Here is a 141,528-nt window from a genome sequence, read left to right on the forward strand (position 1 = left end):
GACCCTGGGCAGGTCACTTAATTTTCTAGTGCCCACCGCTTTGAAATGCCAAAGTCCCCTTTCCCTCAAATTCTAGCTCATCATTTAACATTTAGTTTTAAATCATTAACTTTTTATTGGATTCTCATAATACAATATCATGATTTTCAGTGTTAAAACATCCTTAATATGTCTAATCTAACCCCTTGATGAAATCATTAGAAGATTTAAAAAAAAAAAAAAAAGTGTATGAGGGGTAAGTTAAAAGATTTCATACAATGAGTGGTTTAAACTTCAAAAAGGAAGTCTCTGATAAAGGGCAAAACAGTACCTGAGCCAGCAAGCCTGCAAATATTTTAAAGAATGCCATCACAAATGAAGCAGCTTTTTCATACAAAAGGCCCAGTGCTTCCCTGACTTAATGCAACACCTTAATGTAAACCTGCAGCCATACCAGTGCTACAAACAGCAAGGAAGTAGGGGATTAATATAAATACAACCAAAACCCCACTGTAAAAGCTGAATTACCACTCAGAATGAAAAAAAATGCCTCAGGATTGTGGTGAGCAAATTTATGCCCTACCAACCTCCAACTACATCATCGGCTGAAAAAAAACCCCCTTACATTCAGTGGTTTAGTCATACAAAAAATTTTTCACAAATCATGATAAATGAGATATTTTGACTTAATATATAAAGAATATTTAAAATCTCCATATTTATCATTAGTGTGCAGTGAAGAGTCAAATTGCACTGGTTTGGAAAAAAAAACTGTATGACTAAACCATTGAATGAAAGTTTTTTTTCTGCCGATGTGGTTGGAGGTTGGTAGGGCATAAATTTGCTCACCACACTCCCGAGGCTTTTTCTTTCATTCTGAGTGGTAATTCAATGGGGTGTTTTTGGTTTTTTGTAGCTATACCAGTGCTATGCATTGCTGACAGCATTTTCAAAAATCATAACCTCTATGGTAAAAAATAATAATAATTTCCTGTAGCCTTTACTCTCTGCTCACTTATGAATCCTCAACCTCATACACCCCAATGTCCCCCACACTCATTAGAAAATGCCATAGCAGCTCAGTCTCGGGGCACAAATCAAATCAATTAAGCTCTTCTTATGCATGTAACGCCTGCTCAATGAAAATATCATTTTCAGCAATACTGTGGTGAAGCAGACAGCTTCAACAAAAATAAAATTAGAAATTATAAGAATGAGAACACAAATTCAGATTTAAACACATCATGTCCAAAAGGGTTTTGAAACCTAAAAAAGGGAATATTTTTTAAACATCTTCCTGCTAAAGCTTCTTTATGTACAAAGAGGAGAAAAGGGGGAGGGGCAAGTATTGAAGCTCCTGGTAGCTGCTTTTCACAAATGTGCAGGGTCAGTTTCTCCTTGCAGCAGCTAATTCCTTGCAGCTCAGCAAAAATCAGTGGGCCAAGTCTCAGCTGATTGTGCATGATTAACAATGAAGGAACAGGATTATGGTATGACATTTCTGAATCCAGCTGGTACTTGTCCTTCATGATATAGAATAAGGGGCTCGTAATAAAAAAAACAAAAATGTCTAAAAAGTGGCCTAAATGGGTACTTGAACAATCAAAAAGCCTGATCGTCCAAGTACCCATAACCAAAGCTGGTTTTAGACGCATCTAAAACCAGCTTAGGCCTTTCCCCTGCCTCTAAACGCATAGAGCGAAAAGAGGCGTTTTTAGAGGAGGGGAAAGGGCGAGAGGTGGGCCGACCTAGACATAGGCGTACAGCAGGTATAACCAAAAGTTTAGGCAGGTTCCTAGTCGGCACTTACACATTTTGATTTAGACCAAGTCAAAACAGGTATAAGTGCCAAAAAGGGGGTCGGTGAGCTGATGGCGGCTGCTGCAATCAGCTCAGCAGTCCAGCAATAGTGCCAGCTACTTATATAGGGTAAGGTGAGGTTTTACCCATTCCTTAGTCCCAAACAATTGATTGAGGGTAAGAAAGAGTTAATCTAATGCTTCTGAATATTGCATAGATACCATGGATTCCAAGAATTCTTCACACCATCAGACCCGCAAAGCTATTCCCAATCCTTCTCACATTCCCACATTTCATGGTAGTAATTGGTAACTTCTCTTGAAACTTGTCTGTAAAAGGAGGCATCACTTCAGCTTTCACACTCAGAGTGGGATTAAGAGCATTTGTGGTCACTCAGGAGCTAAAAGCTTCTGCTACTGGGACTCTGGGCAGTCTGAAAGGAGCTCAGACAGGCACAGGATACGCTTTGTTTGAGAGGCTACACATAACAGTGATAATTCATGGCTCTTCATTCTGTAAAAAGGGAAAAAAATATAGATTATCTGAAGCGAAGAAGTAATTCTAATGGTGCTGTAAAGAAGAGAGAGTGAAGAAAGATTAATTCATCATCCACTGCTTGGGGATAGTGTGAAATAGTAAATGACAGCAGAACGGTCCATCCACTCTGCCTATTAGTTACATGACTTATATATTCATGATTTATCATTTTTCTTTTATATTTCTGGGCCATGGATCGCAAAGTTCACCAGGTACTTAGATTCCAGTGACTGACTGGAAAAAAAGGAGAAACCTCTAGCTTACATAATGGCTGAAAAGGAAAAAATTACTACTCTTATAACATTTCAGATTTAAAAGGATTTGGAGATAAGAACATAGAAGAATGAAGAATTTTTTAAAAAGGGGAAAGAAAATACAGAGATACAGAAAAAAAAATTGTGCCCAGCAGGACAGATGAGAAAGGGGAAAGAAAACAACAGACTGATGGGCACATTACCACAAATGATGATAGAATTCATTGATACTTTAGGATGTTCAAAATGTTTGATGAACAGTCTTTGAAAGGAAAACATAGAGCTTGCTAAGTTTACTTGCAATTATGAATATAAAGTAAAATAAACCACCTAAAAAAGTGGGAAATATGCATTAGATTTTTTTAAAAATAGCATGTATGATTTTTTTTAAGGGCAGGTTTGTCCAACCTTTGCTAGCAGGAGTCACATTTTATATTTTGTAACATCTGGAGGTCTGAAACACATGCCCACACTCATGCTCTCTGAAAATTACACTCAACTCACTCTCCAAGAATACCCAGTTTCTCTCTCATGCACCACAACCCCACTCCCCACCACCAGCCTCTCTCTTACCTGGCTGACTCTAGCTTTATGAAAACCACACAACGAAACATTTAAGGTACTGAAGGGAATAGACTTAGTAGATAAGGGCAGGTTGTTCACCCTCTTCAAGGTAGGGAGAATGAGGGCCCTCTCTAAAATTGAAAGGGGATAGATTCCGTACGAACGTAAGGAAGTTCTTCACTCAGAGAGTGGTAGAAAGCTGGAATGCTCTGCCGAAGTCTGTCACAGGGGAAAACACCCTCCAGGGATTCAAGACAAAAGTAGACAAGTTCCTGCTGAACCAGAACGTACGCAGGTAGGGCTAGTCTTAGTTAGGGCGCTGGTCTTTAACCAGAGGGCCGCCGCGTGTGCGGACCCCAGGTCTGACCCAGCAGCAGCAATTCTTATGTTCTTATGTTAACTCCGGCTTCCCCACTGTGAGCTTGAAATATGTGGTACAGGAAGTTTGGAGCAATACAGGAAGTTTAGATTAGTCATGTGGTTTCAAATAGTGAAACTTGAAACCGCAACAGCTCCCAAATGTTTCGCACTGTGTGGTTCAAGATTGTAAAGAGCTAGAGTTGCAGCAGGGAAAGGGAATAGGGGATGGAATTTGATCTACCGCTTTTCTGTGGTTACAATCAAAGTAGTTTACATATTATACACAAGCCACTCATTTTGTACCTGGGGCAAGTGAGTTGAGTGACTTGCCCAGAGTCAAAAGGAGCTGCAGTAGGAATTAAACCCAGTTGCCCTGGTTCTCAGCCACTGCACTAACCAATGGGCTACTCTTCCAGTGGAGTTGTGGGATTTTTGATGCAGCCAGGCACAGGCTGGATAGCGGCAGTTAACAGGCCGAGTTCTGGCCCATGGGCTGTAGGTTGGGCATAGAGAATGACACGGTGGCGGTTTACCCGCGGCCACCGCATTTTAGCCGCGGGTCACCCGCCGAAAACGGGGAAGAAAACTAGCAGTCGCTGCGGCGACGGGGACAAGGCCATTCACCGCCCGCGGGGCGGTGAATGGTCTTGTCCCCGCAGTGAGGCATGAAGGATTGCGCGGTCCCCGCAGCTCACACCCGCCTGCCCAATCGATTCTAGTGTTTAGCCAGCTCTCTCCCTTCTCCTCACCTTAGTTTGTAGATTTTCTTTTTCGGCGACCCGCACGCTATCAGAGAGCCGCGCACCCGCTGCTGCTCAGTTTCAATCTTCTGCTCTGACGCAACCGGAAACAGGAAGTTGCAGCAGAGCAGAAGATTGAACACTGAGCAGCCGCGCGTGCGCGGCTCTTTGGGAAAGCGTGCAGGTCGCCGAAAAAGAAAACCTATAAACTAAGGTGAGGAGAAGGGAGAGAGCTGGCTAAACACTAGGATCGATTGGGCAGGCAGGTAGTGGCTGCGGGGACCGTGCGATCGCTAGTGTTCCCGGCTCAAATTGGAAGGAGGGAGTGAAAGGGAAAAGGATTCTGGGCCAAGGGGATGAAGTCGGAAAGAAAAACCCACAGCAGGAAAGAAAGGGAAGGACTGGCAGGTGAGCCAGATGCTAGAAGCAGGGGGGGGGGGAGAAAGAGGGAAAAAAGCTAGATGGGGGTTGAAAAGAAGAGACACACTGGTATGGAAGAGGAAGATAGGGGAAATCTGGACACAGGAAGGTAACAGAAAGAGGGGAAATTATGTGCATGGGGCATAGGGACAGAGACATAAAGGGGACATGCCATGGGGATGGTATATGGACACAGGGGGGGGCAATGACAGATACATAGGGGAGATATTAGAAATGGAGAAAGTAGGAGCACAGATGGTTTGTGGGGATGGGACAGGGACCGAGCTTGCAGGCTCCAGTGGCTTGCACAAATTACATTGTAACGTGCCATGAAAATAAGAGGAAGGAAGGTAGATAGGCCACGCGAGAGGAGCTGAAGGGTAGTAGAAAGGAACAGATGGTAAAGGAGGGAGGGAAGGGTGGTGGTGGAAAGGAATAGAACAGACATTGAAGGAGGGTGGAGAGGAACAGACCCCCAAGGGAAATGTGGAAGACAGAGTGGGAAGAAGACAGATGCCAGACTATGCGGGAGCGGAGGGAAGAAGATGGGTGCTAGACCAATTGGGGGGGGGGGGTTAAGGGAGAGGCACAGTAACAGCAAATGGAAGACGCAGAGAGAAGACACACAGTGGATGGAAGGAATTCAATGAGAAGATGTGGAAAGCAGAAACCAGACAACAAAGGTAGAAAAAAAAATTATATTTATTTATTTATTTTTTGCTTTAGGATAAAATAGTATATTAATTGTGTTGATAAAAATTTATAAACAAAGCCCTGCCAGCTGAACATCTCTTTCTCTAGTTCAGCAGCAGGAACTTTGATTTATAAGAAAGGAATAAGCTAAATATTACAGTACTAAGGCTTATATGGATGCAACGGTGACGGGGCGGTGAATGGGATGGCAGAGGCGGTGACGGGGCGGTGAAAGGGATGGCGGTGACGGGGCGGTGAAGGGAACGGCGGTGACGGGGCGGTGCAGAGGATGGTGGGCCGGTGACGGGGACAGATTTTTTCCCCGTGTCATTCTCTAGTTGGGCAAACCCGTTTTAAGGGAAAGCATTTCATAAATGATGGGAAAGAGTCCTACAAAGTACATTTCTAAGCAAGTTTAAAGACTGATCCAACTAAAAGAAGCCCCTTAATCTCTACCCTACTGCCCCCTCCTTACCATTTAAGCATATCAAATGTCTCCTTATGCAACTACTGCTTACAAAATCAGCTGATACAGGCCTTTACTTTTTCATGTTAGTGCAGCTGATGTCATCACAATAATCACTGTTCTACTACGGGCCAACCAGACGCCCTTGGGCTCTTGACTGGTAATTACTCTCTTAACCATCTACAATAACTACCTTATGGGATATCTATTATAAAGTATGTTGTATATGGGGTGGGGTGGGATTAAACTTTTTTCTGTACATAAGAATTGTAGAAATTCAAGTGGAATTGTATATTATATGAATGATTTTCTGTACACTTCTTCTAAAATTTAAAATGAATAAAGATTTATAAAAAAAAAAATAATAATAATAATAATAATTTATTTTCTTGTATACCGCCTGCCAGTAGGTCTGGGTGGTTCACAGTAAGAGAAACTGAGACATTTCAGTGAAAAAATACAATGCAGAAACCATATTACTACTTTAAATACAACATCAGCAAAAAAAATTCAATTAAAATACAAATTCCTAGATAAAATAGACAGACTAGAGTTGGGGGGGGAGGGGAGAGAACTATTGATAAGTTCTGATTACTTATCCCAAAAGTCTCATTCAGCATTTTTTCTTTTCACAGTATGAGGAAATGATTTTAGCCAAAAAGCAAAGGTGCAATGTTTAATTGATTTGGTCTGCTCCATAGGTGCCATTGAAATGGCTGAAGCTGCCAAACACACACAATACAGATTACCCCCCTCTCTGGATACAGTGAAGGAACTTGCTCACTATTGCACTCACTGGCAGGCACAAAGCTATATCCAATGGTCTCCTCAACCCTCCACCCTGCCTTCTTGCAACAATATTGCATCAAGGCAGATGCTAACCCAGGCAGCCCTTGGGGAATGGGGGGTAGGGAGAGAGAAAAATAGGACATCCATTATCCTTCAACAGTACAAGAAATTGGTTTTAAACACTGGGAAAAAGCATACGCACAGCGACAGGACGCAAACTCAGCAAAAAAAAAAAAAAAAATCAAAGAAAACCAACTTCTTAAAAAAAAATTTATTGAAAGAATTTGATTTGGGAGGAAAGCAACAGAATGCATGAACAATAAAGATAAGCCAGGCAGGAATAAGCATTGAGCCTTTAATACATGATTTACATATACTTATTCCCAAATCAAGATGGGGGGAAAAAAAAAAGATACAACGTTTCTAGGGGCACAGAGAACCTGCTGTTAAAATGTAAACTCTACTGAAGGTTAACAAAACCCTATTTATCTCAGTGGACGGAGATACCCAAGGGATTTCAGATCTCTGCACCATTCATCATCCAGTAAATCTATCACTGAACATTATATGCAGTTATGGCAGGTGTGGGATGCCTCGGCAGCATTTTTCTGGCACGTGTTATCTGATAAAGCAGTGGTTCTCAACCCTGTCCTGGGGACCCCCCAGCTAGTTGGGTTTTCAAGATATCCCTAATGAATATGCATGAGAGAGATTTGCATATAATGGAAGTGACAGATATGCAAATCTTTCTCATGCATATTAATTAGGGATATCTTGAAAACCCAACCGGCTGGGGGGTCCCCAGGACATGGTTGAGAACCACTGTGCTAAAGAGAAGCTAGGAAGGATAAAATAACTTACAGTAGCACAAAAAATTAAGATTAAGACATGAGGAAAAAACCTACCCAATGAATGGTCATGGGTATGTATATGTGAGCAGACTTGAGCATGGATCTAGGAGGGAACAAAAATCCTGGAACGAGTTCAAGCCTTCTCTCCCACATCTGCTGATTTCCCCATTGCCTTGGTTGGCCTAGATCAGTGTTTCTCAAAAGTCCTGGAGTACCCCCTTACCAGTCAGGTTTTCAGGATATCCACAATGAATATGCATGAAAGAAATTTGTATATAATGGAGGCAGTGCATGCAAATGAAGTTAATGCATAAGAGAATGCAAAAGCGGTAACACGATTGTTATAGGAGACTTCAACTATCCCGGGATAGACTGGAGTCTTGGAATCTCACAATGTGCTAGGGAGACCAGATTCCTGGAGGCTATACAGGACTGCTTCATGGAGCAGATTGTCAGAGAACCGACGAGAGGGAAGGCCACTCTAGACCTAATCCTTAATAGGCTAAAAGGACCTGCAAAGGAAGTAGAAGTAGTGGGGCCGTTGGGAAACAGCGATCACAATAAGTTGAAGTAGGAATATCAAAGGGAAAGAGCACCAGAACGACAACTTTTAACTTCAAGAAAGGAAACTACGCAGCGATGAGAGTAATGGTAAGGAAGAAACTTAGGAACAACTCAAAGAAATCGTAGACTGTAGAGCAAGCCTGGTCTTTACTCAAGGACACGGTGAGCGAGGTGCAAAATCTGTATATCCCCAGATTTAGAAAAGGATGCAAAAAGAGTCGAACAAAAGACCCGGTGTGGATAACCAAAGAAAGCGATAGGAGATAAGAAAAATTCATTCCGGAAATGGAAAAAGGACAAAACCGAGGAGAACTGGAAAGGGAGCACAGGAAGCATCAAAAAGAATGTCACCTCGTGGTTAGAAGAGCAAAAAGAGAATATGAAGAGAGGCTAGCCAGGGAAGCACGAAATTTCAAACTGTTCTTCAGATATGTTAAAGGGAAGCAGCTGGCTAGGGAGGAGGTGGGACCGCTGGATGACGGAGACAGGAAAGGAGTGGTGAAGGATGAAACAGAAGTGGCGGATAGACTAAACATGCTCTTTTCGTCAGTATTTACAAAAGAGGACACATCCAACGTGCCGGAACCTGAAAAAAATCTTCAAAGGAGATCAAGCAGGAAAATTAACATCCATGGAGGTAAGCCTTGAAGACGTACACAAGCAGATAGAAATCTCCAGGCCCGGACGGAATCCACCCTAGGGTATTGAAAGAACTAAAGGAGGAAATAGCGGAACTACTACAGCAGGTTTGTAATCTATCTCTGAAAACAGGCGTGATCCCGGAGGATTGGAAGATAGCTAATTTTACGCTCATCTTTAAAAAAGGATTGAGAGGTGACCCGGGGAACTACAGACCGGTAAGCTCGACTTCGGTTCCGGGGAAGATGGCGGAAGCGCTGATAAAAGACAGCATCGATGAGCATCTAGAAAAGAATAAACTGATGAAAGCAAGCCAACATGGCTTCTGCAAGGGAAGATCGTGCCTAACAAACTTATTGCATTTCTTCAATGGAATAAACAAACAGATGGACAAAGGGGACCACATAGACATTGTATACTTAGATTTCCAAAAAGCCTTTGACAAGGTACCCCATGAACGCCTACTATGGAAACTGAAGAACCATGGGGTGGAAGGAGACGTACATAGATGGATCAAAAATTGGTTAGCGGGTAGGAAGCAAAGGGTAGGAGTGAAGGGCCACTACTCTGACTAGAGGAGGGTCACGAGTAGTGTGCCGCAGGGGTCGGTACTTGGACCTCTGCTGTTCAATTTATTTATAAATGATCTAGAAACAGAAATAAGTGTGAAGTAATAAAATTCACAGACAACACCAAACTATTTAGTGGAGTTAGGACCAAAGAGGACTGTGAAGATTTACAAAGGGACCTGGACAAACTAGGAGAGTGGGCGACGAGATGGCAGATGAAGTTTAATGTGGAGAAATGTAAAGTCTTGCATGTAGGAAACAGTAACCCGAAGTACAGCTATACGATGGGAGGGCTGGTAATGGGTGAAAATACCCTAGAAAAGGACTTGGTGGGAATAGTGGACAAGACAATGAAGCCGTCGGCACAGTGTGCAGCGGCCTCTAAGAAGGCGAACAGAATTCTAGATATTATCAAGAAAGGTATTACAGCCAGAATGAAAGAAGTTATCCTGCCGTTGTATTGGGCGATGGTGCGCCCACATCTGGAGTATTGCGTCCAGTATTGGTCGCCGTATCTTAAGAAGGATATGGCGATACTCGAGAGGGTTCAGAAAAGAGTGACATGATTGATTAAAGGTATGGAAAACCTATCATATGCTGAAAGATTAGAGAAACTGGGGCTCTTTTCCCTGGAAAAGTGGAGACAGAGGGGACATGATTGAGACTTACAAGATCATGAAAGGCATAGAGAAAATGGAGAGGGACAGATTCTTCGAACTTTCAAAAACTACAAGAACAAGAGGGCATTCGGAAAAATTAAGAGGGGACAGATTCAGAACCAATGCTAGGAAGTTCTTCTTCACCCAAAGGGTGGTGGACACCTGGAATGCGCTCCCAGAGGTTGTGATAGGACAGAGTACGGTATTGGGGTTCAAGAAGGGATTAGATAATTTCCTGAAGGAAAAGGGGATAGAATAATAATAATAATAACTTTATTCTTCTATACCGCCACAATCTTGCGACTTCTAGGCGGTTTACATTCAAGAGAGCTGGACATTCAGCGATTTACAATATGTAAAAGGAGTACAGAGAACAGGGACTTGAGAAATCGAAATTACAAAATATACTGTTTGCTAAGAATTTCGGAGCCGACCTGTAAGAAAAGTCGCAGCTTTCAGAAAAAAATGAGAATTACAATATACAGTTTGTTTAGAGATTAAAAAAAAAATAGCGAAAATTACAATATACAGTTTGTTTAGGGATTCAAAAAAAAAAAAAAAAACCAGCAAAAATTACAATATACAGTTTGTTTAGAGGTTCGAGGGGGACATATTAGAAGAAAGGTCCTGAAATTACAAATGCTGCTCGTTCAGGATTTCAGAGGGCATTTTGAAAAGAACCAGAGTGTTTGGAGAGGTTCTGTTTAGGTGATGTATCTGTCGAATAAGGTAGTTTTTATGAGTTTTCTAAAAGCACTGTAGGTCAGTTCAGCTTTATTAATGTAACTGTCTAGCCAATGTTGTTGTTTGTTTGCTTGGTGCATGAAAGTTCTGTCCAGGAAGGTTTTGTATTTACAATTGGTTATGCTTAGGTATGCAAAAAGATAGCTGTTTCTGGTTTGTCTTATTGGGTTGTAGAATACAAAGTTTGTTTGCAGGTACGTAAGAGCAAGTCCCCAAACTAGCTTGAAACATATGCAGGAGAATTTGAATATTATTCTTGCCTCGACTGTCAGCCAGTGCAGTAGTTTGTAGTAGAGGGTGACATGGTCATTCTTTTTTAATCCATATATCAAGCGAACCACTGAGTTCTGAATGATTCTAAGTATCCTCATTGTTTTTTTGGGTATACCCATATAAACGATATTACAATAGTCCAGAGTAGAAAGCACTAGTGATTGCACTAGTAATCTAAACGATAGTGGGTCAAAGTATTTTTTGATGGTCTTTAATCTCCATAACATCATGAAACATTTTTTTGCCACTATATTCGTGTGTTCAGTCATTGTGAGGTGTGTGTCCAATGTGACTCCCAATATTTTTATTGCGTTAGTAATTGGGTAATCCTGGTCTTTTATATGTAACGTTGAATTGGTAATTTTATCCGTTGGGCTTGCAAGGAAGATTTTTGTTTTTTCTGTGTTAAGTTTCAGTTTGAAGTTGCTTAACCAATGTTCTATTTCGGTCAGAATGTGAGTAATGTATTTTGAGGTTTCGTTTGTTATGCTGTTCACTGGGATTAAAATGGAGATGTCGTCTGCATATATGTAGTAGATTAGGTTTAGTTTTTGCAGTAGGTGCCCTAGAGATGATATATAAATGTTGAATAGAGTAGGTGAAAGTGGTGAACCCTGTGGTACTCCCGAGGGGTTTCTCCAGGAGTTTGAATATGTCCCATCACTACCCACTCGGTATGATCTCTTTGTTAGGAAGCCCAGTTCCTAGGTTTTCCCATGATTCCTATTGCATCTAGGCAATGTGTCATTATATCATGATCAACTAAATCGAATGCACTGCTAAAGTCCAGCTGTAGAATTAGGGCACTTGTTCCTTTGCTGAATAAGCCGTATAGGTGATTTAGGATCGAGGCTATGACTGTCTCAGTGCTAAAGCCTTTCCTGAATCCTGATTGGTGTTTGTTTAGTATGTCGAATTTGTCAAGGGTATACATAGAGGATTACTATACAGGTCCTGGACCTGATGGGCCGCCGCGTGAGCGGACTGCTGGGCATGATGGGCCTCTGGTCTGACCCGGCAGAGGCACTGCTTATGTTCATATTCATTGTGGATATCCTGAAAACCTGACTGGCAAGGGGGTACGCCAGGACCAAGTTGAGAAACACTGGTCTAGATTAAACAGTCAGTTAACCAATACTGTCCCTTCCATATGGTCAGATATGCATCACTGAGTCAACCACCCATACCCAAAGTGGCTGCACATACTGTGGCTTACAAAGAACATTTTCAGTAGTCAGAACAAAAGGAAATTTATCCAGCCTCAAAATCTAAAAGATAAAGCAAAATTTTTATTGATAGGACAGACCCATAATATTTGGAATAACAATATTTTAAAATTGAGCAATTCTGATTTTAAATGAGTCCAGTTTAAAAATGTATGCTTTACCCAGAGTTACAGTCTATCTTGAGTTTTGTGCTTTTAGGATGGTAGTATAGAATCTTTTGTTGTTTCAGCTGGATTGCTACAATATAAATGTATTTAAGATGTCCAAAATTTTTGTTAAAGAAATTGCAGACCATTGAAAATAGGCAGCTTATTTGATATTTTCTGCTTAAAAACTGATTGCCTTTACTTATTAAATTTCATTGGTTACTTATAGATGCTCAAATACAGTCTAAACTCTGTACTCTGATTTTCAACATGATTCATGTTAGAGCCCTTCCATATATGTTAACAAAAATAGTTTTTTTCATAAATAACTAAGTGGGACCTATTGTGTAATCCTTTTTATTACAATTTCCAGATCCAAAAAAGTCTTCAATTTAAGAAGATATTTCTTCAAGTTTTGCATATGTTCTTATCAGTCCAAATAAGAAATTCTCTATTGATTCAGATTAGAATTCTTAACAACTATACTATTTTAAAAGTTTTGAAATCCTTCTTTTTTCCACCTCCAGCCCTATCAATAAAAGAAGTCAATTCAAATTTAAATCACAAAAAAAGGAGAGAGGAAAAAGCACAGGGAGCAGGCAATGCTATGTAGCAACAGATGAAGAATGTCAGATGAGTTTGGTGTACAAAAAACATTCAAGTTTAGCAAAGCTGAATCTTCAAGGCAGGCATAGATCAGATACCAAAGAGGGCAGAAAAGCATTTCAGAGAGGCATCACGCAGACACAAACCATCTCGGAGGCAGCTTTGTGAATGGTCCCAAGAAAAGGCTCAGCACCCACAGACGACAACGACAATGTGGAAACTGTTCCAAGTTCGCTTTCTTGCATGGGGACGATGAAGAGAAAGAAGGTGGGGGAGAGAAGCAAAACAAATAGGTTGAAAAACCCTGATCTCTCATCTGGAAAACACTCACAACGTAACAATAGTGACCAAGATTTGTAAACCAATCAGCTGAAATAGTAAAAATATCTTTCTGATGGCTGATGTCACTTGGCCATCAAGGCTTTATTGTAGATATTGGAGAAAAAGCCAAGGAGGCCTCTATGACAAAGTCAATGAGCCAAGAAAGAAAGTTGTGAGGAAAAGATGTTAATCACTCAGCAGTGGACTGTCCAAAATTCACTTTATTAAATGGCAGCACCATATGAATCTGTAGATTTGACACTGGCAATGTTTTGGCAAATATGCCTTTGTCAAGAGTCTAACGAATAATAAAAACATACAAAAAAACCAATACATATAAATGAACAAGTTAAAATAAGTGGACATACGTATTAAAATAAACATTTTAAAACATGGATCTAAGGAATCATAAAAGTACACACAGGAAATCAGTATGTATAAATAACTTGGTGAGATAAACACATGCATTTTAACATGTTAATGTTTACTTTTATAAGTTTATCTCACCAAGTTTATTTTAATATGTCCACTTATTTTTAACTTGTTCATTTATGTGTACTGATTTATTGTAGGTAGCCATGCCAACGATTCAGATTACACCCAGCGAGCATAACTATTCCTCAGTGGCATATTTACATACATTTACCTGGTGGTGGCCGACTGAGCTCTCGCTGCACAGTTTGGTGTATCTCTGAGCCTGCCGCAGCACTTCCATCAGAACTGCTCTCGTCTGCAGCAATGTCTGCCTCCAGCTGGATGGAAGTTTTCTCTCTGGGTTCTGGGGAAGATCCTGTTGCCACTTCCTCCAGAACCTCTGACAGGTCCTGAACTGGGGTCGCTGAATTGTCACCAACAGTCACAGTTATAATTCCAGAACCTTAAAAGACATAAAGAATTGCAAAACAATTTGTTTGAGAACACTTCCTAAAAATTCCATGACTGTAAATAGTAAGCTAGTTTAAATCAGCTCTACCACAAACAGGAAGGGTGGGCAGTATGCTACCATGCCAGCCTGACATCACCTTATTTTCTCTTGGCGTGCCAGTGCGACAAGCTTCAGTAGTATGTGCACAGACACAAACTCTCCTTTGGCTCTTCAAATCTCAGAGCCTTTCTACTCCTATCAATCCATATCACAAGGGTGGATAGAAGACCATTCTGCTGGCTTGAATTGCCCAGACATTGCATTTATCCTGGGACAGTGTCCCAGTCCAGAACTAAAGAGAGATTATATGTTTTTTCATGAATTAATGTGCTCCCAGTCTCAATATACAAAATTCCCAATTTAAGAACCAGTATATGAGGATGAAGACCATTGATGTTGGGCAAGTTGAAGAACCATATTAAGTTATGAATAATTCAAAATACTGCAGTCTGGCTCATTTAAGGATTGAGAAAATATGATCATATTACATATTATTATTGTGAATTACATTGGTTGCCTGTTGAGGCACAAATCCTTTCTAAAATGGGATGTCTTTATTACAAGGTAGCAATGGGCCTGGTTCCTTCTTATTTGACAGATCTGTTTTGTTATTGCTTTGGGTCTCTTTCTTAATTCTGGGCTATATTCAAGGGCTTCATGGAAAAACATTCTGGTTTTAGATCTACCTATCCCAAAATGTTGGTTGCTACAGGGAATTAAATGGTTCTTGACATTATGTTTTCACTGTGTGCACATTGTTCAAGGTTTCCATCACATCACTAAAAGGGGCATTTGTTTGTTCATCACAGTCCCAACCCAAACCCAGGGGGGTTTGTAGAAGAGAAGATGAATGAAGTTATTAGATCTACTACACTGACTTAGCATGGGATATATTTTTTTAAATTTTTATTTATTTATAAGTTTTCAGTTATACAATCAAGATAAACTTGACAGAAAGAGGATTCATGACAAGAAAATTAACTATAACACCAATACTAAATAAACTTTAATACATTAACATAAATCTTCTCAAGTCCTCAAATTGGTCCAAGATTTAATACAAAAGCGAGTTAACTAAGAAAAATATTCTTTATGAAATCATAAGCTATCGGAGAATAAAGGCATTTATTCTATTAAGCACTCTCCTTCTCCAAGGAAAGTCGTCAGCTGAAGAGGTTCGAAGAAAACATACTTCTGAGTTTTATAGTGAATTACACATTTACAAGGATGTCTAAGAAAAAAGGTTGCCCCCAAAGCCAAAACACCAGGTTTCAACAAAATAAATTATTTTCTACGCCTTTAGGTCTCCCTTGCCAAATCTGGAAACATTTGTACCTTATAACCTAGAAATTATTTTTGCCTATATTTATAAAACATTCTCATGAGCCAACTCTTATCGGGGGTAAGTGCGAGTGTCAACAATAAAGTAGCTGGAACAGACATTTCCCTATCTGAGGATTCTAATACTGCTGAAATGTCTATTGGTTCTTGGTTTGCCACATGTTGAGTATCTCGAGTCTTAGTCGGAAGATAATAAACTTGTGCAAAAGGTGGTAATGAAGACTCGGGGATTTCCAATATTTCTTGAAGATATCGTTTCAGCATTTCTCTAGGTGTTATCGTAGGGACTTTTGGAAAGTTAATCAATCTCAAGGTTATTATTCCTAGAAAAATTCTCCAGTGATTCAATTTTCCTTCTTAAGATTGTATTATCTTTAATCAATGTCTCTTGGAGTTTCTTTGATAGTCCCATATCTTCTTGTAAATTATTTGTTAAAGATTTTGAAACTTCTAGTTCTTTTTTCAAATTCCCAATTTCATTATCATGATTTTTAATTTTCCCTTCTATTTGTTGGAACTGAGAATTAAAGGTTTTTCCCAAATTAGATATCAAGTCCCAAAGGGATTCTAGTGTGACTTCATGGGGTTTTTGTGGCAAGAAAGGTTGTAAAGTTAATTCAAACTGCTCACCAGCTGCTAATTCTTCCTGCCTCTGTATTGTCTGGGGTGATCTTGCTCCAGTTGATGGAGAAAATGAGAGCCTTAACTTCTGCTCTCCGGATCGATTTCTCTGGCCTCTGACATGGGATGTATTTAAGCCATTTTTTTTCCTGCCTCCCTTATCAAATGTATTAGTCGTTTATAATTCGTTTTTACTGTCCTGTTTGTTGGATTTTTTTATTTTAAATTAAATTTTAACTAATGTAAATCGCACTGGATTTGGATTTTGCGATTATATCAAATACTTTAAATAAACTTGAAAACTTGAAACTTGACAGGCAGAGAAAGGAGGAGTGATGGTATCGGATGGAACAGAACCAATTGCTTGCTTGGTGCAGGGATCCAGGGGTGTCAATGCTAATATCTGAACCACCAAAAATGGCATGGCATGGCATGGCTAGACCCCTTAATAAAATATACAACACACACAGATATGATGTTGATGCCCCTGTTCATTGGTGAAGCCTCACTGGGAGTACTATATCTAGTTTTGGAGGGTGTATCTCTACAAGGATATAAAAATAATGGAGGCAGTTCAGAGGAAGCCGACAAAAATGGTATAAGGTTTGTGCAATCAGATGTAGGAGAAGAACCTGAAGGATCTGAATATGTATACACTAGAAAAAAAGATGAGAGTGGTGATACAAGCATTTGAAAGGTATTAATATTCAAACAGACCTCTTCCAGAGACATAGGGACTCGTGAGAATTGACGGCAGCCATTCAGGGAGCAGCGCGGGGCCAGGCAGGAGCATGAAAAGCTCACGCCTGCCTTATGCGCCGCTCTGCTGCAAGAGATGAGGACTCGGAGGCAGCCATCCAGCGAGTGAGGGGCAGGAGTGCAGAAAGCTCCTGCCGATATAGCGCTGGACCACCGGAATTTTAAAAAAGTACTGGTGGGGGGGGGGGGGGCCCTGCCTGCCTGCCTGCCCTGTCCCAGCCTGCTACTAGACCTGCCGTGTGCCCTGTCCTACCACTAGACCACCAGAGGGGGGACAGGGTACACCATTTGGTATAGAATTTTTTTTTTCTTGGTTTTTCCTCCTCTACAGGTAGGTGCGTCTTATAGAGAGAAAAATATGGTATCTTGGGTGAGAGTAGTGATAACTAAGGCCAATACAGGACAGACTTCTAAGGTCTGTATCCCATGAACGATAAGAGAAAGGAAGTTTCGACAACTCCAAGATGTTAGCTCATTTCACTGAATGAAATGATTGAAAACCAAACGGTGTCCAAAACTACAAATGTCAAAATTAAAGTGGAACACCAATGGTGTATATAATGTGATTTAAATCAAGGGAGAAAAGACCTCAAAATACCCCAAGAATGCAATCAATAAGTCACAATCATATTGGGGTTGGGTATCATCATAGGTTCTCGTTTTGTCAAAAAACCTTTGTTAAGTGCTGATTGAGTAATCAGCACTTAACAAAGGTTTTTTGACAAAACGAGAACATAAATTTCTTAATGTGATTAACCCAACCGTTATTACCAAAAATTCATAAAAGCATTGAAAAACCGCCTGGCCGTCCAATAATTTCAGCGAAGGGATCATTATTAGAAGCATTGTCAGTATACGTTGATAAATTTTTGAGACAACACGTAGAAAATCATTTTTCATACATCAAAGATACCACTCATTTTTTGAACATTTTGACTAATTCATGAAATCACATGACAACACATGATTTATTTCTGATGGTTACATTAGATATCAGTTCTTTATATACATCCATACCCCAGTTAGAAGCAATTGAAGTAATTAAAAATCTTTTGGATTCTAGGCCCCGTCCTCATTTCGTACCTTCGGATTTCTTATTGCAACTAACAAGGATAGCTATGCAAGAAAATTATTTTCTTTTCTTAGATAAATTATACATCCAATTATCCGGAGTTGCAATGGGAGCGACATTCGTCCATTGCATGTATTTTCATGAATATTTCAATATTTATTATTTTAATATATTATTGGGTATCTATTGATCATAAACATTTATTTATTTATTTATTCATTTAGTTTTTTATATTTGGTATTTATTAATTTTTGTGATTTTTGTTTTGTTTGGATAAGTTGGAAATTTTATATAATATAATTATTATTTTTAAGATTTCATTTTACGGTAATTTTAAGTAATGATTTTAATTTAATTCATTATTTTAAGATTTTATTATAGTATGAATTGATAGTTTGCTGGTTGGGGATTTCTTTCGATTTTCTGGTCTTTATGTGTGCTGTCATTCACTTATATTTGTTATGGGGGATGGGTGTGGGAGGGTATATAGGGGTTTTAAGAGAGGGTAATTGGATGTGTAATTGGGATAATTTATATATAAGAATTAAAATCTTTTCAGGTCATTTTCTTTGGTTCCTTAAAATAAATATAAATATAAATGTATTTTAAAATGTATTCATTGAATGTTAATGGACTCAATCACCCTATAAAGAAAAAGAAAGCCTTATCTTTTCTTAAAAGACAGGGGGCAGATATTTATTTCCTCCAAGAAACTCATTTATCTGCATTAGAATCAAGTAAGCTGGAAGGGGGTTGGGTTAAACAGTGTTTTTTTGCCCCTGCTGTAGGCAAAAAAGCTGGTGTGGCTATCTTGATACATAAAAAATGTATGGCTACTTTCACTATGTTATCTATGGATCCTTTCGGAAGATGGGTCCAAGTAAAAATGAGCTCAGGGAAAGATACCTTGATACTGTTCAATTTCTATGCACCTAATTTGAATCAATCTGAGTTTTTTAAAAAACCTTCAACAAATAATTTTACCATCATCTTCCTCCAATTTAATTTTGGCAGGGGACTTTAATGCAGTAATGGACCCTATTTTAGATAAAAAGCCTAGTAAAATTTTAAAATCTTTAGGATTAGATAATTTGATAAATTCTTGTGGTTTAAAAGATATTTGGAGGATTTTTCATTTTAATGATCAGGAATTTTCATTTTATTCCCATGTTCACAAATCATTTTCTAGAATTGATTATTTTTTCATTTCAGATAATTTAGTACAGAAGGTTAAGAAGGCGAATATAGATTCAATTATACTTTCAGATCATGGGGGTATTTGGATTGATTTTGAGATAGATGAACAAGAAAATAATAGACCTGTTTGGAGGTTTAATAATACATTGCTAGCAGATTCCAATTTTATAGAAAAATTTAAGTTAAAAATAAGTGAATTTTTTCAGTTTAATGAATCAGAAGAAATGTCTCAGGAAATTTTATGGGATGCCTTTAAAGCTACCTTGAGAGGACACATAATTTCGTACTCAGCATATGTTAGAAAACAATTAAATAAAGATTTTTTAATTTTAGAACAAAATATTAGAGAATTGGAAATTAAATTAAAGGAAAAATGGGAACAAAGTATTTATCAGAATTTGCTAAAAGTAAAATTTAGATACAATGAGATATCTTCACAATTGGCTAGAAAGTTTGTGTCCTATAAGGCATTGTATTATGGAACCTCAAATAAGGCGGGAAGATTACTAGCTAACTATTTAAAAGCAAAAAAAAGGAAAGCTAATATAATGGCTATTTCAGATGATAATGGAATAATTCATTCTCAAATTAAAAATATTTTACAACAATTTTTGAAATTTTATGAAAGCTTGTATTCTTCTGAGCATTATTTTAATAAAGAGAAAGATGGTTTTGAATTTTTAAAGTTGATTAATGGGCCTAAAGTTCCTGATCATATGAAAGAAAATCTCGAAGCACCTATAACACAAAAAGAAATTCAGAAGGCTTTAAAGTCCCTTAGAGTTGGATCCGCTCCAGGAAGTGATGGATATACGGTAGAATTTTTTAACTCTTTTCAAACTATCTTGTTACCCCATCTTTTCAAATTATATCAGTTTCAACTAAATAAAGGTTGTATTTCAGGTACTATGGCAGAAGCTTTAACAATAGTTTTGCCTAAGCCAAACAGAGATCCCATGTTGGTTTCAAACTATAGGCCTATTTCTTTGATTAATGTTGATGGGAAATTGTTAGCTAAAATATTGGCTTTGCGTTTGAATAAGGCTCTCCCTTATATTATTGGTATGCATCAAACAGGTTTTGTTGCTCAAAGACATTCTTCAAATAACACCAGATTAGCTTTTCATATTTTACATTTAACAAAAGATATGAAAGATCCGGCTTTCTCTGTCTCTTTAGATGCAGAGAAAGCATTTGATCGGGTAGAATGGACTTTTATGTATCAAGCAATGGATTGGTTTGGTATTGGTTCTCGATTTATACAAATGATTCAATCCCTGTATAGCTCCCCATCTGCTAGATTATATATAAATAATACTTTTTCAGAAAGGTTCTTTTTAGAAAGGGGAGTTAGACAGGGTTGTCCATTATCTCCTTTGTTATTTGATATTGTTTTGGAACCTCTACTTTTAGCTATTCAACAATCAAAGGAGATAGAAGGTATTCCTTATGCAGGTCGGGAATATAAAATCTCTGCTTATGCAGATGATATTTTGATTCATTTGAGAAATCCGGAGTCAACCATTCCACATTTATTGGATTTTATTGATAAATTTGGAAAATTCTCAGGTTATAAAATAAATTGGAATAAATCAGAAATTCTTCCACTAAATGTACATTGTATAAAAGGCTTATTTGATTTGTTTCAGTTTAGTTGGAAGAAAGATGGAATAAAATATTTAGGAATTTGGATAAAAAGTACATTGGAAGAAACAATGAAGGTAAATGAAAAATCTTTATTACTAAAAGTTACAGAATTGTGTGAGCAATGGAATCCTTTGCATATTTCTTGGTGGGGGAGAGTGCAAACAGTAAAGATGATGATTTTGCCTATAGTTTGTTACCAAATGAGTATGTTACCAGTTTATTTTCAAGAGTCCTTTTACAAAAAATTAAATAATATTTTGACAAAATTTGTTTGGCTTGGGAAAAAACCAAGAATTGCTTTAGTATCGTTGCAAAAATCAATTGTGGAGGGTGGGGTAAATTTTCCAAACTTCTATAGGTACCATCAAGCCTATATATTGCGTCAAGGTATGTATTGGATCCTCCCTGAGCTTATTGATCATCAACCAGATTGGTTATATTTGGAACGGAATTTGGTGTCCCCTATGAGACTTCCACATATATTAAGTATCAGATTTCATAAATATTCTAAGGACAATATAATTTTATTGGATACTTGGAAAACTATTAAATTTATTGATAAATTAACAGAGGTACCAATAATGAATTCTACTTTACAGTCCTTATGGTTAAACACCAAGATTCAAATAGGCGGTGCTGGAATTGCTTGGAAGAATTGGATGCAGGCAAATATTAGGACATTAGATGATCTTATTTCTAATGGTAATCTGCTTGAGTTTTCACAACTGCAGCATTCATTTGGTATTTCAAACACTCAACAATATAGGTGCTTGCAGTTGAAGCAGGCAATTCAGAAGGTGTTCCCTGAATGGAAAAATTTAAAATCTTATTTTAGCTTGCAAATCCTTTGCTACCAAACAGATTTAATAGGACATCAGGCTGTCCAGTGGTATAAATTGATTTCTGGATTTTTAAATAAAAAACCAAAAAATAGTCTTAGAGACATTTGGAGTATCGAGTTAAAACAGCATATTTCTGTTTCTCGTTGGCCACGAATCTGGACTTGGAGATTAAGATGTACAATGTCAGCATCTATGAGACAAACATGGTTGTTTTTATTACATAGAATTTTTTGGACTCCAGTTTGGTTGAATAAAGTAGATAGTTCTAAATCTAATAGATGTTGGCATTGTCATATTGATATTGGGACTTTGGATCATCTTTTGTTTTTTTGTCCATTGATACTTGGTTTTTGGAAGTCGATATGGGGGCAAATTAATAATATTCTTCAAACCTCTATTCCTTTGACATATGAAGCAATAATTTCTGGTACGATTCTTCAGGATAAACCCACTTTGAATAAAAATAATAGTCGTCTTTTTATGATCCTATCAGGAATAGGTGTTCAAATGATTACGTCTAATTGGAAACATCATGATAGGATTAATTTTAGTTTTTGGTGGGCAACTGTATGTGCAACATATAAATATGAAAAGATTATGGCAGAACGTCTAGGGTTTATTAAATCTTGTAAGGGGATTTGGGATCCATTAACTAATTTTCTCGCATTATAATTAAAATGATTCCTTTTCTTTATGTTAGATTCCTATGCACATCCAGGGGGGTTCTGGGGTAGGGGGATGTTTTTAATTATTTAGAGGTATAAATTTCATAATATTTTGTAATATTGTTAGTTAAGTATACTTCATTATTATTGTAGGTTAAGAAGGGATTTAAAATATTTCTTGTATTAATTCTGATGTTAATAATGTATTTTCATACAGTATTCTTTTGATTTTATAACTGTATACATTGTCAAGTTTAAAATATCAATAAAGAAATTGAAAAAAAAAAAAAGAAAATGAATGGGTTTTGTCATCTCCATTCATTGACAGAATTAAATCTTGGCATAGATTCATAGATGACATATTTCTTCTATGGTCTGGTTCCGTTGCAGAGTTTATGTCTTTTTTCAATTGGTTAAACACATGTCATGATAACATTCAATTCACTTGTACACATTCATATCATAACATCAACTTTTTAGATGTCAATATTATTCAAACAGAAGCAGGATTTACAAACCAGAGTATATCACAAGAGCACAGATCGAAATACCATATTGCACTCCACCAGTTGTCATCCACTTGGTTGCAAATCTAGTTTACCTTATTCTCAATTCTTAAGGTACAAGCGTATATGCAGCACAGATGGAGATTTCAAACATCAGTCGAAATTTTTGAAAGAAAAATTTTTAAATCGAGGATATCAGCAAAGGAATCTGAATTCAGCATATAAAAGGGCAAAATTCAATAACAGAGAATTACTTTTGAATTCTGCTTCTAAAAAAACATCAAGACGAGGACATTTGTACTTTTGTTTCTCAGTACAGTAATGCCAGTCCAAAAATTTCTCATGTCATCAAGAGAAACTGGAAAATCATGCGAACATTGGACATTTTCAAACATACAAATTTGAGAAGTGCATACTCACACGGGAGGAATCTTAAGGAATTATTAAGTCCATCAGAATTGAAATCTATTTCAGTTAAGCAACCCATATTGAAAGGACATTTCAAGTGCGGTCATTGTTCCAACTGTGAAATTATGATACAATCTGACTCATTTGTGAATCCTTATGACAATAAACAATATCATACCAACTTTTTCAGTAACTATAACAGTACACATGTGGTCTACCTCATATTGTGTCCATGCGGACAGATCTACGTTGGCAAAACCATCAGAAGTTTAAAGATCAGATTAAATGAACATCGTTCCAATCTCAAGTGGATTAAAACAGAAGCACCATTAGTTGCTCATTGCAATGAATTCCAACACAAATTCCATCATTTGAAATGCTGGGTCATTGATCAAGTCACCAAATCCATCAGAGGGGGAGACCGTAATAAGCTCCTTTTAAGACGAGAACAACAATGGATCTCAAGATTACATTCATTAGAACCTCATGGACTTAACAACCAGATAGACTGCCATGTTTTTTTTCTGATTCTAATTTATTCTTTGTATTTTCATAATTTTTCAAGCCATTGGGTCCTTTTTAGTGACAGTTTTTGAATATGAAACTTTATTTATCATAGAATCATTATATGTTGGTGGGTCTCATTTATATAATCAATATAGTATAGAAAGAACAGTCATACATGAACTTTAGGTTAGTTCTAAATGTTTTGCTTTAATTTCAGTTTAAAATTTGCATCATTACAGTTAGTACATACTGGATAGCTAAATAAATAACAGCCTGTTGAATAATAAGTATCACAAACATTTTAGAACTTATCCATTATTTTGAAGTCTTTTTTGGTTCTATGCTCAGACATATAATTTGTATTTAGCATGTAAATTGTTAAACCCTCATGGAATACAACCTGCCACGGTATATTTAAGATAAAATTTGTTTATCATGACTTCACAATGTTCCGATTGGCTGAACAACCTCAGCGTTCAGTTTAAAAGCGAGCGCCATTTTAGTTAGTGTTTCATGACAGCAAAAGGAGTAGCGGTCTGTTATAAGGCAAGTACTTTAAATATATATCAATTAAAGACGATAACATATTCAATGTTCCGACACGCTGAATATTTTCAGCGTTCGGTTTAAATGCCAGCGCTATTGCAGCCAACACTTCTTTATAGTTCAAAGGAGCAACAGTTTGCTGAATTACGATACCATTTATTTTTGACGTCATCAATGTTTTGATAGGCTGAATAATCTCAGTGTTCAGTTTAAAAGCGAGCGCCATTTTAGTTCAGTGTTTCGTGACAGCAAAACATGCAGCGGTCTGTTACATTGCAAGTACTTTAAATATATCTCAATTGAAGACTGTAATATATTTAATGTTCCGATATGCTGAATATTTTCAACGTTCGGTTCAAATGCTAGCGCGATTTCAGCTAGCACTTCTTTACAGTTCAAAGGAGCAACAGTTTGCTGAACAGCGATATCATTTACTTTGACGTCATCAATGTTCTGATAGGCTGAATAATCTCAGCGTTCGGTTTAAATGTGAGCGCCATTTTAGCCAGCATTTTATCATAGTCAAAGACAGTAACAGTTTGGTGAATAGTTTTTCATTATAAGATCATGGTTCCATGAAGGGCTAGTATTATATTCAGTTAAGATTCTGTTACACTTTACATGTGATGTTCGGCAAATGAGCATTGAACAAATAGTTTGACTCACCAGCATATTGCAAATTTAACAGTTAATTAGTTGGTCAGTTAGTGCTTTTTGTAGTTATTTTAACTTCAAATATTATTCCAAAGATTTGTCTAGTAAAATATTGATATAATGTTCTCTTTTCTTCTTGTATTTAAGAGCAATGAGCACAATGAATTTCCATTGGTGAATTATTAAGCCTTATCATCACCCTTGAAGAAGCCTTACGGTGCGAAACGGACCTGGCCTCCATCGGGTCATTAAGATAAGTGCTTATTGATATTTTTGGGAAGCCAGTCAAAAAATTTTCTTGAATACATAAGTGCTGGTTTTTTAGAATGCTCATTGATAAGAAGAAAGTAAAACAACAAGAAGAAAGTAATAGAAAGTAGATAGAAAAAAATTGTCAATTAATAAAATAAACAAAACACATAAAATTGAGTTTATAGATTATTAATTAAAAATTCAAGGGTTTTTGACCTATGATGATACCCAACCCCAATATGATTGTGACTTATTGATTGCATTCTTGGGGTATTTTGAGGTCTTTTCTCCCTTGATTTAAATCACATTATATACACCATTGGTGTTCAGCTCATTTCACTGTCACATACTACAAGTGAGAGCGCTGTGCTGCTTAGGGAGAAGGGAAAGGTATCTTGACTGGTAAGTTGAATGCTGTCAACAATACTTGGAGTCTTGGTTATACTCACGTATCATTCGTATCACATTTGGCTGCCTATATGGTTGGCATCGTGGCAACTTCACAACCAGCATTTAAACTTGGGTGGCTGGGGCCTTCTTGGATGGCTGGAGCCTGCTAAGGCATGGCTCTAGCTGCCTTGTTGGGAAGACTGGATGGACTATCAGGGTCTTTTTCTGCTGTTCTTTACTGTGTTACATTCTCCTAGCACTGTTGCTGCTACTACTTTATGTAAACAATTTTTAAGAGCAAAGACCAAGGGCTGGAAAAACCCAGAAATGGGGACAACAGACAGCACCAGACTTTGTACACATCTGCATCCTCTTCAGACATTTCTATTATAAAAATAATGTTGATATGCCTATACAAATAAAATGAAGGCAGGCAGAGTAATGTGTGCTGAAGTCCCACACAAAAGTGGAGTGAGAGAGTAAAGGGGATAGAACTTGATATACCGCTTTTTGTGTGTGGTTACCATCAAAGCAGTTTACATATTTTAGACAGGTACTTATTTTGTACCAGGGGCAATGAAGTGGTAAGTGACTTCCCTAGAGTCAAAAGGAGCTGTAGTAGGAATCAAATTCACAACCTCAGAATGCTGAGGCAGCTGCTCTAACCAATAGACCACTCCTCCACCCCTTAGACAAGTCGCTTAACCTTCCATTGCTTCAGAGGCTGATATTCTGTGGGAGTTAATCAGGAAAGAGCCGCTCCTGCCTGGTTAACCCTTGCTGACCGTGACACTCAGTGAAATTTAATTGGGTAGTGCAGCTGAATCTCATGTCTGATTGACGCAGCAAGAAATTTTCCAGGCACCACTCATATTCAGTGCCAATTCCTGGATTAATATACAAAGTGGTTCTAACTCACCCAGATAATTTCCAGTAGCCACAGAAGACCCCAATATTCAACGCAACTATCCAGATATGGGTTAGCTCTGAATATCTGCATTTAATTCAGCTCACAGCAGCCAGTGTTTAAAAAACCACTAGCCACTATAGGCTGAATATTGACCACTTAGATCAAAAGCCCTCTGAGGGCAGAGAAATACCTGCTGTACCTGAATGCAACTCACCCCAAACTAGTGAAAAACATGTGAGCAACTGAAAGACAAAGGAACAGCAGAGCCAGGGATTAGACTGGAGACACAGTGAGAAAGCGGAACAGGCATCCCTATGACTCATGGAACACAGTTCTTACCTGCTACAATATCTTCTGGAGATTTGGGCGCAGGATCCACAGCCTGGGGAGGGCCAGCTTTCAAGCATCCCTTACTATTCTCTGCTCGGGGTGGGCTGTCTTCGTTGCTGCTGCGGGGTGACTGTTGCTCCATTTCCTCCCCCCAGTCAGACACTGGTTGGTACTCATCAGTAGGGGAGAAGGGGCTCAAGGGTTTCACCTCCTGGGTCGTGTTTTCAAGGCTGGGATCCGAAGGAGGCATTTTTAGCTTGGGGGTGCCATGTTGGCGAGGGCTCCTTTGGTCTTTCACGAGGACAGTGACTGGCTGACTCACTATATCCTCAACATCCTCCTCAGAGTCTGCTCCTCCAATAGTTGTTTCTTCATCTTCATCCTCCCACTCATCATCATCTTCTTCCTCAATCTTGGGTGATCTCTCAGGCTCTGGGCTTCTCTCTTCTTTCTGTCAAACAAGCAAAAAGCAATTTCAACCTTTATTCAAGATTCCACATTGCCCTGATCAACCTTTGGATAGAAAGGTGGTATGAAAATTTATGAATATGATTTTTAAAAGATTCTTATCGCCTCTGCCATACCAGTTTGAACAAGTGGGTTGTAGATCATGATTTTTCCAATGATATCATCAGTACATAGGCTGGTGTCTTCTGGAATTCTACAGAGCAAAAGAGTAGGGACTGAAAGATGCTTGCATTGCATAAACTTGAACTGCGATTTTGTGCAGGATTTAAATCCAGAATTACTACTTTATTCCAGAATGGTAATTTGGGTTTGTTACATTGAGGAGGTTAATATCATGTGTCTCCCTCTACATTGTTGGTGATAAATTTTTCTGTTTTTATATACATCACACATACACACACAGACATACACATTTCATCACTCCTTTTTGTACTTTCTAAAATATTTTTAATTTGTATACATGTGATCATTAAAATTTGTCATGATATATAGTTTTATATTTAATTGAGTTATTGTATTTTTTGATATATATTTCTAGGTTTATGGATGCTGGCTGTGGGTATTTTTTTCTTACTTTGCTCATCATTGGCCTCCCACCCCCCATACTTTTATGAAGTCATGTTAGACTTTTTTATCGCTGACCGCAGTGACGATAAAAAAAGCCTACTGTGGCTTCATAAAAGGGGGGTATATTTGTATTTAATCAATTTTTTTATATATTTGTAATTTATTTTATTTAGACCCCTGAGGAAGGCGTAGTCACCGAAACACTGGCATTGTTGGGTCCTCCTGTGTTTGTGTTTATACTTTCCTCTGTGAATAAAGTTGATGTTTGACTTCCATCTTCAGAATGGAAGCATCTTTTCATCCTTATTTTATTGCTCTATTGAATTTTTTCATGGGGATTGCTTCCTATTTTTTTGTTGCTGCCTTCAGGAATTCTCCAGTATTTCTCTACCTCCAGCAAACGGGTAAGGTTGTTCAGGCTGTTTCGCTCCTTGCAACTGAGCTTATTGGCCTTACTTCTGGGGTTTCATTCTCTGCAGGCCCAAGTCAGCTCCTGCAGCACTAGCTTGGCGTGGCTCTGGTCTTGCCTGTGAGGGGTGCAAGTGCCCATCTTCCCCTGGCACTCCCCTGCAGCATTAGGCAGGACTGAAAAAGAAAAACTGGGGATCTGGCTGGTTGCTTAGCAGCTTTATGACCCTGTTTGTCAGAGGAAGAAAGTTAATTTAGAAAAAGTAAACTATCCACACCTGGGAGGAGCAAGCAGCGGAATGGCAGGGAGCCCAGTTCAGTCCCAGGCTGTTTCCCACAGGTGAGCAGCAGCAAGCGGGCAGACTCTTGCAGACTGACGAAGTATGCAAACAGACCTGCAAACACTTCGCTATCTGGTTTCTCTCTGCCCTACCTGATGTTCTCCATTGGTGGGGGCAGCAGATCAGGATATTCCTGATGCAGATAAAGCTTCAGTCAAGGGACCTTTAGTCCCATTGGTTTTGATGGGAACGGTTGCCATTTTGTCATCATTCCCTCAATCTGTGCAGCTAGAAGAGGTAAAACCTTATCTTGGACTCCGAGGGGGGGAAGAATGGGGGACCATTTCCCCTACAGACCAATGGGATCTCAGGGGTTAGTCTACAGACTTTTGCTTTGATGGAACAGGAAGGTATTCCCTTGAAGGTCCCACTCCTCAACCTGGAGGTTTTGGATTGGTGAAATGCTGGCTTGCATGACCTGTGGGACTCAGCTCTGGACTGCCAGGATTATGGAGAACCAAGATATTGGCTTTCAGGCATTCAGCTTTGGAAACAGGAGCTAGCCAAGGTACTGCAGTACCATTTCTGGTTGTGGCTAAGTTTTGCTAACACCCTCCCCTTTGATTGCTCATCAGGGTTTCTCATTAAAAATTAGACTTGAACCTGCTGGCTCGCAATCCCTGTGGAAGGGGGTGAGCAGTATGGCTGTGATTTGGGACTCTTAATCACCAAAGTGTGGGTTAGCGCTATTGGCAGGGGGTTGGGTAAGCTCCCAGAGCTGTGTGCCTCTTACTGCGGGAAGAGCCAGGCTCCCTTTGCTGCTACAGGTGCCAAATTTCCTATGTGATGGGTCGGGTTTGCTGCGGTAATGGGTGGGACAGTTAGCCTCCACCTCTTTTGGTGCGACTTGATCAGGGTTAACAGCTCTCCTGAACACACTCTCTATTTGAGACTGCAGGGGGAGAGATGGATTTAAGTAGATACCCTGTCAGTGCCAAGGGTTTCATATGTTTCCCTCCCTACCACCTTTTCCATGTGCTATCCAATACCATTTTGGATTGGCCTTGGCCTGTGTGCCTTCTGCCAGCAAGATATGCCTGGTGGGCAGAGCCACCATAGACTATGTCAGTTCAGCAGGAAGATCACAGAGGCCATGGGCTGGCTCTAGTGTTGTGCCACATCCCTAAGCAGTTAAAGGCACTCTGCATAGATTATGAGATATATGCAACATGAGACCCAGCACTATGAAAATAGACAGGTAAAGCTGGTCTTTCTTTGCACTACAGAAATTTACTTCTGTAGGCAATTGATCATTGCAAGCCCAGATGAGGATGCTCAGCCTTCTGGACAGCAGTGGGGGGCTGAATTGTGAGTTCCCATGACCTACGAACTCAGGAGGAAGTAATTAAAGGATATAAATCTCAGACGTCCTGGGTCACTCGAGTTTCAATTTAGAGCAGTGGTACTGCCTTCCCTGTCATGTACAGCTTATTCAGGACATCAGGGGAGGGGTGAGGCGAGACCTAGGGGCTGACTTGGTTAAAGATGTCCTGAGATTCTGGAAGAGCAGACTATTGATCTATTCAAGGGATGGGCCTAAAGTTGAACTCCAGTTCAACTCCATTTGGGCTAGGCAAATCACTTACCTTGACACAGGTGGATTAGCTGCCACTTACCTCTCACTCACAGGTAGATTAGCTACCAGGAACCTAGATGAAGACGCTGAGCTCAGTCACTCTCTCAGGGTGTCCAGGCAAGTTCTTTACCTCCCTAGACTTGGCAGCAGCTTACCTCCACACTCCCATCAGAGCTAGCCACAAAGGTTTTCTGTGCTTGTGTGTTCAAGGTATTTCAAGTTTCAAGTGTAGCCCTTAGTTTTTTATGCCCTTGTGAATTATCTCCATGATAGCAGTGGTCAGTTCAGTTTCAGTGTCAAGCTGACTCGGAAGCTGAATCCAAAACATTCACAGCCCAGGTAATTCAACTCCCCCAGTGTCTAAGTTGTGTTGTCAAGTTTGCTAAGACTCTTCTATCCCACCCAAGAACTTGGAGAACCTAGGGGTACTGTTAACGCCTCTCAAGAGTACAGTGTTTCTTACAGAGCAGGTCAAGTGCTTTGGAGGCCTTGTGGGCGTGAGACCACTTGCAGTAACTAGGCTCCTTAGCAACAACTTTGGAAGTGGTCCTGTGGAATGAGTCCAATGTGAGTCACCTTCAGGCAGCTCTGATGTCACGCTAGGCTCCAAGGTCACAGGTCAATGACACTGTTTTGCCTCTGCTGGCTGAAGTAAGAGAGGAGCTTGTCCTGGTGGGACATTTTCTGGCATCTCTTGAAGGAGTCCCTCTGAATACTCCTGAATGTACTATAGTGATCAGACACTAGTCTTCAGGAATGGGGTTGCCCATTGCTTAATCGAGCTGTGGAGGAGAGATGGTTTCCTCTGGAAGCATCCTGAGCATTCAACTGGCTGGAAACATGAACCATTCAGCTGGCCCTTACAGAGTTCCTCTCCTTGTGGGGGAATATGATTCAAGTGGTCTTGTACCAGTACCAGCAAGTGGTGTTATACAGTACCAGCAAACCACAGCAAAGATGATACAACTCTATTGACTCAAAATTGACTCGACACATACGTGTTTTGGCCCTCTGGCCTACATCAGGGGTCTATAGATATCATTTGCATATTATATTTGTTTTTATTGTTATAACACCAAGTTTACAACTAAAACCTCATAATACAATATTCTTTCTTCCTCCTCTTTTTTAATTCTAATGTATATAGCATATATTTTTATTTGTATAACATTTAAATTTACATTTATGTCCTTAGGCAGACAATTCTGCATCTAATTAGATTGCTTTGGATCAATAAGGTATGTTCTCTATAATGTTCTTCCTGTTATAACATGTATTTTAATTTAGCTAAGTTTTATAATCAGTATTCTTTTGTTTATAGTTGTTTTATATTCATTTACACTTTAACTGTCAATGAGTTTTTCGTCATTGAGTGTTTCTTGACAAAATATGCATTTTTTTTACATCACCGAGGCATACCTCGACTCACACTGGCAACCAATTCAAGCAAGAATACTATTTAAATTCTACTATTATTTAAATCCATAAATGGCTTCATTCCTTGGGTGTGGGAGGTCTGTTTGCATATCGGCAAATTCATCATTATGTGAGGTCCTTAGCACGCCCGGGCTTACGGTTTCGATTGGGTAACCAATTTCGTCTATTTTTTGCCCAATTTTATGCTTGTGGCTTGACGGTGTCTGCGTTGCATGGGGCTTTGCGGCGGCTTACTCCTCAGAAGTCTTATACGGCTTTGGAGAACCGCTGGGGTAGAGATCTGGGCATACCTGGTGAGTCCTTGAACTTTCCTTTCCTTATTGGTCGTATCTCTTCTATTTCTATTAGTGCAGAACTGAGGGAATGCCAATTTCGAGTGGTTTATCGAGCGTATTTTTCCCAAGAGCAGGTCCACAAGGTTGGGGGCATTTCTTCTCCAATCTGCCCTAAATGTACACTGGGGTGCAACTCCTTTTTTCATGCATTTTGGGGATGCCCTCGAGTGAAAGTCTTTTGGAGAGCCGTACTCCGCTTCTTGGAGCGGCTTGTTGGTCACGCTATTCCGATGTCTCCGGTAGGCTTGCTTTTGGATAGATATGAATCTTTGCGAGTGCCTGCTCGGAGACATCGGTTGCTGATCCGGAAAGGTGCTGTTATAGGAAAGAAGGTCATTCTTAGCGTTTGGACGCAAGACATAGCGCCTGCTTACTGGGCTTGGAGGAATCGTTTTCATAATTTGATGCTCTTGGAGCAGCGCCATGCTCGATTATCTGTCAGGCGGTCGAAGATTTTCCTGCAGACCTGGGACCCCTACATTTCCTCGCTTTCCCCTAGGGCCAGAAGTCTGGTCTTAAATTCACTCCGTTGCTGATACCTTATGCTCTCAGCTGTTTTCCCCGGGTTGGTGGGTGGATGTTTGGGTGAGTGTGAATGGTGGGTATGAGTGGCTGGAAGTATGTGGAGTTCGGTGGGTAGGGTGGGATTACACATTGTGGGTGGGAGGATGGGATTTGGTTCTTTTGTTTGATATGTGCAAACAGCTTGCTCAGCATGCTCCTTTCTTGCTGGGGTTTTGGGTATGGATTGGGTCTCATGGTGTGGGTTTGGGATGGGGTGGGGGTTTGGGCTTTGGAGTGGGTGGGGATTGGGGGGATTCTTTGGTTGGGGTGAAAATGTGTTTGATGGTACGTTTGGTGTTTGCGACCTTGTTGTATTGTCGTGCTGTATTGTGTATTTACTGCTGATGTGCCAATAAAACATGATTTATACTAAATCCATAAATGGCAACACCCCAGCCTACTTGAACAACTGCCTAATCCAAACTACCACAACCAAACACAGGAGAACCCAGACACCATTCACATACCCTCCAATCAGAGACACCAAACGGAAAAAACTGTACGATGGCCTACTAGCCACACAGGCAGCAAAACTAGACCACCAACTCTCCAATCTACTAATCGCGACCCCAGACTACAAAACTTTCAGAAAAGAAATAAAAACCCTGCTATTCAAAATAATCCATGAAGACTAACTAACACTGTATGAAACATTTCAATCTTCTGAAGCAACTTGCTCTACTCTGTAACACCTCTGGACATGTCCAGAAATCCTCTTCTGTAATTCTGAAATCCTCTTCTGTAATCCGCCTTGAATCGCAAGGTAATGGCAGAATAGAAATCACTAATGTAATATTGTTATTTGCAATATTTCATATTTTATTGTTTTATGTTTCTCAATTTATGTTAAATTTTAATCACCATATTTTTGTAATATATGACATTTTAGTTGTAAATTTGATGTTGTTATCATTTACATATTATATTTCTTTTTATTATTATGTCTATAGACCTCTGATGCAGGCCAGAGGGCCTAAACACATACATGTCGGGTCACTTTGAATCAATAAAGGAGTTGTAGCACACTTGGTCATCTCTGCTATGGTTTGCTGTTGCTTCATTTTGCAAAGGTGTTTTCTTCCACTCGTGGGCAATACAGCACCACAGTTGTGGCATATTTCAACAAGCAATGGGGAACCAGGAGTGAGATGTGATAGGGTATGGGTGTGGCCCACTAGACTTTATTCAGGAGGTGGCAAGTATTTGCCAATGGGCAGAGTAGCAACCCTTGGCTCTTTCAGTGGCCAGTGGAAGGACAGAGCCCAAGCAGACTCTCAATTGCTCAATTTTGGACCCAAGAGAGCGGATGCTGGACCCAGCAGCTTTCCAGCAGGGTAGCCAGCATAGACACTCAGGTGAAGTAGAAGCCCCCAACATCTCCACTTCTCTCCCCGCCCCCCATGGCTCTAATTTGGAGGGTCCTGTGCGAAGTGACATGTCATCCTTCCCTGGTCGTTCTGGTTGCCTCAGATTGGCTAGGGTACAGATCTCATTCATCTGTAGCTATAATTTGAGTTTCTCTTTCCACATTAAAAATCATCTACCACTGGGATGCCCAATCTCGTAAGGTTTTCCTGCAATTTTCACATCTTGCAATTCAACAATTTTGAATAACTGTGTAATTTAATAATAATAATAACTTTATTCTTTTATACTGCCATAACCAAAAGTTCTAGGCAGTTTATACTAAAAAGAGCTGGACAATCAGCGGAATACAATAATACAGTAAAAAATACAAATATCTGTAAAATAGAATTTCAATACTAAAACTCACTAAGTAATAAACTTATCGAACAAAATGGTCTTAATTAAATTCTGAAAACTGCAATAGGATAACATAGCTTGCTGAATACATTTACCTAACCAAGATTGTTGCCTACCAGCTTGAAATGCTAGGGTCCTATCTAAGAAGGTCTTATATCTACACCTATTAATTTTTGGATAAGCAAATAAGTAGAAGTTTCTAGTTTCTCTTGATGCTCTATGCAACACAAAATGAGGAAAAAGGTAAACTGGAGACAATCCCGATATCAGCTTAAAGAAGATACAGGAAAATTTGAACAATACTCTTGCCTCCAAATGTAGCCAATGAAGTAAACAATAATATGGACTAATATGGTCGTTCTTTTTTAAAACCAAAAATCAATCGAACAGCTGTATTCTGAATTATCCTTAATTTCCTTAAAATTTTTTTGGGTGCTCCTAAAAAAGATTTTACAATAGTCTAAAATAGATAAAACTAATGCTTGCACCAATAGTCTGAACGATAAAGGATCAAAATATTTTTTTATGGTTCTTAATTTCCACAATGTAAAAAATCATTTTTGTACCACTAAGTTTGTGTGTTCTGCTAGTGTTACATGTCGGTCTAGTTATTCCCATCTCTAGATCATTTATAAATATGTTAAAAATCCAGATATACTTCTGATCCCCAGCGGCCAAGGCCTCCTCAGACAAGGCCTAGTAGAGAGACAGAAGATCCCATTCTTTTTTGATTTATAATCTGGCCCTTGAGATGCAGAGCCTTGCAGACCAGGAATTCTCTCTCCATGACAGCCATCCTCCTCAAAGCCCATACAACACTCCAACTTCTTAGCATACACACATGGATTTAAAGACTCTGAGCACTGAAAAGCACAGGTTCTGGACATGTTGGGGTTTTTCCGTAGCACTCACGGCCTACCCTACCTGTCCTTGTGGGATCTCAATCTGGTCCTCACTGTGCTAATCAGGACCATCCTTTGAACCACTGAAGGAGGCCTCCTTAAAGAACCTCAGGCTGAACGCAGTCTTCTTAGCAATTGTGTTGGCAAAGAGATTGTCAGAGCTGCAAGTTTGGTTTTGCCATGACCTCTCTCTCTCTCCTTCTTGGAAGAACGTCCTCCAGATATTTCCCTCCTTTCTACTAGAGGCGAATTCCCCATACTGCATGAATCAGATGTTCTGCCCTTCTTTGTGAAATGAGTTTCAGACTCACTCAGTCAAATAAAATGTACAAATTGAATGACTAGAGAGTTCTACCACGTTACATGTAGGAAATAAATTCCTCTACCTCAGGCCCACAGAAAGGCCTTCTAGCCTCCAAATCTTCCATTGCTCATTGAATCAAGGCAGCTGTTGAGGCAACTTATATTTATTGAAATAAGCAGACGCCAAGAGGATTGAGGTCTCAGGCACAAATCCTAGACAGAAGCCCGGGCACTCTAGAGTGATGTTATTAGCAGGGCAGAGATCTGGTTGTAGCTAATAAAGAGATTAAGTTCTTACTTTTCTAATATCTTTTCTAGTAGATAGGTATGTCATTCTGGACAGAATGGTATTCTCCTCATGCCCACGAGCCATGCAGAAGGAATTCACTCCAAATTTTTAACTCCACCTCCTTCTCCAGAGGGCTCTGCTTCCCCTTCAGTTTGTTCCAAAGCAAGCAATAGACTATATAGGAATGTATAAGAAGGAGGGGTACAGGGAGACTCTCCAAAATACAAATCTGTTCTGTTCTGAAAGTTTAACAAATATATTAAACATTTTAACTGAATAATCAAAACATTTAAAAAAACACCACATACTAATCAAGAAACATTTATGGAGCTCAAACATTCCCCCAATGAATTATAGCAACTGATTTTCTTCATACTCTTGATGTCTGACTGACATAAAAATCTCAGTTTTGACTCAAACTTCTTGAGACAGTAGGCATGTGGAGAAATAACTGACAGGGCGGGGTTTCAGAATGACACACCTATCTACTAGAAAAGATATTAGCAAGAAAGAACCTAATCTGTTTTTCTAGAGCAATAGGTGTGTCATTTTGGACAGTAGGGACATATAAAAGCAGTCCCAGAAATCTAGGGTGGGGCCTTTGCGCTTGCTCTTAACACTGAGGACTCAAAGACAGAATTCTCCCGTACTGCCATGTCCACTCTGTAAAACTTGGAGAACGTGCACAGAATGGACCAGGTCATTGCCCTACAAATCACCCGAGCTTCCGCCCACGAAGAGACTACGCTTCTTGTGGAATGCGTTTTCAAGACTGCCAGTTGCTTGCCAGAGGCAAAATATGCTGACAAGATGGCCATCCTTATTCATCTTGAAATAGTAGCTTTAGACGCTGGTCTACTGCATCTAGCCTGTCTGGTGAGCACAAATAGATGATCCGACAGACAAATTCATTAGTGACCTCTAGGTAATGAATAATAATAATAATAACTTTATTCTTCTATACCGCCACAATCTTGCGACTTCTAGGCGGTTTACATTCAAGAGAGCTGGACATTTCAGCGAGTTACAATATGCAGATAGTCATAGGAAATATAGAGTACAGAAACTTTGAGAAAGCGGAAATGTAAGCTGTACAGTTTGCTAAGCGAATATATAAAATATACAGTTTGCTAGGAAATTTCCAAGAGGACCTGTTAGGAAAAAGTCGCGAATTACAAAAAAAAAAAATACAGCAACAATTACAATATACAGCGAAATTCGGAAGACTCTCCTCATATCCAGCCTTTTCAGAATAAAGTCCTCCGACTCTGTGGTCTGAAACACTGGTAATCCTACTTCTTGATTGACATGAAACACCAAAATGACTTTTGGCAAAAAGGATGGAACCATGCACAAGGACACTCCCCCCTCTGTGATCCTGAGGAAGGACTCAGGGCCTGAAGCTCAGACTCGTAATGGCCATGAGGAAAATGGTCTTGACTGTAAAATCCAACAAGAACACCTCCTGAATAGGCTCATATGGAGCCTGACTGAGGCCTTGCAAAACTATGTTAAGGTTCCACGACAGAAACGGTTGTTTTACCGGTAGTCTGAGCCTCAGTGCCCCTTTAATAAATTTGGCTATGTCTGGATGCGAAGCCAGAGGTGCTTTATGTTTACTGGCTCTGAAGCATGAAAGGCCTACCACTTTGTCAATACCTACTTGGAGGAATGCTAGCACCACCGAGATCGGAACTCTAACGGCTCCACCTGCTCCTTCGTGCATGAGTGTTGAAATGTCTTCCATGCCTTAGCTTAATCAAAGATCATTGTAGGCTTCTTGGCTCTGAGGAGAGTATCTTTTGCACTCTAATGCTGCACATTCAAGAGCTATGCCATAAGACCAAAGCAATCCGGATCTTCTATAACCAAGAGTCCCTGAGATAGAAGATCAGGTTGCACCTGCAATCTGAGATGCTTGTCCCACTGAAGACGCACTAGGTCCACGTCCCAAGGCCTGTGTGTCCAATCTGGTGCTACAAGGACCATTCCCCCTGTGTGGTTTGTTACCCTATTATAGGCTGTGGAAGAAAAACGTACAAAAGCTCGCTCTTTGGTCATGGTTGGACTATGGTGTAAAGGCCTTTGAACGATGGACTGGAACACTGCAGCAGGTAACATCCACTCTTCCAGGTCTAAGGTATGCCTGCTGAGGTAATCGGCCTAAATAAACACTGTCCACTCCCATTACATGTGCTGCAGAGATCGCCTGTAGGTGCAGCTCTACCCACCAGAACAAAAATTGGGCTTCCAGGCTCAACTGCACACTCTTCGTACCTCCTTGAGTGATTGACGTACGCCACCACTGTAGCAGTGTCTGAGAAGACTTGGACTACCTGTCCTTCCAGACTCCTCTCCAGCTTCTATAATACCAGACTGGAGTTTCAAGCCATTCGTCTGTTGATGGACCACTTTCTCTGAGAGGCTGACCACCACCTCTGTACTGGGCATAGGTTGCAATGGCATCCCCAGCCAAACAAGTTGGCATCTGTTGTGAGAATCACCCATGAAGTTATCTTGAGGAGTATGCCCCGCAATAATGAATGTGGACGGAGCCAACAACCCTTACTATGGTGGGATTCCGGAGTCCACGGAAGAGTCGTATGAAGGGAGTATATTTGTGGAGACCACCGGGACAGCAGCACGTTCTAGAGGGCGCATGTGACCTTTTGCCATGGAGCGGCCGCCATGGAGCCCAGCATTTGAAGGTAGTGCCACACAGATGGGGCTCGCTTGACCATCAGTCCTGTTATCTGTGTGTAAAGCTTCTGGAAGATAAATCCAGCCTTCTGCCATATTAAATAGCACACCCAGGTATTTCAGTTAGCTCTTTCAAAAAGTCACTATCAAGCTCAGGCTGTGTAAGAGCTGGACCACTTGAGCCATTGCTTGATCTCCTTCTGAGAATGACAATGCCTTGATTCGTCCAGATATGGATGCACTTGCAACCCTGCCTTGCGGAGATGCGCTGCAACCATATCATGCGCTGCAACCATATCATGTGGGGTGCTGTTGCCAATCCAAAGGGGAGTGCCGAGAAGTTATGTCTCTCAGGAAATCTCCTGTGTTCCAGAAATATGGGAATATGGAAGTAGGATTCTGTCAAGTCTAGGGAAGCCAGAAGTTGCCCTGGAGCTAGCGCTGTGATGGCTGGAACCTTCAGGGCCTCATTGACATGTGCGAGATCCAGAATGGGTCTCCAATCTTTTGGACACTATGAAGTATATAAAGTATCTACCTGAGCCCGATTCTTCTGGTGGCACTGGTTCTATGGCTTGAATTTATACAAATCTCTGCATTGTTGCTAAGACTCTGCATGACTTTTCTGGGCTCCCCACTGGGAAGTCCACAACCCAGTCTGTTAAGGGGATGGGCAAATTCGAGCTGTACCCTCCCCCAAATGATCTCCAGTAATAATAATAATAATAATAATAATAACAGCTTATATACCGCAATACCGTGAAGTTCTATGCGGTTTACAGAAGATTAAGCAAAGGTAACAAATTGAATTGACTTTAAGAGGGGAGGAAGAAAGAGAATTAATAGGACATGAAATTCATTGTTGAGGAGAGAGAGATCAAAAGGACAAGTTAATCGCTATAGAGGGGAGAGAGAAGAGAGGATCAGTTGTCTAGATGCTTTAGGAACAAGTGTGTTTTTAGACGTTTCCTAAATTCCCCATAAGTAGTGGGCGAAAGCAATTGTTCTAGGTCTTTACCCCATGATGCTGCTTGGTGTGAGAGGTGTTCATGGTGTTTTTTCAGTTTACAACCTCGAACTGGGGGGGGGGGGAAACGAAATTGGAATGTTAGCTTCTCTTGTGTCTGTTGGCTGAGAAGAAGAAAAGGTCAGTTATGTATTTAGGGGCAAGTCCGTGTAGTGCTTTAAAGCAGAAGCAGGCAAATTTAAGCTTTATGCGCGCCGCCATTGGCAGCCAATGCAGCTGCCAGTAGTAGGGTGTCACGTGGTCAAACTTCCTCAGCCCAAAGATCAGTTTGTCCGCTGCATTTTGCATCAATTGTAAACGTTGCATATTCTTTTGGGAAATTGCTAAATAAGCGATGTTACAGTAGTCAAGTAGACTTAGTACGAGGGATTGGACTAGGGTTCTGAATGCCGATGTATCGAAATAAGCTTTAATGGATCAGAGTTTCCAGAGAGTAAAGAATCCCTTTCTGATTAAGGAGTCTACCTGGTCTTTCATGGTTAGGCATTGATCCAAAGTTACACCTAGTATTTTAATGGTGGGCTGGATAGGGTAACTAAGTTTATTGATACATAGTGGTGATTTGGTGTCAAGTGGATGTGGTGAAGCAACGAAGAAAGTTGTTTTTTCTGAATTAAGTTTGAGCCTAAAGTTTGTCATCCAGTGCTCCATCACGTTTATGGCTTCTGAAGCTTTGGGAATAGTTTCAGAGACAGAATTAGCGAATGGGATGATAATCGTAAAGTCATCTGCATAACTAAATAGTTTTATTCCCAGCTGGGTTAGCTGCATGCCAGTGAGGACATATAGACGTTGAAGAGCAATGGAGATAGTGGAGATCCTTGTGGCACACCGGATGGATTGCTCCAGGTGTTTGAAAGCTCATAATTAAAACGTACCTGATAAGTGCAGGATATAAGGAAGCCATGGAACCAGTTCAGCACCTCATCCCTGATACCAATGGCGGCTAGGCATTGCAGCAGTTTCTCGTGGTCTACTAGATCAAAGGCAGAACTCATATCGAATTGCACAACCAGGGCATTAAGGCCCTTACTAAACAGTAGGCGCAGATTGTCTAAGATAGCCGCAATTACTGTCTCAGTACTGAATAACAGTCTAAAACCGGATTGAGTTTCATGTAGGAGAGAGAACTGATCAAGATAATCCATCAGTTGGATGTGTACCAATCCCTCCATAATTTTTACAATAAACGGAATGGATGCTACCGGACTGTAGTTGGATATTAGGGCTGAAGATTCTTTTCGATGTTTTAGAATTGGGGTTATTATTATGTGACCATTATTAGAGAGAAACTTCCCAGTTTTTAGGTTGTGAGCCAAGTATTGCATCAGCGATAGTTTAAATTCTAAAGGTGCCGCTTTCATGATTTCTGGGGGGCATGAGTCCAAAACGCAATAGGATTTAGAGTATTTGTTATATAGTCGGGTGTAATTATTCCACTCTAAATCTTGAAAGGAGCTCCAGATCATGTCTGCCGGTATATCATTTCCGTGGATGAGAGCTATTTGATGATCACTAGGGTCGTTAGTTGAACAATGGATTCTAAGGTTTTTAATTTTTGAATCGAAGTACAGTGCTAAGTCATTTGCAGAGGGTAACTTAGTGTTGTGTGTGGATGTGGTGTAGCGAGTGGTGTCGAATAAATTTGTGATCAGGTTGAATAGCTCTTTTGTATTGATTCCTTGTGAGCCATTACAAGATGAGTTGATTTTAATTGAGTAGAATGCTTTACGTTTGTCTTTTATCATTTGTTTGTAGATTTTTATGTTAGCTCTCCATTTATTACGGTCTGCTAGTTCTCCTGTTTTTTTTCCAAGTTCTTTCTAGTCGTCTAGCTAGTTGTTTCATTTTTAGAAGTTCGGTGTCAAACCATTTGTTATATTTATTTGCATTGCTTTTGCTATTATGTATAGGGGCGATTTTGTCTACAATGGATGTGCTGGTTGTCATCCAGTGATCCCAGAAATCGATTCCTTCTTCTATCTCTGATTGCAGTTCGTATTGTGACCGGTATTCTATTGGGTTAATATAGCCTCTTGTGTGATGTTCTCTTTTTATTATTGGGCGTGTTTTAGATTTATGATAAGACCAGATTAGCTGGAAATAATAAGTAAAATGGTCAGACCAGATATCATGACACCAGGTGCCTTTATGTATAGACATGGCAGGGTCTGGGATGTCCTTTGAGGACATGGCTACCACATCTAACTGATGGCCTTTTTCATGTGTTTGTGTGGGTGGAGGGAGGTTGTAATTGAGTAGGGATAGAAAGTTTTTAAACTCTTTCGCGTTTGTGTTGTCCTCTTCATCTAGGTGTATGTTTATGTCTCCTGCGATGATATTGTAAGAAGGACCGATTGAATTGTTTAGGACAAATGCACAGAAGTCTTCTTTGGCTTTTAGCCAGCTTTTTGGTGGGACATAGAATAATATGCATGATAGGGATTCTGCTAGATGACAGTTACCAATTTTACAGGCTAAAATTTCTGCTTCCAGACCTCTGCATATGCTAAGAGCCTTCCTTTTATCTTCAGGGGAAAGACTTCAGACCTGATATCATTATGACTTCTTGGAAGATGAAGTGAGACAAGGACCAGTGGCTTGGCTCAACCTCAGCCCTGTAAATCTCTGGGTTGATTCCTGATAGGATCTCTGAGATGAGAGATTCCACCTGAGTACTGACGAAAGAGTCTGGGATTACAAAAATTAGACCACCCAGAACCTCTAGAGGTTCTTGATCTGTTTTCAAGCAGACTTTGGCTGGTGATCTCCCATGCTAGCCATCAGATCATCCAGACCCTTTCAAAACATCATCTGTACTTTGAAAGGGAGCCTACTGAGAATAGCCTTGGAGGTGGAATTCCCCACCCATTGCCTGAATCCAGAGCCTTCTGTGGGCTGAGATCGAATAAGCCAGGACTTTGCTCATGACTCTGATGTCACAGAGAGCATCAGCCATATAATCCACCCCTAGCAGCAAAAGCTAGGGCAAAGGTTCATTCTCTGTCAGGATGAGATCACACATCTTGATATGACAAGTGCATTGCACAAAAGAAGCTGCTGCAGCTGCTTTGATCCCTAAGGCCAAAGCTTCAAACTGTCTTTTTGGGACCATGCCCATGCTGCATATCCTTAGCACCATGCCTCCCTCACTTGGTAGGGATGTGTGCTTGGTTTACCTGAGTAACTAAAGAATCCACCTTAGGCCGAGGTAACATCTGTTGACATTCCAGTGCCATAAAAAACAGCCTAGTCAAATGTTTTGGCTTTCTTTAGAGAACCCTCAGGAGCATCTCAGTGCTCCATGACTAAACACTAATATCAGGATGCCAGGGAATAGACGTGGGTTGTGCTCGCATTCTGCTCAGGATAGAACACCAAATGGAAGGGGCCTGGTGGGAGTCTAACTCCCTAGGAGAGTACGTAATGAGCTCTAAAAGCACCAAAGGCTTGAATAGCCAGCATACTGTGGGATCCTCCCCTTGGTTGAGGGCTCCCAAAATCTCCCAGCAGGGAAGATTCACTCTGCGACATAAAGGGAATGAAGACTGATTCCTCGCCTTCTGAGTCCTTGTCAGAAAGGTCCCCATGGTCCTGGACAGCTTCTGACATGGACCCTGATGCACTTTGGAAGTCCTTGTGTGACCTCTGGCTCGCTGCTAGACCTATGAGAATCCCAGCTATCAAAAGAGGCTCTCCACAAAAAATTAACAAATTCAGAGGAAAAGCCTGTGCTAGACAGCTACGATTCCCTTTAGGTAACTCCACATTTCATCTCTTGGGCTTTGTAGCTTCCTTGCTCTTATGCTTAGGTATGCCACTGGTCCAGGGCTCCAGGAAGGATTTATTCTGAAAAACAGGCCCCTCAAAGTTTCCTCAGTCCTAGAGACCAAAGAGGAGGCTAAGCCCGATGTTCCTGCTCGCCTTCACATGCTGTGTGGCTCCTCCAGTGCAAATCTGGCATGAATTAGAGGTAAGAGAGCATGAGGATTCCATCTCTGCCAGTTTTAAGGCAAAACAAGGTGATCTGAATGGTCTAGAGAATTTAAAATAAATAAATAAATAAATCAGGATATCCAAAATGGTCATGGTGATAGATTTTAGTGCCAAAAAACAGCTCAAAAATACCTTAACTAAAAGTTTAAAAAACCCTGTGAGAACATAATTTTAGAGGTTAAAGCCCTAAAGGATGTGACAGAAACCTCAAAAAAATAGGTTTTTCAGACACCCCAATTTTGCCAATAGGCTGTTAACAGCCTTACTCACTGTGCCATGTGCTCTGAATGTGCTGTAGCCTGCCTCAGCTCTAACTCATACCTGAATGCGAGAGAAGAGACCTTGCCTCAATCAGACAGTCCTCCAAATGCCGAGATCTTCGGGTTGCCAGTCAGACTGATCCTCATCCCCGCAGAACTGCACATATAAAGTGGGGGAGGGGACACATCACAGCTGGCACCTTGAAGAGCCCCGCTGAGCCCTCAGCAGATGCCTAACAGCCTGCACTCAAACCCCTGTGAATCAGTAGGTGAGCTAAGCAACTAGGGATACGAACCCCAAGTTCCACAAAGTTTTCTGCAGGCTGGCCAAACAGGTCCCCAAGAGATTAACCTGCTAGCTGCAGACTAAAGTCTGCTTCTTCTCCAGGCAGGCAAATCTTTCCCCTTCACTGGGGAGCTCTGGTGCACCAAAAGCTGCAAAAAAAATATAAAACAAACAAAAAAAACCAACCTGTGAAAACTACTGAAAATAATGAAGAGCAGATCAGAAAGACACCTTCAGGCTCACATTTAGAATAAAAAAACTGAAGGGGGCAGCAGAGCAGATGACATTGAATATGATATTGAAAACCTGGCGTGGATTCCTTCTGCACTGCTTGCGGGCATGGGGAGAATACCCTTCTGTTCAGAATGACACACCTATTGCACTAGAAATTCCTTCATGAAACATTACAGATTCAATGTTCTTGCTAGAAGACAATCAGCCTTTAGCAGAGCAGTTATTCAGACAACCTTGTCTTCCCCCTCCCAGCATGGCTCTGCTTGGATACATCCCCTTAATAGAGATCGCTATAGCAGAGACAATAAGGAAGATAGAATTTAGTTATAACTGTTAATTTCCTTTCCTTGAGTTCTGCCATACCAGTCTGGCTCCCACCCTGGAAGACTCTGGTGTATGAAGATATGCATTAAAATTGTGTGTTGTATTAATCAGTCTGCTTTGGCATGGGTGTGGCACATTGGACTTCACTCTGCTTTGGCATGATCATAATGGAGAATTCTACAAGGCACCAGCCAATGTACCTATGACATCTCTGGAAAAATCAGTACCTCTACACAAACTGCTGGTAGGAAAGGGGCTGATATGGCAGAACTCAAGGAAAGGAAATCAACAGCTATGCCTAAATTTCATCCTTTTAAAAAACAGTTCACAATCACATATCTACATAAGAATATAATAGCCATACTGGAAGGGTCCATCTAGCCCAGAATTTTGTCTTTACAGTGGCCAATCCAGGTCACAAGTACCCGGCAAAAACCCAAATAGTAGCAACATACCATGCTACTGATTCAGGACAAACAGTAGCTTTTTCCCATGTCTTTCTCAATAACAGACTATGGACTTCTCCTCCAGGAAATTGTCCAAACCTTTCTTAAAACCAGCTATGCTATCTGCTCTTACCACAACCTCTGGCAATGCTTTTCAGAGCTTAACTATTCTCCGAGTGAAAAAATTTTTTCCTCCTATTGGTTTTAAAAAGTATTTCCCTGTAACTTCATTGAGTGTCCCCTAGTCTTTGTACATACCCTGGTAAAAGATGCAATTCAACCCAAGCAGGCCACTGAACCATCTAACTTTGAAAAATCTATTCTGTGCCAAATAAAACAAAAGAAAAAAAACAAGCACCATACCTCCATCCTTCGATTATCTTCTTTATTCTCTACTACTTCCTCTTCCTCTACCACTTCCTCTTTCTCACCTTTCTCCCATCGATCATCGTGCATGCTTAAGGAAGCCAAAAAAAAATTAATTAAAAAATGGCCAAAATTTATAACAAAATGAGAAGTTAGACTTCCAGAGGCTTTTCACTTCTTTTGATCTACAAAATCCAGAGATTTATGGGAGAAAAAAAAAACAAAAATCACACCACAACAATATGCCTATCATACTGCAGCAACAGATAGCACCAACATGCTCCACCCCTCACTGATGTTCAGTAGTAGGTATTATCCTGATAGGGTTATCAGACATCCGGGAAAACCTGGACATGTCCTCTTTTTAGAGGACTGTCCTGGTGCCCGGATGGACTTTCCAAAACTCAGCAGTTTGTCTGTGTTTTAGAAAGCCCTGACGAGCTCCAGTCACATCTAGAGGGCCTCCGAGCATGCGTGGCTGATGTCATATACATCCACGCATGCTCCAGGTCCTCCAGATGTATCCAGAGCTTGTCAGGGAAGAGAGGAGGTGGAATGGGGTGTGTCTGGAGGCAGAATAGGGCAGGCCTATGTGTCTGGGGCTTTGTGGCTCAAAATATGGTAGCTCTATATCCTGAAAGATTTGACTACTGGGGTTCATGTTAGCATTCCAAGTGGCAGCTATACTTGAACGCTGAATAGATTTGGAAGCACAAAATGAATTAGCCTAGGAAATATTATCCTAGAGGCATTTGGTAACGAGTCTAGGACACACACCATCATCTCCTCCGTCTGAAAGAGATGATGACCCCCAAGGCGCCTCAGAAAGGGTAAAACAGTGACAGCAATGATGCAAAGAAGACCAAAAGCACAAAGATACAGAGAAAGAAGATTATGATCTGTGGCTTTGTACATATCTCCTCAGTAACATTAGCATAAAGCAGCACATCTGTTCTTTAGATATAATAAAGCACAGCTAAAGGGTCATGGATTTCATATACCTCCTTTCTGTGGTCCAGCTATTTTGTCCCTAGTAGGCTCAGATTTTAAGTTTTGTACATAGGGTATTGTCTTTCACGGTATATTCATATCATCCCTTTTAAGGAGAAATTAGGATCTTACCTGCTAATTTTCATTCTTTTAGTCTTTCCAGACCGGCAGTTTCACTGATGGGTAATAGCTCACTATGACCAGCAGGTGGAGATTTGAGACAAACTTTTGGCTGAAGTACAAGTGGGCTGAGCAGTCCCAAGTACAATCAGTCTGCCAAATAGCCAAGAAGAACTAAGAAACTAGTAAGTGTGAATGACAACAGCAACAATACTCCCTACAGGAGTAACAACTAAGAGAAATACTGTTGGAAAGTGAATAGAAGTGTCCCCCACAGCTCACCAGCTACGCCAGCTGAGCCAAAAGCTGCTTTTAACCTACCAAAAAACACAAGATCCCGCAGAAAAACCACACTTCACGCAAAACCCGAAAGAAAACAGGCAGACAGGGCAGGGTCTGTGCTGGTCTGGAGAGACTAAAAGAAAGAAAATTAACAGGTAAGAACCTAATTTCTCCTTCTTAAGCATCTCTCCAGACCGGCACAGCTCACCGATGGGACGTACCAAAGCAGTACCCATCATAGGTGGGACCCCCCATAGGGCCACCACCAGAACATGCTCACCGAACACCATGTCCTGCCGAGCATGGACGTTCACACAGTAGTAACATAGAAACATGATGGCAGATAAAGGCCAAATGGCCCATCTAGTCTGCCCATCTGCAGTAACCATTATCTCTTTCTCTCTCCGAGAGATCCCACGTGCCTATCCCAGGCTCTTTTGAATTCAGACACAGTCTCTGTCTCTACCACCTCTTCTGGGAGTTTGTTCTATGCATTTACCACCCTTTCTGTAAAACAGTATTTCCTTAGATTACTCCGGAGCCTATCACCTCTTAACTTCATCCTATGCCCTCTCATTGCAGAGTTTCCTTTCAAATGAAAGAGACTTGATAAAGGAAGGTAGAAGACCAAACCACGGCCTTACAGGTATCCAATGGAGGCACTAGAGAAGACTAAGACCAAGAAGCTGCCTGAGGAATGAACGGCATGCAGAAGCGATAGTCTCCTTAATCCAACACGCAATGGTAGCCTTGTAAGCGCCATCCCCCTTACGAGGACCTGCTAAGAGGACAAAAAGATGATCCGACTTCTGGAATTCCTGGATCCACTGAACATAAGCGTGAAGAATACGACAGACATCCAACTTGCGCAACTGCCTCTGCTCTAACGAACCCTCCCAGTTCCCCAAGACCAGAAGGACCACGGACTGGTTGACATGAAAAGGCGAGACCACCTTTGGCAGAAAGGAAGGAACAGGCCACAGCACAACCCACTCCCTAGAAAACTTCAGGAAGGGAGGCCTACAAGAGAAAGCTTGCAGCTCAGAAATGCATCTCGATAAAGTAATGGCCACCAGGAAAACCGCCTTGAGAGAAAGGTCCTTCAACGAGCAGGAACCCAGGGGCTCAAAGGGAGGGCACACGAGCATGGACAGGACCAGATTAAGATCCCAAGCCTGAACTGAAGGCCACACCGGAGGCCAAAGCAATTTGGCCGCCCTCAAAAAGCGAACCATGTCCGGAAGAGATGTCAAGCGCCTACCCTGCAGCAACCCGAGAACAGCGGACAAAGCTGCAAGCTGAACCTGGAGAGAAGACCAGACCAGGCCAGGCCCCTGTCCAAGCCATCCTGCAAGAACTCTAAGATGTGAGGCAAAGAGGCGCGAAAGGAAACCATAAGCCCGAGAAGTGGAAAGCCTCTGGAACCCCAAGAGAGTGGAAATCACGTTATCAGAATAACTCTCTTACCTAGGGGTTCCCGTTCAAGAGCCAAGCTGTAAGACGAAAGGGACCCAGATCGAATATTGGAGCGGGGCCCTAAGTCAGATGATGTTCTCCTAAGAAGCACTAGCAAGGACAGTGTAACTCAGGAAGGTGGGGGCCTGCTCTCTGGAGTTATTAGCCTTAGTATTGGAAATGCATTTGTCAGGGAAATATAGAAAGGTCAGTTTTGGCACCATATGACGTCACGGTTTCAGTATGGCTCCATGATAAGTGTATATAGACAAGAGAGAGAAGTCAAGAATGATATAGTGGCGCTAGAAAAGGTTCAAAGAAGAGCGACCAAGATGATAAAGGGGATGAAACTCCTCTCGTATGAGGAAAGACTCAAACGGTTAGGCTCGTCAGCTTGGACAAGAGACGGCTGAGGGGCAATATGAATGAAGTCTACAAAATCCTGAGTGGAGTAGAACGGGTACAAGTGGATTGATTTTCACTCCGTCAAAAATTATAAAAACTGAGGTCAGATTCACCGGTCTGTAGTTACCATCCTTTCTTTCTTGTAGTTACCTTTCTTGAAGAACGGCGTAATATTTGCCACCTTCTGGTCTTCCGGAATCCTTCCTGATTTGATCAACAGATTGTCTGTTAGTTGAAGCAGTTCAGCTATAGCCCCTTTCAAATTCCTTGATTACCCTCGGATGGATGCCATCTGGTCCCAGGTATTTATCATTTTTAAGCCTATCAATTTGCCTGCATACCTCTTCTAGACTGACCGTCAACCCTTTCAGTTTCTTGTCTTCGTTTCCTGCATATAGCCTGTCGGCTTCCGGTATGTTGTGTATATCCTCTTTGGTAAACACAGACGCAAAAAATGTGTTCAGTTTGTTGGTGATGATTTTGTCCTCTTTTAGCACTCCCTTTATTCAATGGTCATCCAACAGTCCCACTGCTTCCTTCGTGGGTTGTTTCCCCTTAATATATCAAAAGAATGGCTTGAAGTTTTTTTTGCCTCCTTGGCTATTTTTTCCTCGTAGTCTCTTTTGGCCCCTCTTATGGCATCTGCTTTGATGCTGTTTGTGCTTTTTCCAGTTTTCGTCCGTTTTTGACCTTTTCCATTCCTTAAACAAAGTCTTCTTGTCTCTAATCGCTTCTTTTACCGCTACAGTGAGCCACGCCGGTTCCTTGTTCTTTTTCCTCTTGGATCCCTTGCTGATATGCGGTATATATAGATTTTGCACCTCGGTGACTGTGTCCTTAAAAAGGGACCATGTTTATTCTAGCGTCTTTACAGTGCTTATCCTCTTCTCAATCTTCTTCCCCACCATGAGTCTTATCCCTTCGTAATTCCCTTTTCGGAAGTTCAGCACCATGCCTATCGTTCTGGATCGATGTTTCGCCCCTGTGTCCAGATTGAAGTGGATCTAAGTGTGATCACTGGTTCCCAGAGTCCCCTCTATTTCTACACCTTGTGCCAGTCCTTGTAGTCTATTTAGAATTAAGTCCAGAATTGCATTACCTCTCGTATTCTCCTTGATAAATTGTTCCAGGAAGCAATCGCCTACAGCATCCAGGAACTTGGTCTTCCTACCGCTGCCGGAGGTGACTAGGTTCCAATCTATCCTCGGATAATTGAAGTCACCCATGATAACTGTGTTGCCTCCCTTGCAGTTGCGTTTAATCTCGTCCGTCATTTCTCCATCAATTTCTCCAGACTGCCCTGGGGATCGGTACTAGATGCCGTTTCCGTTCCATTTGTCCCGGAATTTTGACCCATAAAGACTAACTTATTCTTCATGTACTCTCTGGTAGACTCAATTCCCTCTTTGATGTATAGGGCAATGCCCCCACCTTTTTGATCCACTGTGTCTCTGCGGTATAGCTTGTATCCCGGTAGCACAGTGTCCCAGATGTTTTCCTCGTTCCACCATGTTTCCATGATGCCGATGATGTCAAGGTTATCTTTTTGTGCCATAGTTTCTAATTCACCCATCTTATTCTTTAGGCTCCTTGCATTCATGTACATACACTTAAGTTTGCGGCCTGTTACTTTCTTGCATTTCCTTCCCTCTTGTGTCCCTTTCGATCCGTCAGGATTTCTGTCTTGCTTATGATCCGGTGAGTCTTAGAACATAAGAACATAAGAAATGCCTGCACCGGATCAGACCTGGGGTCCATCCAGTCCGGTGATCCGCACACGCGGAGGCTCAGCCAGGCGTACCCTGATGCATACATTAGTCACTCGTATCCCTCAATGTGTCCTGCAAGAAGATGTGCGTCCAATTTTCCCTTAAATCCTAGAATGGTAGTTTCCTCCACCATCTCTTTCGGGAGAGAGTTCCAGGCGTTCACCACTCGCTGTATGAAGCAGAACTTTCTGACATTTGTCCTGGCCGTGTCCCTTCTCAGCTTCAGGCCAAGACCTCTGGTCCGAGTCTGGGTCACATTCGCCAATGTGAATAAAGCTATTTCTTGCTCTCCATCCTTTCCCCCTGCTGGTGAGTGAGCTTGCTCCATTTTGTCGATTCCTTTTAGCAATTTAAAAGTCTCTATCAGATCCCCTCTCAGTCTTCTCTTCTCAAGGGTGAATAATCCCAGTTTTCTGAGGCGATCCTTGTAGCTCACGTTCTCCATACCTTCTACTAGCTTCGTCGCTCGCCTCTGCACCTTCTCCAGCAGTGTTATATCCTTCTTCAGGTATGGAGACCAGTGTTGGACACAGTATTCAAAGTGTGGTCTGACCATTGCTCTATAAAGCGGCATTATGACCTCCCTTGATCTACTCGTGATTCCCTTCTTTATCATGCCTAACATCCTGTTAGCTTTCTTTGCCGCCGCTGCGCATTGAGCCGACGGCTTTAGGGTCCTGTCTATCAGTACCCCTAAGTCTTTTTCTTGTTCGCTCTTCTCCAATGTTATACCTAACAGTTTATACTCATGCTCCTTGTTTTTTCTGCATAGTATCCTCTGGGTGTACCGGGTCCAGAACCATCGACTCTTGGTCGACTGTCGTCTTTCCCCTTTTTCTTAGTTTAAAAACTTCTCAATTTGTCTCTTGATGTTGCTTGCAAGTAACCTCGTTCCGTCTCCGCTGAGGTGGAGTCCATCCTTCCTGAATATATTGCTCTTCCCCCAGAACGTCGTCCAGTTGTGCACGATGTGGAATCCTTCTTCCTCACACCAGTACCGCATCCACGCATTGACTGCTTGCAGCTCCGTCTGCCTCTTCTCATCGGCCTTGGGTATCAGCAGGATCTCCGAGAACGCTAAACTCTGCGTTCTGGTCTTCAGCTTCCTTCCTAGCATCCGGAACTGGTCCTTCCCTGTTGTAGTTCCTGTTGCTCACGTTGTTTGTCCCCACATGGATCACCACCGCTGTATCTTCCTCTTCCATGCTGTTGATGATCCTGTCGATGCGGCTCACTATGTCTTCTACCTTGGCTCCCGGTAGACAGGTCACCAGCCAATCATGTCTTCCTCCCGCTATGTGGCTGTCGACTTGTCTGATGATGGAGTCCCCTACGACGATTGCTGTCCTCTCTATCTTCTCTTGCTTCTCTAGCCACAGGTCCGTGTCCCTGGTGTATGTCCATCTCTCCAGCCATAGGTCCTTGTCCTCTGTGCACTTCTATCATCCTGGCATTGGCTTCCACTGGACTCATCTTCTTGTGGGTTCCCTCCACTGTTTCCAGATCTCACTGCTGTGTCTCCCATTTCTTCCTTGTGGTTGTCCTCCAGATGGTCCTCACTCTCTGTAGGTGTATCTTGGCAGTTCCACTGTTGCTGGTGATTTTCCACGGCCACCGTGTATGCCTCCTCGATGAACTTCTCTAACTCCTGGACTTCTTTCTCGATGATTTCCTCTGTCTTGACGTTCTTCATCCCTGTCATCCTCTTCCACTGCTCGAAGTGCTTCCAGTTCCAGTATTCTGCTCTCCAGGAGTCTGACTTGTTTCTTTAGGCTCTCCAGTTCCCCGCATCGAGTGCATACATAAGACCACCTCCCAGAGGGGAGGTAGTCATACATATGGCAGATGGTGCAGAAAACTGGGTAGCTCAACATCCTGCTTCTGTCTGCTGCTTCCAATGCTGCCCGCTTGCCGGTCTGCTGTGGCTATCCTCTGTGTCTGCTGTGGCTGTCCTCGCGTTTGCTGTGGCTCTCCTCTGCTGCGGTTGCCCTCTGCTCTCCTTGCTTGTTTGTGTGTCTTCTGTGTCTGCTGCGGTTGCCCTCTGCTCTCCTTTGTAGTGACTCATCCCTTCTCAAGGCCCTTCGCAAAGGCGCTCTCGCTAAGGCGAGCACCTTTAACGCTCAAGCACCGTTGACCCCTCCCCTTTTAAGGGGGAGCTAAACTGTGCTTAGATTCTCACAATTAGGGGTTAAACAGGTGAGAAAAAGGGGGCATGTTGGGGTTACCAAATGACAAGATTGGCTTCAGATCTTATAATCAGCCCATGATAAAAGACCTCATGATAGTGACAGTTACAATAAGATAGGTTTATTAGTAATGAGCATAAATCAACCTACATGAAATAGCAAAGTACAGCATATTGGCTACAAAGGATAGCATACATACAAAATAGTAATCTGATGTTCTTTTGGGTCTGACTTCTCTCTCTTGTCTCCTCCTTCTCCCTTATGGCATCCAGCATGTCCCTCATATACATTATATCAGTAGACTAGGGTACCTCCTAGTTACTCACTTCTCATTGGTTGTCACATATGCCATTTTTATTGGATGGATGGTCTACAGACCGGTGAGTCTGACCTCAGTTTTTATAATTTTTGACGGAGTGAAAAATCAATCCACTTGTACCCGTTCTACTCCACTCAGGATTTTGTAGACTTCATTCATATTGCCCCTCAGCCGTCTCTTGTCCAAGCTGACGAGCCTAACCGTTTGAGTCTTTCCTCATACGAGAGGAGTTTCATCCCCTTTATCATCTTGGTCGCTCTTCTTTGAACCTTTTCTAGTGCCACTATATCATTCTTGAGATAAGGAGACCAGAATTGAATGCAATACTCCAGATGAGGTCGCATCAAGGAACAATACAGGGGCATTATAACATTTTTTGTCTTGTTTACCATCCCTTTTTTAATAATTCCTAGCATCCTGTTTGCTTTCTTGGCCGCTGCCACACATTAGGCGGAAGGTTTCATCGTATTGTTTATGATGATACTCAGATCCTTTTCTTGGGCGCTAACCCCCAAGGTGGACCCTAGCAACCAGTAACTGTGATTCAGGTTATTCTTCTCAATGTTCATCACTTTGCATTTGGTCATATTAAATTTCATCTGCCATCTGGATGCCCAGACTTCCAATTTCCTAAGGTCCGCCTGCAATTTTTCACCATCCGCTTGCATTTTAACAACTTTGAACAGTTTAGCGTTATCTGCAAATTTAATCACCTCACTCGTCGTTCCAATTTCCAGATTATTTATAAATAAGTTAAACAGAACCGGTCCCAGTACCGACTGCTGCGGCACTCCATTATTTACTCTCCTCCATTGAGAAAAATGACCATTTAACTCTACCCTCTGTTTTCTATCCGATAACCAATTCCTAATCCACAACAGAACTTTGCCACCTATCCCATGACACTTTAATTTTATCAGGAGCATCTCGTGAGCAACTTTATCAAAAGCTTTTGGAAAATCTAGATACACTCACCTTTATCCACACGTTTATTCACACCTTCAAAGTCAAGCAAATTGGTGAGGCAAGATCTCCCTCGGCTGAACCCATGTGTACCCATGCTGACTGTCTCATTAAATCATGCTTTTTCTACGTGTTCCACAATTTTTTTAATTTTTTTTTTCTTATAGCGTATACGTTTATTTATGTTTAAATCTGTTTTATTAAATTTTCAAAATATACCTGCGTACAAAACAGAAACTAAGCAATAAGCAATGCACAAACCTCCCCCCCAAAAAAACCCACCCCCCTCTTCCCCTACCCCCCCACCCCTCCCAAAGGAAGAAACAGTCACTGCAATAAACAACAAGTCAATATCAGTCCAGGAAACGTGCCCGCACTGTGGGGGACATAGTAGAACAAAAAGGCCTCCAACATTGAAGAAATAAAGCACCCCGCTTAGAGTGAAGATCAGGAATTGCCTGACGCTCATAACCCACCAAGTAAATCATCTGAATCCGCCAATGAGAAACAGTTGGTGTTTGCAGAGACAACCAGCATTGTAAGATAGTTTTTATACCCATAAAGATGGCTCATCGTACAAAGGCAGACATGCCCAGCCGAACCGGTACCAAAGAAAACTTCAAGGTAAAAAGAAAAGTAACTGTGGGAGTCCATGAGCAATTCCAAAGAGACTGAGTCAGGAGACCAATGCGCCGCCAGTAGGCCCTTATACCAGGGCATAGCCAAAACATGTGTCCAAGGGTAGCCCTAGGAGCATGACACTTAGGACAGCACGCTGAGGAGCTAAGATGTGCTCTATAGGCGCGTACAGGAGCAAAGTAGGCTCGCACCAGAAACTTGTAATATCGTTCCCTCTCCACCGCAGCAACCGAAACAGTGGATCCCAATTTAAAACTCCGTTTTAACATAGTTGCGGTCACTGAAACTTGTAGATCCAGAGTCCAAGAACGTGCTAAGGCAGCATAGTCCAGCTCCCCGGCCAGTTCTTGAAGAAAACGATGGTGAAATCGAAGCGAGATGGGCTCCTGAGTGGTTAAGCCAAAAGATTCGGTTAGTTTGTCCTGCACATCCTCTGTTAAAGCTTGTTGAGGAAGAGATTGCACATAATGTAAGAGTTGACCATAACTTAACCAATCTTTGGTAGATAATAGGTGGGAGTCCATCAGCCACTGGAAAGGTGGCTACCATCAGGCGTCAAAATTTGAGACAGATAAAGCACACCATTCCGCCTCCACGAGGAAGAGGCGCCCCAACTTAAACCTGGAGAGAAATCCCCATTACCAATAATGGGCAGACACGGCGTCACATCAAACCGAATGTGCAAATGGGTGCATATTTGTTTCCAGATTTTACGCACCGGAAATAAAAGGAAATCCCCATAGCGATGAGTACGCAAAGGTAAGCGGGGGACATATATAAGATAACTAAAGTGAAATGGGGCATATGCAAGGCATTCCACCTCGGCCGCTGAAAAATGGGAAGTCCCGCAAAACCAATCGTTCAGATGACGGAGTTGACAAGCAACAAATGTAACAACCCCAGACCCCCCTGAGCTATGGGCAAAAAAAGAGTTTTAAGGGGAATCCGGGAACGTTTATCACCCCATAAGTAGCTTGAGAGTATTTTATGTAACACCCGAAGGTGTCGACGCTGCAGTAGCAAAGGTAAAGTCTGTAAAAGGTACAACCACTGGGGGATAATCATCATATTGTATAAGGCTATTTTACCCAAAAGAGTTAAAGGATAGGAGCACCAGGCCCAGAGCCTCTGTCCCGTACGCGTAAGGAACGGTGTAACGTTGAGTGTATATAACTGAGATAAGTCTTGCGGGATCAGCACCCCAAGGTAACGTAAAGGTGCAGAAGCCCATTCTAGTGGGAAGGGCCCAATCCAAGAGTTTCTGACCTGCCCCTGCAGAGGGAGAACTAGGGATTTTTGTCTGTTCAAGGTAAGACCAGAAAAAAGATGGAATTCGTCCAAGATCTCAAGCGCCCGAGTTATAGATTGTTGAGGCCGGGCCAGCGTCAACAAGAGATCGTCGGCAAAGGCCAAGACCCGAAGTTGAAAAGAGCCTTCCTGTAGTCCGACCAAAATATCATCTTTATGGAGTGTCCGTATCAGAGGTTCCAGATATAACAAAAATAGTAAGGGAGATAATGGGCAACCCTGTCGGGTTCCCCTGCCCACCGGAAAAGGCTGTGTAAAGATCCCATTAACTAAGATCGACGCCCTAGGGGAAGAGTACAAGGCCCGCAGAGCGGATAAGAACCATCCTCCAATGCCCACATATTCCAAGACCATAAAAAGATAAGGCCAAAGAACCTGGTCAAAGGCCTTGGCTGCATCGAGACTGACCAAAACACCCATGGTATCAGAAGCTTGTGCCCTAGACATTGCCAACAAGGCCCGACGGACATTAAGGACCGAGTGACGACCCTGAACAAATCCCACCTGTGCTGGAGAAATAATATGTGGTAAAAGGGGTGTTAAACGATTGGCCAGTAAACGGGACATGATTTTTATATCTACATTAAGTAAAGAAATTGGTCTATATGACTCAACCTCATCTTTAGGTTTATTTGGTTTGGGAAGTAAGGTAATAGTGGCAGTGTTGGCAGAAACGGGGAATGTCCCGGATTGCATGGCCTCTTCATAATATCTCAACAATGGGTCGCACAACTGGGGTGACAACTGCTTATAAAATTCGGTCGAAAACCCATCCGGGCCCGGGGCAGTACAAGAACGTAAGTTCTTGATCGCTTTTTGAATTTCTATGCCCTGTATGGGTCTATTTAAAGTGTCTCATTGCCGATCTGTAAAGCGAGGTAGGCCCGCGTCTTCCAGATAATCTGAAACTTCCGGACCACAATAAGGACCAGGCTCTGAATAAAAGGTAGAAAAATGCCGATAAAACGCTTCAGCTGTATCCAGTGGTTTAGTAGAATAACCAACCGGACCCCATCGGATCTTTGAAATATATCTAGATTCCTGCCAATTCTTAGTTAAGGATGCCAACATCCGACCCGGCTTATTCCCATAACGATAAAATTTGTATTTACGATAGATAAGGGAACGTTTAGAGCGATCGTGAAGTAACCCATTAAGAGAGACCTGTGCCAAATGAAGTTCGTCCCGTAGAACTGCTGTGGGGGTACTGAGATAGGCCGCCTTCAGGGAAGAGCACTGACGTTCTAACCTAATAATGTCAGCCGATATGCGTTTGTTCCTTGCCGCCACATAACCAATTATTGCACCTCTAAGAACAGCCTTAGCGGTCTCCCAAAAGAGACCTGGGTTTGAGTGATGTTGGGCATTAGTGAGCAGGTATTCTTCCCAGCTAGTTCTGAGATACTCCCAAAAAACCGGATCATCTTGAAGATATGCTGGAAAGCGCCACCTGCGCATCCCTAGAGGAGATAGGGTCCAAGCCATATCAACCCATATAGGGCAATGATCAGAGATCTCGAGCGGTCCGATAACCGCCTCAGAAATTTGCGTAAACAGGGATTCAGGAAACAAAATATAATCCAAACGGGAAAAGGACCCATGGGCACGAGATTGGTGCGTGTAATCCCGCTCCATCGGATGTAGAAGGCGCCATGGGTCTATCAGGCCCAAAGATTTACAAAGAAATGGGATACCTTTAGTCAGTGTAGAGGAAGAAGACACCTCAGACGTAGAACGGTCAAGTGTAATGTTCATCACCTGATTGAAATCGCCCGCTATAACCATAGGTAACGATGTATCCTGAAGCCCCAAAGATATCAGAGAATCAAAAAAATCTTGGGAATAGGCATTAGGCCCATATACATTCAGCAGCCGAAATTCCGTGCCCTGCAACGAGATATGTACAAGTTGATATCTACCCAAGGGGTCCACTGAGAGTGGTGTGATAAAGCATTGTAAACCTTTGCGTACTAATAAACAAACTCCCGCTCGTTTCCCAGAGGAGAATGCGGAATATACAGAACCCACCCAACCCCTCCTCAATTTTTGATGTTCCTCTTGGGATAATTTAGTTTCCTGTAGGCAGGCCAGGTCCGCCCGATGGTGTTTTATCTGTCTCAAAAGTTTAAAGCGTTTCACCGGGGAAGTGATGCCAGACACATTCCAGGAAAGAATACGGAGGGAATGATCACCCAGGGTCAAAACACAAGCAGCTAGAAACAAGATAAAGCATGTGTTGAACACCTGGGTGCCCAGCCCCACCCAAGTGTCGTGTAGTATCCTGGACGTAGAAAATAACAGGCACATCTCCTAAACAGAATAGCAAGAAACAAACAATAAATAACCATGACCATTTTGCAGCAATCTGTTCCCCACCCAGCAACCCCCCCTCTCCCCAACCCCAAAGAGACCCAAAAACATACCCCCCAAAGAGCATGCTAGAGGTCCAAAATGACACCCTACAGGACCCCACCCCTCCAAATAACAGTTAACATTTTCAAATTCAAGCTTATTAAACAAACTGTGAGAAATCCACTGAATGATCAGTCCATCAAACTTCCATCTTTATAACACCTTAGGACTCAGAAAGGTGTCACGGAGGCTCTGAAGAAGATTGCAGATTTTTATTAATATAGTCAGCTGCTTCAGCGGCCACCGTGAACAGATGCCAAGATCCCTCATGGTGAATCTTCAGTACAGCAGGATATATGAATTGGAAACGCTGCTTATTATCCACCAATTTAGTGCATAAAGGATAGAAGGCTTTCCGGTGTTCTGTAAGGGCAGCTGAGTAGTCCTGACTAATCCGGATAGTAGCGCCCCGGAATTTTAGGGCATCTCTTTTGGCACGGTATTGCCTCAAAATTTCCATTTTGTGCCTGTAGTTTAGAAACTTAGCCAGCACAACCCGGGGCCTGGAATCTCGGGCAGGGCGAGCACCCAGGCGATGGGCACGTTCCAGGCAGAGAGGGCCCAAGGATGCTGTATCAGGAAACTCCAGTTCCAGCCAGCCCTCCAACTCAGCTAGCAGATGGGCATCCGGAATATTTTCAGGGATACCTAAGAATCGAAGGTTCCCCCGGCGCGAACGGTTCTCTAGGTCATCAAGTTTTGCCGCCTGCATCTGAACCGTTTCCTGGAGGGCTGCTAAATCCATCTCGTGGGAGTTGATGGAGTCCTCTGCAGTGGATACTCGCTGTTCGAGCTCGGTTGTTCTGTCTGCCGTGTCGGTAAGCAGCTGCTCTAAACGGGTCATTTGGGTTGTCAGCGTTTCCATCTGCGGACCCAGAACTTGTGCCACCGCCGCTTTAATATCGTTGATCGCCGCAGCTGTGAACTCCGACACAGCAGTTCCGGATGCGGCCGCCATTTTTGCCGCGCCGGGGCTCATTCGTTCCTTGTCTTTTCGGGCCGGCTTCATACGCGCTGCCTCCTGGGATCGCGTCAAATATCGGTCCATAAGATCCCCGGCAGATGAGCAATAAGCAGTGCCGACCCGATCGCCAAACAGCCGCAAAAAATAAGCTATAGGAGGAGCGGGGTCCCGGAGCAGATCTGGAACGTGTCCTCACCCGCTCATAGCGTCACGTGACCCCTTTCTACGTGTTCCACAATTTTATTTTTTATAATTGTTTCTACCTTTTTGCCCGGCAGTAATGTGAGCTTACCAGTCTGTAATTTCCTGGAAATTTACTAAGCTTAGTCTTAGACACCGCATCCGCTAACCAACCCCGGAGCCACAGGATATAGTGAGAAGCTACTTTGACAGCCAGACTTGGCCAAAGCCCTGACATGCGAAAGATAAGAAGCACCAAGCTCATCTTGGCCACCTCCTGATCCACCAAGACTAGTCATCAGACTCAAGATCAAGAATTCGCTTGGCCCACCAGAAACAAGCCCAGGCCACCAGACCGCACAAATTACTGCTTGGACTGCCAAGGCAGCTAAGTCAAAACTTTGCTTAATAAGAGACTCCAACTTATGATCCTGAGAGTCCTTCAAGGCCCTGTATGCCTGCGCGCAATAGCCAAAACCACTGCATCCACCACAGGAGACTTAAAGGTATCCCTATCCCCATCAGGAATGGGATAAAGCCAAGCCATGGACCGCACCAAACAAAAGGGCACATCCGGAAACTTCCATTATGTGTGCACTACATCCCAAATATCCTGATGCATAGGGAAAAAACGGGAGGCTGCCGAAGCAGAGGATCCATCATTCGTGGGGATTCTTTCGCATCCTCCTCAAAGCACAATCCGACAAAACCTGAATAAGCTCCAGAAGCTTTTCCCGGTGAAAAATGCACACCACCAACGCATCCTCACCAGCCTGTGTTGGGGATCCAACAAGGGGTCCAAGACCTCATCAGGAGAAAACGCAAAATCCTTGTCCCGCAAAACCCGCAGCCGCTTGGACGAAGATTGGGGGGGGGGGACTGGGCCAGAGCTGGCACTGAGGGGGGCCGAACAGGGGTAAAAGCCCCCGGGGAAGAAACAGGACCTCCAGCCACCTGTATGCTTTGTATAAAATTTAGGGCAAATCCCCCTGGCAGTAAAGCAGGACTAGGAAACCCAGCAGAAACCTGTTCCTGTCTCTCTAAGATAGGGGAAAGGTCACCTGGGACTGCAGACAAGATGGTGGAGCTTCCCGCCAAAACCGGCAAAAAAAAAAACCCAACGAAAAAAACTCCCCCGAGGCCTGAAACGGCAAAGAGGCCTGTACAGACCCAGCCATTAAAGCAGGAAAGCCGGCATCAGCGGTAAGGGAGTCCCCAGCACTATCGGAGGTAAGGGAAACCTTATTTCCCTGTCCGTCGGCGGCATGGAAAATTCCTGTGTGGGCAGTAGAGAAAGCCCAGGCTTCCCCACTACCTGCTGCTGACGAATGGTGCACGCACAAAGGGGAACCCTGTTCACCAGCACCCGAAGCTGATGAGGATTCCCCTTAGCGGCAACCGGTGCACTTTGTGCACATACTGGCCGCATCAATCATGGAGCACCATGAGCACTTTTTAAGTTTCTTAAAAATACTCAATGAGAAAACCACTACAAGGGAAAATAAAGTGACGGTTAGCAATAAAAATCAATTAACCTTAATTGAAGGCTTCCCTTCAGACCAGCACTGCCTCAGGACTTTTTTTTTTTTTTTTCAACACAACTTTAATTTGAACAGACCCAACTGGTTCTCAAAGTTATATGCCTTGCCTGTAATTGGTGGCAAGGCTTAAAGCTGAGGAACTTCTAAAGCAAAAAAATTTGGGAAGGAAGGGGACATGGGGAGACGGACTCGACCAGTCGAGTGTGGCACCCCTGAGATCAGATGACCCCTGAAAGGTGCCTTCAGATCAGATGCCTTCAGAAGCTCAATCCAGCACCACAATCAGGGACAAGAAGGCCAATTTAAACAATATCCAACAGCCCTACATTAAACCAGGGAAAGACTGCACAGGCTTACCACCTCCTGAAGACTGATTGTACTTGGGACTGCACAGCTCACTTGTACTACAGCCAAAAGTATGTGCCTCAGTCTCCACCTGCTGGTCGAGATGAGCTATAACCAATCAGTTTCGGTGCCAGTTTGCAAATTATATAGCCAGCAGAAAGCACAAAATGAAGACATCCTACCTGTAGACCTTGCCTTGAGTCCTACTCCGGCCACGTCCTTTTTTCCGGCCAGGTTCAGCTGTTCTGCCTTCAGATAGGAATTCTCCAAAAGTCGGAGGCCTGGGTGCCCGCCTGCTCTCCTCTGAAAAAATAAAATAAAGAGTAGGTATGCTTGAGAGACCACAAGATTAATAGGGTTCCAAGCCCATGATCAAACCTCTGGCTCTACTGATTTCTAACACTGTCAATAACCACACATGCGCACGCACACACAAACAAGAAGAGATATAGGTTTAGAAAAACAGCATCATACCAAAGCAAGCCTGAAGATCCTTAACGTGTCCCAGCTTCTCAATAATTCAGAGGGCAAAGGAAGCTGTTCCTTGCACATAATGCATTTTACCAATATTTTTTTTTAATTATTGAATAGTCGAGGGGAAAGGGTATAGCCAGTTTTTCAAAGCCAATACATTTTTATGCTATTAGGATTAGAAATCAAGCTAGCGCTTTTCTATATGCCCAACCATCAGGCAGCCTGTAAGGAATATCCGTATCTGAGTGAGCCCAGCTTTCAATAAAAGCTGATAAGCCAAATCCAAACAAGTAAAATGAGAAACCCCAAGACTCAGCCTACTTAGAATACGAAAAAACTGGTGTGGCTCATGCAGCTTACATGAAGATGGCCTTAATTATTCTAGATTTATTAGTTTAAAATAATCAAGTTACTAAAGAATAGCAACAAAAAGCTCAGGATGCAAAGGTTTTAAGACAAATATTCAAAAGTTAGACAAACCCACTAGTCAACAATGATGATCCACCGGAGAGTAACAGGACAAACCATTCCACACCAAGTCTAGTTCTTTCAGCACTGTTAAAAGCAAGATACCAATCTGCATGCAGAGACCATAATTCACGACACACTTCTCTCCAGAACAGTGAGTGAGCAACTTCAGCCACATTTCAGTTCAAAAACAGAGTGCCTCGACATTCAGAAACACAGAAATCAGATTTTCCACTTAGCAGAGAATGCCACGAGTCTCATAAGACCATGTGCCGCAGCTCTTATCATAGACAGAAGGCAAGTCACGCTCTTCTACAATTTGTAATTCCCCAAACCTGCCTTACAGCATTTACCCCAGCCAATCAGGTTTTTCAGAATATTCTTAACTAACAGGTATAAGATTTGCAAGCAATGAAGGTCATGTACGCAACGCTCATGTGTATTTAGCACAGATATCCTGAAAATCTGACTGGACTGTAGGAGCCACTGCTGATGAGCAACAGAAAACCATCTTTAAGGTAGACTGGAGTGGGAGGCTAGTGATGAACTACAGATTGGATGGGGGGTGGGGATCGCATCAAGGACAGGGGTTGGAATTGGAAAACAGCAGAAGAGATATTTGGAGAAGACATTGCAACGTGTCTGCCATAACTAAAGCTTTAGGGTAACTTTTCTACTCCACTTTTCTACTCCACAGTACTGTAGCCCAGTTCCTAAAGGAAACTGTGGGCCAGTCCTGGATTTTAAGCATACCTGATCCCTACCCTTGATGCACCTCACTACTGAATGCAAAAATAGAAGAGGGAGAAAAAATAAAATCCAGGAAACCAGTTCATACATAGCTGCTGGACACTGCTGGAAGTATCAGGTGGAAAGTCTGCTCAAAAGATATTCAATGCAACAGAACCCTTCTAAGAAGGATACATTTTTTACACTAAAATTTAATAAATAAATTCTTTGGTTTTCAATTGCAGATGCTCTATCTGCACCCTACAGAGAGAGCAGCTCTTTGACTACTTTTTAAAAAAGCTTGCTTCTCCTACTCCAGCAAGAAAAAGTAATCTCTAGAATGGTCGAGGCACCCTTATGAGGGGTTGCTCTATCACAAGCAAAGCAGACCTGAGGACCAGAAACCACAGCGGGAACGCCTGCAAAAACCCTGTCCTGTTTCAAGACAAAAAGTGAGAGATGTTAACAGCTGTGAAAATTTTCCCCTCATTTTCAATCCCTTAGCAGGCACTGAGGCTTTTCATCAGCAGATAGTCTCAAGTTACTGCAAGGTAGAAGAGGCTTACTGAGCTCAGGATGGCGATTTTTTTCTTAAACAATCTCCTCAAATATTGGGTAAAAGAAAAAAAACAAAAAAAAAACACACCACACACCAACACACTTTTCATTAAATTAAAAAGGGCTCACCTCGCCTGCCACCTTGGCCCACTGGTGCAGACACTGGTTCCACACCATCTTTAAACCTGTACATTAAACAAAGGCAGAAAAAAAACAAAAAACCACACATCAGTCCCCACCATAAAACTATCAATCTGTCTGCAGGTTTCAAGATTGCGACACACCACCATTTTATTGAAGCAAATAAGGACAGGAAAGCTGGGGAACCACAACAGAACAGCCTCATCACCTACATTGTTTCATTTTTCTCTGCATCCCACTCCCGTCGCCATTGTCCAGTAGGTTTGCGATGCCGGGCCAGCCGCTCCTGGTCTATCTGCTCCCGTTCCTTCTTCCAGCGCATGTACTCTGCTCTCTCCCGGCCAGTCATTGACAAGGTCATATCCACCAAAGTATCCTTAGGGCCCGATCTTCTTCCCTAGTCAATAAACACGTATTCTTACAAAGAAAAGAAAAAAAATTCCAAGAACCCCATGGGTCAGAGATTGTTGGCAAGGTCACACCCTTCCGGCAGGGATGACATCTGGGATTTTAACTTTTAGGAGGCTATATTCAGGCAGCAACAGTCAGTGCTTCTTGTAACACTGACCATCACTGGCTGAACTAGACCTGGATGCTTAGTACTACTCATTGCTGATACTCGGACTACTAGGGTACTCGGCAACCTGCCAGGAATTATCTGGGCATTGTTAATATTTGGTGGCAATACCCCTAAATTCAACAGATAGTTATTCAGATAGAGACTTTTAAAATATTAAAAGGATTTGATAAAATAGACCAAGAAGTAGCATTACTAACATTGTCAGATGTGACACGGACAAGAGGACATAGTCTGAAACTGGGCGGCAGCAGGTTCAGGATAAATGTCAGAAAGTTTTATTTCACACAGCGAGTTGTGGGCGCTTGGAATTCTCTGCCGGTGGATGTTGTGGCAGAGACTACGGTTCTGTGTTTCAAGTGCAGGTTGGATGCACACCTTCTTGCATATCATATTGAGGGATACGGCAATTTCGGGTCTCCATAAAGGAGTGCTAATGGGCCGCCGCGTGTGCGGATCGCCGGACTAGATGGACCTCGGTCTGATCCGGTGAAGGCATTTCTTATGTTATGTTCTTATGTTCACTGCTGAATATTGGTGGTATCCAGCTAATTCCCGGCACTAACTAGTTACGTGTTACCAAATATCCTGTAGGGACTCTTGTCAGCACTAGTTAATGAGTAGGAGCATCTATATTCTAGTTGTACACTCTATTTGCTTGTAATAATTTAACAACCATTACAAAGAAGGTGCACTCTCAAAACAGTAATTCAAATGTTCTCATCAATTACTGCTCTTTTTCTTTTTTTGGTTTGAAACATTTTTATTGAGAAGCCAACAAACACACACAGCAAAATCAGCCACACAAGAGGCAGATACAAATACAAGGTAAAAAAGAGAATACAGTGCATTACCCAATTCCCAGAGCATATCTGTAAGGGCCACAAAAAGAAAGCGACTAATGGAGACAGGGGAGAAACTCTACCCAAGCAAGGGATACAGCAAAAGCCCAACCATGCCTCTTGCACAAAGAATATCAAAATAGGGGAATGGGAAGAAAAGGAACACCGTCTGTGAGTTTATTTCCATAATTTTATAAAAGTCCAGTCCCAGACAAAACAAACCAGCAGAAACCTCCCACCTCTATCCTCCCTCTCCCATCCCCCCAGCAACTGGAGACAAGTAGCAAAACAACCTCACAAGGGAGCAATCTCAGCAATGACCCGTTCCCACAAGGACCCATAAAGCCTAAGAGATCCCCCTACACGGCCCCCAATGCTACACAGCTCCCAATGTGCCAGCTCTCAGAAAGACCGCTTCCATCCTATCAACTCCGGGGGTGCTGCATCCATCCACATGCGGAGCACTCCCTGTTTGGCAGCAAGAATAGCAACATACATAAAGCGCCAGTGGTCTACAGTCAGCCCCTGAGCCAAAAACTCTGCATCATGTCCCAAGACTAAAATCCCAAACGACCACTGGACTGACACCCCCAGGATCTGTGCAATGAAATGATTGAAGTCAGATAAAATTGTGTGACCCCCTGGAGAAGCAGAATAATGAATCATCTATGAGAACCCATCTAGATCATGATTCCAAATGTGGGATCTGTGACCCCACAACCCATAGTCTGGGAATCTCTGCCCTAAGGTAAGGCCCTTTTAAATTACACTATTCAAAGTGAGGAGTGTGTGGCGCAGTGGTTGAAGCTACAGCCTCAGCACCCTGGGGTTGTGGGTTCAAACCCCGCGCTGCTCCTTGTGACCCTGGGCAAGTCGCTTAATCCTCCATAGCCCCAGGTACGTTAGATAGATTGTGAGCCCACCGGGACAGATAGGGAAAATGCTTGAGTACCTGATTGTAAAAACCGCTTAGATAACCTTGATAGGCGGTATATAAAATCCTAATAAACTTAAACTTAAAAGGAATCATGAATACAAATGTGAAACCAAAAGGAATGAGGCATTTCCACTGCCAAACCTAGAATCTCACATCAGACAAAACAAAAAAGCATGCCAGTGTCAGGAGATGTTGGAATACATACATGGCTGGCCCTTTCCTGCTCCATGCCTGTTTTCACCTTCTCAAAGTCTGTACCACCCCAGTTGCGGGTATGCCGCCTGCTGCCCTCTTTCCTGTCCAACTCTGTAAATGGTCCTGATCGCCGTGGGTCATCCAGAAAGTTCCGAAAAGGATTCATCTCACGGACACCATCCTACAGCAAGAGGGAGGGGGGAGAGGAGTGAAAAGGCAGGTAAGCGAGAACACAAAAAGTGAGGAACAATAAAACACGCCCAAAGATACAGAGCTGGCAATCATTTTGCATTTCAATGCACTCACTAAGCATTCATTTACATCACTGAAGCCATTATAAAAACCAGCACAAATAAAGCAATGTTACTTACCGTAACAGTTGTTATCCAGGAACAGCAGGCAGCTATTCTCACTAGTGGGTGACGTCATCCAACGGAGCCCCGATGCGGACGTCTCACAAGCATACTTGCTTGTAGAAACTTTAGAAGTTTCCAGTCGCCCGCACTGCGCATGCGCGAGTGCCTTCCCGCCCGATGCACCAGGCGCGTCTCCTCAGTTCAAATAGCTAGCAGAGAAGCCAACCCAGGGGTGGTGGATGGGACGTGAGAATAGCTGCCTGCTGTCCCTGGATAACAACTGTTACGGTAAGTAACATTGCTTTATCCCAGGACAAGCAGGCAGGTATTCTCACTAGTGGGTGACCTCCAAGCTAACCACAAGGGGATGGAGGTAGAGTTGGCAACTTAGGAGAATAAATTCTGTAATACAGTTTGGCCAAACTGTCCATGCCGTCTGGAGAAAGCATCCAGACAATAAGGAGAAGTGAATGTATGAACCGAGGACCAAGTGGCAGCCTAACAAATTTCCTCAATCGGTGTCGATCTGAGGAAAGCAACAGAGGCTGCCATTGCTCTGACCTTATGGGCTGTGACTTTACTGTGAAGGGGTAATCCAGCCTGGGCATAGCAGAAAGAGATACAAGCCGTCATCCAGTTGGAGATGGTATGCTTAGAGATAGGACATCCCAATTTGTTCGGATCGAAGGAGATGAGGTGTTGAGGAGATGAGCAGTTCTGTGTGGCTTGGTGCGTTCCAGGTAGAAAGCCAAAGCACGTTTACAGTCCAGAATGTGAAGGGCCGATTCTCCAGGATGAGAATGAGGCTTTGGAAAAAACACTGGAAGAACAATGGATCGATTGAGATGAAATTCCGAGACCACTGTAGGAAGGAAGTTAGAATGAGTGCTAAGCACCACCTTGTCATGATGGAACACTGTGAAAGGTGGGTCCGCAACCAATGCTTGAAGCTCACTAACCCGATGAGTAGAAGTGAGGCCAATGAGAAACACCACTTTCCAAGTGAGATACTTGAGATGAGCCTTGTTAAGAGGCTGAAATGGAGGTTTCATAAGCTGAGAAAGAACAACACTGAGGTCCCAAACCACCGGAGGCGGTTTGAGAGGAGGATTGACATGGAAAAGACCTTTCATGAATCTGAAAACCACAGGATGAGCAGAGAGAGGTTTCCCTTGAAGAGGCTGATGGAAAGCAGCAATTGTACTCAAATGGACTCAGATTGATGTAGACTTGAGGCCAGAATGAGATAGGTGCAAAAAATAGTCCAAAACAGAGGATAAGGAGGCATGTTGAGGCTCCTTATGCCGAGAAAAACACCAAGTAGAAAATCTAGTCCATTTTTAGGGATAGCATTGAATAGTAGCAGGCTTCCGTGAAGCTTCTAAAACATCCCGCACAGGTTGTGAAAACTGAAGGGGAGTTACGTTGAGAGGAACCAAGCTGTCAGGTGGAGAGGCTGCAGGTTGGGATGAAGTAGAGACCCTGATGCTGTGCAAGCAGAGAGGGAAATACTGGTAGAAGAAAGGGCTCCCTACTGCTGAGTTGAAGTAGAAGGGAGAAGCAAGGTTGTCTGGGCCACCGAGGAGCAATCAGAATCATGGTGGCATGGTCTGACTTGAGCTTGACTAGTCTTTTGAATGAGAGGGAACGGAGGAAACGCATACAGAAAGAGATTCCTCCAGTCCAGAAGAAAAGCATCTGCCTCAAGGCGATGAGGAGTGTAGATCCTGGAGCAGAACTGAGGTAGTTTGAAGTTGTGGGCGGCTGCGAAGAGGTCTATCTGAGGCGTTCCCCAGAGAGAGAAGATGTGATGCAGGGGCGTGGAATGGAGAGTCCATTCGTGAGGTATTGTCTGCCCAAGGCATTGTCCGCCCCCTGAATGTAGACAGCTTTGAGGAAGGAGTTGCGGCGAATCGCCCAATCCCAAACTTTCAGAGCTTCCTGACAGAGGAAGGCCGATCCCGCGCCTCCCTGCTTGTTGATGTAATACATGGCGACTTGGTGGTCTGTGCGAATGAGAACCACCATGTCGTGAAGAAGATGCTGAAAAGCATTGAGAGCATTAAAAATCACCCTGAGTTCCAGGAGATTGATGTGACACAGCCGTCCGCACTGGTCCAAAAGCCTCGAGTGCGCAGACCATCCAGATGAGCCCCCCCAAGCATAGGTCGAGGAGTCGGTCGTGAGAACCTTCTGATGGGGAGGCGTGTGAAACAGCAAACATCTGGAGAGATTGGAAGAGAGCATCCACCAGTGCAGAGACTGTCGCAGCAGGAGTGACTTGGATGTGTCGAGTCAGAGGGTCGGTCACCTGCGACCATTGAGATGCCAGGGTCCACTGAGGGATTCTGAGGTCAAGTCTGGGAAAAGGAGTCACGTGAACTGACGAGGCCATGTGGCCCAGAAGAACATAAGAACATAAGAAACGCCTTCACCGGATCAGACCAAGGTCCATCTAGTCCGGTGATCCACACACACGGAGGCCCATTTAGGTGCTCCTTTTTGGAGACCCGGTTTTCCCGTATCCCTCAATATGTTCTGCAAGAAGGTGTGCATCTAACATGCATTTGAAACCCAGCACAGTATTTTCTGCCACCACCTCCTCCGGGAGAGCATTCCAAGCGCCCACCACTCTTTGTATGAAACAGAACTTCCTGACATTAGTCTTGAACCTGCTGCCATTCAGTTTTAAGCTATGACCTCTTGTCCGCGTCACATCTGAAAATGTCAGTAATGCTGCTTCCTGGTCAATTTGATCAAATCTCTTTAATATTTTAAAAGTCTCTATTAGATCCCCACGCAGTCTTCTCTTTTCGAGGGTGAACAGTCCCAGTTTTCCGAGGCGTTCCATGTAGCTTAAATTCTCCATGCCTTTGACTAGTTTCGTAGCTCGTCTCTGTACCCTCTCCAACAGAATTTTGTCCTTCTTAAGGTATGGAGACCAGTGTTGGACACAGTATTCTAAGTGTGGTCTGACCATTGTTCTGTAAAGTGGCATTATAACATCTTTTGACCTACTCGTGATCCCCTTCTTAATCATGCCTAACATCCTATTTGCTTTCTTCGCCGCCACCGCACATTGAGCCGATGGCTTCAGGGTTCTGTCTATCAGCACCCCAAAATCCCTTTCTTGTTCGCATTTGGCTAATGTCACCCCCGACATCTTGTATTCATGTTCTTTGTTTTTCTTTCCCAGATGCATCACCTTACATTTGTCTATGTTAAAACTCATCTGCCACTTTATCGCCCATGTTTCCAGCTGATTTAGATCTTTCTGAAGATCCTCACAGTCCCTTTGAGAGCCAACCGCCCAAGAACCATCATGTGTCTCGCCGAGATGGACGGGCGAGAGGACACAGAGTGACAAAGACGAAGCAGAGCATCCAGGCGTTGCGGAGGCAGGAACGCCCTGAGTTGAGTCGTATCCAAAACAGCTCCGATGAAGGGAAGTGTCTGGGAAGGTTGCAGATGGGATTTTGGAAAGTTGATCTCGAACCCCAGACTCTGCAGGAACCAGATCATCCTCTGGGCCGCCTGGACGACTCCCTGAGACGTGGAAGCCTTGATGAGCCAGTCGTCAAGGTAGGGAAACACCTGAAGACCATGGTTCCTGAGTGCTGCGGCCATTACAACCAGGCACTTGGTGAAGACTCTGGGTGACGAAGCCAGGCCGAAAGGAAGCACTCGGTACTGAAGATGAAGATGTCCCACCCGAAATCTGAGGAATTGACGGGAGGCTGGATGGATGGGAATGTGATTGTAGGCCTCCTTGAGATCCAGAGAGCATAACCAGTCGTTCTGCTCGAGGAGGGAATAGAGAGAAGCTAGGGTTAACATGTGAAACTTCTCTTTGACCAGAAACTCGTTGAGCATCCTGAGGTCCAAAATAGGACGCAGATCGCCCGTCTTCTTTGGAACAAGGAAGTACCTTGTATGGGTACCTTGTATGGGTACCTTGAGGGCCATGTATGTCAATGCACACAGTTTAGGTAACAAAATTCTAGAATTGGAGGCTGAAATAAGGAATGCCGACCTAGATGTGGTGGCAATATCTGAAACTTGGTTCACGGACTCACATGGGTGGGATATGGCTATACCGGGCTACAATCTACTTCGTCAGGACAGAGAGGGCAGGTTAGGAGGGGGGGTAGCTCTATACATTAAAGAGGACATCAAAACCACCAGGATCACAGATGTCAAGTACACTGGGGAGTCCCTCTGGGTAAACCTGGCAAGAGGCAGAGAAAAATGCCTGTATCTAGGTGTGGTTTACAGACCCCCAAGACAACTGGAAGACATAGAGAATATCACTCTACGAGGAGAAGCTGTACTGCTAGGGGACTTCAATATGCCTGATGCAGACTGGAACTCATTTTCAGCGACAACCAGCGGTAGCAGGAGGCTCTTAACCTCCATAAAGGGAGCACGTCTCAAACAAATGGTAACGGAGCCCACTAGGGCCCAGGCGATCCTCGACCTGGTACTCACCAACGGGGAAAGCGTTTCAGAGGTCTCAGTAGGAGATACGCTAGCCTCCAGCGACCACAATATAGTATGGTTCAACCTTAGGAAAGGCTTCCCTAGATCAAACACGAAAACAAAGGTACTCAATTTCCGGGGCACAGACTTCGCACGCATGGGAGATTTCGTCCATCAGACGCTGCAGGACCAAGCGGACACCGATGATGTAGAAGCTAAGTGGTTAACACTGAAATCAACCATACATGAAGCAACTAGCCGCTTCATAAAATCAGTAAATAAACGACAAAGAAACAATAAACCCCAATGGTTCACCGCGGAGATCTCGCACCTCATTAAGGAGAAGAAAAAAGCATTTCTCTCCTACAAGCGCACGGAGAAAAGAGAGGCAAAAGTAGAATATAGGACCAGGTCTACAGCGGTCAAAATGGCAGTTAGGGAGGCAAAACTTCGAGTGGAAGAAATTCTGGCAAAAAACATTAAAAAGGGGGACAAATCCTTCTTCAGGTATATTAGTGACAGAAAAAGGAACACAGGCAGGATAGTACGCCTTAGAAGACCGGACGGAAGTTACGTGGAAGCAGATTCCGATAAAGCCGAACTACTGAATGAATACTTCTGCTCAGTCTTCACCTGTGAGGCACCGGGACACGGTCCCCAGTTGAAGGCAACACAAAGCACAGAAGACCCGTTTCAGAATTTTGAGTTCACACCAGGTGAAGTTTACAGTGAACTGGCAAGACTCAAGGTGAACAAAGCCATGGGACCAGACAATTTGCACCCAAGAATGCTCAGAGAATTGAGCGATGTCCTGGCGAAACCGTTGGCTGAGCTATTCAATCTCTCCCTAAGTAAGGGGAAAGTTCCCCTGGACTGGAAATTAGCTAATGTCGTTCCTCTGCATAAAAAGGGTTGCAGGGCAGAGGCTGCGAATTATAGACCGGTGAGTCTCACATCAATAGTGTGCAAACTCATGGAAACACTAATTAAAAGCAAATTGGACACGATCTTGAATAAAGGGAATCTTCGGGATCCCAGTCAGCATGGATTCACCAAGGGTAGGTCCTGCCAATCCAATCTCATCAGCTTCTTTGACTGGGTAACAAGAAAGTTGGACTTGGGAGAGTCTTTGGATGTCGTGTACCTGGACTTCAGGAAAGCTTTTGACAGTGTCCCACACCGCAGGCTACTAAGCAAGATGGAATCGATGGGGTTAGGAGAGACACTAACTGCATGGGTCAATGATTGGCTGAGTGGCAGACTTCAGAGGGTGGTGGTTAATGGTACCCTCTCTAAAACATCGGAGGTGACCAGTGGAGTGCCGCAGGGCTTGGTCCTGGGTCCACTCCTTTTCAACATATTCATAGGGGATCTGACTCAAGGGCTTCAAGGTAAAATAACACTATTCGCCGATGACGCCAAACTATGTAATATAGTAAGTGAATGCAGTTTACAGAATTATATGGCGCAGGACCTGCTTACATTGGAAAGTTGGTCCTCAACCTGGCAGCTAGGCTTCAATGCTAAGAAATGTAAGGTCATGCACCTCGGAAGCGGAAATCCATGCAGGACGTACTTCTTGAACGGAGAAACTTTAACTAGGACTTCAGCAGAACGAGATTTAGGAGTAATCATCAGTGCAGACATGAAAACTGCCAATCAAGTGGAGAAGGCTTCATCTAAGGCAAGGCAGATATTGGGTTGTATCAATAGAAGTTTCGTCAGCCGAAAGCCTGAAGTCATAATGCCGTTGTACAGGGCCATGGTGAGACCTCATCTGGAGTACTGTGTGCAATTCTGGAGGCCACATTACAGTAAAGATGTGCGCAGAATTGAATCGGTTCAACGGACGGCCACCAGGATGATCTCGGGGCTCAAGGGTCTCTCGTACGAAGAGAGACTGAATAAATTGCAGCTCTACACTCTTGAGGAACGTAGGAAGAGGGGAGACATGATCGAAACATTTAAGTACCTCACGGGACGTGTCGAAGAGGAAGATGATATTTTCTTTCTCAAGGGACCCTCGGCCACAAGAGGGCACCCGCTCAAACTCAGGGGCGGAAAATTTCATGGCGACACCAGAAAGTATTTCTTCACAGAGAGAGTGGTTGATCATTGGAACAAGCTTCCAGTGCAGGTGATCGAGGCAGACAGCGTGCCAGACTTTAAGAATAAATGGGATACCCATGTGGGATCCCTACGAGGGTCAAGATAAGGAAATTGGGTCATTAGGGCATAGACAGGGGGTGGGTAAGCAGAGTGGGCAGACTTGATGGGCTGTAGCCCTTTTTTGCCGTCATCTTCTATGTTTCTATGTTACCTGGAGTAAAAACCCTTGTTCTGTTGGTCCAAAAGGACCGGCTTGATGGCTCGGAGCCGGAGCAAAGCATGAGCTTCTTGAAGAAGGGTGGTCTGGGTTAAGTTGGAAGGATACTCTCTTGAAGGATGTTCCGGAGGAACTTGATGGAACTGAAGAGAGTATCCCTCCCTTAAAATGGAAAGGACCCAGAGGTCGGTGGTAACAGTCGGCCATCGATGGTACAAATGATGGAGACGACCCCCAATGGGAAAAAGAGGGAAGGGCAGAACGGTAGAAGTTATGCTCTCCACGAGACAGTCAAAAAGGCTGAGGAGCCTTGGGGACATTAGAAGGCCGAGGCTTCTGCTGAGGCTGTCTCTTAACAGGCTGACGGATGGTAGGTGCCTGTTTTGGTGGATAACGCCGTTGATAGATCAAAGGCAGTCGTGAGGGACGAGCAGGAGCAAGCTTGGGCTTCGGACGTAGAATGGACTGGAATGATTTCTCATGGACCGACAGCTTTTTGGTCGCCGCCTCGATGGACTCGTCAAAGAGGTCGGCTCCCGCACACGGGCCTTTGGCAAACCGGTCCTGGAGATTCGGGTCCATATCAATGGTCCGCAGCCACGCCAGGCGTCGCATGGCCACCGAACAAACAGCAGCCCTTGCAGCGAGTTCAAAGGCGTCGTAAGACGACTGCAACATCTGCAGGCGAAGTTGGGACGAGGCCAGAACCTCCAGGTATTCGAAGCAAGCCTGAGAGTCCACATAGGGTAGAAATTTCTGCAGGACTGAGAGAAAAAACTCGAAGTAGGTGGCAAAATGAAAAGTATAGGTGAGGACTTGAGATGCCATCATCGAGTTCCGGTAGATGCGCCTACCAAATCTGTCCATGGTCATGCCCTCCCGGCCAGGTGGAACGGTGGCATAGACCTGGGAGGGGTGAGACTGCTTCAAGGAGGACCCAACCAAGAGCGACTGATGAGATAGCTGGGCACCATCGAAGCCCGTATGGTGCACCGTGCGGTATCTGGCATCCAACTTCCCGGGCACAGCCAGAATGGAGTAAGCTTGAGAGACTCAGCAGGAGGTTGAGGGAGATGCATTGTCTCCAGATATTCCTTGGAGAATCTGGAACCCGAGTTCAGGTTAATGTCCAGATCAACAGCCATCTGCCGAAGGAAAGAGGAGAAAGACAGCTGATCAGCCAGTGCAGGGCCTCGAGAAGGACTCGAAGAAGTCGAGGCCTCGGGCTCCACCGAGACAGGGGATTGGCAGAGGGAGAAAGATCCCACGGTGGCCTCGAGCTCCGGCAGTGGAGGCGGTGACGAATCCAGTGGAGAATACTCGAGGAAAGGTTGCTTGCGACGAGGCGAGGCATGCCTTGAGGAATGCCTCGATGAATGCCTCGAATTATAACCAGAACTGTGTCTGGAAGCAGGCCTCGACCGTCGAGGCGAGCGAGGCGTCCAGCGAGTGGATAGGGCTGGAAGCGGTGGATCGAAGCAGAGATGGTTGGATAGAAGCACCTCGAGGCACCCGCCAAGCCTCGAGACTTGGCATGAGGGCAACAGATCCGGAGGAGGCCCTCGCAAAGACTCTGCTCCTTGCATTGAGGGAAACGGCTCCAACGGAGGCACTCGCAAAGACTCTGCTCCTTGCATCGAGTGAATCGGTTCCAAGGGAGGCATGGGCAAAGACTCTGCTCCTTGCGATGCATCCTCGATGCCAGACCAGACACTCGCAGAGACTCTGCTACCTGCAGCGAGAGTGTAAGTTGAGGGGGCACCGGAGGCGGCTCGACCTCGCGGGAGGCTTCCGCGTGCCCAGGCTGGATTTGGGAGAGAAGCTTCGGCCCTATAGTAGTTAAGAGCTCGATGAATTGCTTCTCCATTAAGGTCTGGAATGAAGCCAGCAAGGAGGGATCCGCATCCGCAATGGGACCTCCTGCATGGACTTCGCGGTCCCTGGCGCCGAGGTGCTTGGACGCAGAAACCTTCGGCACCTTGAGCACCATAAGGGGAATGGACTGCTGTGCTACCTGACCTGAAGAGACAGAGGAAGGCACCGCAGCAGGCGTCGGAGTCAAAGCCGGCACGAACGAAGCAGGCTTGAGGAGACTCGAGGCCGCAGAGGTGGAAGCCGGAAGAGTCGAGGCGGAAGTCGAAGGCGAGGCACTCTTCGATGAGGACTGCTCCGTCCACGCCTCCATGCTGAACAGCGACTCCCACAAGAAGCAGCGACGCTTGAAAGCACGTGTAGTAAGTTTGGAGCAAGGCCGGCACAATTTCAGAAGGTGTTGAGGCCCGAGACACTGAAGACAGCGTTGATGAGGGTCCGTCAGCGAAATCGAGCGCTGGCACTTGACACACTTTCTAAAACCGGACATAGGCCGAAAAAGCTCCGCCGCAAGATCGAAGCCGCGGGGCCACGGCCACGAGGCCTGCCCGGTCAAACCGACAGAAGAAATTTATTTTTTTTTTGTAAACAATAAAACACGATGAAAAACCAACGATAATGAGTAAAAGAACCCAAAACCGTGGATCTAGAAGGCACAAGTGAAGGAACTTCGCGCAGAGAGTCGAAGACGGACTTCTCAGCTCCGCGGAAAAGTAAGAACTAAGGAGACGCGCCCGGTGCATCAGGCGGGAAGGCACTTGCGTATGCGCGGTGCGGGCGACTGTAAACTTCTAAAGTTTCTACAAGCAAGTATGCTTGTGAGACGTCCGCTTCGGGGCTCCGTTGGATGACGTCACCCACTAGTGAGAATACCTGCCTGCTTGTCCTGGGATAATATCACATATTGTATTTTTCGCTCCATAAGACACACTTTTTTCCCCAAAAAAAGTGGGCAGAAATAAGGATGCATCTTATGAAGCGAATAAACAAAAACAAAAAACAAAAAAACTCCAGCGGTGGTTTGTGGACGGCTGCCTCCTGCTTGTCGGGGCCCGCAGCGCACAAACGCACTAATGCCTGGGCCCAGACACTTCCCTAATTGGGCTGGTCGCTGGTGCTTCACAGGGCTGCTGCCTGCTGATTGCTGGCACGTCGGGGCCAGCGGTGCACAAGTGCGCTGCTGCGTGGGCAGGCGCCAGCAGCTCTTCCTATCTTGATTTTAGAAAATTGTTAAAGACTCAACTCTTTGATAGGCTGGTATCTTAATGCATTCTGATTCATTTTTTCAATCAAGTTCCTTATATTCAACTTGATGTATTTTCTCTGTTCTATGTATTACTTCTTTCCCTGCCATGCCAGTATTTTCTGCATTATATTGTAATTGCTTTCTGTCTTTATCTGTTTTTAAGTCCATTATTCTAATTTGTATTTTATCTGTATCCCATTGTTGTGAACCGCCTAGAACTTTTTCGGTACTGCGGTATAGAAGAATACAATTATTATTATTACCCACAGTTTGGAATCTGTCCCCCCCCCCCAACCACCTGTCTACCTTAAAGGTAGTCTTCTCTTGGTCCCTGGCAGTGGCAGTGTTGCACATATGCTACCTGTGGTCTACTCAGAAGCTTTCCCTCAGGCCCATTCCGCTTTCTCTGACCTCACTTCCTATTTCTACATGGGCAGGACCAGTCAGAGGGAAAACTTCAGACTAGACTGTAGGAGCCACTGCCGAAGAGCACAGAAGGCCATCTTTAAGGTAGACTGGAGTGGGAGGTTGGTGATGTTGACCTGCAGATTGGGTGGGGAGAGACACTGGATCGCATCAAGGACAGGGGTTAGAATTGGAAAACAGAAAAAGATATATTTGGAGGAGACACTGCAACGTGATAACTTTTTAGTTGCTATTATTAATGCATTAATGGTACAGTTAACTGCAATAAGTGATATATAATTGATGAATTTCAACTATTTCCACCCTCTATAGGCCCAGCACAGCTCTCAGCCTTTGATCCATAATTAGCAAGTATATAAACTTGTAGTTAACAGAAGATGCTTAGAATACAGGAAGGTTTAAACATATACTTGGGGCTCAATATTCAAAAGCCATTTAACTGGGAAGAGGCGGCTCCCACCTGGTTAAATGATACTCAGTGCCTTGGCCACTGATATTCAGTGGCACTTAACCAAGCAGTGCTGCTATATCAGCTCTGACAGACATGGCACTGGTTAACAATATTATTCAAAGCACCAAGCAGATGAAGTTAGAATGGAAAAATCGACCAGTACACAGTTAACATCCAGGTGGCTGCTGTGACCCAATGTTAGGGACATGGCCTGGCACGGAATACCCAAATTTGGCTCAGTCCACCGCAGTCAGATGCTTAAAGACCACTGAATGTCGAGAACTGAATGTTGCTACCTACAACAGTAATTCCCAAAATAGGTTCCCGCAAACTGAGTTCTTTTCAGAGGTTCCCCCAGACGAGAAGTCAGTGGTGCGTTTCAGTCACCAGCATCAGCCCTTTCACACACACTCTCAATTCAGTAGTATGAACTGAGCATGTGTAAGAAGGCCAACATCAGTAGCTGAAGTCCGCCGCCAACTTGCTCAGGCAGCACAGTCACACACCCTTTCAGCTAAGTTAAAGCAAAGATAGGCCCTTCCAAAGCATTACATTAGTGATTTTTGTTCCGCCATTACCTTGTGGTTCAAGGCGCATTACAGAAGAGAATGTCTGGACATGTCCAGAGGTGTTACAGAGTAGAGCAGGTTGCTTCAGAGGATTGAAATGTTTCATACGGTGTTAGTTAGTCTTCATGGATTTCTTGAACAGCAGGGTTTTTTTTATTTCTTTTCTGAAAGTTTTGTAGTCTGGGGTCACGATTAGTAGATTGGAGAGTTGGTGGTCTAGTTTTGCTGCCTGCACGAGGTAATCAGGTGAGGAGGGAAGATGCTGCTTTAAGGATGGGGTGGTGGAAGGGGAGAGACAAACTTGAGATGCAGGACTAAGGGGAAGGGAAACAGAAGCTGGATGGGGACTCAACAGAGGGGTTCCGTGGTGTCTGAAGAAATATTTTAGGGGAACTTTGGGAATCACTGAGCTACAACAAAAGGTTGGAAACAACTTTAATAAAGAAAGCAGAGAAATACTTTCCCTGTGAAAATTTAGACTAAATCCGTTGCAACTGTTCTTATGCAGCCAGCTGAGATGGGGAGGAGGTGGAGGAAACAGAGCATGCAGTTTTGAAGCTCATGAACACTCAATAAGATAAGTTGCTCTGCATTTCAAATTCTGCTCTTTTCACTGGTTTTCAGCATTATATCTGCTTAATTTCTCTTCTCATCCCTGTTTCTTACTAAAAAACAAACAAACCACAAAAAATAAACCCTTCTCTTTCCTCTGTTAAATCTTATTTCCTCTTCATAGGAAAAAGGGTAAGACTTTGTTAACTCTAATTAAATCCTGGTGCCTGTGGCTCAGGGTGACTAAAGTAGGGAAAATCCTGTTATAAATCCTGTGTTTTAGGGTAGCACTGATAGAACCTGCATTTTGTTTAAAATACTGTGTTTTAGGTGGTATAGAGCCTATATTTCTGTCTTACTAGTATTCAGCCATTGTTTTCTGCTGATTAGGTGGAGAAGGGAGGGGCTCTGTTTTACTTCTAAGGTTAACTGCATTATCTTTGGGACAGTGCTGTGAACAAGGCTGCCCTGTGAACTTCAATAAGATAAGTTGCTCTGCATTTCATATTCTGCTCTTTCACTGGTTTTCAGCATTATATCTGCTTAATTTCTCTTCTCATCCCTGTTTCTTACTAAAAAAAAGCACAAAAAAATAAACCCTTCTCTTTCCTCTGTTAAATCTTATTTCCTCTTTCCCTTTCCCTTCATAGGAATAAGGGTAAGACTTATAGTCCCACCAACCCCAGGGACCACTATTCATTTATAGAGACCCATATAATCAGGACTACTCAAATCAAGTCACTTCACAACCAATCAAGATGACCTTTATTCTATGCAATCACTGTGGTGCTTGCATAGAAAGCACAGTTACTTACCGTAACAGGTGTTATCCAGGAACAGCAGGCAGATATTCTTAACGTATGGGTGACGTCACCGACGGAGCCCCGGTACGGACCTTTTTAACTAGAAAGTTCTAGTTGGCCGCACCGCGCATGCGCGAGTGCCTTCCCGCCCGACGGAGGAGTGCGTGGTCCCCAGTTAAGATAAGCCAGCTAAGAAGCCAACCCGGGGAGGAGGGTGGGACGTAAGAATATCTGCCTGCTATCCCTGGATAACACCTGTTACGGTAAGTAACTGTGCTTTATCCCAGGACAAGCAGGCAGCATATTCTTAACGTATGGGTAACCTCCAAGCTAACAGAGAGGGAGGAGGGATGGTTGGCCATTAGGAAAATAAATTTTGTAACACAGATTGGCCGAAGTGTCCATCCCGTCTGGAGAAGGCATCCAGACAGTAGTGAGTAGTGAACGTGTGAACTGAGGACCAAGTGGCAGCCTTGCAGATTTCCTCGATGGGCGTGGAGCGGAGGAAAGCCACAGAAGCAGCCATAGCTCTGACCCTGTGGGCCGTGACAGCACCTTCCAGTGAGAGACCGGCCCGAGCATAACAGAACGCAATGCAGGCAGCAAGCCAGTTGGAAAGCGTCCGTTTAGAGACAGGACGACCTAGACGGTTAGGATCGAAGGTCAGAAAGAGCTGAGGAGACGAGCGGTGAGCCCTGGTACGGTCAAGGTAGTATGCAAGGGCACGCTTACAATCCAGCGTGTGTAACGCCTGTTCCCCAGGATGGGAATGGGGCTTAGGGAAGAAGACAGGCAATACAATGGACTGGTTGAGGTGGAAGTCCGAGACCACCTTAGGCAGAAATTTAGGATGGGTACGCAGAACCACCTTGTCATGGTGAAAAACAGTGAAAGGTGGGTCGGCAACCAGTGCATGCAGCTCACTAACCCTCCTGGCAGAGGTGATGGCAATGAGGAAAAGCACCTTCCACGTAAGAAATTTGAGTGAAGTTGTGGTAAGAGGCTCAAACGGAGGTTTCATGAGGGCTGATAGAACCACATTCAGGTCCCAGACGACTGGAGGAGGCTTCAGAGGTGGTTTGACATTGAAGAGGCCTCTCATGAACCGGGAAACCAGGGGATGAGCCGTAAGAGGTTTTCCGAGGATAGGTTCATGAAACGCAGTGATGGCACTGAGGTGGACTCTGATTGAGGTCGACTTGAGGCCAGCGTCGGAGAGAGAGAGCAAATAGCCCAGTACAGTTTCCACCGCCAATGAGGTGGGATCGTGATGATGAAGGAGACACCAAGAGGAGAACCGGGTCCACTTCTGATGGTAACATTGGAGGGTGGCCGGTTTCTTGGAAGCATCCAAAATACGACGGACAGGCTGAGACAGATTCTCTGGAGAGGTCAGCCTGAGAGAAACCAAGCTGTCAGGTGGAGCGAGGACAGATTGGGATGTAGTAGAGACTGATGCTGCTGTGTAAGTAGAGTAGGAAACACAGGAAGAGGAATGGGCTCCCTGGAGTTGAGCTGAAGCAGGAGGGAGAACCAGTGTTGGCGAGGCCACCGAGGAGCGATGAGAATCATGGTGGCTCTGTCCCTGCGGAGTTTGGACAATGTCCGCAACATCAGAGGTAGCGGAGGAAAGGTATATAGGAACCGATCCGTCCAGTCGAGCAGGAATGCATCCGGGGCTAGACGATGAGGGGAGAAGAGTCTGGAACAGAACTGGGGCAGCTGATGGTTGTGAGGAGCTGCAAAGAGGTCCACTTGCGGAGTGCCCCAGCGAGCAAAGATGGAGCGCAGCGTGGGAGGGTCCAGGGTCCACTCGTGAGGTTGAAGGATGCGGCTGAGATTGTCGGCCAGGGAATTCTGTTCGCCCTGGATATAGACAGCCTTGAGGAAGAGACTGTGGGCCGTGGCCCAGGTCCAGATGCGGTTGGCCTCCTGACAGAGGAGGGGAGATCCGGTGCCGCCTTGCTTGTTTATGTAGTACATGGCGACTTGGTTGTCTGTGCACAGGAGAAGGACCTGAGGGTAGAGAAGGTGCTGGAAGGCTTTGAGAGCATAGAACATGGCTCTGAGTTCCAGGAAATTGATGTGATGCTGACGCTACTGAGGGGTCCAGAGTCCCTGGGTGCGAAGATCTCCCAGGTGGGCTCCCCACACATAAGGGGAGGCATCTGTGGTTATGATCATGGAGTGAGGGGGTAGATGAAAGAGTAGACCCCTGGAAAGATTGGAGGAGTTCAACCACCATTGAAGAGATTGCCGAAGAGACGATGTCACAGAGATGGGATGAGAAAGAAGATCGGTGGTCTGTGACCATTGGTTGGCCAGAGTCCACTGAGATGGAGTCGCGCCAGAGGAAGTACATGGACCGTCGAGGCCATGAGGCCCAGGAGGATCATCATCTGTCGAGCTGGGATGGAGTGACGGCAGAGGTGGAGCAGAGTTCGATGGCGGTCGGAGGGGAGAAATGCCCTCATTAGAGTGGTGTTGAGAACTGCTCCAATGAACTGAAGTCGCTGTGTGGGAAGCAGATGCGACTTGGGGTAGTTGATCTCGAAACCCAAGAGATGGAGGAACGAGATGGTGTGATGAGTGGCTTGTAGCACAAGCGGAGACGTAGGTGCTTTCACCAGCCAATCGTCCCAAGTAGGGGAACACCTGAAGGTCGTGAGACCTGAGGAAGGCCGCCACCACAATAAGGCACTTGGTGAACACTCTGGGCGATGATGCGAGGCCAAAGGGTAGCACTTTGTACTGATAGTGATGGTGCTGTATCTGGAACCGTAGATAGCGACGTTAAGTCGGATGGATTGGGATGTGAGTGTAGGCCTCCTTGAGGTCTAGGGAGCATAGCCAGTCGTGGTGGGAGAGAAGAGGGTAAAGTGTGGCTAGGGAGAGCATTCTGAACTTCTCTTTGACTAGACACTTGTTGAGGTCCCTGAGATCGAGGATGGGACGAAGGTCTCCTGTTTTTTTGGGAACCAGGAAGTAGCGGGAGTAGAATCCCTGACCCCTTTGGTTTGGAGGTACCTCTTCGATGGCATTGAGGAGAAGGAGGGATTGGACCTCCCTCAGGAGGAGGGGGGTTTGGGAGGAGTGAGAAGCAGACTCTACGGGAGGATGGTCTGGTGGAAGAGTCTGGAAGTTGAGAGAGTAGCCGTGGCGAATGATGTTGAGGACCCACTGGTCCGAAGTGATGACCTCCCAACGGCTGAGGAAAAGCTGAAGATGTCCTCCGATAGGTTGAGGGAGAGGTAGCGATGGTGGGAGAATGGCTATGCTCTGGAAAAAAGAGTCAAAAGGGTTGAGACGGCTTAGATGAAGGAGGAGGCTTGGCAGGTTGAGTCTGTGGGTGAGCCTGAGTCTGATGTTGGTGGCGAGGACGGCGAGACTGTTGTTGAGGCGGGTTGAGAGGTCTGGCCGAGAACCTACGCTGGTAAGAAGACTGTTGTCTGTAGGGACGAGCAGGTGGAATCTTCTTTTTAGGTTTGATCAGAGTGTCCCACCTGGTCTCATGTGCTGAGAGTTTCTGGGTTGTTGAGTCCAGGGACTCTCCGAAGAGTTCATCGCCCAGACAAGGTGCGTTAGCCAGGCGGTCCTGGTGGTTAATGTCTAGGTCAGAGACTCTCAGCCATGCCAAATGGCGCATGGCCACCGCCATGGCAGATGCGCGAGAGGTCAGCTCAAATGAGTCGTAGATGCAGCGAACCATAAATTTCCTGAGTTGGAGGAGGCTGGAAATTTGTTGCTGGAATAGAGGGACCTTACGTTCAGGAAGATATTTCTGTAAGGAGGAGAGCTGTTGCACCAGATGCTTCATGTAGAAGGAGAAGTGGAAGGTGTAGTTGTTGGCTCTATTGGCTAGCATGGCATTTTGGAAAAGACGCTTACCAAATTTATCCATGGTTTTTCCCTCTCTGCCAGGAGGGGTGGAGGCATATACACTGGAACCCTGAGATTTTTTCAAAGTAGATTCCACCAGGAAGGACTCGTGGGGCAATTGAGGTTTGTCAAACCCTGGGATTGGGATAACCCGGTACAAGCTATCCAATTTACGAGGGGCTCCGGGAACAGTGAGGGGAGTCTCCCAGTTCCTATAGAAAGTTTCCCGGAAGATGTCGTGGACGGGCAACTTTAGAAATTTCTTGGGAGGTTGCTCAAAGTCTAGGGCATCGAGGAAAGCCTGAGACTTCTTAGAGTCGGACTCTAAGGGGATGGAAAGAGCTGCTGACATCTCCCTAAGGAATTTAGAGAAAGAGGATTGCTCTGGTTTGGAGACGGTGTCGGTCATGGAGGGTTCTTCGTCGGTTGACGAAGCGTCCTCTTCGGTACAGTGAGGGAAGTCTTCCCACAAGTCTGGGTCCCTAACGTCAGGGTGCGTACGTTTGGACATCGGCGTGGAGGGCTCGGCATGGCGGGTCTTTGAGAGAGATTTGCCTGAGCGCACCGAGGCGGTACCGGGTGAGGAAGACCGATGTCGTTCCTGGGACCGGACAGGGTCGGCAGCAGCACGGGTATGCACTGTAGGTGTTTCGGCCAAGAGTACCGGCATGGAGGTATTAATCGGTACCGAGGGGGTCGACACCGATGGGACAGTGCGAGGCTCGGACCGGTCCTGTACCGGAAGGTGCGGTGCCAGCAACGCCGGCAACAGTTGTTGGAGTTGTTGTTGCAGCTGCTCCTGTAACTGTGTTTGGAGTATGGCTGCGATGCGGTCATCCAGGGGAGGCACCGGTACCGTTTTTTTCTTCTTCGGTACCATAGGTGCCGCTCTACGCTCCGGCGATGAGGAGGCCGATGATGAGGCACTCACCGAGATAGGAGCGGAGCGTTTGCGGGGCCGGTGCGGTGCCGGAAGGGCCGGTGTCGCAACCGTTGCAGGAGGGCGCTCGAGGGAAGTGGAAGGCTTCTTAGCCGGCTTACCTGGGCCCAACGACCCCGAGGAAGGGTCCGGTGGTGTCGACGTTGTCGGTGCCGACTTTTGGGGTGCCATCGACGTCGCGGCAGGTTCCATGGCAGATCCGGTACCAAACAAAATATTTTGCTGGATCTGCCTATTTTTCAAAGTACGCTTTTTAAGCGTAGCACAGCGGGTGCAGGTGTCAGCCCGATGCTCTGGACCCAGGCACTGGAGGCACCAATTGTGCGGGTCTGTGAGAGAGATCGGGCGTGCACACCGCTGGCACTTCTTAAAACCAGGTTGAGGGGGCATGAAGGGAAACACGGCCTCCGCAAAATCAAAGCCGGAGGCCTGTATGTTGACAACAGGCCCCGCCGAGGCCGGCTCGAAAAAATAAAGAAAACTCGACGAGTTTTTTTTTTTTTTTTAAAGGAAAAATAAAGTAATCCAAAGGGAAAAAAAAAAGAAATTCGGAAAAAATACGCGAGCGGGAAGGCAAACTAAATAATTTCAACGGCCGTTGAAATGCATGCGACTTCTTCGCTCCGCGGAAACGAAGAAACTGGGGACCACGCACTCCTCCGTCGGGCGGGAAGGCACTCGCGCATGCGCGGTGCGGCCAACTAGAACTTTCTAGTTAAAAAGGTCCGTACCGGGGCTCCGTCGGTGACGTCACCCATACGTTAAGAATATGCTGCCTGCTTGTCCTGGGATAATAAAGGTTCACCACACAATTGTTTCCCACGTACACACCTTTATAGGACCCCCAAGGACCCCTGAAGAAGACTTTTTGTCGAAACGTGGACCGTGTTGGGTCCTGTATCCCTAGCGGACTAGGTCCTTTAAGGCTCTTATGTGGATGATTTACTTTTATGTGGATGGAATTATTTTATGTGGATGATTTTAGTGTACCTTTGGAACTTTGATACTTTCAAATAAAGTCCATTTAGGAACATCGTCACTCCACAGAGTTTTTTTGGTTTTCGCTTTAATTCCAAGACATACTATTTGGAGGCTTAAGGCTTGCCCCATCTGTCTTCAACTTGCTAATATTAAGGAGGAGCTCTGCAAACTTAAACAGGAATTGAATACAATTAAAGCAGCTTCCATAACTCCACAAAATCACACCAACTTACCACCTCTACCTCAAAGAATAAAACAGCCCAGGAATAAATGGGTCACAGTAGGCTCAGGAAGACTGCGACATGTAACACAGAAACATCCACCTTCACTAATATTACCTCTACAGAATTCCTTCGCTCCACTAGTGCACTGCGATACTCAAGAAAACAGAAGGGAGGTGGGATGGAACCAATGAAGGTAACTCAAGAGAACAAGCGCACCCTAAGCACAAATAAAAAAGCCAAAAACAGAAAACTATTACTGTTGGGGGATTCCATCAGAGGCATTAACCTTGGAACACAGGGCGAGGAGACCAAAATAGTGAAATGTCTTCCAGGATCCTCAGCTACCAGGAGTTCCAGGCAAATACTGACTATAATTAAGGAAGAAACTAAGGATTTTAACACTGATGTTGTTATCCATCTGGGAACAAATGACCTGGCCAACAACTCCACACTTGCAGCACAGAAAGCTTTTCGGGAGCTTGGTGAGGGCGTGGAACCTTTTGTAAAGACTTTAGCTTTTTCTGAAATACTGCCTGCATATGGAAAGGGAGAGCAAAGAGTGAAAAACACAGAGGACTTTAATAGATGGCTCAAAGCCTGGTGTCATCAAGAAGGCTTCAGGTACATAGGAGGATGGGGAAATACATGGAAGGACAAGAAGCTATATTGCACTGATGGGCTATATATTACTACAGCAGGAAAAAGAAACCTTGCAGAGAAATTTAGACAATATTTTTCTAGGCATTTAAACTAGAAGGTGGGGGTGGTGGTGTATGTACGAAGGACAATTATAGAGACCACCCCCGGCAAAAGAAAAGATGTGATAGTAGTAAAGACTGCAACATAAGCAATATCAGCAACTCATTTCTTAGTATTGCAACGGAAAGTGAAACGACACAAAAATCCATACGAAAAAGGAGATTATCGCTGAAAAATAGCTGGAAAGTGATGACTACAAATGCTCACAGTCTAAGCAACAAAGTTCATGATCTGCAAGCCCTGATGTTAGAGGCAGATCTAGATATTGTCGCTATCACAGAGACATGGTTCAGTGAATCACATGGATGGGATGCAAACATACCGGGATATAATCTTTTTAGGAAGGACAGAGATGGTCATAAAGGCGGAGGAGTAGCTCTCTATGTAAAGATCAATAGCCAAGCGACCGAAATGCAAGGAACCTGGGGAGAGGAAGAAGCGATATGGATTGCTCTGAAAAGAGAAGATGGAACTTCTATCTACATGGGTGTAGTCTACAGACCTCCGATTCAATCGCAGCAAATTGATAAGGATCCGATTGTGGATATCCAAAAGTTTGGAAGGAAAGAGGAGGTTCTGCTGTTGGGAGATTTCAACCTGCCGGATGCGGACTGGAATGTTCCGTCTGCGGAATCGGAAAGAAGTAGGGAGATAGTGGATGCCTTTCAAGAGGCTCTGCTCAGACAAATGGTGACGGAATCCACAAGGGAAAAAGCGATATTGGATCTGGTCCTCACAAATGGAGAGAGTATCTCTAATGTTCGAGTGGGTGCTCACCTGGGAAGTAGCGATCATCAAACGGGTTGGTTTGATATAACGGCTAAAGTGGAGAGCGGCCGCGCGATACTTAAAGTCCTAGATTTCAAACGTAAGGACTTTAATACAATGGGAAAGTACCTGAAGAAAGAGCTGTTAGGATGGGAGGACATAAGAGAAGTGGAAAGACAGTGGTCTAAGCTGAAAGGAGCGATAAAAATGGCTACGGACCTTTATGTGAAGAAAATCAATAAAAACAAGAGAAAAAGGAAGCTGATATGGTTCTCCACCCTAGTGGCTGAGAAAATAAAGGCGAAAGAGTTGGCGTTCATGAAATATAAAAAAAACCTAAGAAGAGGAGAGCAGAAAGGACTACAAGGTGAAACTGAAAGAAGCCAAGAGAGAGATACATTTGGCGAAGGCACAGGCGGAGAACAAATGGCTAAAAATGTAAAAAAGGGAGATAAAAAATTTTTCAGATATATTAGTGAAAGGAGTAAGATAAAAAATGGAATTGCTAGGCTAAAAGATGCTGGGAACCAATATGTGGAGAGTGATGAGGAGAAAGCAAATGTGCTAAACAAATACTTCTGTTCTGTGTTCACAGAAGAAAATCCTGGAGAAGGACCGAGATTGTCTGGCAAAGTTACACGAGAAAATGGAGTAGATTCTGCGCCGTTCACAGAGGAGGGTGTTTATGAGCAACTTGAAAAACTGAAGGTGGACAAAGCGATGGGACCAGATGGGATCCATCCCAGGATACTAAGGGAGCTCAGAGAGGTTCTGGCGAGTCCTATTAAAGACTTGTTCAACAAATCTCTGGAGACGGAAGTGATTCCTGGGGATTGGAGGAGAGCGGATGTGGTCCCTATTCATAAAAGTGGTCATAGGGATAAAGCAGGAAACAACAGGCCGGTGAGCCTCACTTCAGTTGTTGGAAAAATAATGGAAGTGTTGCTGAAAGAAAGGATAGTGTACTTCCTTGAATCTAATGGGTTACAGGATCCGAGGCAACATGGCTTTACAAAAATTAAATCGTGCCAAACGAACCTGATTGAATTTTTTGACTGGGTGACCAGAGAACTGGATCGAGGACATATGCTAGATGTAATTTACTTGGATTTCAGCAAAGCCTTTGATACAGTTCCTCATAGGAGGCTGTTGAACAAACTTGAAGGGCTGAAGTTAGGACCCAAAGTGGTGAACTGGGTCAGAAACTGGCTGTCGGACAGACGCCAGAGAGTGGTGGTTAATGGAAGTCGCTCGAAGGAAGGAAAGGTGACTAGTGGAGTCCCTCAGGGTTTGGTGCTGGGGCCAATCCTGTTCAATATGTTTGTAAGTGACATTGCTGAAGGGTTAGAAGGAAAAGTGTGCCTTTTTGCAGATGATACCAAGATTTGTAACAGAGTAGACACCGAAGAGGGAGTGGAAAATATGAAAAAGGATCTGCAAAAGTTAGAGGAATGGTCTAATGCCTGGCAACTAAAATTCAATACAAAGAAATGCAGAGTAATGCATTTGGGGATTAATAATAGGAAGGAACCGTATATGCTGGGAGGAGAGAAGCTGATATGCACGGACGGGGAGAGGGACCTTGGGGTTATAGTGTCCGAAGATCTAAAGGCGAAAAAACAGTGTGACAAGGCAGTGGCTGCTGCCAGAAGGATGCAGGGCTGTATAAAGAGAGGCGTAGTCAGTAGAAGGAAGAAGGTGTTGATGCCCCTGTACAGGTCATTGGTAAGGCCCCACTTGGAGTATTGTGTTCAGTTTTGGAGACCGTATCTGGCGAAAGACGTAAGAAGACTTGAGGCGGTCCAGAGGAGGGCAACGAAAATGATAAGAGGCTTGCGCCAGAAGACGTATGAGGAGAGACTGGAAGCCCTGAATATGTATACCCTAGAGGAAAGGAGAGACAGGGGAGATAAGATTCAGACGTTCAAATACTTAAAGGGTATTAATGTAGAACAAAATCTTTTCCAGAGAAAGGAAAATGGTAAAACCAGGGGACATAATTTGAGGTTGAGGGGTGGTAGATTCAGGGGCAATGTTAGGAAATTCTACTTTACGGAGAGGGTAGTGGATGCCTGGAATGCGCTCCCGAGAGAGGTGGTGGAGAATAAAACTGTGACTGAGTTCAAAGAAGCGTGGGATGAACACAGAAGATTTAGAATCAGAAAATAATATTAAATATTGAACTAGGCCAGTACTGGGCAGACTTGCATGGTCTGTGTCTGTGTATGGCCGTTTGGTGGAGGATGGGCTGGGGAAGGCTTCAATGGCTGGGAGGGTGTAGATGGGCTGGAGTAAGTCTTAACAGAGATTTCGGCAGTTGGAACCCAAGCACAGTACCGGGTAAAGCTTTGGATTCTTGCCCAGAAATAGCTAAGAAGAAAAAAAATAAAAAAATTTTAATTGAATCAGGCTGGGCAGACTGGATGGACCATTCGGGTCTTTATCTGCCGTCATCTACTATGTTACCATTTACTTAATTACAATCACGGGAATGCATCAGCACGCTCTTCCTAGCCGCTCAGAGAGTGACAGTTTTCAGACAAGTCTATTTATCCATACAGATGGCTTTAAAATATTGCACAAATATTTTAGTGTCAGAAAAAGATGTAGTAAATAGTCACTGATGAAAAGTGGAAAAAATTAATAGAGTGGCAGAGCCACCAGCTTAACTTACCCTCTGACTCCGCTCATACTCGGCAATTTTTTCCATGTCCTCATTCATTTTCTCAATGTTCTGCCTACGTTTCTCCTCCCATTCCTGAGCCGGGAAAGGGAACCAGGCGTGTGAGAAAATTAAGGACAACACAAAATTATATAATTCAAATAGGTCCATCTCACATTCTGAGCATAGTCTATCTTTTAATCCATGATTTGCCAGCATATTTAACATTGAGCTATCTATATTCAATTTGACAGGGCTCAACTGTAGCTCGGTAGAGTCCAGTTGCTCCATATTGTGAGTGAAACCCTAGGCCATCAATATTCTAAATCCTATCAATGCATGCACATTAAAAAAAAAAAAAAAAAGTTTTAGCTACAGTCTAGCCTTTGGTACAAGAAAAATTACTTTTGTTTCATAATAGAGAACTGGCTTCAAATTTTGTTCATAAAACCCCCACCTTCACTCACCCAAAAAAAAATACACTGCCCTATTTCCACCACCCCACCTTATAGCTGTCCTGCAAACAGACAGTGAAATATTATACAATTAAGATTGTTATTACAGTTCCGAGTCCTAAGATTTCTGGAAGAGACATTTAAAAATTGGCAACAATTACAACACTGTAGAGCAAAAATAATTATTCCTAGCCGAAGTCTATGCAAAAAAAATTGAAAATGCTGTACATAATATTTCAAATTCTGCAAAGTGTATTGTTTTGCATAGAATTCTTCTATCCTGAGGCATGAAATTCCTTCCTGCCTTTTCCTTTCTCAGGTTCCAGTCTCCTCAGTTCCCTCTCTCACTCCATCTGCAATTCTGTCTCCCTCTAAATCCTACCACTCTCACTTGGACTATGAATCCCCTCCTTGGCCCCTATAGTCTGGCATCTCTCTCCACTGGCTAAGAATCTCTTCCTACCTTCCCACCCCCTTCCTGGTCTTGGTCACTCTCTTCCTCTCTCTATCATCCCCCCACCCGCATCTGCAGTCCAGCATCCATGTTCTGTTCGTTTCCTCCCTGTGGGCTTAGCATCCATAGTCCCTCCTACCCCCCCCAAAAAAAAAAAAAAAATTACGGTCCAACATCCATATCCCTGCTCCCTCCCGGGTTTCCTGAAACAGCCCTCATGAGAGCCGACATACCTGCAAGCCTCCCAAAGCAGCAGAAGCGGCAGTGGCTGGCTGACAGAGGCAGAACTATGAAAAGGTTGCTTGTAGCCACCCCACCAGGGCCTTCCCTCTGCCATGTTGTCCATCTACAGAAACTGACGTGGCAGAGGGAAGGCCCTGATGGGGCTGGCCGCAAGCAGCCCATTCACAGTTCTGCCTCTGTTAGCCAACCATTGCTGCAGCCTTGGAAAGTCCACAGGTTTGTCAGCTCTCACGAGGGGGGGGGAAGAGGGATTTGACCGGTCAGAGATGGGGTCAGGGGCAGAACAAAAGGTCTGCATAAAATTCAGCACACCTTGTGCATAATTCTGCATGGATGGGGAATTCTGCACAAATTCTGAGCTACACAATTGAGCAGAATTCTTCCAGAAGTAAATAATGTATTGAAGAAAGCTTGGGATGTCAAGTCTGCACTGCAGCTATCCATGTGAGGGGAATGAAACTAAGGGACCTATGTATATAGCTTTTCACTGCTGCTGCCTGTTCTATTCCTCTTGTGGTAATGAATCTTTCTTCTGCTTTATTTTAAAGAAACTCACACAGTACCTTGGTTTTTCGATCTGGTCCACACAAAGTGACACCAGCATCACCTCCACCATCATCTGTTCTGGATCCTCTTTCCATTCGTCCTCCACGTCCTGATGTCGCTGATCCTCTTCCTCTCTCTGAATATGGTGCTGCCCCTCCTTCAAAGTCCACCAAGTCTCTTCCCCCATACCCTGGCATGGCTCTTCCACCTCCTCTACGATCTGGTCCACACAAAGTGGCACCAGCATCACCTCCACCATCATCTGTTCTGGGTCCTCTTTCCATTCGTCCTCCACGTCCTGGTGTCGCTGATCCTCTTCCTCTCTCTGAATATGGTGCTGCCCCTCCTTCATCGCCCACCAAATCTCTTCCCCCATACCCTGGCATGGCTCTTCCCCCTCCTCTACGATCTGGTCCACACAAAGTGACACCAGCATCACCTCCACCATCATCTGTTCTGGGTCCTCGTTCCATTTGTCCTCCACGTCCTGGTGTCGCTGATCCTCTTCCTCTCTCTGAATATGGTGCTGCCCCTCCTTCATCGCCCACCAAATCTCTTCCCCCATAGCCTGGCATGGCTCTTCCCCCTCCTCTACTCCTATGCCCTTTCCCTCCACGTCCCACACCATCTCTACTGCCTTCCCAGCTAGGCCTCTCTGTATTGGGTGATCGGTTGGAAGGAGATGGGCCATGTCGCACTGTGGTCCTCCCTGGATCCCTTGAAGGAGATGTCCGATTGGGTGGTCCTACAACATTTCTGGGGGTGGGGGAAGCTTTTCGGTCATTATTGACACGTTGTTCCTAATAAACAAGGAAAGAGAAGACACCATATATACAATTTAATAATACACTGCATTTTCAAACATGGATCAGCGAAGTCCAAGCGCAGTCACTGCCTGTCAGTAAAGAGAAGCAAGTGCAGTAGTTTCCTCACAGCTCTCTGATGTAATGCGGCAACAGCTCTGAAAAATCTTTGCCTAATTAGGTATGATCCCAGATCATTTCTGACAGAGAACCAAGATAATCTTAGATGTTTAAAAATTGCAATTTTAGGTGTTTAAGGCAATTTATTTTTGGGAGTGTACTAAAAATAGCATAATATTGAGCTGTGGCGATTAGCATTTTATTTTTTTTTTTTAACACCAGCTGTCATATCTAAAAAAATATTGGCTATTCGATGCCAGTATCCGAATAGGACAGTCATTACTGCTAACTGGATAGTACCAATACTATCAAGCCACTATCCAGAGAGTTACCAGTTAGCAGTGATATCCAGTCCAATGATCAGACAAGTCTTGGAGACCACTCTCACCACTCCCATGGACCATCCTGACACTATCAAGGTGATATGTAAGGATATGAAACTGTACTATTTGTACTGACAACCAATGCTACTGCATAGCAGACCAAAAATATTACCGTATTTTTCACTCCATAAGATGCACTTTTCCCCCAAAAAAAGTGGGTGGAAAAAAGGGTGCGTCTATGGAGCGAATACCAAAATCCCCCCCTCCCCCTAGCAGGACCACTGCCCGCCCTCGCTGCCGCTGCTGGTTGCTCACTGCCGAAAGCAGAAGAAGGGAAAGGTCAGGCGGGTGCAGCAATTGCATGCCGCCGACCCAGAAGCCTTACCCTTACCATTGGCTGGCCCGGACCGTCTTGCTGACATCAGAATTGCTGCACCAGCCTGGCCCTTCCGGGTGCCATGCTGCTGAGCCAGGAGTCGCCCTCCCCCCCCCCCGCTGCTGCTGCTTTGGTGACATGTCCTCACAGCAGCAGCAGTGGGAGGTAATTAAATCCAGCAGGCGAGCTGGCAGGCTTTACTGGGGGGGCAAAGAGGACTGAGGCTGGAAGGCAGTGAGGGGAACAGGAGGGAGGGAGAAAGGGACAATTGTTGGGCCTGAGGAAGGAAAGAAAGAAAGAAATAACCAGACAATAAAGGTAGGAAAAATAATTTTATTTTGAATTTAGTGATCAAAATGTGTCAGTTTTGAGAATTTATATCTGCTGTCTATATTTTGCACTATATTTGTCTATTTTTCTATAGTTGTGACTGAGGTGACATTGCATATTTTTAAAAGTTATCTTTCTTGACATCTGTGCCCTGTCCCTGCCTGCTCTGTACTAGCCTACCATTAGACCACCAGAGGGGAGACAGGGTACAGAGCCTGGCAGGGAGAATTTGGTTCAGAATGTTTTTTTCTTGTTTTCTTCCTCTAAATCTAAGGTGCATCTTATGGAGCGAAAAATACGGTAAATCCCTAGCTCTGCATTACATAAACTTTTTGGTGCTTTCAATTTTGAATTTCTTCCCATTTTTGAGCGACATTCTCCCTCTCCCTCATTTCCTTCTCATCGAATGCCCCAGAGGTCCCCTTTTCTCCCCCCTACATTATCTTCTTCTCAATCATACTTGGGTGTGATCATATAGCTTAAGGTGGCCAAACAGGTAGAAAAATCGATGGTAAAAGCTAGAAGGATGCTTGGATGCATAGGGATAGGGATGGCCAGTAGAGAAAAGGAGATAGTGATGCCCCTATATAATATACGATTATATGCTAAAGAGCAGGTTTGGGCCTACAAACTTGGCACTATTCAACCAGGAGGACTTAACAGTGAGATCGAGAGGCATGCTTTTTGTAGGCACTTCACTTTATAACTAGAGCATGTGTGCACAAGAAGCATTTTTGCAGCATGGGTTTCAGGCATTGAGCTGTTCACTTTTGTATTTTCTGTATTTTTCCAAATGACATCTCTGACACCTTTAAGGCTTTTATGGCTTTATGTGAGCCGGGAATGGTTTTTGAGCCTTTATGACATCATCATAATCTGTGTAGTTTTTTCAAGTTTTTGATGCTTTTACATTCTGATGTTGCTGTTATTTGAATGAGATTCACGGCATCCTTTTTGCCATTGAAAAGTGGTGGAGGAAGTTAGCCTTTTGGAAATATCCTCAAGTATTTTTGGCGAGTACCCTCTTGTCATCTTGAAGCTGGTACATTGGATCATTTACTTTTTTTCTGTCCTCTAATACTTAATTATTGGAAATCTATTTGGAATCAAATTAATAATTTACTTGAGAATCCAGTAGCGCTTTCATATGATACGATATTGTTTGGTACATCAATGAGGAAAAAGAGTCAAATTTTCTCTAAAAACAATAAATTACTACTTATGACGGGAGCTGCCATTCAACAAATTACAAAAAATTGGAAAATTATGATAGATTAAGTTATACTTTTTGGTGGAATTCATTGTGCCATATTTTTTAAATGGAGAAAATATTAGCTATTCAGCAAAAATGTTATAAAAAATTTATTGATGTTTGGGAGCCATTAACAAATTACTGTAAGGAATGATGATATTTAATAGTTATTTATTCCCCCTATACAGTGGTGCCTCGCATAACGGACGCCTCGCACAGCGAACGCTGCGCACAACGAACTTTTTGTCGTGCTCCCCACAACGAACTTCGTTTCACACAACGAAGTCGCCCGAGGGGCCCGGGGGGGGGGGGCGGAACTACTCTCGCCGAAGCCGGGAACAGCAGCACCCATGCAGAGAAGGAGAAGACGGCGTGTAGGGGACTCCAGTAAATGCAGAGCAGCAGCTGTGGCAATCAAAAAAAGAGGAGGTCTGCTGTTAAGGTGGACCAGGGTCCTGGAAAATTCGTGAAATCCTGCAATATTACCAGGATCTCAATACAAGTCCATGAGGATCCTGGAGATCCTGCAAATCCTGGTTTTACCCAGACCCGATTCTCTGGTCCTATCTTACGAGACCTGACCCATTTACAGCAAGTTAAGCCATGTTTAAGCTAACGAAAAAAAATCCAGAAAACATCAAAAGATTATTTCCTTTTTAACAAATAGTAATACTGTACCATGAAATACTGTTCCATCATCTCCCTCCACCTTACCCTGGATGCCGAGTTCTCCGGCCCTCTTTCTCGGCCAGCCGCACGCTTTCAGGGAGCAGCGCACGCGCGCATGCTCTGTTGCTCAATCTTCTCCTCTGACGCAACCGGAAACCGGAAGTTGCAGGAGAGTAGAACATTGACCAACTCCAGCAGCTGCGCGTGCACAGCTTTCTGGAAGCGTGCGGCTGGGTGAGGGAGAGGGCCGGCAGACTCCGCATACAAGGTGAGGTGGAGGGAGGGAAATGTAGGGCTGCAGAACGAATTATTGTGTTTTAAATGTATTCTTATGGGAAAACAGGGCTGCAGAACGAATTATTGTGTTTTAAATGTATTCTTATGGGAAAACGCGTTTCACACAACGAACGTTTCACATAACAAACTTGCTCCTGGAACGGATTAAGTTCGTTGTGTGAGGCACCACTGTATTTATTGAAGTATATGATGGGGGAGGGAGGGTTTTAATTTTAAATTATTTTAAATTATGTTATATTGGAGGGAGGGAGGGAAGAATTATATTGTGATTCAATATATGTGTGATTAAAAAGTGATAATAGAGTGTATATGATTGTATTATAATCACTTGTTGAAAGTTTAAAAATGAATACAAATTTTAAAAAATAAAAAAATTTTCAAATAAATTAAAACTTTTTACATTTATGTTTTCAGAGGCAATACCACCCTAGAAAAGGTTTTTTGAATGTACTAATCGGTTCCCTGACGCAGGATCAAAACGGGCCACGTCGGAACCTGTGATTCAAGATAAAACACAGTTACTTACTGTAACAAGTGTTATCCAGTGACAGCAGGCAGCTATTCTCACATAACATAGAAACATAGAAATAGACGGCAGATAAGGGCCACGGCCCATCAAGTCTGCCCACTCTAATGACCCTCCCTATTTATCTTTGCGGATAGATCCCACATGTCTATCCCATCTGGCCTTAAAATCTGGCACGCTGCTGGCCTCAATAACCTGGATTGGAAGACTATTCCAGCGATCAACTACCCTTTCAGTGAAGAAGAACTTCCTAGTGTCACCGTGCAGTTTCCCGCCCCTGATTTTCCACAGATGCCCCCTTGTTGTCGCGGGACCCTTGAAAAAGAAGATATCCTCTTCCACCTCGATGCGGCCCGTGAGATACTTGAATGTCTCGATCATATCTCCCCTCTCTCTACGTTCCTCGAGTGAGTAGAGCTGCAACTTCCCTAACCGCTCCTCGTATGGGAGCTCCTTGAGTCCCGAGACCATCCTGGTGGCCATTCTCTGGACCGATTCCAGTCTCAGCACATCCTTGCGGAAAGAGATACAAGCCGCCATCCAGTTGGAGATGGTACGCTTAGAGATAGGACGTCCCAACTTGTTCGGATCAAAGGAGATGAAAAGTTGAGGAGCAGTTCTGTGCAGTTTGGTGCGTTCCAGATAGAAAGCCAAAGCACACTTACAGTCCAGAGTATGAAGAGCTGATTCTCCAGGATGAGAATGAGGCTTTGAAAAAAACACTGGTAGAACAATGGATTGATTGAGATGAAATTCGAGACAACTTTAGGAAGGAATTTTGGATGAGTGCGAAGAACCACCTTGTCCTGATGGAACACTGTAAAAGGGGAATCCACAACCAATGCTTGAAGCTCACTAATCGAAGAGCAGACATGAGGCCAATGAGAAACACTACTTTCCAAGTGAGATACTTCAGATGAGCCTTGTCAATAGGTTCAAATGGAGGTTTCATAAGCTGAGAAAGAACAATATTGAGGTCCCAAACCACTGGAGGCGGTTTGAGAGGAGGATTGACATGGAAAAGTCCTTTCATGAATCTGGAAACCACAGGATGAGCTGAAAGAGGTTTCCCCTGAAGAGTCTGATGGAAAGCAGCAATTGCACTCAGATGGACTCGTATCGATGTAGACTTGAGGCCAGAATGAAAGGTGCAAAAGATAGTCCAAAACAGAAGATAAGGAGGAATGTTAAGGCTCCTGATGATGAGAAAAACACCAAGTAGAAAATCTAGTCCATTTTTGGTGATAGCATTGTCTAGTAGCAGGCTTCCGTGAAGCTTCCAAAACATCCCTCACAGCTTGCGAAAACTGGAGAGGAGTTACGCTGAGAGAAACCAAGCTGTCAGGTGGAGAGACTGCAAGTTGGGATGAAGCAGAGATCCCTGATTCTGTGTAAGCAGCGATGGAAACACTGGCAGAAGGAAGGGCTCCCTGCTGCTGAGTTGAAGTAGAAGGGAGTACCAAGGTTGCCTGGGCCACCGAGGAGTAATCAGAATCATGGTGGCATAGTCAGACTTCAGCTTGACTACAGTCTTTTGAATGAGAGGAAATGGAGGAAACGCATATAGAAAGAGATTCGTCCAGTCCAGAAGGAAAGCATATGCCTCGAGGCGGTGAGGAGTGAAGATCCTGGAGCAGAACTGAGGCAGCTTGAAGTTGTGGGGGGCTTCGAAGAGGACTATCTGAGGCATTCCCCACAGAGAGAAAATGGGATGAAGGGTCGTGGAATGGAGAGTCCATTCGTGAGGCTGTAGAAGACGACTCAAGTTGTCCGCCAAGGCATTGTCCGCCCCCTGAATGTAGACAGCTTTGAGGAAGGTGTTGTGGCGAATCGCCCAATCCCAAACTTTCAGAGCTTCCTGACATAGGGAGGCCGATCCCGTGCCTCCCTGCTTGTTGACATAATACATGGCGACCTGGTTGTCCGTGCGAATGAGGACCATACGGTCATGAAGCAGATGTTGAAAAGCATTGAGAGCACTGAAAATCGCCCTGAATTCCAGGAAATTGATGTGGCACTGGTGGTCCGTACTGGTCCAATAATCTTGAGTGCATAGACCATCCAGATGAGCCCCCCCCAAGCGTAAGTCGAAGAGTCGGTCGTGAGCACCCTCTGATGGGGGGGGGGGGGGCGTGTAGAACAGTAAGCCTATGGATAGATTGGAAGAGAGCATCCACCAGCGAAGAGACTGTGTCAGAGCAGGAGTGACCTGGATGTGTCGAGACAGAGGGTCGGAAACCTGCGTCCATTGAGATGCCAAAGTCCACTGAGGAATTCTGAGGTGAAGTCTGGCAACAGGAATCACGTGTATTGTAGAGGCCATGTGGCCCAGAAGAACCATCATGTGTCTTGCCGAGATGGACGGGCGAGAGGACACTGAATGACAAAGACGTGTAGGGAGGAACACTCTGAGCTGGATAGTATCCAGAACAGCTCCGATGAAAGGAAGAGTCTGGGAAGGTTGCAGATGCGATTTTGGAAAGTTGATCTCGAACCCCAGACTCTGCAAGAACCAAATAGAGCGCAGAGTCGCCAGGACGACTCCCTGAGACTTGGAATCCTTGATGAGCCAGTCGTCCAGGTAGGGAAACACTTGAAGACCATGGGTCCTGAGCGCTGCGGCCACCACAACCAGACACTTGGTGAAGACTCTGGGTGACGATGCCAGGCCGAAAGGGAGCACTCGGTATTGAAGATGAAGATGTCCCACCCGAAATATGAGGTATTGACGGGAGGCCGGATGAATGGGAATGCGAGTGTAGGCCTCCTTGAGATCCAGAGAGCATAACCAGTCTTTCTGCTCGAGGAGGGGATACAGAGATGCCAGGGTCAGCATGCAAAACTTTTCTTTGACCAGATATTTGTTGAGCACTCTGAGATCCAAAATAGGACGCAGATCGCCCGTCTTCTTTGGAACAAGGAAATACCAGGAGTAAAAACCCTTGTTCTGTTGAGCCAAAGGAACCGGCTCGACAGCCCGGAGCTGGAGTAAAGCCTGAGCTTCCTGAAGAAGAAGGGCGGTCTGGGTCAAGTTGGAAGGATACTCTCTTGGAAGATGTTCCGGAGGAACTTGATGGAACTGAAGAGAGTATCCCTCCCTAACAATGGAAAGGACCCAGAGGTCGGTGGTAGTAGTCGTCCATCGATGGTAAAAATGATGGAGACGACCTCCTATCGGGGGAAAAACAGGGAAGGGCAGAACGACGGACGTTATGCTCTCCATGAAACAGTCAAAAAGGCTGAGGAGCCTTGGGGACAGCAGAAGGCTGAGGCTTCTGTTGCTGCTTCTGTGGAAGCTTCCTCTTAACAGGCTGACAGATGGCAGGAGCCTGTTTGGGCGGGTATCGCCGCTGGTAGATCAAAGGCGGGCAGGATGGACGAGACGTAGCAGGCTTGGGCTTCGGACAAAGAATGGATTGGAAGGACTTCTCGTGGTCCGAAAGCCTCTTGGTCACCGCCTCAATGGATTCATCGAAGAGGTTGGTACCAACACACAGGACATTGACCAGCCTGTCCTGTAGATTGGGGTCCATGTCGATGGTCCTGAGCCACGCTAGGCGTCACATGGCCACCGAGCAAGCAGTAGCCCAAGCAGATAACTCAAAGGCATCGTAGGAGGACTGCATCATCTGTAACCGGAGCTGGGACAATGAAGCCAGAACCTCCTGGTACTCAAACTGTGCACGAGAATCCAAATAGGGCATGAACTTGTGAAGAACAGACAGGAAAAATTCAAAATAGGTTATGAAATGAAAGTTATAATTAAGAACTCTGGATGTCATCATTGAGTTCTGGTAAATGTGCCTGCCAAACCTGTCCATCGTCTTGCCCTCCCTGCCAGGTGGAACAGTGGCATAGACCTGGGAGGGGTGAGACCGCTTCAATGAAGACTCCACCAAGAGGGATTGATGGGAGAGTTGGGCACCATCAAACCCCTTATGGTGAACCGTGCGGTATCTGGCATCCAATTTACCCGGCACAGCGGAGATGGATTAGGGTGTCTCAAGACAGCGAACAAAGGTCTGATCCAGCAGCTTATGAAGAGGAAGCTTGAGGGATTCAGCAGGTGGTTGAGGGAGATGCATGGTCTCCAGATACTCCTTCAAAAATATGGACCCAGTTTCCAGCTGAATGTCCAAATCAGCAGCCATCTGTCGAAGAAAGAAGGAGAAAGACAGCTGGTCAGCCAACGCAGGGCCTCGAGGAGGACTCGAGGACGTCGAGGCCTCTTGATCCGGCATAGGAGAATGTGAAATAGCCGGTGAATACTGAAGGAAAGGCTGCTTCCGATGAGGCGAGGTATGCCTGGATGAATGTCTCGAAGAATGCCTTGATCGAAGGTGCGAGCTATGCCTGGAAGCAGGCCTCGAGATACGAGGTGAGTGTGTCTTCGCTGAGGCCCCCAGAGAGTGGATGGGGCTTGAAGCGGTGGATCGAAGCAGAGGTGATTGGCTGGAAGCACCTCGAGGCACTCGCAAAGGCTCGAGCCCTTGCATCGAGTGGATCGGCTCCAATGGAAGCACTCGCAAAGATTCTACTCCTTGCATCGAGTGAATCGGTTCCAGTGGAGGCATGGGAAAAGACTCTGCTCCTTGCGATGCATGCATCGATGCCAGACCAGACACTCACAGAGACTCTTCTACCTGTACAGAGTGTGTGTATCGCTGAGGCACTGGAGGTGGCTCGACCTCGCAGGAGGCCTCCGCGTGCCCAGGCTGGATTTGAGAGAGAAGCTTCGGCCCCATGGTGGTAAAGAGCTCAATGAATTGCTTCTCAAGTAAGGTCTGGAACGAAGCCAGCAAGGATGGATCCGCATCAGCAATGGGACCACCTGCACGGGCTTTGCGCTCCCTTGAGGCAGTGTGAGAGTGCTTGGGCTTAGAAGCCTTGGGCACTTTAAGCACCACCGGGGGAATGGGCTGCTGTGTTACCTGACCTGAGGAGACAGAGGAAGGTACCGCAGCCGGCGTCGAAGACAGAGCCGGCACAAACGAGGCAGGTTTGATGAGGCTCGGAGCAGAAGACGTGGAAGCATGGGGAGCCTCAGGTGAGCCAGATGGTGAAGCACCCTTCGATGACTAAAGCTCCATTGAAGACTCCCCAGTGAACAACTGCTCCCACAAGAAGCAACGACGCTTGAAAGCACGGGCTGTAAGTGTTGAACAAGGCCGGCACGATTTCAGAAGGTGTTGAGGCCCGAGACACCGAAGACAGCGTCGATGAGGGTCCATCAGCGAAATCGCACGCTGGCACTTGACACTTTTTAAAACCGGTAATAGGCCGGGACATAGGCGGAAAAGCTCCGCCGCAAGATCGAAGCAGCCATTTTTGTTTGCAGCTCAGCATGGGGCAGCTGCCCCGCTTTACTGCTAGACCACCAGACTTTAAAAAGTAAGTGAAGAGGTCTGGGATGCAGACGTGGGTCAGAATCAGCCCTAAAGTTATTTGCCATTTTTCCTTATTCACGGGTCAGCTTTGCACCTAACCCCTGCAAATATGGAAGGAGTGTACCTAAACAACATGTACAGTTAACAACGTTTAGGGTCCTTTTATTAAGGTGTGCTAATAGATTTAGGGCGTGCTAAATATCACACAGCCCACTGTATACCTATGGGTTGCATGGCACCTTGCTCTGCTCCCATTTTATGTGGACATTTCCTCTGTTCTTGTATAAATCAAGTATATGAGTGTTTATGCTAAGATATGTAAGCAAAGTGTGCTCTGTTGACTCAAATCCCCAGTAGACTTTGTTTCTCCCAGAGAGCCAGGCTATAACCAGAGAGTTTAAATCCGTCCTTCTTTAGCTTCTGGGAGAGAACAGTATCCATTTTGTATGATAGCATGGCTGCATGAAAATTTGGGTCTAGCACTGTCCTCTCACCAGGTTTCCTTCCTTTATTTACGCTAGCCTAATACAGCTTAGGCTCAATATCTAAGTCTGGAGGACAGTATTTCCCATAAGGTGTGTGAACATTAGTGCTGCCTGATTCAGGAAAAAAAATTGATTCGATTCAGCCTATTGAATTGGTTTTTCGATTCGATTTGATTTTCCTGCCCAATTGGTTGTTTTTTTTCAAACATCCTGGTGGGTTTATTTTATAGCTTCTACACCCCCTTTGCCCTCTCCCACCCACACTGGCGCTGTGGTGTAAACAAAATAAAGAAACAAAAAGGACTTGTCCTCTCTCTGTTAAATCCTAGGTCACGTTTGCGGTCTAACACCAGCTCTGGCAGGATACACTTTTCAAATCTGACATATTGTAATCACAAAACAGAAAATAAAATGATTTTCTACCTTTTGCTGTCTGGTTGTCTTCTGATAACTCGCTTCTTTCTTCTTTCTCCGTGCTAACCATCCATCTTCCATCTGTGTCCTCCCCTTCCATTTCCATTCCTTTCTGGTCTGGCATCTGTCACCCCCTCCCCCCATGCCCTGACATCTCTCCCTCCATGGTCTAGTATTGCCTTTCCTTTCCCTTCCTCCCATGGTCTTGGCATCTCTTTCCTCTCCTCTCCCTTCCTGGGCTTCCTTATCCCTCCTTCCCTCTCTCCCCAATTGGGTGCAGCAACAGCATTTCTCTTCCCCCTTCCCCTCTCACTCTCCTCTTCCACTGCTATCCCCCTTCCCCATCCACTCTCCTCCTCCACTGCTCTCCCCTCAGTCCTGCTGCAGCTTTCCCTCTTCCATTTTAAGTCCAGCAGCACTCTCCTCTATTCCCAATCCAGCAGCACCTCTCCCTCTCATCTCCCTCAGCTCCAATAGTACCTCTCCCTCCCCTCTACTTCCATTTCCCTCACCAACTAGCTGCAGCACCTCTCCTTTCTACCCCCAGGGCAAGCAGCACCTCTCCTCTCCGACTAGCAGGGCTCCTCTCCCTTCCCTTTCCCTCCCCTCTGACTAGAAGCAGTACCTTACCCACTCACCTCCCAAGTCTAGCAGAATCACTCCCTCCTCTCCTCGCCTCCTATCAGCCCCCCTCCCTCTTGTCTCCCAGGTCCATCAGCACCCCCCCCCTCCCGATTAACAGGCTCTCACTGGCTTGTGGATTCCCTGGCCTGACTCGGCACAGCTTGAAGTTGTGTTTGACTCTGGTAAAGAAAGTACAAAAGAAAAAAGACCAGGCGATTTTTCAAACCCTCCCCGTAACACTAGTCTGTATTAGCTGCTGCACCGCTCTCTCCTTCCGTAGCTTTAGCGAGTCAATTCCCTTCTGCAGCCTCAGAGCCTCTGCTAGGTCGTCCCACCTCCGAGGAAGAAGGAAGTTGTATCATCAGAGGCGGGACAGCCTAGCAGAGGCTCTGAGGCTGCAGAAAGGAATTGACTCGCTAAAGCTACGGAAGGAGAGAGCGGTGCAGCAGCTAATACAGACTGGTGTTACGGGGAGGGTTTGAAAAGTTGCCTGGTTTTTTTTCTTTTGTACTTTCTTTACCGGAGTCAAACACAACTTCAGGCTGTGCCGAGTCAGGCCGGGGAATCTACAAGCCGGTAAGAGGGTAAAAAAAAAAAGTTTTGAGTGGCAGGATTCGTGAGCGCGATGACAGCCGGGCACGGGGAGGTTGGGCCCCAAATCGGAGAGGCCGATTTTTTTAAAAATACACATCAATTCGAATCGATTCGAATCAGAAATCAGGCAGCACTAGTGGACATGCTCCCAGCTTTCCTTTAAATAGGATGTACTGGTCGAGTAAGAAAATTCTCTAACAGCCAGACTGCCTTGAAATTTTCAATGGGGTCTCTGCTTTTCAGTACAAAACCTGAGGTGGTTTTAGTGAAATCTATGGTAAAGACTGTTCAGTAAAGCCATTACCAGCACAATGAAAACCTGGGCCCAACATACACTTAAAAGCACACTAATTAATTTGTGCACACTAAATCTGTTAGCAGACCTTAGTACAAGGACCCCCTAAATTAAAAACAAATTCTACAAACCAATGAAAAAAAATTAATCAAGTCAATAACATTAAACTTTGAGGAAGAGCTCTTACCTCAGAGGAGCTAGTGTTATCAACAGTGATAGAAAGGTTGGCCCTCTCTTTCCATTTTTTGTCAGGTTCAGAGTATTTCACTTTCCGAGGTGTAGTCACCGCAATTCCCTCTTCCTCTGCTTTCTTCCGGTCTTCTTCAATCTCCTTCATAACAAAGAGCACAGGCTAAGTAGCTTGTCTTGCTAGGTAAAGGAAAAGGGTAAGCCTTTTTGTCCCACTTTAACTGTTTCATCGGTATGAAGCAATGTTTCTACTCTGCCCTAGGGAAGCACCCTGCCAAACTGGACCATATAAGTGTCAGCCAACATCCTCCCACTGCAAAAAAAAAAAAAACCCTTAGCTTAGTCAGAACAAAAGTGATGCTATATGGAGTGACTCTCAAATACTGGATAGGATGGACAGAATTTATCAGCACATCCTTTCCCCCCCTCACCTAAGCTGCCTCCTACCTGATATCGCTTCATCAAAGCCTGGTTTTTCTTCCGCAATGCTTCAATCCTCTTATCCAGCTCAGCATCTTTCTCCTCTTTGGACTTAAGGTCCACAGCAGATGACTTTAAAAGAAAAAATAAAAACTAAATAGTAGTTACCATTGAAACTTCCCCAGAGAAGATCACCCAATTATTTGCATCAATGGCGACTCATATGCCACCTCCCAGAGCAAGGGCTCAAACACAAGTTACTTATACCTCCACTGTACAGGAATCAAATATAACAGAAAATTACAAAAGAAAATAGAAAAAAAACAATTCTTTACAACTGAAGTGTATTACTGTATATCCCAGAGTCTGTCCGTGTATAAATAAATACATGTGATATGGTACATGCAATGGGTGGGGGAGTGGCGAGGGGATATGGATTGCCCCGGGCGCCATCACCTCTCCTTTCACCTCTTCAAAACTTTGCCGGCATGAGCAGCATCTCCCACCAGTTGCTTGCGCTGGCCTCATCTCTGCATATGACATCACTTCCTGGTCAAGGCCAATGCAAGCGGCAGGTAGAAGATGCTGCTCGCTGCCGACGAAGATTTCAAGGAGATAGGTGGAAGAAGGGGACACAAGGCAGGAAAGGAGTGTGAGGGGTGGGTACAACAGGTAGGCGCATGGAGGTGGGGGGGAGAGGGTGCAGCAATGCTGGATTCTATTGCCCCAGGCACCTCCTTATCTCGCTATGCCACTGCATAAACCTATTCTCAGATTTCATTTGGGATTCTTTGAGAATAGCAAAAAACAAGTATGGTTGTTTGGTGTTTTGTGCCAAAAGTACTATTTATTGTTGGACACCATGTGCAATGAAAACAAGTGTGGGTATATCTGTGTTCAGAACATAATTGCCATACTGGATCACACTAAAAATCCATGCAATCCAGTATCTTATTTCCAACAATGATCAGTCCAGGTCACAAGTACCTGGCAGAATCCCAAAAAGTAACAAGGTTCCATGCTACTTATCCCAAGGACAAGCAGTGGCTTTCTCCAAGTCTTTTACTCCAAAAATTTGTCCAAACATGTTTTAATCCCTACACTAAAAGGTCGGGTTGGGCTGATGGAGGATGCATGAAGTTAAAGCAAGAACTTGTATTGAATCAAGCCTGAAGGGAGAGAATTTTTCTGCCTCCCGGAGAGGGAGGGAGATTCTAAGCTCACATGATTTCTTAGCTATCCAGGCTAATTCTCTGATATCTATATATATAAAATCGGAGGTATGTATGTGTGTATGTATGTGTGTGTGTATGTGTGTGTGTATGTGCCGCGATCACGCAAAAACGGCTTGACCGATTTGAACTAAACTTGGTATGCTGATCCCTCACTACCTGGAATGATATGTTCTGGGGGTATCGCCGCCCACCTGCACACGTGGGCGGAGCTACAAACAGAAAATCAGATTTCACCCATTCATGTCAATGGAAAAAATGTAAAAAGCTGCCATTCTCACAGTAATTCAAAAACGGCTTGACCGATTTGAACGAAACTTGGTATGCAGATCCCTCACTACCTGGGGTGATATGTTATAGGGGTCTCGCGGCCCACCTGCACACGTGGGCGGAGCTACAAACAGAAATTCACATTTCACCCATTCATGTCAATGGAAAAAATGTAAAAACCTGCCATTCTCACTGTAATTCAAAACCGGCTTGACCGATTTGAACAAAACTTGGTATGCAGATCCCTCACTACCTGGGGTGATATGTTCTGGGGGTCTCGCTGCCCACCTGCACACGTGGGCGGAGCTACAAACAGAAAATCAGATTTCACCCATTCATGTCAATGGAAAAAATGTAAAAAGCTGCCATTCTCACTGTAATTCCAACTATAAAACACTTTCTATGACACTATAACCACTAGGGACATCGTTTCTATTCTACCACGGACACCATACATATAGAGTTTGTATGTTCTAACTGTGTTTGTAACTGTTTCCTTCATGCACCCCAGTTCATAATGTTATTACATTACATGAGTACTCACATATCCTGAACTAGGAACACAGGTTCCAATCTGAACCGGGAACAAACTACATGGAGTTTCTTTTCAACCTGAGTTTCCACATATTGAGTTGTTTAAATCAATACTGAAACTTTTGGATGCCACTTATTCCAACAGATCTTCCTTTTCAATTTAAGAGATTGCAAATTCCAGTGAGACTTGCATTCTCTATCACAATCAACAAATCACAGGGACAGACTATTACATACTGTGGAGTGGATTTAAGATCCCCCTGTTTTTCCCATGGACAACTCTATGTTGCTTGATCAAGGGTGGGTTCACCCAAGAATTTATATGTTCTTGCTCCTGGAGGTGAAACTAAAATTGTTGTTTATAATCAAGTTTTGTGTTAGTTGTATTGTATTCATTTTGTCAAATATTTCACATTATAATTTGATTATTGTACTTTTTATAAAGCTGTAAAAAAATAATTTCATTCACCACTATAAAGTATCTTTATTTCAATCCATTTACTGTGTTATTGCTATAATTAAATACCCGTGCAACGCCGGGTCATCAGCTAGTTTGTCATATAACAGTTCCACGAGATAGACCTTATACCCGTTTTTCATTCTGCCTGGGGGTGGGGGAGGTAGACGCCGAAACTAAAATACACGTTCCTAATATAACCTGCATGGTGCACACCTTAGAAAAAGATATTACAGCTTACAGTCCAGTTTAGAAAGCAATCTTACCATGACGCTTGATCCGATACGGCTCCGAAATTCTGGCCTGACCCCCCAAAAAAATATGCAGAAAAAGTGAGTAGATCAGCACATGTTACATCGATCACTTGGCAATGGTTTTTAAGGAACTTGTACCCCAAGCGAGAGGTCATGGAACGGGAATTTCCACCGCACGGATGTTATAATCAAAGAGCGGTATATAAATGCAAATAAATATAAGCATTAAGACCTCCCACAAAACCTGCGTTAATTGCAGGCATAAGATCTTGCACGTATTTCACTCCGACTGCTGCAATAGGCGAAGCAACGCAAAACCAATGTTCCAGAGGAAACGGGAACTGTTGAATTCGCACGTGGAGCCCCACCGCCGCAGAGCAACACCTCACGGTGTGGCATCAACTGAGGAAAGTTCGCGGTGCTTTGGGGAGAACGCAGGGAAAACCAACCCCTCCTCACCTGCAGCCCCGTAACTTCCTGCACCTCTCATCACTTCCGCTTTCTGCCCCTCCTCTTCCCCCAATGACTGGTGTTGCAGTGGCCATCTTTGACTTGGGCGCCCAATTAGAGAGAGGGGAGCCGCGCGTTGTAAGTTGAGAGAACAAGGCAGGCACTAGGACAGCGACAGGAGTCCGAGGGAAGTTCCTCTTGGCTGGAGTTGCAATTTTCCCTTCTGCAACAGAATGAGCCAATCAGCGGCAAGAGGTGTAAATGGGATTTAAAAAAAGGGCTGGAATTGTTTTGAGGTGAGAACGCTGTAAGAATGAGATCAGGTGAGTGAAAGGAGAGAGCCGCTAGTGGTGGGACGGCAAAATTACCGCCGGATCCGGAAGTGTTCGCTTTGGTGGTACACGCCCTTCAAATTCGAGGGATATGGAGGGCGGACACTGATTAACGTAGAACAAAATCTTTTCCAGAGAAAGGAAAATGGTAAAACCAGAGGACATAATTTGAGGTTGAGGGGTGGTAGATTCAGGGGCAATGTTAGGAAATTCTACTTTACGGAGAGGGTGGTGGATGCCTGGAATGCGCTCCCAAGAGAGGTGGTGAAGAGTAAAACTGTGACTGAGTTCAAAGAAGCGTGGGATGAACACAGAGGATTTAGAATCGGAAAATAATATTAAATATTGAACTAAGGCCAGTACTGGGCAGACTTGCACGGTCTGTGTCTGTATATGGCCGTTTGGTGGGGGATGGGCTGGGGAGGGCTTCAATGGCTGGGAGGGTGTAGATGGGCTGGAGTAAGTCTTAACAGAGATTTCGGCAGTTGGAACCCAAACACAGTACACGGTAAAGCTTTGGATTCTTGCCCAGAAATAGCTAAGAAGAAAAAAATTAAAAAATTTAAATTGAATCAAGTTGGGCAGACTGGATGGACCATTTGGGTCTTTATCTGCCGTCATCTACTATGTTACTATGTAAACTGGGACTGATTGGCAGATTGTACGCTGGTGGTTGCATATGCTCTGGGTGAAAAAGAAGGGCTTATGGAAGCAAAACCTAGCATTAGACACCTCCACACAGCTTTTAAAAATGGAAACTATTAAGACAACCAACAGGACTTGGGAAGAATAGCCCTCCCTTTCAGACTTCCTGTCCTGATTTGGCTCCCAAGATATATCCCTGGTGCCTCATAGAACCCCTGCCACCATGTCCTCCTGAGACCACAAAACATATCCTAGTGTCTAGTAGGACCCTCCCCCCCCCAGTTCCTTGAAGAAGAGGTATGGCTCTTGCCTCTGCACCACTGAAAATGGCAGCACCTGACCCCATGCAGTGGTATTGTAGTATGCTTTGGATTTATGCATCAGCCTGTAGGCTAGTTTAGTCAAGAATTAGCTAAGGATCCTGAAATTTTTCATGTAATAATCAGACCCATAAGTACTATTTTAGTGAATGAGGCACACAATAGTTTTGGGTTCATGTATTTATCAAGGGATAATTGAGAAGATGTTGCATGCTTTGAAGAGTGTATCTGATTGGATCTGCTTGCATCATGGATATTTGAATCATTTCTACCAAACTTTTCAGACTCCTGATGTAGGCTATTGAGCCAAAATACAGGCCCCTCCCTGTCAGTCACTTTTTGTTATAGAAGCTTCCGATGATCAAATCTTATTTCACATTCAGTGCATTTAGACTTTTGGTTCAAACCTTAATCTTAAGTACTCTAGACTACTGTAACCTGATATATTTAGCTACAAGTAAAAAAATAAATCAAAAGGATCAAATTTAGCCATCAGGTTGATATTCAACTTAAATTCGATCATATTTTGGAATACTACCGATGTTTACACTGGCTGCAGATAGAGGCCAGAGTACTGCTTAAGTTTGGCTATATGTGTTATAAGATAATAAATGGTCTGGTTCCGACATATCTTCTTGATCATTTTAAATTTGCATTCTGTACAAGGCTAGATTATTTGAATTTCCATCAGTAAAGGGTTGCCAATATAAAATATTTTTGATTTTAATTCAAGAGAGAGATATGCTTACCTAGGGAATTCAAAATGATGATCTTCCTGTTGAGGAAAAATTTACTAAGTGAATGTTTAAAGGTTATTATAGTAGTACTTGAATTTTAGTTGCTAATTGCACTGGAATAGAAGACTTAAGAACATAAGAATAGCCTTACTGGATCAGATCAATGGTCCATCTAGCCCAGTATCCCATCTTCACAGAGGCCAATCCAATTCACAAGTACCTGGCAAAAACCCAAATTGTAACAGCATTCCATGCTACCGATCCAGGGCAAGCAATGACTTCTCCCATGTCTGTCTCAACAGCCGACTAGAGAATGATACGGTGGCGGTTACCCGCAGCTAGCCGCGGGTAACCCGCCGGAACGGGGAAAGAAAAATAGCAGTCACTGCGGGGACGGGGACAAGGCCATTCACCGCCCCGTGGAGCGGTGAATGGTCTTGTCTCCGCAGTGAGGCATCAAGGATCGCGCGGTCCCCGCTGCCTCCGCCCGACGGTAGCGTTTAGTCAGCTCCCTCCCTCCATCTCACTTTATATTCCAAGTTTGCCGGCTTCCTTCTTCTCGAGCCGCACGCATTCAAAAAGCCTTCCACGCGTTGTCTGCGCAAGTCGATCAATCTTCTCTGACGCAACTGGAAACAGGAAGTTGCAGGAGTGGAGAAGTTCGATCGACTTGTGCAGTCGCGCGTGTGCGTCTTTTTGAATGCGTGCAGCTTGGGAAAAAGAAAGCTGACAAACTTTGAATATAAGGTGAGGTGGAGGGAGGGTGGGGGCTGCTGGACCGCACAATCGCGTGTGTTCCTGGCTCAAATTAGGAAGGAGGGAGTGAAAGGAAAAAAGTACTTCAGGTAATCTGACCTGGCTTATCAGTTGCTGATCATAAGGTGCTCAAGCACTGTACCCCATCATGCTGTTTATCCTTAAGGTCTACAATTGACACAGCCTAGAACAGGGGTGATAAATTTCCAGAAAAGTGCTCTGATTGCACTAACAACGGGGGGTACTCCGCTCCTCCTCTATGGCATTTACGAGCAGCCTATGCTAAGTGGGATGGTCAGCTGGCTCTTGGTCCTTGAACACTACTTCAGGGAACCTGCAATAGATAGATTATTGGCTTTCCTCTTCCCCATCACTGCAACTTGGGCCAAGGGGATGAAGAGGGAGAGAAAGAAACCCACAGCAGGAAAGAAAGGGGAAGACAGGCAGGTGAGCCAGATGCTGGAAGCGGGGGGGGGGGGGGGGGGGGAAGAAAGAGGGAAAGAAGCTAGATGGGGTTGAAAAGAAGAGACACACTGGTATGGAAGAGGAAGATAGGGGAGATCTGGACAGAGGAAGGTAACAGAAAGAGGGGAAATTATGTGCATGGGGCATAGGGACAGAGACATAAAGGCGACATGCCATGGGGATGGTATATGGACACGGGGGGGGGGCAATGTCAGATACATAGGGTAGATATTAGAAATGGGGAAAATAGGAACATAGAAACGAGATTGTTTGTGGGGATGGGACAGGGACCGAGCTCGCAGGCTCCAGCGGCTTGCACAAATTACATTGTAATTTAGATAGATAGATTGATTACATTGTAATTTAGGTAGATAGATAGGCTACGCAAGAGGAGCTGAAGGGTGGTAGAAAGGAACAGATGGAAAAGGAGGGAGGGAAGGGTGGTGGAGGAAAGGAATAGAACAGACATTGAAAGAGGGTAGAGCGGAACAGACCCTGAAGGGAAATGTGGAAGACAGAGTGGGGAGAAGATGCTGGAAGGGAAGAAGACAGATGCCAGACTATGGGAGAGCGGAGGGAAGAAGATGGGTGCTAGACAAATTGGGGGAGGGTGAAGGGAGAGGCACAGTAACATCAAATGGAAGATGCAGAGAAAAGACACACAGTGGATGGAAGGAATTGAATGAGAAGATGTGGAAAGCAGAAACCAGACAACATAGGTAGAAAAAAAAATTCTATTTATTTTTTGCTTTAGGATAAAGTAGTATATTAGTTGTGTTGATAAAAATTTATAAACAAAGCCCTGCCAGCTGAACATCTCTTTCTCTAGTTCAGCAGCAGGAATTTTGATTTATAAGAATGGAATAAGCTAAATATTAGAGTACTAAGGCTTATATGGATGCTGCGGGGGCGATGAATGGGATGGCAGTGACGGTGACGTGAAGGGAACGGCAGTGACGGGGCGGTGCAGAGGATGGTGGGCCAGGGACGGGGCGGTGCAGAGGATGGTGGGCCGGGGACGGGGCGGTGACGGGGACAGATTTTTCCCCATGTCATTCTCTACAGCCGACTATGGACTTTTCATCTAGGTAGGAACTTGTCCAAACCTTCTTTAAAACTAGCTATTATTAGTTATAGTATTTATATACCACTTATAGTCTAAGTGGTTTACATTCAGGTACTCAAGCATTTTCCCTATCTGTCCTGGTAGGCTCACAATCTATCTAATGTACCTGGAGCAATGGTGGAGATTAAGTGACTTGCCCAGAGTAACAAGGAAAAGCGTGGGTTTGAACCCACAACCTCAGGATGCTGAGGCTGTGACTCTAACCATTGCACTACACACTCCCACAACATTAACTGCTCTTACCACATTCTCTGGCAATGCATTCCAGAGCTTAACTATTTTCTGAGTGAAAAAATATTTCCTCCTATTGGTTTTAAAAGTATTACTCTTAACTTCATTGAGTGTCCTCTAGTCTTTGTAAATCTTGATGTAATAAAAAATTGATCCCTGTGTACCCGTTCTACACCACTCAGGATTTTGTAGACTTCAATCATATCTCCCCTCAGTTGTCTGTTTTCCAAGCTGAAGAGCCCTAACTTCTTTAGTCTTTTCTCATAAGAGGAGTTCCATCCCCTTTATCATATTGGTCACTCTTCTTTGAACCTTTTCTAGTGCTGCTAAATCTTTTTTTTTTTGAGTTAAGGAGACCAGAACTCGTGAGGTTGCACCACTGAGCGATACAGAGGCATTATAACAGTCTTAGTTTTGTTTACCATCCCTTTTCTAATAATTATTAACATCCTGTCTGCTTTTTTGGCCACTGCTGCACATTGGTTTCAGTGCATTGTCTACAATGACACCCAGATCTTTTTCTTGGGTGCTACCCCCCAAGCATCTGGTAGATATAATATATAAAATCATTAAAACAATGCATAATACAAAAACACAAAAGAAATGAGAACAATAATTATAAAAATGGAGAAACACAAAGTGAAATAGAGGAACAACAGACAAACGATAAGACAGTCAGAAATACCCACTGTAGAGACTAGTCAGAAACACCACTGTGATACAGTGCCTCATACAATGGTGGTTCTGACAAGTCTCGACAGTGGATATTTCCGACTGTCCTCTAGTTTGCCTGTTGTTTCTCTATTTCACGTTCCCTCTCTTTTACGAACGCAGAGCACGGGTTTTAGCGCTGGCAGCGGTGGTAATGCTTCGACGCTCACAGAATTCCTATGAGTGTCGGAGCAGTTACCGCCGCTGCCGGCGCTAAAACCCAACTGGCTGGGGGTCCCCCAGGACAGGTTTAAGAACCACTGATCTTTAACATATAACGCCACTCCCCCTCCTTTTCTTCCTACCCTGTCTTTCCTAAACAGATTATAGCCCGGTATAACTATATCCCAATCATGGTTCTCCGTGAACCACGCCTCTGTGATCACCACTAAATCCAACTCATCCTCTTCTATAACAACCTCTAGATCCAGAACCTTATTTCCCATACTTTGAGCATGAGTATATACTGCTTTCCAGACATTGCCCCCTTTTCCCGTTTGCACAAAGGTATTTAGTGATCCACTTACTTGAGGGCTTGTACTCACCTGGGGGCTTTGATCACCCTGCTCCAATGATTCTAGTTTGAAGCCCTCTTAAGTAGGTTAACCATTTTGCTGCTGAAGACACTTCTTCCCTTCTTTGATACATACACAGAGGGGCATAATCAAAACATACGTCTAAGTCCGATTTGGGCATATGGCACAAGACGCCCAAAGTCGACAGTGGGAAAATGCCCAGTTTTGAAAAATACGTCTAGAAAAAATTTTTTCCCCGAAAATCGTCTAACTGAATATCCAGGCTATTGTTCGTCCAGACCGCCAGGACATCTATCTTTATACCAGTGGGGAATGTGTGGTGCTTTGGTTGGCGCTACAGCCTCAGCACCCTGAGATTGTGGGTTCAAATCCCTCGCTGCTCCTTGTGACCCTGGGCAAGTCACTTAATCCCCCCATTGCCCCAGGTACACTAGATTAGAGTTTGAGCCCACTGGGACAGTTAGGAAAATATGATAAAGTACCTGAATGTAAAACCACTTAGGATATAAGTGGTATATAAATAAATAAATACCACATTCTCGACCAAAATTTTGTCCAAGTCCCAAACACCCAAAACAAGACCATTTGGGCATGGGAGAGGCCAGTCTTGTAATGGACTGGCCACCAAGCCATGGCAACAGAGCAGTGGGGAACCTTACAGGGCACTGCTGTGAACTTCACAAAAAGGATGCCAGATAAACATCTCACCAGAACCTTAGGTTATGGTGAGACCCCCAAAACCTACTATACCCACCTGTCTGCAACCCCTTATGGCTGCAGGTGGCATCTATATGGCAGTAGAGTAGGGTTTTGGGGGGTGCACATGTTCCATCATAAATGTAGTGATTAGAGTGGCTTATGGGCCTGGGTCCTCCTTTCTATGGTTCACTATCCCACCCCCCCAGGCTATTTAATACACCTGTGTGCAGCTCCTATACCAGGTGCTGATGTTCTGGAGACAGGTATATTTTTTTTATTCTGATCTTTGTGGGATTGCGAGGGGGTCAATGAACACTGGGGGAGTGTGTGTGGGGGGGGGGGTCTTTACTTTGTCTCTGGTCACTTTGGATTCCTTTGCCTGTTTGGAAATACTTGGATATACCTTTTGCATATTTTTACATCGTCTAACTCACAACGTTTGATTAACCCTGTAGGATGACCAAGTCTATGTCAGCCCCCATCCTGCCCACATACTGCCCTAACTACTCCTCCAGATATGCCCCTTTCAGCTCTGGGCGCACAGCGGCATTCAGAGGCATAAAAAGTCCTGCGGCATGTCCAAAAAGTTGGTTTGATTATCGGCACTCGGACGACCCATTTTTATGTTGTCCAAGTGCCGACTTTTGCAGGTTTTTAGATGTGTGTAAGTTTTGATTATGATCCCTACACCATCCCTGATCAGCAGCCCTTGGAAAATCGTCCAAAGGTCCAGAAAGCCAAAACAGTCTCAACAACACCATCCACACAGCCATGCATTCATCTCCAGGATACGAGCTTCTCTGCGCGAGCCTTTACCCTCGTTAAGGATTACTGATGAGAATACTACCTGCATACCAGCTGTATGGTATTTCTGAGGATTCCTGCTAGCAGTAAATTTTAAAACTAAGGGCCCATTTTACAAAGCCATGATGATGATTCTCCTGCGGCAAATTCACCAAAGCTCATAGGAACTGAATGGGCTTCAGTTCATTTGCCGCAGGGGAATCGCTACTGTGGCTTTGTAGAAGGAGCCCTAAGTGTCAGGTGAAAAAAATATTTCTGTGCCACAGGAGGGCAGCAGAGACCAGGTCATTAGGATCTACACCATTATAGCACCAGGGATGTCCATGAGGGGCTAAATTGGAGGTTAACCTTCATTTAGGTGAAAAGTAGTTTAATTGTCATGTTAATCCACTGGTATAAAATGCAATACACTTCTCCCTACGTATTCGCTGTGATAGGGGATTAACAGAACCGCAAATACAGAAAAACCGCAAATAACTTTTTCATATGTTATTCGCTGTTTTCTGTTAAAAACCATTGTGAATATAGTAAAACTGTGAATAACATGGTGGGAGACCCGGTCTGTTCCTGAAGGAGAGGCAAAACACGGTGAAGAAAGTGCTGGGAATCAGTGATTTTCTCTATACAAGCTGATATAATTTGGGGGGAGGAGCCAGCAAGCTAAAAAACGTGAATAATTGAAACCGCGAATGCTGAAATCGGGAATACGGAGGGAGAAGTGTATTCAGATCCTTTGCAAATCTGTTGCCACACATTTTTCTGTGTAAGAGCTCAATGCAGAAAAGTGTAGCTAGGCTTTGTGTGCGGTTTTAATGACTTGATCGCAGTTTTGAGGGTGCCTGATGTAAAAGGAGGTTTTGCATGGCAGTTAACCCCATGTGGCCTAAATAGGGTGATTGACTAAACACACACTGTAACTTAGTTCAGTTCCTTATATCTTGTTTAACTGTACAAAGAACTTGCCTTGACTCTCCGGAGGGTGCTCTGAAAATTGCTAGAGTACTTGTAGACAAGTCAATGAAACCGTCTGCGCAATGCGCAGTGGCAGCAAAAAGGGTGAACAGAATGCTAGGAATGATTAAGAAGGGGATCACAAACAAATCTGAAAAGGTAATCATGCTGTTATACAGGGCCATGGTACGCCCCCAACTGGAATACTGCATCCAACACTGGTCGCTGTACATGAAAAAGAACATAGTACTACTCGAAAGGGTCCAGAGAAGAGTGACAAAAATGGTTAAGGGACTGGGGGAGTTGCCGTACAACGAGAGGCTAGAGAAACTGGGCCTTTTCTTCCTTGAAAAGAGAAGCCTGAAAGGGGACATGATTGAAACATTCAAGATATTGAAGTGAATTGACTTAGTAGAGAAAGAGAGATTGTTCACCCTCTCCAAGGTGAAGATAAAGAGAGGGCACTCGCTAAAGTTAGAAGGGAAAAGATTCCATACAAACATAAGGAAGTTCTTCTTCACCAAGACAGTGGTAGAAATCTGGAACACTCTTCCGGAGGCTGTTATAAGGGAAAGTACCCTTCAGGGATTCAAGACAAGGTTGGATAAGAACATAAGAATTGCCGTTGCTGGGTCAGACCAGTGGTCCATTCTGCCCAGCAGTCCGCTCACGCGGTGGCCCCCAGGTCAAAGGCCAGTGCTCTAAATGAGTCCAGCCTCACCTGCGTACGTCCCAGTTTAGCAGGAATTTGTCCAACTTAGTCTTGAAACCCTGGAGGGTGTTTTCCCCTACAACAGACTCTGGAAGAGCATTCCAGCTCTCCACCACTCTCTAGGTGAAGAAGAGCTTCTTTACATTTGTACAAAATCTATCCCCTTTCAACTTTAGAGAGTGCTCTCTCGTTCTCCCTACCTTGGAGAGTGTGAACAGTCTGTCTTTATCTACTAAGTCTATTCCCTTCAGTATTTTGAATGTTTCAATCATGTCTCCTCTCAGTCTCTTCTTCAAGGGAGAAGAGGCCCAGTTTCTCCAATCTCTCACTGTACGGCAACTCCTCCAGCCCCTTAACCATTTTAGTGACTCTTCTCTGGACCCTTTCGAGTAGTACCGTGTTCTTCTTCATATACGGTGACCAGTGCTGAATGCAGTACTCCAGGTGAGGGCGACCATGGCCCGGTACAGCGGCATGATAACCTCTGATCTGTTCGTGGTCCCCTTCTTTATCATTCCTAGCATTCTGTTCGCCCTTTATGCTGCCGCTTGATAAAAGGGATGGAAAACCTCTCATACGCTGAGAGATTGGAGAAACTGGGTCTCTTTTCCCTGGAGAAGAGGAGACTTAGAGGGGATATGATAGAGACTTATAAGATCATGAAGGGCATAGAGAGAGTAGAGAAGGACAGATTCTTCAAACTTTCGAAAAATAAAAGAACAAGAGGACACTTGGAAAAGTTGAAAGGGGACAGATTTAAAACGAATGCTAGGAAGTTCTTCTTTACCCAACGAGTGGTGGACACCTGGAATGCGCTTCCAGAGGGAGTAATAGGGCAGAGTACAGTACAGGGGTTTAAGAAAGGATTGGACAATTTCCTGCTGGAAAAGGGGATAGAGGGGTATAAATAGAGGATTACTGCACAGGTCCTGGACCTGTTGGGCCGCCGCGTGAGCGGACTGCTGGGCATGATGGACCTCAGGTCTGACCCAGCAGAGGCATTGCTTATGTTCTTATGTTCTTATTGTGCAGATGGCTTCATTGACTTGTCGATCAGAACTCCCAAGTCTCTTTCCTTGGAGTTCTCTTCAAGTACCACCCCGGACATCCTGTATTCGTGCATGAGATTTTTGTTACCGACATGCATCGCTTTACATTTTTCCACGTTGAACCTCATTTGCCATGTCGATGCCTATTTCTCGAACTTGATTATGTCACTTTGTAGATCTTTGCAATCCCCCTGTGTCTTCACTACTCTGAATAACTTTGTATTGTCTGTAAATTTAACTACCTCACTCGTCATACCAATGTCCAGATCGTTTATAAATATGTTGAAGAGCACGGGTCCAAGCACCGAGCCTTGCAGCACCCCGCTGGTGACACTCTTCCAGTCCGAGTATTGTCCATTTACCCCCACTCTCTGTTTCCTGTGCTTCAGCCAGTTTTTAATCCACATGAGTATTTCACCCCGATTCCATGGCTTGCAATTTTACGAAGTAGTCATTCATGTGGAATCTTGTCGAACGCCTTCTGAAAATCCAGATATACAATGTCGACCAGGTCGCCCTTGCCTATCCATCTATTTACTCTCTCGAAGAAGTGCAGCAATTTCGTCACGCAAGATCTGCATTTGCTGAAACCGTGCTGGCTGGTCCTCATTAAACCATGTCCGTCAAGGTGATGAATGATGTGGTCCTTTAACAGCGCCCTACCATCTTTCCCGGTACCGAGGTCAGACTCACCGGTCTGTAGTTTCCCGGATCTCCCCTCGAGCCTTTTTTTGAAGATCGGCGTAACATTCGCCACCTTCCAGTCGTCCAGAATCTTTCCCGATTTGATCGACAGATTGGCTATCAGTTGAAGCAGTTTAGCTATAGTCCCTTTCAGTTCCTTAATGACCCTCAGATGGATGCCATCCGGTCCTTGGGATTTATCACTCTTAAGCCTATCAATCTGCCTGCATACCTCTTCTAGACTGACTGTCAACCCTGTCAGTTTCCCGTCTTCGTTTCCCGCATATAGTCTGATAGATTCCAATATGCTGTGTATATCCTCTTCAGTAAATACAGACACAAAAAATGTGTTCAGTTTGTCTGCGATTTCTTTGTCCTCCTTTAGCACTCCCTTTATTCCATGGTCATCCAACAGTCCCACTGCTTCCTTCATGGGTCGTTTCCCCTTAATATATCGAAAGAATGGCTTGAAGGTTTTCACCTTCCTCGTAGTCTCTTTTGGCCCCTTTTACCACCTTATCCCAGTTTTCGTCCATTTTTGACCTTTTCCATTCCTTAAACAAAGTTTTCTTGTCTCTGATCGCTTCCTTCACCTCTACAGTGAGCCACGCCAGTTCTTTGCTCTTTTTCCTCTTTTTCCTCTTGGATCCTTTTTTGATACGTGGTATATAGAGATTTTGTGCCTCAGTGACTGTGTCCTTAAAAAGGGACCAAGTTTGCTCTAGCATTTTTACAGTGCTTATCCTCTTCTCAATCTTCTTCCCCACCATGAGTCTCATCCCTTCGTAATTTCCTTTTCGGACGTTTAGCGCTGTGGCCGTCATTCTGGACCGATGTTTCTCCCCTGCATCCAGGTTGAAGCGGATCATGTTGTGATCACTGCTTCCCAGCATCCCTTCTACTTGTATACCTTGTGCCGGTCCTCGCAGACCATTTAGAATTAAGTCCAGAATTGCATTTTCCTACTGGAACAGAACATGCGCAGGTCTTTGACCTAAGGGCTGCCGCGTGAGCAGACTGCTGGGCACAATGGACCACTGTTCTGACCCAGCAGCAGTAAATCTTATGTTCTTATGTCACACTGGTATTCTCTGGTACAGCAGTGTCAGCAACTTTTGGATCAGTCCAGAGTTCATTCTTTGGTGGCGTAGGTGACAAAACGCACCTTTCTCCCCAATGTGGGTGGTATAGTGTTAGCAGATATGCAGGACCGCCGTGTAGATGTGGTCCTCAGGAAATTCTTTGACGCAGCAGCTTTAAGCATTAAAGCTGCTTTGGCGACGTCTTTTGTCGCACAAGCCTGTCATGCTCAAATGCGCACTCTAGAGAGTAAGGTGGTGGATCCCCCTCCTCAACTTTTTTCTGGCGGGGACAGATTATATGGCGGATTCATGCAATATAAATCTGAAAGATCTACTATGTCCATCTGATGTATGGTCTAAAAAGGAAAGAGGGAGGGTGGGCTTATTGCGCTGTAATCATTGTACAGCTTGTTTGTTAATGTGTGAAGGTGACCATATTTGCATAACTGGAAGAAAACCAATGACTGTGACATTTTCTGCCACATGTGAAACTATAGGTGTGGTATATGCGATACTTTGCCCATGTGATTTGTGCTACATAGGTCGTCACACTGCGCGATGTTTAAAAACAAGATTATTTGAACATCGTTCTAATATCACCGATAAAAGGCAGGTAGATGTACTTACATGACATTGTGCTGAGAAAAATTACTCATTTGAGGACTTCCTGTGTTTCGTGTTGGATCATATCCCCGTTGACAGCACGCCGTGGTGATGTGAAAACGATGCTCCATCAACGTGAACAGAGATCTATATTCTTTCTAAATACCATCTGGCCCAATGGACTTAATCAGAAAATAGAATGGGGTGCATTTTACTAGTTTTTCTTGACTGAAGTCTTTGATTTGATTGTTGTAATACTAGTTGGATTCTCAACGGAAATGACATCTTGTGACCAGAAGTTTAAAACCATGCGTCATTCTGAGCTAAGAAGTGAACAGAGCAGGAGAGAACGGGAACTTCCCTGACGCAGCCACGGGTTGGCGAAACAAGAGCCTTGTTGGATTTTTAACAGCACTGCTAGTCCCTTATCTTCATTCCAGTGTGAAGTTTGCTATAGCAGGAAGATCGTTGTGCTAGATGAAGCATGTCTTGCTGAATGGTTAACATCAATGAAGATAAGTGAATTGTCTCTCTTGTACTTTTTCCTTTGTTCCCTGTGCACAGTGATGGGATTTTTCCCAGCTTGAAAAATTGCATTTTGAAACTTGGTGGAGTTTTTTGCCTGTGATACTGAATTAGAATGGCTAAAAAACTCATTGGGTTGCCGTCTACAGATCACTATTAGTTGAGGCTTTTTCTCTACTTTATTTAAATTATTTTTCAGAGGGTACCCTCACCACTTGGCTAATAACATTTGTTTTTTGAGTTTTGAATTTTAATTTTGTTATTAGTATTCTGGGGATTGTATGCCCTTATGCAAGTTTGACAAAGGTGTCAACATACTCCGTTTCTTCCCACTGAATACTTTGGTTCAAAACAGTGGGCTGGTGATTCCACTTCCAAGGCTACTTTGGCTAGACTGCCTTTTCAGGAGCAGTTTGGCACAAGTTTGGATGATCTCATGGATTCTGAGATGAACCGTTGCCCTAAGGCTCGGCCTGAAAGCAGACCCAGTCCCTTCTGGGGTTCTGATTGTTCTAATTTCGTGGCTCACAGTACTTCCGACTGTATGCAAGTGCCACGTCGCAGGTATTTTCACAGGGCTACCAATGACAGTGTAATGGCTACAGGCGTTCCCAGCCTTCCTACTCCAGTTCTGCACCCCCTGATGAAGAGGCACAATGGCACCAGGCCATTGTTCCTCTTCAGATAGGGGGTCGGCTGTCAGGTTTTCTTCCCGCCTAGATGCGCATTGCATCCAATAAGTGGGTCTTGGACTTTCTTCGGTGAGATTACAAACTGGAATTTGCCCGGCCTCTGCCATATTGGTTCATGTACCCTCCTACAGGTGAGCTGGTCAAAGAGCTCAAGGTTCAAGCCACCATTCAGCGCTGGAAGGACACTCGGGCTCAGGCAGATACTCCAGCTACTTTCTCGTGCCCAAGAAAGGCTCAGAAGATTTATTTATTTATTTCTAAAATTTCTAAACCGCCTATAACTAACCAATTAACAATTAAAACATTCACAATAGTTGAAAGGACAGTACATTTGCAAAATGCATTCAAATTACATTCCAATCACATAGTAATTTAACCCAAACTCAAACAACTCAACAAGTTTACATGTTATCTATCCCCACTAATTAGAGTACAACAATTACAAGCCAGAGTTCTTATTAAATATACCTATTGATACAATTTCAAAGAAAAGCCTCCGTAAATGGTTGTGTCTTCAACATCTTTCTAAACTATAAACGGTCAGAACAGGTCCTCAGGATGCCAGGGAGGGAATTCCAAATTTTTACCCCGCCACGGACAACATTGCCGCTGTAGATTTAGCGTATCAAACAGTTTTCTCCTTTATGGAAGTTAATCTCATAGCACCCTTAGTGTCCTCAGCTGATACACCTCCCATAGATTTTGAAAATTCAGTGGTACAGATCCATACAAGCTCTGATGTATCACTGATAACATTTTATAACAAACCCTTTGCGACACTGGAAGCCAGTGCAGTTGTTTTAGCACAGGAGTAATATGTTCCCTGCGTGAAATTCCCAAATTCAGCCTCGCAGTAGAATTCATTATTTGCTGCAACGCCCTACATTTAACCTTAGTCCCAAAAGAAGCATATTACAAAGGTCTAGGCATGTCAAAATCAATGCCTGTTCCACTGATCGAAAGTCATATGGCAGAAGCATTGGTTTCAGATTGGAGGCCTATTCCGGAACTTCAGCTCGTGAATGTGGCTCTCAAGGTTCCATGCTTTCAAATGGAGGCTGTGCATTCAGTCATTGCAGCAGTGGTCCCAGGATAGTTTCTCTGGATCTCACAGAAAAATTTTCATATTTCCTTTATTTCGGCCCACCACAACTTTTTGCAGTTTCATGTTCTGGAACAGCACTACCACTTCTCGGCTCTGCCTTTTGGGCTGGCAACAGCACCCCGGACCTTCTCCACGGTGATGGTTGTCGTAGCAGTTCAAAATCTCTATTTCTCCTTCCTACTAATAAGACCAGCTCAGGATACTGCTGTAGACATCTTACAGCAGTCAATTTATCTAATACAGTTCCCTCAATGTTCATGTCCCTTTAGATTTTGAAAACCTATCTTTAGATTCTTAAGACTGAGATCCATCATTCTATGTTTACGGATGTGCTTTATTCTTTGCCCCCACTTCGCTACCATTAGCTCTGTTCCCCATGAGTGAAACCTTGGTTTCATCCAGGCCTGTGGCTCTTAAAAAGACAATAAATAATCATATAAAGGATATAACCCACTAAATATGGAAAGTGCAACACAAACTTAAATCCTAATCCAGGAAAAGGCCTCAGAATTGGAGCCTACGCATAGTCCTATCATAGACTGAACTGTCAGCATAGTAAAGCACTCCACGCTCCAGTCATAGGCCAAAAAACCTGGAGTCTATAAAGTTTTTTTCTAACTAAATATTAATTTTTGTAAACTTTTTTTCTTTTTTCTCTCTAAGTTAAACCCTAAAAGTCCATATTAAAATATTCATATCAAAAATGTTCAATTAAATAATGTTTTAAATAAACCTTCAGGGTGTATATTCTGCAGTTACTTTATTAACGTAGCCTCACTCTAACTAAATGTAGACGTTGCAGTTTCTTAAGGTTAGAGAAATGAAAGGCAACATAGTAGCAAATGGTCAAAAAGTCTCATAATTATTTTACAATTCACTTATCTTAAACGGTGTTCATTTGTAGCTTTAGGAGACAAGTCGCAGTCTAATGCCTGTGCACTGGCTATGCCGCCTGTTTAAGCCTTAAACCGCCCACACACACACGACTGCAGGCACAGGCAGGCTTCTCCGGCTTCAGTAAGTTTCTTTTCTAAAGCGCTGCAAAGGTAAGGGGGAGGGAGGGAGATAGATTTGGCCGTAGGGAGGGAGAGAGGGAGGGGGCAGTGCGCAATAGGTGGCCACGCGCCTTCCCTCCCTTAACTGGGGGGACAAGGCAATTTACTGCTCCACGGGGCAGTGGATGGCCTTGTCCCTGTGCCCACAGTGAGCACTATTCCCCCCCCCCCCACCGTTTTTGGCGGGTTACCCGCGACTAGCCGTGAGTAACTGCCACTGTGTCATTCTCTAGTACAGTGTTCTTCAACCACCGGTCCATGGACCAGTGCCGGTCCACAGAAATTTCCTGCCGGTCCACAGGGCCAGCACATGCATCAGGCCCAAAACAGTGTTCTTCAACTGCCGGTCCATGGTGCAATCGATGCGGCGTTATCTTCGAGCTAGCTCCCTCTTCCTAACAGATTCAGTGCACAAAGCCATGCGCAGTGGCTCCTACGGGCATCCTGCGCCTGAACCGGAAGCCTTCTCTCTGACGTTGCAACGTCAGAGGGAAGGCTTCCAGATGAGGCACAGGACGTGCAAGGTGCAATTAGTACTATTATGGGGGCGGGGTCTGGGGTGGAGATTGGGTAGAGATGGGCGGGGTCTGGCCCACGACTTAGCCCTGTGTTTTTCATGCCGGTCCACAGAATAATTATTTTATTTCTGCCAGTCCATGGGTGTAAAAAGGTTGAAAAACACTGCTCTAGTATGCTGGATCCGTAAGTGGGGGAGGAAGAAAGTGGCCCAGGCCAGAAAGGAGGATGGGAAGAGACATGCTCTTCTCATTTTTTGTCCCAAACATGTACTACAAGTACTACTGAGCACTCATTTAGCACCTTGCACAGAATGAAAACTTGGTTGCGCTTAACAATGACAGAGGATCACTTGAATGGGCTATGTATGTTGAGTGTGCATCGAATGCTGGTTTGGGAAAGAAGGATAGAAATAGAAAAAGCAGTTCTGGAAAGGTTTAGCTCAAAGAGATGAAAATTTGTTTTAGTTTAAAATAAAGACATTTTTTTCAAAAGCCTATTTTGTCATGACCTTGAACAGAAGTCTGCTTACCTTGCTTACACCCATGTATTCAAGCTCAAGTCCAATCCCAGTGTTGTTATCTCAATCTAAGATCATTTGTACCCTCCTGGCTACGCCAATGGCGACATGCTCATTCCAGCTCCAAACTTTAGAGTCACTCTATAAGACCCTCTCTGGTTTGAAACAAACATACCGTTCGTTTGATCCTTTTCCATCCACATAACTGCAAAATTTCAGTGTAACTTTGCTTTCACCGTTGCTACTGATCATAAACCACAGTTTATCTACTGGTTTAATTCCTATTTTTTGGAAGAGAGTGGTAATATACCCTATCTTGAAGAAACTATTGCTCGACCCTGCACTTCCAGCACATTAATGTCCAGTCTCCAATCTCTGCTTTCTGTCTAAAGTCTTAGAAAAAATGATTCTTTCACAGGTATCATCCTTCATTGATAGTACTTTAGCCCTACACCCAAGACACTCAGGTTTCAGATCTCGTATCAGTACAGAGACAGTACTAGCAGATGTATTAAGTGAAATACACTCACATCATAATAAACATAAAATAGTTTTTACAATCTTGCTTGACCTCTCAGCTGCATTCGATTTAGTGAACATTATCCTCCTTTTAGAACGATTATCTTCTGTGGGAATCACTGGAACGCCACTGAATTGGTTTTCTTTTCTCTCAAACAGAATCTTTCAAATGGTCTCAGCTGGTTCTTCTTCAGATGCTCAACTTCTACCGTGCAGGATGCCACAGGAATCTATACTCTCCCCTCTCCTATTCCACCTATTTTTAAATTCAACAATTTTATATTGCTGAATGCACAAAAAAACAACATAATGGAGAAATCCATCAACCTATTTTTAAGTTCATTGGCCTCTCCTATCCAGACAAATTGTGTTTATGTATTCATTCATTCAATTTTCTATACCGTTCTCCCAGGAAAGCTCAAAACATTTTACATGAATTTATTCAAGTTCTCAAGCATTTTTCCCTGTCTGACCCAGTGGGCTCACAATAGAGAATGACACGGGGAAAAAATCTGGCCCCGTCACCGCCCCGTCACCGGCCCACCATCCTCTGCACCGCCCCGTCACCGCCGATCCCTTCACCGCCCCGTCACCGTCACCGCCATCCCTTTCACCGCCCCGTCACCGCCACTGCCATCCCATTCACCGCCCCGTCACCGTCCCCGCTGCATCCATATAAGCCTTTTTCCTTTCACTCCCTCCTTCCAATTTGAGCCGGGAACACTAGCAATCGCACGGTCCCCGCGGCCACTACCTGCCTGCCCGGTCGATCCTGGTGTTTGGCCGGCTCTCTCCCTTCTCCTCACCTTGGTTTGTGGGTTTTCTTTTTCGGCAACCTGCGCGCTTTCCCAGGGAGCCGCACACGCGCGGCTGCTCAGTGTTCGATCTTCTGCTCTGCTGCAATTTCCTGTTTCCGGTTGCGTCAGAGCAGAAGATCGAGGCTGAGCAGCGGCGGGTGTGCGCGGCTCTCTGGTAGCGTGCGGGTCGCCGAGGAGGAGGATCTGCGGACTGGGGTGAGGAGAGGGGAGAGAGCTGGCTGGACACTGGAATCGATTGGGCGGGCGGGTGTGAGCTGCGGGGACCGCGCGATCCTTCATGCCTCACTGCGGGGGACAAGACCATTCACCGCCCCGCGGGCGGTGAATGGCCTTGTCCCCGTCGCCGCAGCGACTGCTAGTTTTCTTCCCCATTTTCAGCGGGTGACCCGCGGCTAAAATGCGGTGGCCGCGGGTAAACCGCCACCGTGTCATTCTCTAGCTCACAATCTATCTAATGTATCTGGAGCAATGGGGGTATTAAGTGATTGCCTAGAGTCATAAGGAGCAGCTTGGGCTTGAACCCACAACCTCAGGGGACTGAGGCTATAGCTTTACCTACTGCACCACACTCTCCCCTCCACACTTCTAGGCAGATGGCATTCTCTTACTGTACCCAACTAACCCTTTTGCCCCCATCTTTAGAACCACTCCAATTCTGTTTAGACCATGTTAAAGCATGGCTGCTTGAACACCAACTAGTGTTAAATAAGGACAAAATAATGGTATGCTGGATTACGGGTTGCTTGCCTTATCCACCTGATTCTATTTCTATCTTAGGTGCCACTATTACACCCATACACTCATTTAAAGGTATTTAGGAATCCTCTTAGACTCACAGCTGTCATTCATCTCTCAAATTTCTAATTTACAAGTTCCAGAGCTTAACTATTCTGAGTGAGTGAAAAAGTATATTTTCTCCTAAAAGTATTATCATGTAACCTTGTGGAGTGTCCAGTGTCCTAGTCTTATAAATATTCTCGTATAAAGGTAGGTCACTGTCATACAAAATTCAAGAAGGAAGGGAAGAAGACAGGAGGAGAGAGAACTGAAAGAAGAACTTGAAAAAGAACTTAGAAGGTTGATACCAGGGTTCCAGCTTGACCAAGTATCTGTCAGCACTCTAGAATACTGCTGCTACGCTCCTCTGTTCTGCTAAGAAATATGTCTACATAACACCACTGTTAATTCAGTGTCCCTGGCTTTCTATTTCTTATAGTATTCAATTTAAGATCCTCTAATTCAGTGGTCTCAAACTCGCGGCCCGGGGGCCACATGTGGCCCGCCAGATATTATTTTGAGGCCCTCTGTATTTTTATCATAATCGCAAAAGTAAAATAAAATAGTTTCTTGAACATATGTCTCTTTAGCTATAGATGACAGTATTATTAAGACTTAGCCAAAAGGAAAGATTTATAAACTATAAAGAGCTTTGCCTCATGCAAAATTGTAATTTCTTCAATAAGACATTAATCATATTTTTCTGAGGCCCTCCAAGTACCTATAAATCCAAAATGTGGCCCTGCAAAGGCTTTGAGTTTGAGACCACTGCTCTAATTGATACACAAGCTACTCCACAATGGCATTCCATTCTATCTTTTAACACTGGTCTGAAATTTGGCAGCTAAAATTTAATGCTAAGAAATGCAAAGTCATGCATTTGGGCACAAAAACACAAAGGAACGGTACAGTTTAGGAGGTGAAGAAATGATATGCATGACAGAGGAGTGGGACTTGGGTGTGATGGTATGTGATGATCTTAAGGTGGCCGAACAGGTTGAAAAGGTGACGGCGAAAGCTAGAAAGGTGCTAGGGTGCATAGGGAGAAAGATAGCCAGTAGGAAAACGGAGGTATTGATGCCCCTGTATAAGACTCTGGTGACACCTCATTTAGAATATTTTGTACAACTCTGATGTCACTTACTGACCCCATGACCAGGAAGTGATTTCAGAAGGGAACCAGGTCAATGTAAACAGCAGGTCCCAGAAGTTGCTCATGGTGGCGAAGATTTAAAGAGGTATGGGGCATGAATGTTGCATAGGGGGGGGGGGCGGAGAGGTGCCGGCATCCCCACCAACATAGTGCCTGGGGTGGTCCACCCCCTCCCCCTCCTCCCGCACTATGGGAGGACTGGACGGACCTTTAGGTCTTTATGTGCCGTCATTTTACTATGTTACCCTTCTTGCCCCCATTTATATAACTGCACCTAGCTGCTCAGCTACATGGTAAGCTGCTTAAGAGGGGGGGGGGGGGGGTGCTGCTGAAAATTCTCGACCCAACCAAGAAGAGAATGATGGGGATATGGTTCAATCAATGATCTGAAACAATGTTTAAACTTAGAATTTTGTTTCTGCAAATTGGCATTTAACGAAATAAGATAAACTTTTCAGCCACAGTGGCAAAATAACACTCAGAATTTAGGAAGTTGATTGGTTGGGCTGAGAACTTTTCAGCCTCCCCTCGTATTGTAAGAACTGGATTAGCATCATATCAATGTTATTTTAATGTTCTAATGCATTCTTATTAGGTGTTTCATTAGTATTTTGCTGACATCATATTATCGACCTCTTTTACAAAAAGCCCCGAAGCCCTTTAAATCTCTATGGGCTTCGGGGCTGTTAGTGCAGCTTTGTAAAAGAGGCCGTATATCTCTGTTACTTGAATTTTCTTTCATGCTGTCTATTATGAAATTACAGTGGAACCTTGGTTTACGAGCATAATTCATTCCAGAAACATGCTCATAAACCAAATTGCTCGTATATCAAAGCGAGTTTCCCCATAGGAAGTAAGGGAAACTCACTTGATTCGTTCCCCCCCCCTGAGGCCACCGGTGCTGCTCCACCTTACCCCCCCACTCCCGAGGCCACCGCCGCTGCTCCCCCCCTCCCCCCCCGAGAACAGGAATCGCCCCAGCCCATGAATGCCTCCCCCCTTCGATTCGGCATCCCCCACCCACCCAAACACAATCCCTTACCCCGATCTGGCACCAGTACCAATGCACAGGACGTGCCCGTGCCCGTGCCCGAAGATCCTGCCTCTTGCCTGGGCTGGGCCTTGAGCATCTGCAAATGCTCAAGGACTTATGGTTCTCACTCTGTCCGAGATTCTCAGAGATCTCCGAGAATCTTGGCAAGAGCGGGAGCCAGAAGGCCTTGAGCATGCGCAGATGCTCAAGGTCCAGCCTAGGCAAGAGGCAGGATCTTCAGGCACCAGCACATCCTATGCCTTGGTGCTGGTGCCAGATCTGGGTAAGGATTGTGTTTGGGCACACGGACAGAGATGCCGGATTGCAGGGGGAGGAGGGGAGCAATGTCGGTTTGCATGGGGGCGATGCTGATTTGCCGGGGGGGGGGGGGGGCTTGCAAATCAAGTCAATGCTCAGTTTGTGAGAATGTTTTGCTTGTTTTGCAAAACACTCGCAAACCCCATTACTTGCAAACCAAGGTATTGTATGACACATCATATATTTGTTATATAGTTGCTGTTAAATGTGTATATTTTTGGTACTGTTTCATAGTAGCTCTGTTATTAGGTTTCAATTAGCTGTTTCCAAATTTACCTCATTGATTGTATTTCATATTTATATGTGGTCATTTTAAACATAGAAACATGATGGCAGATAAAGGCCAAATGGCTCATCTTGTCTGCCCATCCACAGTAACCATTATCTCTTTTTACTATTGTTATTTTGTTAACAAAATTGCAAGTTTATGTAAAATTTTACCTGCTGTACACCGCCTTGGGTGAATCTCTTCATAATAATAATAAAGCAATTACCTTTAAGTGGGAAAGAGAGACTAGAACCAACCCGATTAAAAAATAAAATAGCCACACAACACACGTATTTACAGGTCTAAGGACTAGAATTGTCAGCTTTGTAAATGTGCATTTCTTCTCACTTCTTATGTCAAGTTTCCCTTGTGCTAAGGCGTTCAAATACTTGAAGGGTATTAACGTAGAACAAAATCTTTTCCAGAGAAAGGAAAATGGTAAAACCAGAGGATATAATTTGAGGTTGAGGGGTGGTAGATTTAGGGGCAATGTTAGGAAATTCTACTTTACGGAGAGGGTAGTGGATGCCTGGAATGCACTCCCAAGAGAGGTGGTGGAGAGTAAAACTGTGACTGAGTTCAAAGAAGCGTGGGATGAACACAGAGGATCTAGAATCAGAAAATAATATTAAATATTGAACTAAGGCCAGTTACTGGGCAGACTTGCACGGTCTGTGTCTGTGTATGGCCGTTTGGTGGGGGATGGGCTAGGGAGGGCTTCAGTGGCTGGGAGGGTGTAGATGGGCTGGAGTAGGTTTTAACAGAGATTGCGGCAGTTGGAACCCAAGCACAGTGCCGGGTGGAGCTTTGGATTCTTGCCCAGAAATAGCAAAGTAAAAAATTTAAATTGAATCAGGTTGGGCAGACTGGATGGACCATTCGGGTCTTTATCTGCCATCATCTACTATGTTACTACAACAGAATGGGGGAGGCTGTCTCAGAAGATTCAGAAGAAGCTGCAAATGGGGTCCCTCCTTTCTTTCTCTTTCCCCCACTACAGAGAAGATGTAGTGCAAGTCCTCAGCTAAGAGTTGTTGCTGTAACAACTGAATTAGGTGGAGATTTAAAAAAAATCTGGGAATAATCCTCATATAGTTGTGAATACTCATGGCATTCGGTGCCATGAGTAGAAGCTACTTTCAATTGAACTGGAAGCCCAAAAGAGCGGGTGGAAATTAGCAGCCCAAACAAAATTATATCTATAGATTCATTAGCCACAAATAGGGATAGCATCCATAAATCTAGCCAGCATTTCTCTTTGGAATGGCACATGGCATTGACATGCATTCCTTTGCATTTTCAGGATTTGGGGTTTAGAGGAAAGGTATTCTGATGTGAAAAGTATTTTCTTCTGGCATGGCTGTAGAATAGCACTGGCTTGTCTTGGGGAACAATTAAACTTTCAGATGACTCTTTTTTTTTGGCTTGTGCCAATTGCCTTCTCTGGCAGTAGATATTTTATTCTGCATGTGTCGATTCTATTGTGTTGTTGATTTCCGACCCACTAGTTTTAACAAGGGATTTGGGGGACTGTTTTCTGAATTTCACCCTGGGGTGCATCAATTAATTTGTTACATGCCCAAGCTCCCAACAGAAAGTTGACAACATCTCCGTGAATAACACGGTTTTTGAAGTCCAACGTGTGTTAGTCATTTTGCATAGTGGTGGTTCAACAGTAGAATCAAGCATCGATTAGCACTGGGGCGTGCAGCCATGATGCGCATGGACCAAATATGGAAGTGCAAGAACGCCTCAATCACCATCAAACATAGACTGATCACTGCCATTGTGTTCCCAATTGCAACATATGGCAGATAGAAGAAAAATCAACGCCTTCAAGCTATGGTGCTGGAGAAGACTTCTACGAATCCCATGGACAGCTAAGATCACCAACAACGATGTTCTTGATCATATAAACCTAGAATTGTCCCTGGACGGCAAGATTACCAGACAGAAGCTGACCTATTTTGGATATGTGATGAGGGCGAATTCACTAGAAAAGAGGTGCTACTTGGAATGGTCCATGGTAAAAGGAAGTGGGAGAAACCAAAGGCTGGATACCATCATGAATGATGACATGAGAATGAACATCAAGCAACTGAAAGAAGCCGTGGAAAACCGGGAAGCATGGCAAGGACTGGCCTACAGAGTATCCAAGGGTCAGACACAACTGAATGGATAGTAGTAGTAGAAATATAGAAACATAGAAATAGACGGCAGATAAGGGCCACGGCCCATCTAGTCTGCCCACCTTAATGACCCTCCCCTACCTTTCTCTGTGAAGAGAACCCACGTGACAATCCCATTTTGTCTTAAAATCAGGCACGCTGCTGGCCTCAATCACCTGAAGTGGAAGACCATTCCAGCGATCCACCACTCTCTCGGTGAAAAAGTACTTTCTGGTGTCACCGTGCAGCTTCCCTCCCCTGAGTTTCCATGGATGCCCTCTTGTTGCCGTGGGACCTTTGAAAAAGAAGATATCTTCTTCCACCTCGATACGGCCCGTGAGATATTTGAACGTCTCGATCATGTCTCCCCTCTCTCTGCGTTCCTCGAGAGAGTATAGCTGCAACTTATCCAGCCGTTCCTCGTACGGGAGGTCCTTGAGTCCTGAGACCATCCGGGTGGCCATTCGCTGGACCGACTCCAGTCTCAGCACATCTTTGCGGTAATGAGGCCTCCAGAATTGCACACAGTATTCCAGATGGGGTCTCACCATGGATCTATACAATGGCATAATGACTTCAGGCTTATGATTGACGAAACCCCTACGTATACACCCTATGATTTGTCTAGCCTTAGATGAAGCCTGCTCCACTTGATTGGCAGTCTTCATGTCTTCACTGATGATCACCCCTAAGTCCCGTTCTGCTACAGTCCTTGCTAGGATCTCGCCATTAAGGGTGTAACTTTTGCATGGATTTTGGCTGCCAAGGTGCATGACTTTGCATTTTTTGGCATTGAAACCTAGTTGCCAGATCCTAGACCAGCGCTCCAATAGGAGTAGGTCGTGCTTCATATTGTCGGACATTGAGTTTTTGACCTTTGCACTCCTTTCTACTACATTGCATAGTTTGGCGTCATCTGTGAATAACGTTATTTTACCTCGAAGCCCTTCTGCCAAGTCTCTTATAAAGATATTGAACAGGATCGGGCCCAAGACCGAGCCCTGCGGCACTCCACTGATCACCTCCATCATTTCAGAGGGGGTGCCGTTCACCACCACCCATTGGCGCCTGCCTCCAAGCCAATTCTCAACCCATTTTGTCAAAGTGTCACCCAATCCTATAGAACTCATTTTGCTCAACAGCCTGCGGTGTGGTACGCTATCGAAAGCTTTGCTGAAGTCTAAGTATACGATGTCCAGGGGCTCCCCAACATCCAGCTTCCTCGTCACCCAGTCAAAGTAGTAGTAATGAGATTGCTTTAGAAGCCCCTCAGTGGCTTAACCCCCTCTTTCCATATAGGCTTCCTTTGCCAGGGCAGCAGGCCAGGGCCATGGCAGAATGGAGCCACTAGTGAGCACAGGCCCCTCACTGATTTACCCTCCTATTGCCAGAAGGCTACCTAATAGGGTTGATGGAGGGGAAGAAAGGACCTAGAAAATGACCATGTGGGAAAATATCTGGGTTTGGATAGGTTCCTAGACTTCAAAGAAGGTTTGGATAGGTTCCTAGAGGATAAAGGAATTGAGGGGTACAGATAAGAGTAGCGGTAGGTTATAGGGATAGTCTGGGACCATTGCTCAGGCAATGGGCCTGATGGGTCACCGCGGGAGCGGACCGCTGGGCGAGATGGACCTCTGGTCTGCCTCAGCGGAGGCAACTTCTTATGTTCTTATGATGTTGAGAAAAGTGAGTAGGAGACAGATAACCCAGGATTTAGGGTTTTGAGCTGGGAAGAGGCAGCGGCTTCCACCCCACCCCAGGACAACTAAACAGGTTAATCCCATCCTGGTTTCACCCCATTCCATGCATGGATTTGTAGTTCTGGTTGTCTCAATTTTTTTTAAGAACATCAGAACTACAAGTCTTTGCATGCAGTCTGAAAAGGGAAGATTGTTCTGCCTGCTCGATTTACCTGGGGTGATCTTGGAGGGGATTAGGAGGGACAAGAGCCACGAGTGGATAGGAAGGGGAAATAACCCAAGAGGCCTGGGTGCCCTAGGATGGAGAGAACCCAGCAAGGAGTCATGTAAGATTGTTGAGGAGGGCTACAAGGCCCACACTTACAGCTTTTTGTTTCACAAATCTATCATTTAAAATTGGGTGAAGATGCTGATGCAAAGTATATACTGCCCTTAATGCTGCCTAAAGCTAGCCCTAGCCAGTTCCCAACTGAGTTGCAAATTCAAAGAAACAGGAAGAAAATGTTGGGCCCAAAAAGTAAGACAATAGTCTTAAGAAAAGAAAAGCTTAAACAGTAGACAGAAGGGGGTGTGTGTCATGTTTTCTGTATTTTGTTTTTTGTCTTTGTGAAATAGCTTGTGACTTTCATGTGAGCAGAAGTCCTATCTAAAATCTCTTGTTCCCATAGCATCTCCTCCCCCACCCTCTGCAAAGTCTCTCATCAGCCCTGCCTCCCTCAATAAACATTACATCGCCTCAGAGCTACAGGACTGCTATAAAGGAAGGGGAAAGGGAGGGGTGAGGTAATTGTGTGCCTGGTATCTCGCAAGCGAGATGTCGCCGTTGCGAAAGTGGGGAGAGAAAATCCCACTTCTTCATTTTTGAGTGTGTAAAATGAATCACGAGGACACAGGGCCCCCATCCAAGCCCTTTTAATACCAAAATGCTGCATTATGCAACTTCTGCTTTCCAGGGACAGAGCGGCTTCCCTCGAGGCCTCACTGAGGCCCCTTTGTCCTGGTTCCAGGAGCACCACAGCATAACAGCGGACACCTGCAAACTCAAAGCATGGTGTTCAAATTAACGTTGTCTCTGTGGTTTGGGAATAAAAAATGTTTCTACTTGAAAAGCTGTTTTCTCTGTTTGAAGCAGACCTTGACTTTTTGGCTAAAGGTTTTGGAACTGTAGAGCTGGGGGAGGGGTTTGGAGGGCTAGGGCAGGAGCAATAGGAGAAGAAGGTCTGAGGGCCTGATGCTCAAAGTCTAACACAGGTGTTAGAGATAGTTAGCACTGGAAAAGTTTGCATGTTAATGCACACAGAATATTTAGAGCACAGGCTAGATGGCTGCAACTTATATTTAAATGGATGTTAATGAGTAGTCTAAATAGGTTTGATTCCCACCAGTGGCATAGTGAGGGTGGGAGGCGCCCGGGGTGATGACATTCTCATCTCTGCTTCCCCGATCCTTCCGCGCCCTACTCTCTGCCCCTCCCCGTTCCTTCTGCACGCCCCTCCCCCCGCAACATTCACATCATCCCTTCCCACCCCTGTACCTCTAAATCTTCGCCAGCGCGAACAGCTTCTCTGCCTGCTTCTTGCGCTAGCTTTCCCTCTGACATCACTTTCTGGCCCCATGACCTGGAAGTGATTTCAGAGGAAGCCAGGCCTGTGTGAGCAATAGTCTAGACTAGTTGCTCTTACTGGCAAAGATTTTAAAGAGATATGGAGGGGCGAGTAAGGGAAGGCACGAGCATGATGTGGGGAGGTGGAGATAGTTCCCGCACCCCCACTCCCTTACTATGAGATGGTGCCTGGGGTGGTCTGCCCTCCCCCACTTACTATGCTACTTATTCCCACTGCATATCTTTGTAGCTCGGGGCAAGCCACTTAACCCTCCAATGTCCCAGGTACAAAACATACCTTAGATTGTGAGACCATTAGGAACAGAGAAAGTACCTGCATTTAATGTGTATAGCGCTGCGTACATCTAATAGCTCTTAAAAAAACGATAAATAGTATTCCCTTCCAATGCTCAGAAGCAAATGCTGGTCTTAAAGCTAAAAACTTACCGCCAGCTCAGGGATGGTGCTCAGGGATTCCAGGAGAGGATTTCTTCTGCATTTCTCACATTGAACTGCCGGTTTTGTGTTCTTTTTGAAACAGAAGAAAACCCCTGTACCCTTTAAGCGTTGATAGCGAGAAATAGATGTGAATGAGTCCAAGAAAAACTGAAAGTGAGCGCACACATTGGCGATTGTTCACTTTGCATAAATATGAGGCTTTCAAAAATGAAAGTGCAAAAAATAAAATAAAATAAAGGAGCAGGAAAATGATGCCGATGTGTGCTTGCACTTCCAAGTTTGCATGGGCATGCACACAAGAGCTGCACATACTATGAAATGTTTGTGTGCATATACCAGGCATCTTCCTCCCTGTGCTTTCAGTTTACTAGCATGCATCAAATTTGAATGGCATTTGCTTTGAGCAATGCAGGGCTAGGTTTATGCGGTGTTCTTGTGCTATGAGATTTGCGCTGTTGGCTTTAGCAACAGAGCTTTGAACATCTGGATTAGGGTGTCATAACTATTCTCTTCTCTGCTTCAGATTCATCCCTTCCTCTCTTCTTCCCTGCAGGCTGCCTAGGAGGGATGGGATAGAGTACATCGCCTGCTGCTCTGGAGTCTGAAAAGTGGCAGAACTAGGTTCAACATTGTTCCCCCCAGAAGAAGTTGGGGAGATGCTGGTGCAAGAAATGGTATTCAATGCTGATAAGCCAGAGAAACTAAAACAAATTTCTGTAATGCTTTGATGCTTTGATGTAATACTTTGATATTTGATAAGGTGGTATATCAAATTTTAAATAAACCTGAAACCTGAAGATGTACTGGGGCAATTTTGACAAATTGAACAGTAGCAAATTGCCTGGACCTGATGGTATACATACCAGAGTACTGATAGAATTGAAAAATGAACTTGCAGAGCTATTTTTAGTAATTTGTAATTTATCTTTAAAATCCAGCAAGGTACTTGAAGACTGGAGGGTGGCCAATGTAATGCCAATTTTTAAAAAGGATTCCAGATATGATCCAGGAAATTATAGTTCAGTGAGTGAAGTGCAAAATGGTAAAAAGGATTATAAAGAGCAAAATGACAGAGCATATACATAAGCATGGATTAATGAGTCAAAGCCAAAATGGATTTAGTCAAGGGAAATCTTGCTTCAACAATCTTTGAAGGAGTGAATGAACATGTGGCTAAAAGTGAGCCAGTTGATATTGTGTATTTGGATTTTCAAAAGGCATTTGACAAAGTACCTCATGAAAGACTTCTGAAGAAATTAGAAAGTCGTGGTATAGGAGGTACGTAATGTCCTATTATGGATCAAGAACTGGTTGAAAAATAGAAAACAGAGAGTAGGTTTAAATGGTCAATATTCTGGATGGAGATAGATAAACAATGGAGTTCCCCAGGGGTCTGTGCTGGGACTGATGCTTTTTAACATATTTATCAGTGATCTAGAGATCGGAATAAATAGTAAGATAATTATATGGCACAAAGTTGTTAAATCGCAAGAGGATTGTGAAAATTTGCCAGAGGACCTTGTGAGATTGGGGATCAGGGCATCAAAATGGCAGATGACATTTAATGTGAGCAAGTGCAAAGTGATACATGTGGGAAAGAGGAACCTGAATTATAGCTACATGATGCAAGGTTCCACGTTAGGAGCCATCACAAGTTTCAAGTTTATTAAAAGTTTGTTGTACACGCAATGTCAAGTACTTCAATGCGTATGACCCAGGAAAAGAATCTAGGTGTCATTGTTGAGGATACGTTGACACCCTCAGCTTGGTGTACAGTGACGGCTAAGAAAGCAAATAGAATGTTAGGAATTATCAGGAAAGGAAAGGAATGGAAAACAAAGATAAAAATTATAATTATAATTTTTGGTGGAACTCCTTATGTCATATTTATAAAATGGAGAGACTTATTGCAATACAACAGGGTTGTTTCAGGAAATTTCAAGATATTTGGGAGCCATTAACAAAGTATTGTAATGATTAGAAAAATCTTGTTTCCCTTAAATTTACAAGTTCAATTATGGGGTGAGAGGGAGGGTATTTTTATTGTTACATGTTGTATAAGTATTGATTATATGATAGATAAGGGTGGGGACGGGGGAGATAAGAGAATATTATATGTATCATTGTTGATTATTAAGTGATATATTTATGGTTATTTGTATGGATATGTTATCACACTTATTATAAGTTTAAAAATGAATAAAGATTTAAAAAAAAAAAATGTCTTAATGTCTTCATAGTGCTCTATGGTGCAGCTGCACCTTTAATACTGTGTGCAATTCTGGTCACTGCATCTAAAAAAAAAATTGCGGAATTAGAAAAGGTATAGAGAAAGGTGATGAAAATGATAAAAGGGATGGGACAACTTCCCACAGAGGGTGGAATGCGCTTCCGGAGGGTATAATAGGTCAGACTACATTATGGGGTTTCAAAGAGGGACTAGATAAATTCCTGAAGGATAAGGGGGTTGAAGGTTACAGATAAAGGAAAAAGAAAGAGCATAGATAAAATATGACTTTGTAAACCGCTTAGATTATAACCCTGGTTTTATATTTGTGGTATATTACCTAAATTGAACTTAAAATCCACGCATGCGCAAATGTCCTCCAGACGCAGCCTCGAAGAGACAAGGTTTATGTAGGGTTGGGGGAAGGAACATGGCGGGGCTGTGGGTGGAACGGGGCGGTGCCTAGCCTGGGCCAATCAGGCCTTAGGATTAGTGGGTTTGGGCGGACCCACTATGCCTAAGGCCTGATTGGTCCAGGCTTTTAGAGCCTGGGCCAATCAGGCCTTAGATTTAGCGGGGAAGGGGCGGGCCCTTCTCATTTCCACGAGGCGGGCCTGTCGGCTGGACGGCAGCAAGACCCGTCCAGCCGACCAACATTTAAAGGTTAGTTGGGGGGGGTCATTAGCATGGGGGTGCGGAGGGGGTCCAGCTTTCTGGCAGGAGGAGTTGGGCATCCTCCTGCCGGCGATTATGAGTTTGGGGGGGAGGGGGGTCCGGGGTTCCAGCAGGAGGAGTTGGGCATCCTCCTGCCGGCGATTACGAGTTTTGGGGGAGGGGGGATCCGGGGTTCCGGCAGGAGGAGTTGGGCATCCTCCTGCCGGCGATTGGACAGGCGGCCGCTATACATATCCCTTCCCGCGATAAGTGTAGCGGCCGTTTCTAATCTAACCCGATTCTCTAACTGGCATCTGTAACATGGACGCCGGTTACAGAATCGGGGTTTAGTGTAGGCCCGATTCTGTATAGGACACCTCTCCCAGGCATCCTATACAGAATCAGGGCCTGAAAGTAGAAGCAGGGAAAATGTCCATTATCAAAAAAAAAACGTCCAAAAGGAGGTTATTTTGATAATGGCCTGCCTCTACGTTCAGTTGTTTAAACGCCCAGACCACCACTACGTCTACACTAACACCATATAATCAACCTAAAAAAAGCCTAACTCCCAAAGCAAGAGCTTTTAGGCAAAGGAGGAGCCAGTCCTTTGCTTAAAAGCTGGATTCTGTAACCGGTGTCTGTCAAAAACAACACCGGTTACAGAATTCCCCCCTCCCCTACAACGATCCGGGCAGGAGGGAGCCCAAGCCCTCCTGCCCCGCGGCACCCCCGAACCCCCCGACACGATTGGGGCAGGAGGGAGTCCAAGCCCTCCTGCCCTGCTGAAACCCCCTTCCCCCCACCCCCCACTAAAATACGGGCAGGAGGGATCCCAGGCCCTCCTGCCCTCGACGCAACCCCGCCACAACCACCCCCCCCCGAACCCCCGAACGGCCCCCCCCTTCCCGTACCTGAAAATTGTTGGTCAGACGGACAGGTGCCAAGCCCGTCCGTACAACATGCCAGCCATCCCCGGAATGGCTGGCCTTAAGACCTGATTGGCCCAGGTGGCTCAAACCCCGCCCACAAGGGTAAGGGGGTTCGGGAGTGCCGCGGGGCAGGAGGGCTTGGGCTCCCTCCTGCCCTGATCGTGTCAGGGGGTTCAGGGGTGCTGCGGGGTAGGAGGGCTTGGGCTCCCTCTTGCCCTGATGTCAGCGGGGGGTTACGGCTCGCCAGGGCAAGAGGGCTTGGGCTCCCTCCTGCCCGGATCATTGTCGGGGGAGGGGTGATGCATCGCAGCGGGAGAGATTGGCCATCTCCCCTGCCGTAATGCGATCACTCCTGTACCCGAACTGCCACAACCCGCGGCAGGAGAGATTGGGCATCTCTCCTGCTGCGGGTCACGGCAGTTCGGGTAGAGGGGTGATCCATCGCAGCAAGGGAGATGAGCCATCTCTCCTGCCGCGATGGTAGCGGTGGGGGGGTGGGTAGGTTGCCGGGCCGCAGAGCTGATCACGCCAGCCGCAATCAGCTCAGCGGTCCCTTTTTTGGCACTTATACCTGTTTTGACTTGGTCTAAGTCAAAACGTGTAAGTGCCGACTAGGCAACCTGTCAAAAGTTTCGGTTATACCTGCTGTACTCCTAGGTGTAGGTTGGCCCACCTCCCGCCCACCCTTTCCCCTCCTCTAAAATCACCTCTTTTCGCTCTATGCGTTTAGAGGCAGGGGAAAGGCCTAAGCTGGTTTTAGATATGTCTAAAACCAGCTTTGATTATGGGTACTTGGACGATCAGGCTTTTTGATTGTCCAAGTACCCATTTAGACCACTTTTTAGACGTTTTTGTTTTTTTATTATGAGACCCATAGCGCATGGTGTAGCACATGGTAATTTCCTGCATGCGCTAAAAACGCTAGCGCACCTTAGTAAAAGGAGCCCTAAAATGTACAAGAAACATAGAAACATAGAAAATGACGGCAGATAAGGGCCGCGGCCCATCTAGTCTGCCCACCCCAATGACCTTCCCCTATCTAACTCAGCGTAGAGATCCCACATGACGATCCCATTTCTTCTTAAAATCAGGCACGCTGCTTGCTTCGATCACCTGAAGTGGAAGTTTATTCCAGCGATCAACTACTCTTTCGGTGAAAAAGTATTTCCTGGTGTCGCCGTGCAATTTACCGCCCCTGATTCTCCATGGATGTCCTCTTGTCGCCATCGGACCTTTGAAAAAGAAGATATCCTCTTCTACCTCGATACGGCCCGTGAGGTATTTGAACGTCTCGATCATGTCTCCCCTCTTTCTGCGTTCCTCGAGTGAGTATAGACTGAATTGTGGCAAAATACAAAGTGAACTCTGACATGCTACGTTGTGAAAATCCATATCGTAATCAAATACCAAATTAGATACAAAAAACAAAGCCTAAATGTGTAAAACCAAGGACCAAGTTTTGACTTAATACAGACTGGGATAGGGAAGCCACACATTTGATATTACATAAAATTAATCCAAATGTGTGATATGAAAATCCTTAAAACCAATAATCTGTGATCTGAAATGAACAAAGGTACAAAGTTTAACAAGAAATTACAAAATGGGAAAGGCACCACAGAAAGGCAGTATATCAGGAATTTAATAAACATTTTAACATCCACAAAAAATCTTCCGAAAAAAACACCTATCTTGAGAATTTAAATTAATCTAAAGTATGTATTTTTCAATCTAGGCATATTTTGCCATGTTTTAAAATTCTGGATCTTTTCATCTGAAAGCAGAGCATAATATTGCATTGTCTCTTTGAAGTCAGCACCTAGCAAGGATGACATTTCAAGGTCAAAAACTAGACACTGGAGGGATTTAAGAAGTAAAATAGAGCAGAAACTGTCTAGGAGAAATACAGGATATCCTGGGGGGGGATCAGCAGAGCATAGTGCATCCAGTTTAAATAAGGACAGTATGTAAAAAGTTTATGAAGTTTCAGGTCCCTCCTTTGTCTTTGTTTTGAGGATAGAAACTCATGCTCAGTTTCTGTTTGGTTCCAACTAGATTTAGCAAGGAGGTTTTCTAGAGGACAGTTCAGTTATCTAGCACAGTTTGGAATACAAAGATTGTGTCTGAATTCAAGAAAATGTGGGCTAGGCACGTGGGAGAGAATGACACAGTGACAAAATTCATCACCGTCCCCGTCCCCGCGGATAACCGCGGTAAACCATCTTCATGTCATTCTTTAAGGAGAGAGGGAAGAATCAGAGTATGAATGGCCACAACCACTGACTCTCAAGTTTTGCTTTGAAGAATGCTGGTGTGGAAGGACTGAGGCTGAAATAGACACTAGAAAATGACATGGGATTATTTCCCGCGGTTATCCGCGGGGACGGGAACGGTGATGAATTTTGTCACCGTGTCATTCTCTACGTGGGATCTCTTAGAGAGAGAGGAAGAGATAATGGTTACTTCAAATAGGCAGACTGGATGGACCATTTGGTCTTTATCTGCCATTATGTTTCGTGTGTAAAAGTGTAAAAGGCATTTGCCATTTTCTGAAAAGATTGCTGGTCTGGACTAACTGTAATAATGCCTG

General features: G+C 44.3%; 1 protein-coding gene across 8 annotated transcripts; it reads right to left on the minus strand.

Moving 5' to 3' along the window:
* Nucleotides 1-1,753: 1,753 nt before the first annotated feature.
* Nucleotides 1,754-107,519, minus strand: CCDC9 (coiled-coil domain containing 9). 8 transcript variants are annotated; one of them, XM_033954520.1, is made up of 16 exons: nucleotides 107,019-107,501; nucleotides 104,287-104,391; nucleotides 103,838-103,981; nucleotides 91,745-91,955; nucleotides 91,173-91,555; nucleotides 89,470-89,553; nucleotides 66,175-66,345; nucleotides 63,826-64,010; nucleotides 63,602-63,657; nucleotides 63,305-63,349; nucleotides 61,426-61,546; nucleotides 45,363-45,456; nucleotides 26,782-27,223; nucleotides 13,847-14,077; nucleotides 13,026-13,117; nucleotides 1,754-2,292 (listed from the first exon to the last, which is right to left on the minus strand). In XM_033954520.1, the coding sequence occupies exons 1-16, from the start codon at nucleotides 107,019-107,021 to the stop codon at nucleotides 2,278-2,280; spliced, it is 2,382 nt and encodes a 793-aa protein (XP_033810411.1). In that variant the 5' UTR covers nucleotides 107,022-107,501; the 3' UTR covers nucleotides 1,754-2,277. The 8 variants fall into 8 exon arrangements, 7 of the variants coding, with proteins under 7 accessions (XP_033810411.1, XP_033810408.1, XP_033810406.1 ...); XR_004540323.1 differs by having other exon boundaries at nucleotides 13,841-14,077; nucleotides 91,173-91,955; nucleotides 107,019-107,502; XM_033954517.1 differs by having other exon boundaries at nucleotides 91,173-91,955; nucleotides 107,466-107,519.
* Nucleotides 107,520-141,528: the final 34,009 nt, after the last annotated feature.

The sequence above is a fragment of the Geotrypetes seraphini genome, chromosome 8 (genome assembly GCF_902459505.1).
Source record: "Geotrypetes seraphini chromosome 8, aGeoSer1.1, whole genome shotgun sequence".
In the NCBI taxonomy this organism is placed as follows: domain Eukaryota; kingdom Metazoa; phylum Chordata; class Amphibia; order Gymnophiona; family Dermophiidae; genus Geotrypetes; species Geotrypetes seraphini.

What these genes read in the sequence shown, in the direction of transcription:
- CCDC9 (XM_033954514.1), bottom strand. An exon ending in GGGCCAAGGTGGCAGGCGAG is followed by an intron (nt 63,350 to 63,601) that starts GTGAGCCCTTTT and finishes GTCTTGAAACAG; the next exon opens with GACAGGGTTTTTGCAGGCGT. An exon ending in AAGATAATCGAAGGATGGAG is followed by an intron (nt 27,224 to 45,362) that starts GTATGGTGCTTG and finishes CTTGTTTGACAG; the next exon opens with AAAGAAGAGAGAAGCCCAGA.